This window comes from Argentina silus, assembly GCF_951799395.1.
Source record: "Argentina silus genome assembly, chromosome: 5".
Taxonomy (NCBI): domain Eukaryota; kingdom Metazoa; phylum Chordata; class Actinopteri; order Argentiniformes; family Argentinidae; genus Argentina; species Argentina silus.
The window spans coordinates 2342405-2457404 of record NC_139659.1 but is presented as its reverse complement, the minus strand read 5'-3'; the positions used below and the strand labels follow the sequence as shown (position 1 = coordinate 2457404).

The window sequence follows — 115000 nt, the reverse complement described above, 5'->3', positions numbered from 1 at the left end:
CACTGTTCAACGGATGACAGGCAATGTACACATCCCTTGTAGTGTGAGGTGATACGGGCCTCCAAGACAAACAAGGATGATGGCAGTGGGAGCGGGATAGATGTAACATGTGTGGCTGTTGCTCAAAAGCGAATGGGAAAGTCGTTTCGGTACATCCAGAGGAGAACATCCTACTGACTGTGCCATAAAGAGAACGGATGTAAAAGTTGATAAATGGAGATCAATTGTGAAAGTCAGGATGACAGATGTATGACGACGTAGGACTGAGGTCATCTAATCAAAGGTTGATTGAGGGATTACGGCTTCATGTGTGCCCCATGCGCATGTTATGCATCTACGTGTTTTCTGCTTGCTGACAAGATTGCATCATCATTAAGTCTTCCAATTATTCACTGTGACTTTTCTGTGGTAAAACACATTTCTTTTTTAAAGGAGGAGAGGGGCCTAGAAAATATGGTTTTAATAAAAGGCACTGCAACGAGTTGACATTTATCATCACCACCACGTCTCCAATCAGCAGATTCCTGGCTGTACATGTCAGTTAGTAACAGTGTTGAGAAGACCCCCCTGGAGCAATGAGAGGGCTCTTACTAATACAATATGTTGCTTTTCTCTTAGAGGCCAAAGGTTAAAAAGCTGTATAGGGGTACAAGCTCAAAATCACTTAAGGGACAAGTACAGGGTTTGGGGTTTTTTTCCGGAAAAATTGTTTTCCTGCCAATGCTACAGCATGATCTCATGAATGTGACTTGCGGCAACGTCTGTGTTTAACAACAATGTACAGTACTTTACACACTGGACCTGCAGGTGTCCGCACAACCCATGACGTGTCAACACATCTAAAGGGGAGAAAAACATGTTAGTTTGGAAAACTCTAACACTATCGGACAACCGGTCTAGTGCCTTCAGAAAGTATTCAGACCCCTTCAATTTTTCCACATTTTGTTGTGTTATAGACTCAATTTAAAATGGATTAAATTAAAAGTGTTTGCCATCAATCCACACACAATGCCCCAGAATGACAAAGCGAAAACAGGTTTTTAGAAATTTCAGTAAATGTATTAAAATTGAAATACAGAAATACCTCATGTACATAAGTATTCAGACCCTTTGCTATGACACTCTTAAACTTAGATAAAATGCAAAAATCTCATCAACAAATCACTCAATAAGTTGAATTGAGTCCATCTTAATGCAAGGATAACAGTTCATGTAATTTTGGAATTAATATCTTTGTTTTTATAGGGTCTCTGATTTGCATAGGAATCAATTACACACTGTGTGGATCAGGTTGTCATTTCAAACTGAGCAAATGGAGAGGAACAAAACTGCTCAGGAATGTGACCCTGAGGCCTGGGGAGACAAAGTTGAATGGTGGAGAGGAAAAAGCAATGGGACAACATCATCAACTACGTAAACTCTAACACTATCAGACAAGCACTCTACATTATACCCAGTATCTCTGTACATATCTGTACCAGGGGAGGCTGGTGGAGGTAGAAATCAGACAGGCTCATTGTAATGCATGGAAACAGAATGAGGAATGGTACAGCATCAAACACACGTGCTTGATACCATTCCTTATTCCATTCCATGCATTACAATGAGCTCGTCCTCCGATTTCTACCTCCACCAGCCTCCACTGATCTGGAATATCTGTACATATGTCTTTTATCTTATCACTACCAATATATAAAACTAGTCTGACAAAAGTCCATATGGTGTACATCTACATCTACATCTGCAGAGTGAATAGAGTACGTTAATGCACCGCTATGGCCCTCGGTACGATCCCGACGGTTAATCAGCGCTGTGACAGCGCCGCGGCGCGAGAACACGCTGATGAGAAAAATATGTGTCACGTCACAGGAACCAATCGGAGCTCAGCGCGCGGAGAGAGCAGGCGCCTGAGAGGAGCTCGTGACTCCACTGGAGACGCGGGAAACAACAACATTTTACGAGGAAAGGAAAAACAAACAGAAGTTATGAGATGCTTTTCATTACATCCTGGTAAAAAAAAAAAATCACAAAAATATTCCTCTCTTCTCCAGCCAGGGAATAAAAAACGTACGGGGACGTAGCTGATTTTGTGATAATGTATATAAAATAAAACAGTTAAGTCGCATTTATGACCCTGGACATCCCGGTGTACTCCGTAAACAACAATAAAATGTCCTATTTCGACATCAGACGGAGAGGATATGAGGCAGGACATGACATATTTGACAAACAGAAAACAGTGTTGGTTTAACTGTGCCCCCCGCTGCCTCTGCAGTGTCTTAATATGCCGATGGTTTCCCTACGTATGACAGTGAGGTATTGACGTGGGCCCGAGGTCCAGGACAAACATGGTTGATGGAGCTGCTGACTCTGCACCAGGCATCCATCCCCTCTGTTTCACAGAGACACACCATAAATACAAAACGAGACGTAGGAGACCTCAGAGGTCATTCCTGATTAGTCGACCGGAACGTAGAGTTAGGCTTGATCTAAATTCCACATCATCTGATTGGGCAGCAAACATTTTTCTGGAATCCATTTGGAATACTTCTGCTCTCAGGGACATTTTATTCCATTCGACGGTGATCACTGGTGCGGCTTAAGCCAAGGAAATCCTCACCACACCCTGGCTCCACAGTCCAACTGCATGCTTGCCTTAAACGCAATGCTATGTGTGCTATTTAACAGGGTTTCAATCTGGGCTCTATCATCACACTGCACAGCACAAAATACTCTGAATATCTTATTTCAAACCAAGTGACATTGGCCGAGCTGGAGTGAAATAATCCCTCCGTCACGCCGCTATTTGGTGATGAACAAAAACGTGCAGAATGGGTCATCCACGTAACTCCTGTTATCGATCCATTTGGTTCTACCTCATCCTAGCCCCAATGTTGCTCCTCTACGGCAATGCAATGTTACACATTAACAGGCGACCCTTACCCTGGAGTTACCTTACTCGGAAATCGTGTTCTGATTATTCTTTGGTCAAAATTACTTTGAGCCTCAAAAGCAGAACAATAATATATCATGCAGTGCAGAAGGTTTTATTGCTAAGATAGCTCATGTTTCTGACTAATTCCCCCCTCCCCCCCTTGCTGTTGTTGTGTCCCTTGATTTACCTCCCTCCCTCCCTCCCTCCCTCCCTCTCTCCCTCCCTCCCTCTTCTCTCTGTTTGTTTTCTCTTACTGCATTTGTGTCCTTTGGTGTCTTTCTCTTTCTCTCTCTCTCTCTCCTCTCACCCTCTCTCTCTCCCCATTATCTGTCTCTCTCCTCTCTCCCTCCCTCTCTCTCCCCCTCCCTCCTCCCTCCCTCCCTCTCTCTCTCTTTACCCCCCCTCTCTCTCTACCCCCCCTTCATCCATCCCTCCTCCCCTTTCTCCCTCCCTCCACCCCCCCCCTCTCCCTCTCTCTCTTCTCTGTCCAGCACCTCCTCCTGCGGTGTGTCTCCAGCATCCATCTGTTCAGAGAGGAGGAGGAGAACAGCCCTCCTCCTGAGGGAGCATCTGTCCCTCCCTGAGCAGCGCTCCTCCCCTCTTGGACACAGACCAGCGCTGACCTAACAACCCAGCTAAGCCCCAGCCCTGGACACACTTTAGACGACGCACAATATGATTAAAACAACCGTGTAGCAAGAGGACAAAGTCAGGTTAAGGCATGTGGGCCGAGAGTGAAGAGGAATGAGGCCCAGAAGAAAATCACTGACATTTGCAGTGAATTGCTAATGACAATTCACCTCCAGGTTTGACATGATCTCACGAAACAGCCTTTCTTTTCCCCTCAAACAACGGCTTTCTGATCCTCTCCTGTTTTATCATCATTAGTTCTAGAACACATTGTGCCTTCGGCGTTCCATATGCAAAGGCTGTTCGGTTCAACTTCTATGTTGTTTACATTATGCTTTTAACTATGTGCATTTAATAGGAAACACTGACTCATGCTAGCTAGCTCCAGAGGTTATGGTCTTTTGTCTTTCCCCTTGTTCTCTGTAACACTGACTGATTTCCATGCAAATTATGCGCACCATATTGTCTCTTACATAAAAATAGACTATTTGATTGAGTTACATCCTCTGCCAATGCCTCTCCGAGGGGACAGTGTCTCTGTGACCTGTTAGTGATGTCTGATGTGTTTGTGATGTGGGCCAGATGTTTAGATTGTGCACGCTGGGTTCCCCAAATCCACTGTGACCTTCCAACGACACATCAGAGCAGTATAAAGGCCTCAGATAAACAGCTGGGGGTTGTTGAGTTTGTTACAGATACAACAGTCTGCTGCTGCGCTCGGTTTGAGAACACACACTCTGAGAACTAACACTGTGTTACAAACTGTAGGCTCTATTCCAAGTCACTATTAACGAAATACATTGTAAGAATTATGAAGACACAAGCAGTTAAAAGTGGTACACAAAACCTGTTTCCCAGGAGAAGACAAGTTGTGAATCCAAGTTCATCCATTATCTAATACATACTGGTTTGACACAGGGTATTATTTGCTGTTTTATAGGCTACGAATTCCCTCAGAAAGACGCATATTTATTTTTCAACTGTGAAGTTGTATATTCTTTCCATTTTCCATTTCCATTTTATAAATAATAAATAAAATGTATGCTATCCTCACCCTCACAGTGATTGTAAACTCACTCACGCTCTCTGGGTGAGCATATGAGTCATGGCGATATTATACGCTGACTTTATGAGAAGTGTTAAAAGTATCAGCTCCATCTCATGGTTTTACGCTCTTTGGGGTTTGCTTATTTCAGTCATATTGTAAATGCAGTTAATAGTGACAAATCACGGTTCAAATCACGACACGGAAAATCTCACAACCCTGTCAGGTCGTTATGTATTGATTATAATTGCATTCTATTAGACCTTATTAATTTTTAGGGAACAATCTAAAACTGTAGGAGGTCGTTACAGGATACATCTGCTGTAGGTTTAATTACAACACTGTTAAGAGATGACATTAGAGATGACATTTTAGACAAAGTTCTCCATTCAATTACATATTATCATCTACATCGTTAGAAATAGTCAAACTGTATGGCCATAAATTACCAGTGAACCAAGTAAAGAATAATTTTCCAAGAGCAATTCCAAAGAATGGACGATATTACTTTTTAAAATCTTCAAATAGGGCTTTTAAAATGCCATTGACTTCATCAGCCCGTGTTGGCAGTGGGAATTTGAACAGCTGTTTAAAGAGGTCCAAGTAACAAATTTGGCCCTTAAAATGCAGGCGACATATGATCTATGCCTCGGTGGGAGTTATAAATTGTGTTATAAAATAGTGACAGCACCAATGTTTCCAATAGCTATGGAGGGAGAGGAATAAATTGTAGTCCAGGCATTAACATCAGAGCATAGTCCTCTGTTACCTAACACATAAATTAATATGGGTTGCCCTCTACATATCATATATCTGCAGCGTTTAAGTATATCATCAAATCCAGGACCATTAACTTCTACCGTGGGTGGTACTGTATTTCCATACATTTTATTGATCGTTGACACATTTCATGAACCCTAGTATCCATTTTCAGCCAGTAAAGTAATTGACCAAGACCCATAGTTTTTCATGCCATGAGAGTACAGGGGCATTGGGACATGGTGTGGCTATGGGTTGTTACAGTATTAAGACTGGGACACAAGTTGACCTGAATATGCCCCTGTCTATTGTCGTAGCTGCGCTGCCTTGCATAAGGACAACTAATGGTTATGATGCATCTAGAAGACATCTGCCCAACCCCTCTCTTTTATTCCTTTGAACGTCATTGCATGGCAACACTCAGCGCTCCTTTACTCTCAGATCTCCAAGAACCTGGAAAGATTTTCCTTTTGATTCGACCGACCCAGCACACCTATACAGTTTACCACGCGGGCACACAGTGATGCAGTGATGTTGATACCGAGAGGGACTTCATATTATAATGCTTGGGACTTCAGAACACCGTAGATGCAGTCTGGTCTACACTGCGACGGTGGCTTCTGCCGTCCCCGGCCTATCAGGTCTTGCATCACCTGGGAGTGGTGGCAGCGGTCCAGATTATTCACAGCTTGCACAAGAGTGACGCATTCCACCCTCCGACGTCACTCTCACCTAGGCCGCAGGGCCACTTCCGCCCGTCCCCTCCTGTTCCTGCTGCACTTTCTCCTCTGGCCCACTCATAGGCGCTAGCTTGTCTTTGCTGACTCACCGTACACGAGGCGTGGGGAGTCTTCCCCCTTGGCACAAGGTACCTCCGCTGATCTGGAATGGTACAGAGCTGGGCACGGTGCCACATGGGACGGTACCTGGCTTCTATACCTAATCATAGGGGAGGCACAACATAATAGGTTCACACACGTATTGGGCTTTCCTTGTTGAACATCTGTGACGGACATTTCTATCGTTTGCATGCCTTTGTAATTGTAGGATGGTATTTGTTGCGTAAAAACGTTTTTCTTCTTTTGTTTCCCCAACTGTGAATACAAAAGCCTGTCACAAAGCTTCCAATCTTTTATTGCATACAGTCAGCAAGACTCATCTAAACGGCCAAAATCAAAACTAATTGACGTAAGACGAATATGTGTTGTAACAGTGAGAGTTTTTGATCGAAATTTTCCGTGACACCACTAGTTATTCCAATTACGCACCACTGCAAGCTTGCAAAGTATCATGGGTAAACAGATGCTCATGACAGTGACTTTCCTTTCGCTCGCCGTCTCCTCTGTCTTCTGTCCCCCCTTAAACTTCTCTATGATGTCACTGCCTTGCTGCACCTCCTGGGATATTTACGAGGGTTTCGCATGAGGGTCGCTTGGACGCATTTTGATGCCTTTGCTTCAGCAGGATCAGAGGACAGATAAACAAAACAATACATCACGGGCGGCTGAGGGGTTCAACAGGCCACCGTAGGGAGAAAAAAAAAAAAAAGCAAAGACAGAACCGTGCTGTTGGTTTGGCAGCACTGCGAATACCAGATCTGAGAGGATAGGAAATTAAAACAAGTGCATCTTATTGAGCCGCTCCCAGGAGAGCCTACGAGGACTGAAACCCGGCCAGCTCCTATCTAAGCATTCGGCAGATATGAATCACCATGCTAATATTGCATTGTTGTTATCAAGTCCCACAAGACTTAGGAGAAGTCTAAATCACGGAACACACCTCCTGAATGCTCTGTTCAGAATGTGAGAAATTAGAACCCATTTATCCAATGACCTTTTGGATGATCTCTAGTCAAGACTGACAGATTCCCTCTAATTAGAGAGAGAGGGTGACGAGGCAGACCAATGAGCGAACACACATCATAGAATTCTCTCATCGTTGTCCTCCAGTCCCCACCTAGCATTCTCAAACCACAACCGTCTAAAAATACCAGTGCAACTTGCCATAATAAGTCAAATAATGACCATAAAAAGACCTCCGGCATGATTTTCCTTGTGTAATCTGTCATTATTCTCCGTTTCACCAAATTACCCCCTGCAATCTTCTACGGTAGCTCCCAAGAGACAAACAGAGCGGTATGTGGGATATGCCACTGTAAACTGTGGCCTTGGGGATATCTGAAGCATGTTAGGATAGACAATGGTTTGGGAAGGACAATGTCTGTAATAGTGTTGACCTCTACAACAACCGTATAAGCTATGTTTCTCAGGCTACCTCAGACCCTCGACTTGGATCATTTGTATTGTAAGTATGTAAGTTGTGAGGCCAGTTCATTGTGTTTCTCACCAGTTTGCCTAAAAGCACACACACATATACACGCTCACACACACACACCCGCATGCACACACACATATACACGCTCACACACACACACCCGCATGCACACACACACACATACACGCTCACACACACACACACACACACACACACACACACACACACACACACACACACACACACACACACACACACAGGTGGATTCTCTTTCAGCTGAGACCTCTGCAAACTATGGCGATGAAGACGGTTGGAAATCCAAGCTATTGGTGATTACCTTGGGAAATGTCAGTGTCCGAACAGAAAGCCTGAGCCATTTCTTCCCACACCTGGGGTATTGTGTCACCTGATACCTGCACATCCTCTCCCGTCACCTTACCCTGCCTTTCCCAAAGACAAACAGTTTGTGATGACAAGCGCGGTACCTGCCAAGAACTCTCTTTTTAAATATACTTCTTTTGACGTGTATAAGGGATGTAAACATGACATGGTGAGGTGAGTGATTTTACACACAAATTCAAATGGAGAAACAAATAAAGACCCATGTTATTGATATGTAATAAAAAACAAAAACACCCTGCTTACAGATGAGAAGTGTGTACTGATCCCACCCAGACCAGGGCCCTGGCCCAGTTCCACTTCCCTGTGCTCGGTGGTCCCGGCCAAGGACCCACAGGTAATCAGAGCCCCGTTGGAACCTCTGACATCAGACACCACCGAGGCGGTGTTGACTCTTTCTCTCGGCCGCGGGAAACACCGCATGCGATCTAGGCCCCTCGCGGTCGGCACGCTATCGAGGGACGTCAGTCGGAAGGTTGGGTTACCGCTGTTCTTGTCCCTTTGTGGATCCCTCTATTCACAGGACTGGGAGATAACCCTAGCTGTTTCTGGCCCTGAGGTGGGATTAACCGGTCTGCTCTACGGCACACAGAGTGCTCTCCTGTGGCCTCCGCAAGTGTCGTTCTAGGAGGGATGTTTCTAAAAAGCTCGGGAGCTTGTTGTGAGCGATGGGAAGCACTGGGAGGAAACCACTACTGCGGAGGGGTAGAATGACAGGCACGTCGAGGGGTAGAGGAACTAGATGCCTATACATTCACAGAGAAATAGTAATACATTGAGGTGGAGTAGAAAGCCAGGAATTCAGGCCTGGGAAACATCCTCCCTGAATGGCCCAGCTGAGGAATATACATTACTGGTATAATTAAACACTTCACAGAGCATCCCCGATCGTCGGGCGAACGACTGAGAGCAGAAGTGTGTTTCATCTGTCCAAGGAATTGCAATGTTTGGGCAAATAAATATGGGGTATCTGGTTTCCAGTAGCCCACTAATTAAGCTAGGGTCTTTTTTAGTAGAGTGTGGTTTTAACCATAGCAGCACATCTTGATTTAAGCTAAATGTGTACACCATAAACAAAATACAGAAGTTAAGCAAAGGGGGGGTTGGGGTTCTCCGCTCCAAAAAGGCTTCGGGGGTATTTAGTGTGCATGCTGCTTGTTGTCTATTTTTAAGCCTTTTAATTTAAATCAGATTAGCATAGTGCTTCCAGAGAAAATATTCCCCAATCAATCGTTCCACTGTGGAGGAAAAAAAATAAACAAATCATCGCTCTCAGCCTCATTAAGCAGTCGTGCCTCTGCCTCTGCCTCTGCCTCTGCCTCTGCCTCCTTTGCCCAACGAGCTGTGAGACTTAGATCATAATGGCTACCGGGCATTTCTCTGGTGTCAGATAAACCACGCTGTTATTGGGCTCGCTCGGCAGAAAAAGTAGCAAAACAGAACAAAACAATCAGGTTCAATCAATAGTATGGGGCTTGGCAGTGGCGCACCGTGCACCTCGATGTTAATGACCGCTGAAGGAGAGCCAGCTCCACAGAGAACGTGTACTCCTCTAAACTGTTCCGTGCATAAATGCTATTACACGGAGGGGGAAGTGATGGCATGGGGGCAGGAGCACCTGTTTCACATCAGCGATCGGCCTCATATGGAATATGAATCAAACCATCTGGGCACGGCTTTTGCCCGTCAGATTACAGTCTGGCAGCTGTGTGAGAGGGGAGGTGAGGGGCGTTCCTCACAGCAGAGTGCCCAGGCCAGGGGAGAAGGAGTACACACAACCCCGACACAATATAACAGATCAGTGGGCGTCAGTAATCCATGTCTGGTCTTGCCTGCCTGGGGTAGAGGAAGCACGCCGTCTCGTTTGGTTTGTTTACGTCCAACACTGTCAAACAGCATGGGTCCCACACTGAGGTCACAGGCACTTGCAGTCCTGATCAGAGGAACTGAATCAGCGTTCCACAGGATCCCCTTGTTATTCCCCTCAGGATCACAGAGTATCAAGTATTGGTAGTTGGAGTTTAGCTTGTTAAAATGTGGAGCGCTTGAATGTGGGGCATGTGGAGTGGATCCAGTTTTGGGAAATATGAGAGTGAGAGTGTGGTTTATCCAGGCCTGTGCTGTACAGTAGCATTGACACTGACAGACACCGAACACACACACACACACACACACACACACACACACACACACACACACACACACACACACACACACACGCATGCACACACACACACACCGATCACGCACACACCGATCACACACACACAAAGAACGAACACACACACACACACACACACACACACACACACACACACACCTTGTTCGTCCTCCAGTGAGGCTTGTCCTTATTCCACCAAAAGAGCTCAACTCCATCACTATGTAATTACAAAGTAATTATTAAATGACTACAGTAATAACACGTGTATACAATGTTTCTACAACACATAACTTAAAATGTGACTTAAAATGTGACCAGTACATCTATGTGAGTAAAATGGGAAGTGACCCAAAATGTGCCTTCTTCTAAACGGTGTCTAAAGCTGACTTTTTCTGAATGAAAGAGGTTTATCCACACATTATACACTCACCGAGCACTTTATTTGGAACACCTGTACACCTTCTCATGGTGGAGGTGGTGGAACACCTGTACACCTTCTCATGGTGTAGGTGGTGGAACTCCTGTACACCTTCTCATGGTGGAGGTGGTGGAACACCTATACTCCTTCTCATGGTGGAGGTGGTGGAATGGTGTGGGGAATGTTTTCTTGGCACACTTTGGGTATTTTTAATACCAATCAATCATCGCTTGAATGCCACAGCCTATTTGAGTATTGTTTCTGACCATGTGCATCCCTTCATGGCCACAATTTACCCATCTTCTAATGACTACTTCCAGCATGATAATGCACTGTCACAAAACAAAAGTCGTCTCAAACTGGTTTCATGAACATCACAATGAGTTCAGTATTGTTCAGTGGCCTTCCCAGTCACCGGATCTGAATCCAATAGAGCACCTTTGAGATGTGGTAGAACGGGAGATTCACAGCTTGAAAGTGCACCTGAAAAATCTGCAGGAATTGCGTGATGCAATCATGTCATCATGGACCAGAATCTCAAAGGAATGTTTCCAGCATCTTGTGGAATCAATGCCACGAAGAAATGAGGCTGTTTTGAGAGCAAAGGGAGGCCCTACCCAGTATTAGTATAGTATTCCTAATAAAGAGTAAAGGGAGGCCCTACCCAGTATTAGTATAGTGTTCCTAATAAAGAGCAAAGGGAGGCCCTACCCAGTAGTAGTATAGTGTTCCTAATAAAGAGCAAAGGGAGGCCCTACCCAGTATTAGTACGGTGTTCCTAATAAAGAGCAAAGGGAGGCCCTACCCAGTATTAGTACGGTGTTCCTAATAAAGAGTAAAGGGAGGCCCTACCCAGTATTAGTACAGTGTTCCTAATAAAGAGCAAAGGGAGGCCCTACCCAGTATTAGTACAGTGTTCCTAATAAAGTGCTCAGTAAGTGTATATGAACTCCCTTAGCCTTACAGATGTGGAGTTTACTGCAGCCTTGTGGTTCTCCAGAGGAAAAGGAACTGTAGACCTTGAACAACCACCATCCACAGGAGGGAGGGGGGGAGAGAGAGAGAGAGAGAGAGAGAGAGAGAGAAAGAGAGAGAGAGACAGAGAGAGAGAGACAGAGAGAGACAGAGAGAAAGAGAGAGAGAGACAGAGAGAGACAGAGAAATACATGCAGAGAAAGACAGACAGACAGACAGGGAAAAAGTGATACAGATTGAGAGCAGCAAAGAGCACTGTGTCAATGATGTTGATGGTGAAGGCTAAATTCCTGATCCTCCTCTTCATTTGTCTGTCACAATTATATGAGTGAAGTGCAATTCCAAGACACACAGTATGTTCAAAGGCCAGCTCCAACAAGTCTACAGTACCTCACGATGCAGGGTTGGCCCCTGCTGTTTCTCCACCCCACTGTATAGCATTACCTCAAGGTCCTTTCAACCATTTACCTCACGGACCCCACCCCACCCCACCCCTACACCTGCTCCCTGCCTGTCGCCTCCTGGTTGTCTGTTAAAGGCAAAATAAACAACCCTGAAAACAAACCCTTTTGTTAAGAAAGCTTAACGAAGCACATGGTAGGCACCTCTCTCTGTTTTCCCCCCCCTCTCACTTCGGACAACACCCCCCGACAGCTGTGGAGTGGGGAGCTGGTGACGTCCTCGGGGTAATTACACCGTAAATGTGAGGTCCAGGGGTAAATACAGTGTTGAAAAAGAGAAAGAAAGTTACCAGGCAACAGAGAACGTAACTCAACACCAACCCCCCCTATAATAGACTGCATCACCAGCACCACATCTGGTCTATATTTAGCTTGTGGCTGCTTTCAGTTTCAGTTCCCTTCTCTTCTCTGTCTCCATCTCATTCCCATGGGGATGTTGTTATTGTTTGACATTAGCAAGTGACCCAATTGTGATTAGCTAGAGCCTTAAAGAAGAACTTGGAGGGGGCAGGGGGGGGGGGGGGGGAGGGGGGGTCGCTGATATTGCCACTCAAGGTTTGCAACGTGGGTGCGGCATCAGAGTGCTGTGCTGTGAAATAGCTGACAACGAGGGACGAGGGTTGTATAAAAATCCATCACTGATTCACCATATTCACATGAGAAATACCTCAGTTCACATGACGACGTCAATCCTAACCTAGATCTAGAGTACAGCCCAGTGCCGAGGCAGGTTTCAGTGACTTGTGGCAAGTTCGATCTGGTTCAACTTACAGACTCTTTAATGAGGTCCAGCCTCTGGGAGAAAGCTTAAGTGAGGTTCTTTGAGGTAGAATCATAATTAGAAACCCCACTCTGAGTGCAGGAGCCTCATCGTGCCAACCCACAGATCTGAGTTACAGTTACACGTTTTGGAAATGTTATTGGACTAAACTCAACCATGGCCAAATGAAAAGTTACTGAATGTCACACACTAGTCGTCATCTCTGTTCCCATGGGAAAGGACCAGAAAATAGTTGGAAACGAGTTTGTTACTCTTCTGTTAGAAGAAAGCCATGTCACAAGAAAGTATGAAATCTACTTAACTTCCTCTTATCCTCCAAAATACTGAACCTGACCTCAAAATAAGGAGTACTAGGCACACATGTACAGTATAGGATGTTTAGTTACTACTGAAAATAATTAATAACTTTATAAGTAGTACACATAATAATGAGGATATCAAGCCAAATCATACACATTTCTTAGCAGCAAAACAACCAAAAACTATTATTGTAATTCATAATTTCTACAATATCACAAAGATAACTCATATATTGTAGATCCTTAAATGCCTATATACTCTGATATAGCGGTAGAGGTAGCAGGAAATGTCTCCCTTCTCTCTGTCAACCTGACTTGTTCATGGCTAAGGCGAAACTAAAAATATCAAGGGGCATGCTGTTAAAGTGAAAAACACACTTTGAAAACCCAGAAATGAAGGGAATTTGAACCACTGGACATTTATGACTGTGGAGATGAACTGGAAGCAGCCGGAGGAAGAGGCTACGTGAGACCACACTGCAAACAGGCCACTTTGACATCTTAATTAACTTGAAAAAACCCTCTTGGTTCCCTGGAGAACAGACAGATTGGCTTCGGCACAGCAGATATCTTCACTGAGCAAACACAACCTGAGAAGCCACGGGGTGGGTGAGAAGACAGGGATTTGATTTCAACACGGATCCGGCACGTAAAGTATAGGTGGTCAGGTTTAAATCAACAAACTGAAATACACATCTTGGAGTCTTTCTTCCAAAACAGCTTGTCTTGTGCATTGGAGGCTGAGTCACACTGTAGCTTTCCAGAGTCAAAGTGTGTGTGTGTGTGTGTGTGTGGAGGGGGGGGGGCACAACCTGTGGTGAGACAAGACCCCCCCTACTCCACCTTCCCCACACTTTACAGACACTCTACAGAGGCACCAACGCAAATCTGCACAGACACCGTAACACAGAACCAGACATTAGGTTTATCCACTAGGCCAAACTGACACCAGAACTGGCCACCAGACGTCAGTTCTCCCCGCGGTTCCCCCCTCAGCACGTCTGTGTGGGTGGCAGGCTGGCATTCCCCGGAGACTGAAGGAATGACAAAAACTTGGAAAAACAAAGGACGAAAACCCCCCAATCGAGTTAGACAATAAAAGGCCAATTAGCCACTAGTATTAATGATAATATAAATATAGTCTAGACGTGCTGTATTAAATAAAACCGGTATTTTATGTGAGTATAATTTTCAGTAAAAGCAAAACATTGTCTGCCAGCGATGGCTTAAAGTATCGTGTTTTATAAAAAAGGCGTAATAACCTCTGCAGTTAGTTTGTTTGCTGATGCGAGGGGAAAGTGTGGAGCTGTTTGTGTGAAGTCTGGGTCAAACTACCATGCTGGAAACAGCTCATGTGTTTCATTATTGCGCTCGCAGCTTTTTTATTGTCATTGAAGTGGCGGTTAACTTAAGTGAGCCATAATGCAACGCCACGACAATGGCGTTGAACATCGCAGCCCGTTCTCTGAGCGCGTCGTGTTTATGTCTTCAACACCACGTTCCTCTCCGACACACGACATCGTCAGTGTCTCTTAAAGTGCATCGGCCCTGGAAATGTCACAGTAAATATGATACAAATTAATTATGTGGGTGAGTGAGTGAGTGAGTGAGTGAGTGAGTGAGTGAGCCTGAATCCACAGTAAGTTCATTTGTGGAACATTTACAGTTAGTCAGAGGTGCTGCTACTGTGTAGGCTCGTTCTAGACTTAGACTGCTGAGTCAGCACAAAGTAGGCTCGAGAGTTCATACATGGAAACTCCCATAAGGGCAGGAAGCACCCTGACAACCATTGCTTCTGTCACAGTGGAAAGGAGATTTATCATGTCTTGTTATACATCACACTTTAAGAACGAATGATAAATCAAATTAAAAAGGAGCTAAGCGTTTAGATGTGGCATTGTTTGTTGGAGTGGGGGGGGTGGGGGACGACGACGACGACTTAGAGAAATGCTTTTAAATCTCTAACATGTCTTTATGAGCCAGTATTTTTAGATTTAAAACAAGGGTCTTTGCCGCAGGGTCTTTGAAGTTTTCACTTTCAAATTACCTCACGCTTATTCTGGATACTTCTGGACCTTCAGAACATAGTGAGGCCTGTGTGATTGTTTACCTTTCTCTCTGCAAACCAGCTTTCTTCTAACATCTAATGAATGGTGTGTTTCATGGAGGATATTAGTACAAATATAGCACTGCTTTTCGATTTGTGTGGTCTTTAGTTATTTAACTCAATGCCTGATTTACATAGAGTGCTGGTATGCAGTCATATTTAGACGGGCAAGACAGATTTATATATGGCATCAAATATGTGTTATATTTGTTTTTAGATTATGGATATTTTTTTTAAAGATTATTTTGAGTTTATCCTCAATGGCCGATGGTTTTCAGAAATAATGTTCAATTCAGGTATATTGTTGAGTATTTATATCTTTTGAGAGGGTTAGGGCTGGTAAAGTACATCTCAGGTACACTGTCCTGATCCCCGGTGTGGAGCCGACACCAGAGACCCAGACACAAACTCCAAAATAACTGCTTATAATTTCAACCGAACAAGGAAATCATTATGGCGCATGCAGGGGACGGAGAAGACGCTGACTGCTGATATTTCTGTTTGTTGAAACTTTAACTCACAGTGAAAAGACATTAATTTGGGTTTGTGGGATGTGGGCGGTTTGGGGATTGTAGAGCAGTGTTAACAGCAGATGTGCTCTCAGTAGAAAAACACTGGGTTGTGAAACGCTGCACTGAATGACTCCTTTTCTTTTCTTTTCTTGTTTGTTTAACTGTGGGATGCTGTGTTCTTTTCTTTGTTTTTTTTGTCACAAAATACACAAATGGATAAACGTGCCTTGTATATATTTTGCTATGGGTGACTTAGATTCAGCTTTCAGCTGCCACATTTTCACTTTGAATTCCAAAAGACGGATGCGTTGCGTTTAATCATTGAAACTAGGATTGGGTTTGGGGTTTGACAGACACTTTCGTATGTGTGAATGTGTGTGTCCTCGAAACATGAAAATGATCCAAAGTCAGACAAAGGTCATGTTTGTCACGATCAATCAATGTGAAAGAGAATGAAAGTCCCATTCCCAGCTCTGCTCATGGGATTTTGTTCCCACTGACGTCTTAAAATAGTCACTAAGGACTTTTCAATTATGTGCACTACGCCGTATGAAGGGACCAATCATAAAACCAAAGTGTTTACTTGCCCTAAATCTTATGTTCCTTTGATTGAGAAGACAGAAGTCTGCCAGGGATCAGAGTTTGAAAAGGACATGACCGGGGGGGGAATACAGTACAAGACTGTACGAAATACAATGAGATCTGTAATTGTCTGCCATTTTTGACATGAAGGCAACAAAGCATTCACCACTACTGCAGTTCTGCAGACCAGAATTATAGAGCAATTCCAGTTCAGTTTTATAGGAGCGGCAGATGTGTGTGTGCGTGTGTTTACACCTATAACTGTAACATAACAGGGTGGGGAGTCAGAGATGGGAGGGTGTACTGTCCATACAGTACTGTACTCGTTTTCCCATAATTCATTGTGAGGGGGTGTGCTAGAACCGGTCCAACCAGCTGGTCCAGTTGGTTAACAGCTACCTCACATGACATACAGTATGGTACTATTGGTGTGTCTCTAACAAGACACACATTAGAGTGATTCAGGACTGAAATCAATACCACCGACAGTATCCAACAGTTACTCTAAGTAACAGTTTAAAAATATAGCAGACTATCCACAAATGTTGTTGGTTAACAAGCTGTAGCCAAGTAGAATGAAAATCTACTTTCTAAAGGCTTAGATATGAATCATTGATGCACTTTAAGGGTAACTTTGATTTGTTGATCTTTTATTCAGCAGGTGAAACGCAGGATAAACAACCCATCTGGTCTTTGTCGGATGGCTGGAAGCTCAGAGGATTATGTATTTTAACGATCTCACGGGAGTAGTCAAGATAGGTGGTAAATTATTCCAATCAATATTTCAAGGCTAAGCATATATTAACATTATCCAATATGACTAATGACTCTATACCGACCAATGTTGTTTGTCAAACGTAAGGGCATGGGTACGGGTATGTGGCAATGCAAAAGGGCGCAGGCTGTTGATGAAGGGTCATTAGTCAGACATGGTGTATTGATAGTTTATCTAACTGCAAACTAAAAGCACAACCAACGCACAAAAAGTATTTTGCAACTATAGAAATAGTACACGTAAGAACGATAAGGTTGGATCTGGTAAATACAGGATGGCAGCTTGTCATCCACATCGTAGAGCATCTAAACAACCTCAGCGCAAATGAGAGAAATGAGTTTGTCATGTGGATCAAATCTGAAAGGTTTCTTTCCATGAATCAGGCAATGAAGTCAAGTCCTATCTCAAAGCCAGGGAGATAAATAGTTTGCACGCACGCAGATCATCAATGAACAGCCTCATCTGCAGCTGTGTTAGCTTTCTTCTGTTTCTATGCTGGAGTTTTGTGTGTTGCGTGATTTTGGTGTTTGATGTATCACAGTGATGGGCCAAGGCGCTTTGGGAAAAGCTCCAAAATAAATTGTATTAAAAGGTCTTCACTTTGAGCTTCAAATATTCCTTCCCTCTGCCACTGTTGAAATGTAAACATGGCAGTGCCCTTCTAGAAAACATGATACGGGCTCGTGGTTTCTAAGTCTGATCAACCAGCCCATGATCTGCAGCCCATGAGAAAGACTTGGGCCCGATGACTATGCAAAGGGGGTCCAAATACTAGCAAGAGCTGACTAGGCTTAGAAGAAGTCCTGTACTTGCAACCAGTAGCTCTTTGACTCCTGTATACTGTTCACTTCATAAGGAAAAGGAGGACGACAAACCTAACCATACAGACGTCTATGGTAAGTGAAGGATGGGACATGCTTCTCAAAACTCATTCACGTACTGCACTGAGATTGATATAGTATAGTGGGCCTATGTGAACACCTGTGGCAACATGTTAAACCAATCAAAACATGGAATACAAAGATCACTCTCACTTCAGAGCAGGGGAGGCTGGTGGAGGTAGACATCGGAGGATGGGCTCATTGTAATGCGTGGAACGGAATTGTAATGTTTGGAACGGAATAAGGAATGGTATCATACTCCTCATTCCGTTCCATGCATTAGAATTCCTTTCCATGCATTAGAATTCCGTTCCATGCATTACAATGAGCCCATCCTCTGATGTCTACATCCACCAGCCTCCCCTGCTTCAGAGGTATCAGAGTTTGACTTTTGTGTTAAAGCACATCAGTGAAAACACAGATTAAATCCACAGAGGGCTTGGTGAGACAGAAGTGATGATGAGTGATGGCGTATAAATATGACACAGGGATCAGTCTCATACCAGCCTGTCTGCCAGAGAGAAAGAGAGAGAGGGAGAGAGTGAGGGGGTGGAGAGAGGGGGGAGAGGGAGAGAGGGGGGGGGGGGAGTGAGAGAGAGAGAGAGATAGAGAAAGAGAGAGGGGGAGAGAGTGAGGGGGTGGAGAGAGGGGGGGGAGAGCGAGAGAGAGAGAGAGAGATAGAGAAAGAGAGAGGGGGGGAGAGAGTGGGAGGACTGGCACCCTGTCAGGTAGTGAATGAAGAGAAAGTAGGACCACAACTTTATTCACAACAGATACTCATGACAGTTTTACCACTCCAAACATCACATGTGAGGCCAGGGATCCAGAAGACACCATTTCATATTCTTCCAGCCAGTAACCAAAGCAAAGAGAGAAACAATGTGTTGAAGGGTTTAAAGACTGTCATCTACTAAAGAAAATGGGACTAAAATTTGGCAACGGTTTTGATTTCATTCAATGGAAAGACCAATAAAGGCAATAAAAGAAGTGTGACATGCCAAAACACACTGCAACCTGTCCTCGAGTGGGACACGGCGTAGCCTCAGTCATTCACTCACTGGAAACACCATCACACAGTTGAGCTGGTGATAAACAGCAACCAGAGCACCAGGGTTGCTACTGACGACCTTTTTTTTTCTTTTTTTTGTACATATTTTTAGGGCATTTCTGCTTTATTGGAATAGTTGAGATTGACAGGAAGGACGGGTGAGAGAGAGAGGAGGGATGACATGGAGGATATGTCGATGGCCGGAATCGAACCAGGGATGATATGGTATGCGCCTTAGTGTGCTATGCCACTGAGCGCCCCCGCTACTGAGGACCTTTGAGTTCATTTTGACATTTACCGAGATCATGTGACATTGCACACGCGTGCCTAAATTACACTGCAGAAGGGGAGCGTGCTGCTGAGTCGACAATAACACCAATCGATTATCAGCATGATGACGCAACATGCTACATGGATGTGATATAATAACCCAAGGTAAATATTTTTTGTTTTAGGGCATTTCTGCTTTATTGGGATAGAGACAGTAGAGATTGACAGGAAGGATGGGTGAGAGAGAGAGGAGGGATGACATGCAAGATATGTCGAGGGTCGGAATTGAACCAGGAACCCTGCGATTACGTGGTATGCGCATTAGTGTGCTACGCCACCAAGCGGCCCGTATTTTTGGTTTTAATTGTATAAATCTAACTTTGCGGCCTACCTTAGACGCCTTCCAATCGATGCTTCCTCTTGGAGGTAGAGTAGTTGGTGGCCGAGGTAGGCGTTGCGCGGCCTCCAAATTTGGCGTGCTAACCGAGGTCAAAGCTGCAGGCAATTAACGTGAACTGCATCTCGATTTTGTTTTTTAGGTTTTTTTCCAAGCCGCCAGTAATTTAATTGTGAAGGTGGATCTTTTGCGGTGATAATGGCAAGGCTCTTGTTCCTCATTTCTGGCACAAACGATTTGATTGGTTGTCAAAGGGTCTGTGCTGTTGGCAAATAGCAGTTGAGAAACTTGAAATAACCATGAACAACTTTGCATAGATGGAAAGTCACGTATCCCTATTCTGATTCCACCCCCGCTGCTGCCTTGCCTTGACTATGTTATGGAAATGATTTAGATTGCATCAGGCAGACTATGTTATTGTAGCTCCAGTGTCTTGTTTTCAGGAATGGTCACATTTGGACGTCTTACATTTCCACCCTAAGGTTCATTGTTACCATCTGTGCCTACTGTGTATTAGATGTTTTCTTCCGTTGATTACTGTATAATCTAATTGAGAATACACAATCAGTCTCGGCCCCTATTGGACAGTCCTGGCCCCTATTGGACGGTCTCGGCCCCTAATGGTCGGTCTCGGCCCCTATTGGTCGGTCTTGGCCCCTATTGGTTGGTCTTGGCCCTTGTTGCTTCTGTAGAATTGATATTTCACTAACAGCAGGGTCCAACATCCTGTCCTAATATGACAGGATTTACTCTGATGATCAAAGACACTACATCTGTTCTGATGTCTCCTAGCTGTCTCTGACACGAGAAGAGCAGTAATTCACCTGAGCACCCCCCCCGCCCCCCCCAGGCCTAGTTCTGTGTGTCAGGGAGAAGGGGAGGGTGGCCTGTCTTGGCTGTAACAGACAGCTCTGCCACAGGTGACACTGTAGTGACTGTGGCTCTGTCTTCATGTCTCATCTCCTTCCCTTTCCGCAGGCAGAGAGGACTGCAGCACAGTAGGCAGGCTTCTGGCTGGGGCCTGGTGCCAACTGTTGCACATGGCAGCAGTAATGAGCTGAGTGACACGGTTTTGACTAGGAGAAAGGCAATGTGGGAGACTTGTAAAAACTTGTAAAAAAATAAATAATAATAAAATATATATATAAATATATAATAATAATTTAAAAAAGAAAATTATATATATATAAAGAAAATGTAATCTGCAACTGCTGAAAATGCATTTAACTCCAGTTTAGTATTTACTTTATATTGCGTTTATTGTTTGTCATTTTGGCAATATCGATTTTACCAAGGATAACTGGATAACCTTGCTTTAACATCTAATTATGTTTCTTTGATTTAGTAAAGAATCAGCTCAGCACCTTTCCCACCGTTGCAGTGTCTGTACAATTCAGCATGAATGACTCTCAATGCAGAGGCGCCTGCGGAGAGAAAACTATCTTGTGTTTCGCAATTGCATTCCACTTTGATTGAGTTTTTTTTTCAAGTTCAACCCTCCGCCTCCTGCCAGAAGATAAACATTGGTAGTTCATTCAAGGAAATGGGTCTTTAGTGCGCCTACGTGAAAGTGCAAGTCTCCCCAGGTTTGACACAAGGCCAAGTGACGCCCATTTTGTTCTATCCATTCATGCCCTGTATGGTCTTCTTCCGCCCAAAACATTGGAGTATCTCCATGGCAACGCCCGTGCCACAGCCCAGGCTCCAACACAAGGTGCGGCTCTGCAGTGCTTTTACCTCTGTGGCCTTTGCACCGCAAACGATTCAGGCGTCAGCAGACAGGGGCTTCCCTCAGACGGCCTCCCGCCGTCGCCAGGCAACCGTCATTCCAGTCGACAAACAGCTTGCATTCCAGAGGAACTCCCAGGAAGGGTTTCCTTTGTTGTTGTTGATGTTGCTATAGTAGTGCAGTCAACTACATTCAAGCAAACCAGTTTACCTACGTCGGTTAGAGGTCTGAGGACAGGGCTCATTGTACTGTACGGAGAGGAATGAGAAATGGTGTCCAACACGTGTTCTCCTGATGATTTCTAACTCCACCACTGGTCCCACTGGTCTCCACCTATGTTAGTGTTGTTGTTGTTGTTTTTGACTGTGGCGTACGTTGCACGCTAACCACAGTGGGAATGCTATTCTGTTTAGACGAGGAGAACTCCTTCAGGGAGTATTGCAAACTTTTGCAAGTGAGGCGTCGTGCGTTGAGGCCACACAGTGCCACTTAATAAAAGCACTACCCAGAAGTCTCGGCGGGGTTTGCTGACCCGACCCCTTGGCGCAGTCTGGTGCTGTGTTTCGTCATGGTCACTAGGGAGGCGTGAGGCTCACAGCCGATCTGCACAAACACAAACCAGGACCATCTGCAGCTCTGGCTCCCCTCCAAGAGCAATACAGTGCTCCACTCTCCTCTCAATCGCACGGCTGTGATGTCATGAATCAATTGGGTGTAAATGGACGCCTTTCCGTGTTTAAACGTCAGTTTAACAACTGAAGGGCTGGGACCAGAGCTTGATTATGTACTTATTGACACTCTGCAAGAGCTCTTTACCAATGACTTAGCTGTAAGTGGCAATCTATAAGAAATACAACACTGAAAACAATGGCAAAGTGGATACACACTCACACCACACTTCATCCCCAGCCACAGTTAAAGGTCCAGTATGTAGATTTTTGCTTTAAAATAGTGCTGAATGGCCATGATAAATCTGTAGCCGTCAAGGAATGAGATGAAGAACGTTCTGTGAAGAATGCGGTATATTAGTCCAAAAGAAGCGTTTTCTAAAATGGAGTGTCGGGTAGGACACTGACCTTTCCGTGCCTATTTCACGTTTGGTTTGTTTACAAGAATAGGCACATGTTTGGCGCTATTACAAAACGTAGCATCTGCACATTTTAAAATATTCAGTGTGTCCAGCAGGGGCAGCAACACGCAAAACTACATGCTGGACCTTTAAAAGCATCTTTACCCTATTATCATACAGGTATATGAAATCAATCCTGTTTATCATGTTTAGGTATCGTTGAGAAAACACATGAGGGTATTTTCCATTGAACGAGGCTTGATAGCATGTAGCAGCATGCCAAAGTGAAAATACCGCTCTCTCAGCCAGATTTCTCATCCGGTTTGCATGCTGCAATATTTTCACAGAACATTTGAAACCAATACAAACCACAGACCCATGGCACAATTTCTCTCACATACCTCTGGCACTGAACAGTCCATCTGTACAGTGTATAGAGCACAAAACCATTTGGGTGTGTGTCGTGTGTGTCGTGTGTGTCGTGTGTGTGTGTGTGTGTGTGTGTGTGTGTGTGGGTGTGTGTCTGTGCGTATGCGTGCCTGCCTGCCTACCTGCGGTCTCCAAAAGGGTCATTTGGTTTCAATTGTATCTGGCGTGTCATGTGGACCTCATAGCCGTTAATGAACAGCAAAGACAAATGACCTACAACAGGTTACCATGACATTTAATGGACTTCTGATGTTCCCAGTGAGTCATGTCAGATTTGGGAGCGGGGCTAGCCCCTGCGCTCGGCAGTTTAATGGGAATGCTGGGATCCAGAGTAGTCCATTCAGCTCGATTTTAAGCAAAAAATATCTCCGTTTTTTTTCTCTCCCAATAGAACGTTCGCATAAAGTCAATAGAATTTTCATAAACGATCCGCTTTAGGGACCGCATGGGCCAAGAAATATTTCTGAGATGAGTTCTCTATTCCCCTTACTCAACTAAAAAACCCTTCACGGTCCTTCGTGCCTCATTTCCTTCCCCCTCGCCATCGCCATGGAGCGGGGTCCTCCCTGGCCTGGACCCTGCCTTCACTCTCTCCTCCAGCTGCTTTGAACACATCAACTTTATGGTCGCTCCTTGACACCGAAACCCCTTTTTGCGTTGGGATGGAGGAAGGAAAACATCTTTAACGATCATGGCATGTTCCAATGTATCTATTCAGGACCTGGCAGACTACGACAAGCTCACTGGCATCCAGAAGTTAAGATCCATGGATTATTGGCCATGGTCAATGAGTCCAGCCAGCTTCCTGTGGTCAACAGCACTACTGTGGTTGGAGAGACTTGTGCTAAAGGTCTGATGAGGTGGGCTTGAAAGTGCAGAACTGTATTATAACATTATCATGTGTAGAACATATTTGTATTCAGGTCTGATATTAAACGTTTTTTTGTGCTTCAGGGGACAGAGATGAGTCATCACAACACCCAGCTGGATTCACTTGTGTGTTTTCAGTTCCCAGGAACCTGCTGCTACCTGTTGGGTTTTATCAGATCTGAAGAAGCCTTTCCTGGTAGTCTCCCTGCGTACGATGTCTATGCTATCTTAATGCCATCTCACTCTCTCTTTTCATTGAGTGAGACTATGTCCTTACATGCTGTTTGTCTTTCTGAAATGCATTTTGACCGACTTGTGTCTGACTTGTAGCCTACAAGTCTACAACATTATGGCCGATAGTAAAAAAAAGTCCAGTTATTTGTAAGCAAACTACAGTACCATGTGGTGATAATGATAATATAATCCTTTTATGTTCTAATTATATTGCAAGATTTTGGAAACAATAGATCGTAAATCGGTGAGAATGATTGAACTATTTATTACATCTGACTTGAGCTTTGTTTTCAGTTAGTCAGGGGAGAGAAACCTAACCCTAACCCCTAACCCCTAACCCTAACCCTAACCCCTACCCCTACCCCTAACCCTAACCCCTAACCCCTAACCCTAACCCTAACCCCTAACCCTAACCCTAACCCTACCCCTACCCCTAACCCTAACCCCTAACCCCTACCCCTACCCCTACCCCTACCCCTACCCCTAACCCCTAACCCTAACCCTAACCCTAACCCCGGTCTAAGAGACCAGACTTACACCTTATTTGTCTGTCCTCATTTGATATCATCCAGAAGCCTTGGCTAACTCAACTAGCTAACCGCCTACTGTTTGTTGTAAATGCGTTACCACTGCAACCAGAATGCATGAAACCAAGTTCGGGTGGGAGTGAGAAGAATCGAGATGAGGAAAATATAGCTGAAGGCATCGGCTAATTGCAGAGAAGTTTCACCGCACCAACATTTCTGTGGGTGTGTTCCCTTTAGAACTGATTAACGGATTGCTAAATATACTGCCAAACGGGCCCTGTTGATTGTGTATTTTGAATAAATAAGTAGCCAGGTTACTACTATAGGAGCGGCTGGTGACTCACTGTGGCCTTCTACTTCCACTGCTAGGAATGGTATCGAACCATTTTTATTCCAGTCCATACATTACAATGAGCCTGTCCTCCGATTTCTACCTCTACCAGCCTCCCCTGCATTTCACCTATTCTCCAACCCGTGCAGCATGTGGAGCTCAAGCACACTGACTAGTCCTGACTAACTTCCTTTCAGCTTATTCCTGGATTCAAAACCAAGTGCTGTCTAGTCCAGGAGTAGGCTTCCTCTTGGTCAGAGAAACAAGCCCTTTAAGACTCTGATTTCCTACTCCAGGGAATGCCCAAAACCCCCACCCAACCGCACCCAACCCAACCAACCCCAACCCCACCCAACCCAATCAAACCCAACCCAACCCAACCCCACCCCACCCATCCCAACCCAACCCAACCCAACCTGTGTACTGTGTTAGAGTTGAATTTCAAATACTCTACCTGAAAACCTTCCTCTGCTGTAGTCAGCAGCAGGGTAGGTGGTGAGGGCTGGAATATGCTGGGGATTACTGGGTCTTTGGGCGCCCTCTCGTGGAGAACTGCTTGAGCTGGATAGCAAAGCTGTGCGTCTCCCATTGAAGTATACAGGAGCTACACATGACATTTTCTACAGCATATGGCCTTGAAAAGTCTTCAGGGATTGTGGAGCAATTGTGTTTTAAAAGCTCCCCACCAATGTTTCAACTGGCTATGGTATTTGCGTATTAATTTCACCTGGCCGGTATGACCCCTCTGTTCATAGCTCTTTACAGAAAGTAGGCAAATCAGAGATCCGTAGCAAATATTTATTATGACCTGTTCACTTGACATGTCGTGATCTTATCTCAATGATCTGGATAGACAATTTCGCAATGGAAGCTAGCTAATAATACCAATGGCTACTACTAAGACTTAAGACTGAAAACACCCAGCTCATTGTAATTGCAATTTCTACTTGTGACCACAGGGGACCCCGATTTCATGTGTAGCTCCTTTAAAATCACTACAGACAGGGTATTGTTTTTTTTCTGATGTGCTCACATTTATTACATGGAGCCCTCCTGCCCACTGCTTCCAGCCCAGTAACACCTCCATACTTCCGACTGCACCCTTGGTAGGATTAGAGTGTCTACCAACGCCCTGGGAATGCCGTTCCCACATCCCTCACAGCGAGCCAAATGTCCTATGATTCATTTTGAAGTTGTCCAGCCGGATGCGTTGCAGCCAGTCAGCAGAGGAGCCGGTGGGGGCAGCAGGGGTGTGCCACAATGGTCTTGATCAAAGGGGAAGGACAGGAATTGAAAGGCAAAGACGAAACCTTAGTGTAACATTTCCGTGTGGAAATGGCATTACTACTGAATTTGTTGAATAATAATCACAAATGTTTTGGTCAGATAGTTGTGTCTAGTGGTAGTGGTGTCCACAGGCATGCCAAACATTGGTTCCACATGCAAAAAATGCCTGTGGTGATTTTGAATTGAATTGAATTGCATGTACATTAACTCAGTAGTTGAGCCCATACCTGCTCTTTTTCGACAACATCACTGAGAGTGGCAGGCTGGTTAGGTTCATATGGCTCATTATTATACTGTCCGCCATTATTATGTCTTGTTCAAAGAGTGAATCCTGTGTAGAGTCACAGACTACTGTAGGTAGACACAAGTCAGAGAGAGAGAGAGAGAGAGAGAGAGAGAGAGAGAGAGAGAGAGAGAGAGAGAGAGAGGGCATTAGCATTACAGTAGGTGGCACTGCTTCACCAGATACGAATTTCATCAGATATTCTCACAACAATGACAGTTTGTCCTCAGATACAAATGTATGCATGCTAAATAAACACACACAAGTCAAAGTCTCAAGGCGTTTTACAGTAGATAGTAAGTATGTGGGACGGTAATGTGTATTGTGAATAATGTGTAATGGAAATGGAAAGGATTGCATCTATGAAGAATCCATTAGCTGATATACATACAGCGCCCTCCATAAGTCTTGGAAAGAGGAAGCATTTGATCTTCTTTTAGCTCTGTACTCCAACAGTTTGGATTTGAAATCAATCAATCACTATGAGGTTAAAGTAGAGATTCTCAGCTATGATTTAATGTTTTCTTTTTTAAAATAGGGGAGTGTGTTTAAAAAATGTTGTCCTTTCTAAATGGTGAACCCAATCTGGGAAAAAAACCCATTGAATTAAAGCTGAGAATCTCTACTTTGACCCCATAGTAATCTGACTACCTGTTGGAGTGTAGAGCTAAAGGAAGACCCAGTGCTTCCTCTTGTTCATACTTATGCAGGGCGCTGTAGTTGAACAGGATGTTTCATACATCATTCCCACAACGGAATACTGTAAGAGGCCTGTCCTCTCCTTTAAAAGGCTCCAGGGAAAATGGAAGCTTTGGAATCTATTTCAACCTATTTAAGTGTTCGGTTCAGAACTGACTGCCAATTGTTCTCTGATACATATCACTGATCCTGTCAGTCAGTGCATTTATAATGAGAACTAGACCAGACAAAAGCCCGTGAGTTTCACAGACAAGTTTTCGTCTCTTCACTTACCTGATTCCTCCTGGCTTCACATAGCAATTACTGTGGCCACCGGGGAGAGGGGGGCCACAGCCACACTGTTACCACGTGCTTTTGATGTCTCTCCATCCTTAATGACTTCTTTATGCTTTGCTGGTCGCAAGTTGGTTTCTGAACATTTGTCCAATTTCTTCACTCTCTCTCCACCCGATGTCATAATATTGCTAATTATGTATTTCCTGGGAATACATTTGCGAGTCTGTATTATTGCAAGCCAAGGCCCTCTGTGTAATATGTTGGTATATGAGGTATTGTATTGTCTGGAGTTTCTCATTTTGATCTGGTTATACTTATGAATAAATGTTTAACTGCACACTATACTATACTATACTATACTATACTATACTATACTATACTATACTATACTATACTATACTATACTATACTATACTATACTACACTACACTACACTACACTACACTACACTACACTACACTACACTACACTATACTATACTATACTATACTATACTATACTATACTATACTATACTATACTATACTACACTATACTATACTGTTATGTTATTAAGAAGGTTACAATAAAAAGTCCCCTTTTCATTTGTCAAGCTTGGCTCTAGTAGACATTTGACTGGATACCAAAGGAGGCTGGCGGAGGTAGAAATCGGAGGATGGGATCATTGTTATGCACGGAATGGAATGAGGAATGGTATCAAATAGGGATTGGTATCAAGCACACGTGTTTGATACCATTCCTCTTACCATTCCATGCATTACAATGAGCCCATCCTCCGATTTCTACCTCCACCAGCCTCCCCTGGTACCGGGTTTGAGAGGAGACAGGTTTGAGAGGAGACAGGTCTGACAGGAGACAGGTCTGAGAGGAGACAGGTCTGAGAGGAGACAGGTCTGACAGGAGACAGGTTTGAGAGGAGACAGGTCTGACAGGAGACAGGTTTGAGAGGAGACAGGTCTGACAGGAGACAGATCTGACAGGAGACAGGTCTGACAGGAGACAGGTTTGAGAGGAGACAGGTTTGAGAGGAGACAGGTTTGAGAGGAGACAGGTCTGACAGGAGACAGGTTTGACAGGAGACAGGTCTGAGAGGAGACAGGTCTGAGAGGAGACAGGTCTGACAGGAGACAGGTCTGAGAGGAGACAGGTCTGAGAGGAGACAGGTCTGACAGGAGACAGGTTTGAGAGGAGACAGGTCTGACAGGAGACAGGTTTGAGAGGAGACAGGTCTGAGAGGAGACAGGTCTGAGAGGAGACAGGTCTGAGAGGAGACAGGTCTGACAGGAGACAGGTTTGAGAGGAGACAGGTCTGACAGGAGACAGGTTTGAGAGGAGACAGGTCTGACAGGAGACAGATCTGACAGGAGACAGGTCTGACAGGAGACAGGTTTGAGAGGAGACAGGTTTGAGAGGAGACAGGTTTGAGAGGAGACAGGTCTGACAGGAGACAGGTTTGACAGGAGACAAGTCTGAGAGGAGACAGGTCTGACAGGAGACAGGTCTGAGAGGAGACAGGTCTGAGAGGAGACAGGTCTGACAGGAGACAGGTTTGAGAGGAGACAGGTCTGACAGGAGACAGGTTTGAGAGGAGACAGGTCTGAGAGGAGACAGGTCTGACAGGAGACAGGTTTGACAGGAGACAGGTCTGAGAGGAGACAGGTTTGAGAGGAGACAGGTCTGAGAGGAGACAGGTCTGAGAGGAGACAGGTTTGAGAGGAGACAGGTCTGAGAGGAGACAGGTTTGAGAGGAGACAGGTCTGAGAGGAGACAGGTTTGAGAAGAGACAGGTCTGACAGGAGACAGGTCTGACAGGAGACAGGTTTGACAGGAGACAGGTCTGACAGGAGACAGGTTTGAGAGGTTTTTAACCAAGTTCTTGCTAATAGTTTTCCCTCCCTCTAAACAGGGCCATGCCTTGTATTGTAAGACTGATAGAAGTTTATAATGTATAACACAGGGCAGACAGCTTGTCCAATCCCAATGCACTGTACAATAAACCGGCCATTTGCATCAGTGGAGGAGGCTGGTGGAGGTAGAAATCAGAGGATGGGCTCATTGTAATGAATGGAATGGAATGAGGTATGGTATCAAACACGTGCCCTGCGACTTCTACCTCCACCAGCCCCCCCTGATTTTCATAGCACCCCCCTGAGACATAAACATGATTGACAGCACAATAAACAGACCAACAGTTCCTCCTTGCAGACAGATCGTCGTTTATAGCAGACTGGTGTCAGTACCCCTAATGACTCTCTTAAGTCCAGGGAAGCTTAAAGATCATTAGTATGTCTTGACACTGTGCCCGCCCCTTTTCAACACATTCCTCAGTGACAAGCGGGTCACAGCCCTCGAGAAATGTCACAAGTTAGCTGGTAAAGTTAGTTAAAAACAGCAGATGGACGTGGACCACTTCAATTAAAACGGACTATTAAATGTGATGTGAGGATCGTTAGCCAAGAGGAGCGAACGAAGCATTTGATTTCAAGATGCTAAATATGCATGAGGCAGGACCAAAGACAGGGTAGCCTCGTTAAATAATGCAGGACAGATAGAATGGAAAACAATGATTTCATGTCTGTCCCAGAGGCTTGGGGAGGGTGTGTGTGGGAGGGAGTTTGTCCACAGAGGGACCTTGTATGTCTCTCTATCTCTGTCTGTCTGTCTGTCTGTCTGTCTGGCTGTCTGGCTGTCTGGCTGTCTGGCTGTCTGTCTGGCTGTCTGGCTGTCTGGCTGTCTGGCTGTCTGTCTGGCTGTCTGGCTGTCTGTCTGGCTGTCTGGCTGTCTGTCTGGCTTTCTGTTTGTTTGTCTGTCTGTTTGTCTGTCAGTGGGTGTGTGTGTGTGTGTGTGTGTGTGTGTGTGTGTGTATGTGTGTGTGTGTGTGGGTGGGTGTGGGTGTGTGTGTGTGTGTGTGTGTGTGTGTGTGTGTGTGCACACACACACACACACACACACTCACTCTCTCTCTCTCTCTCTCTCTCTCTCTCTCTCTCTCCTCTTTTTGGTTCGTTCCCAGTAACAGCTGCAGGCCACTAGCACTGCTTATAATCATTGCAACAAACATGTGATAGCATCTGAAGGATTTCTGCTGTTGAGCCTAATTATTCCAATATCTTACATAACCATTCCCAGGTTGAGTTCTGTTTGTAAAACAAACTAGCAACAATATGAACAACGACAACAACAACAACAACAACAACAACAATTACAACAACAGCAACACAAGGCTACTACTAATTATGCTCAAGTGACCAGCCACACTTCCCTTTCTGTTTCTGATATGACCGGTTCTCTGGTCCAGGTAGACATGGATCACAGAATTTCAATATTGTCACTTGTACAGCACCGGTATGAGTCACACGACTGTGGTTTTAATTGGCCTGGTTGTGTTCTTCTGGTGGGTGGCTGGTGGAACACTGGGGACTCATGCAGACATTAATGAGCCCGGTTCCGACCGTTGGAGATAAATGATACTGGGGCTCTAATGGTCTAGAACCCTGCTTGGCTGACAGGATGATAGAGAGTGACACTGCTCCGGGCCATCGGACATCCAGTATCGACCCGTCCAGGGAGACACTCTGATACTCCTACAGAAGGCCCGTCCGCTGTGATGGCCTCCCGTGGGATGGATGAAGCCTTAGCATGGAAATATGTTATTGATTATAGAAGGGGACTGCTATGACTACTATGATCTGGATGGATGGTCTCATACATGGACAGGTTCATACATCAGATGCTGGTCTGTTCTTATTTACTGGGCCTCAGAGAAATCAATTCTGTGATTCCCTTCCTCCTTTTTCTCCCTGTCAAGCTATCTCTGAACATGTGAAGAGGTGTCGGTGAAACGTATATACATTTTACATTTACAGAATCTCATGAATACTGCGGTCAATACCCAGTAAATGGATATAAGATCAGTTGGCTATGTACATTGGCATAACTCATACCGCCTACAGTATGTCATGTATTTAAAGCCTACTGTAAGAAACAGTCCTCCTGTAAGAAGCAGTCCTACTGTAAGAAACAGTCCTCCTGTAATAAACAGTCCTACTGTAAGAAACAGTCCTACTGTAAGAAACAGTCCTCCTGTAATAAACAGTCCTACTGTAAGAAACAGTCCTCCTGTAAGAAGCAGTCCTACTGTAAGAAACAGTCGAAACAGTCCTACTGTAATAAACAGTCCTACTGTAATAAACAGTCCTACTGTAAGAAACAGTCGAAACAGTCCTACTGTAAGAAACAGTCCTCCTGTAAGAAACAGTCCTACTGTAATAAGCTGGTCCTCTGTGGCTCAGTTGGTAGAGCATGGCATTAACAACACTAAGGTTGTGGGTTTGATTCCCGTTGGGACCATCTATACTGAGACATGTATGCACTCACTGCAATGTAAGTCGCTTTGGATAAAAGTGTCAGCTAAATGGCGTAATATTATATAGAAGCATGTGCTGAACAGATGAGATGTGATGTTCACACCGGCAGACCTCATACCTTTTCAACACAGTCCATGTGGATCCGCATTTAAAGAGGTCCACGAATGATGTCAACGAAAAAACAAGTCCTCCAAAATTCATGTCCTCTCACAAAGGCATGATCTCACAAAGGCATGATTCCGGGGGACAGAGAGAGGCTGGTGCAGCCAAGCTCAGTAAACAATTGCTAAACATACCAATTTTCTCTTTGGAAACCGTCCAGTGTTATAAATGGCTATCGTTGTCGGAGTGGAGGCGATGTTCTCCTTTCTCTATTCCACAGATATCATGGTAGCATCAAAGGGGGCGTAATGAGCACTTAGCAGTCAGATATTTCCACAAGCTTTATCTCAGGTGTCTGTAGCATTGTCTAGTGAGCCTGTTCCTCCTGTATAAACATATTATACAGCGTGCTTGAGGCCAGGATATTTATATCATAATGGAAAAAGATGACTGAAAACATCCGCCATCTTAATGGTCCCTCCTAAAGACATCTTCACCCCCACTACCCCCTGTACCTGTTTCTCTCCTGTTAATTAAAAAAAATAAAAATAAAATCCTTCTTCTAGCATTACGACTGCCTATGGCCCCTGGTCTGAGCATTGATTACTTTATCTTACGATGACTGATGGATAGATGGTTCACTTACTTAAACAAATGTATTTGTTGTAAGTCGTTTTGGATAAAGGCGTCTGCTAAATGCCATAAGTGTAAATGTAATGTAAATGTAACAGGGAAAACAGAGAGGACGTCAGGTAAACCATCTCATGTATATTGTTACATTTGTTACGTAATGCCAATGAAAAAAGATTTTACCTTCTCTCAATTCCAACAGGGACGCATGTTGGTTTCAGGGGAGGCTGATGGAGGTAGAAACCGGATGACGGGCTCATTGTAATGCATGGGACGGAATGAGGAATGGTATCAAACACACATGTAACTACGCCTTAGGGTACTGTACCTGCAGTGGAGGCTGGTGGAGGTAGAAATCGGAGGATGGGCTCATTGTAATGCATGGAATGGAATGAGGAATGGTATCAAACACTTGTTTGTTTGATACCATTCCTCATTCCATTCCATGCATTACAATGAGCCCTGTCCTCTGATTTCTACCTCCTCCAGCCTCCCCTGGACTTGGTTAGTAGTTGGTTGTTTTGTACACGTTTTGTCTGACCCATATTGTGTCAACCTTCATGCTAACCTCGGCTATTTTACATGTAATCATGTTCAGAGATTTCCCTCAGCCACTGAGCATTGACAGAGGAGCCTATTGTTTAAATGAATCAGACTTTGACCATCTATTTGACATCAAACGCATTTTCAAACCAAACCAAACTAATATCAAAATGCTCTTCTTCATTCTTCAAGTCAGCTCCCATCGCCTACGATCCCCTCGGTAGAAACACCACAGATCCTCCTGTATGAAAACACAGTGCATAATACAAGAGGATGGGGGAGAACATCCAGAAGAGGATAGACGCGCTGTACTAAGATGACTTAGAAGATGTGAAAGAAAACCCTCCTGAGACTTTGTGAGCAATTCTAAAACTTTGATGAATGCATTTTATATCATAATGCTTCCTGAGGGAAACAAAAATAAATAGTGTTACTATGTTCTCTGTAAGCTTTGCGCTCAGCTATATGACCATGATAAACTGAATTCCCACCCATCCTCCTATTGCAGGAGCTTAGTAATAAGATTGATCTGAGGGTCCAGCAGAAGCTGCTAGTCCTCTGAGTCCTCTGGGTCTGTTTGATGCTGCTTCCTCATGATTACTTGGCTGACTGACTTCTTTAACAAGGCCTTTTCACAATCCTTGTCATATAAAATGTCACACTATAATCTTTCACCATAATCATGAGACCAGCAACATATCACTTCTGGTGTATCATGTCCACAGGGGAGGCTGCTGGAGGCATGGGATGGATACCATGCCTAATTTGATAGCATTCCTCATACTGTTTCATGCATAGAAATGAGGCGTCCTCACATTTCTACCTCCACCAGCCTCTAGTGCAAGTACAGTGGCCTAAGGTGTAGTTACCGCACAAGACGAAATCAGGTCATAATTTACATGTTGCTCTATATTAATGTAGAGGCACTGTAATCACTCTAGTCTAATCACTCATGTTGCTAATTACTTTGTACGTCGCAACAGAATGGAGAATACACTGTAAAATGGGGTATACACTGTAATGTTGATACTGTACAAAGTTGTCACAAGGGTAAACTTATTACAGTGTTACTGGTACAAAGGTAAGCGTAAAATATAATGTTAATAGTTTTGGGTAATGTATGTTGACGAAAAAAATCACAATTGAGTTCCACATACACGTAATGGAATATGATGAATGGTATAAACATTCAACAACGATTTGGGGGCCAAAACCCAAACATTAATTATTCAGATTTAAAAATGTTAGTGTCTGGTGAAAGAGAGCAAGAGCTTCTGGCTGGGCCCCGAGGGTGATCCACAGGAAGTAGCAGAGCAGAAGGGAAGGGAGAGTGGAGGAGAGGGGGGAGGAGAGGGGGAGAGAGGGGAGGAGAGGGGGGAGACAGGGAAGGAGAGGGGGGAGACAGGGAAGGAGAGGGGGGAGACAGGGTGGAGAGGGGGGAGACAGGGGAGGAGAGGGGGAGAGAGGGGAGGAGAGGGGGGAGACAGGGAAGGAGAGGGGGGAGACAGGGGAGGAGAGGGGGGAGACAGGGAAGGAGAGGGGGGAGACAGGGTGGAGAGGGGGGAGACAGGGGAGGAGAGGGGGAGAGAGGGGAGGAGAGGGGGGAGACAGGGAAGGAGAGGGGGGAGACAGGGTGGAGAGGGGGGAGACAGGGGAGGAGAGGATGAAGACAAGGGAGGAGGGGGGGGCGACAGGGGAGAGAGGGGAGGAGAGGGGGGAGACAGGGGGGGAGAGGGGGGAGACAGGGAAGGAGAGGGGGAAGACAAGGGAGGAGGGGGGGCGGCAGGGGAGGGGGAGAGAGGGGAGGACAGGGGGAGATGAGGGAGGAGAGGGGACAGACAGAAGAGGATATCATTCTTCATTACAGAGTGTGACATCATGACTTTTCTTTTCATTCATTCATCCTTTCTTTTCATTCATTCATTCACCTCTCTCCAAGTCCACAATGACCACAGGCCTGTTAAACTGAATGTATCAAACTTTATTTGTCTGGGACACAGTGGTTACTGACCTCTGTAGACCTCTGACCTTGGCACCAGATTAATTCTCAGGTCTCTGACAAAGTTACTAAATTACAATTAATTATCTTAATTTTTAATAAAAAATTCTTGAATTTAAATTCTAAATTTTCATTTTCAAATTTCCGCAGGAGAGACAGAGACCACAGTGTTAAATGAGGTCGACTCCATTGTCCAATAAGCCAGGTGTAAAGACAGCAAATCAAGCCATCCCACAGGATGACATCAATTGTGATTTATGGAATTTTCATGTATGATGTGAACACGTCATTATGTGACATAAGTATAAGATCGATTGTATTTTGGTTACATTGATGACTAACAACACGTCGTGGACAACCACGCAGAAATTTGCCCCGATGAGATGTGGGGCGTGTGTGTGTGTGTGTGTGTGTGTGTGTGTGTGTGTGTGTGTGTGTGTGTGTGTGTGTGTGTGTGTGTGTGTGTGTGTGTGTGTGTGTGTGTGTGTGTGTGTGGGATGCAGACGGCAAAGCAGCCATTCTGTCTCCAGCTCTCCCAGCGTCAGCACCACGGGGTTGCGCGCGCCCACCGACAGCGAAGGACCGTATCGGTTTCAGACCTGTAGAGCTGAACCACAGACGCTCCTCTTCCGGATCCACAAACAGGTTTATCTCGTCTTCTCGGAGCTGGTGCCATTGCCTGAACAAAGAACAGTCATATCCTCGTCAAATAAAGGAACTTGGTGACCAACTAACAGGTGCGTGAACAATCTACAGGTTTGTTGCATAATGCCGTTATAGAACAGCTTCAGAATCTGTTGTTCATTTTCCCAGTAAGTGTTATCGATAGGCCGAGGACATGATCACAGTGATTATATCGACATGTGTAGAATTGCTCGTGTCAAAAGTAAGTGAGACATGATGTAGCCGTCATGTCATTTTCTGTATGATGGGAGCAGTCCTGGAGAGGTCTGGTGGAGCCTGTATCTTGCCAACAGGTGTTGTAGCCTCGGCACACACACACACACACACACACACACACACACACACACACACACACACACACACACACACTGAAGTCTTAAAACGGGAAATACCAGCTTCTTTCCTTATCCAATGTCTTGCAAATGAACATGAAACTGTATTACATGATAAACTAGAGAGACTCGACCTGTCAAAAGAATGAGAGGTGGGCGGTGGCAAGCCGCTTATAACCTCCCACTCGCAGCGTCGGGAACTTCAAGACGCTGATAACACACGTTCTGACATCTCCACAGCTGCTCTGTTGTGTCATTTGGACGGCCATGGACGCTTTAATTAAAGGATTCTCGAAAGCCAAGGACGGGGTTGTGGCAGCGGCTGAGATGACAAAGCAGGGAGTGACTGGAGCGGCGGAGATGACCAAAGACGGGGTTATCTTTGTCGGTAGGTGTTGGGATGGGTTGCCTATGTTGACTAGATACAAGAGGATTGGAGTGTCAATGGTATTCAGATTTAGCCTACTATTCTAATATGCGAATCAATACTGAATAATGCATTCATTTCACCTTTAAAATTCTCTCTTTCCGTGTGGGTTTTCATAAACCAATATTTAAAGTGACTGTTAGAATTGCTCAGTGTGAGATGGAAACTGTAGCATATTCATTCATTCATTCATTCTATTCTTTCCACAGGAACCAAAACCAAGGATGGCGTCACAACAGGTATGTTCAAAGACTTAAGGTGGATTCATGCAATACTGTACCTGCATGAGACATAGAAACAGAAACAACTAGTCAGTTTGCTACTACATCACTACTACATCACTACTACATCACTACTATTATAACCACTTTATTGTTGACAAGTCAGGCTATGTAAAAGACCATGATAGGCCTTTAGGGAATTGAATAGTATATTTCTCAATATATGTCTCATTGAAACTAACAATCTCTTTTACAAGAGAGACCTGGCCAAAATAGCAGCACACAAAGTTTAAAAAAAACCATTTAGAATTGATCACACATACATTAATTACACGGTTACTTGTAAATGAATGAAGGAACAAATGTAAGATCCTAAATACTCGAGCCACCTTTTGATTGCACAGTGGATATACAACATGGTAATAATAGTCCAGTTTGACACCTCAGGGCTGTGGAGAAGGGGAAGTAAATCTGTTGCTTGTATCTGTGAAATGCGGCTGGCTGTCATGGCCGCCAGCAGGGACAGGCTCCTATCAGGTTTTTCTGGTTCGGCCCAGTCTTTAGTAAGTCAAGCACACTTTGCAGCTGTGTTACTCTGGCTTTGTACCCAGGGGTGTCGACTGTATGTTATATAGGTGAATACACATGGGCATTTACTCTGTGTACCCATGCAGACCAGGGAGGGCTGGTGGAGGCAGAAATCGGAGGAGGTGCTCATTGTAATGCATGGAATGGAATGGAATGGTATCAAAAACATTACAGTGAGCCCGTCCTCCGATTCCTACCTCCTCCAGCCTCCGCCTGGTCTATACTATGAAGTTTGCCTCCTCATATGTCTCCTCTCCCTTTCACAGTCGCAGGCAAAACAGTGTCTGGGGTGTCTCAGGTGGGCGGGGCTGTCGTAACCGGGGTGACAGCAGTGGCCCAGAAGACCGTGGAGGGGGCGGGGAACATCGCAGCTGCCACCGGATTGGTCAAGAAGGACACAGCTAAACAGGTGACAGAGACACCTGACACTGCCCTCCCCATACGCAGTATGTGATACTCTCTCCCAACACAGACCGTTTCCCGCCTCCCTGTCTCTTTCTTTGTCACTCACACAGCAGCCATTGGACTGAGATGAATGACAAACAGGCGTGGTTAACTTGGCTTTTGTCTTCTGTTTGCCAGCCAATGTCTTTTTTTGTTTCTCAGGCACTGTCTCACCATCAGGTCATTGAAGTAAGCTAGGGATGAGGCACGATTGTGTGGCTGGGTATTCTTATGACCAAACAGATTTGTTTGTCTGAACTAAAAGGTTTGGGAATAGGCACCATAACACGTTAAGACAGAAAAACAGCATCCACTGGAGCTATTCAGCTACAGCCGATTCAGAAACCTGAATTCAGTCCTCAGCATAGCATTTTGCGACCATTTTCTTTGTGACAGCATATCACTGTTCCTCCTTGGGACAAAATGGCCCCTGACCTTGAATCCTCCCTGCGCTGTAGAGCTTCCTCTGTCTCCACATTGCCGCCATGTTCAGTCCTCAGTCATGAAGAGCAGGACTCGACCATTGTCTGAAAGTCTGTTTTTATAAAGGCGGAGAAGTGAGGACCCTGACAGACAATTTGCTGCTGTGACAGTCTCTGAAGATGAAAAATGATCGTCTCTCTCGTTTCCAAACAAACCAAACCAGAGTCTCGGAGAGATTGAAGTGTGGCTTTGGCCTTGTTGTCGCCGTGATTAATCTTCCCACAGAAGTGTCAGAGCAACAGTGTTTCTCGGTGTGGTCGACCCGTGTTCATCTGTCCAGGTGGATTAGCTGCACGATGCCGCCGCGGGCGTTCACTCAACAATCACCGCGTCGTTCACCTTCTCCTCCACGCGCTCCTTCATTATCTCTGCAGTGCCCTTATTCGCTCACATCAGCCACAGCAATCAAGAGAAAAACCTCATTAATTAGAGAAATTTACCTCATTTCCTTTGCTTTCACTCTGTTTATGAGTACATTAATACAGTGTTAAATGGGACATAATGCTTGAGGGATTTACGAAATGTTCCTTTAATTACCAAGTCCCTGTTATGCAACTGAGTGGAGGAAATGATAAACAAATAGAATGGAATTTCCCTGGGCGAAGAACACGGTTTATTTCTTGTTCAGAGATTTATTGCTGAGAAGAGCCTTTCACCGTAACCTGGTATGGGAGTGTTTGTGATTCCAGAATGCTAATTAGCGAGAGCAACACGCACACGCACACACACACACACACACACCCAGACACACACACACACACACACACACACACACACCCAGTGAAAACGTTCTCTTGCCAAACGACAACATAGTCAGGTCTGCGATGGCGCCTTGAAACCGCAAGCAATCAAACATTTGATTTGGAAAGTGTTCCCGGCGTTTCATCGGAGCAAATTTGCGATCTTTGTTTTCCCTGTCAACGCCCTTCGTGTTTGCACGATCTCCCGTGCGTCGGATTTCTTTTTAAAGAGCTTTTGTTTGTGCCATTTCCTTTGGCCATTGATTCTGCCTCTTTGTCTTCAAACTAGCTGTAATCACCTCCTGTAGGCCTGAGGTGGGAACACAGACTGTGATTAGTCTCATTTCGCAGACAGAGCCCTGTGCTTGTGCTCTGAGACCCAGTCATTATGGCTGTTATTGATATTGATCACATTCAAATGGCAGCCATGTTGAAGCCACATCAAAGAGGGCTCTGCCTCGGGGGGCTCCACAGCTCCCTTTATTTACCCGTCTCTCCTCCTCCTCCTCCTCCTCCTCCTCCTCCTTTCAGTGAACAGCAGGTGAAGCTGCTGAGGCATCAATCCAGTCTTTCATCTGGTTGTCTACACCAGCCCATCAATTAGACAGTGTGAGAGATGGGGTGTCTGAGGAGGGGAGGGGGAGAAAGGATGCTGGTTGAGAAGCAGACGGTTAGTTAATAGGTCTGGGTTCGGAGGATCCCTCGTCAGCCGCTCTGGGTTGACTCCTCCCACAGACACGACCCTCTCGGCGCCACCGTTGAGCCTCATATCCATATCTCGTAGACGTTGATCATTTAGACGTTTTAATCAGAACGGAATCCCTCCGTTTCTGTAAGTACTACAATCTGGATTTTCTTTGACAAAAAATACGACAAGAAGTTATGTACATTTGAGTTCCACCGTGTCGGCGACAGATTGTGTCGATGAGGCGACTGGAGCGGTTTGTGGGAGATGAGACGGCGGTTGAAGAGAGACGGTACCGCCGTCCAGACAGTGCTTATTGGAGGAGGTGGATGCTGGGCGCCGCGCGTCTCTGGCTCGGCTCCGTGGACAGATGGAGGCGCGGTGGGCGGTGTTAAATGGGATGGCAGGAGGAGAGTGAGGAGAGAGGAGAGGGGAGGAGGAGAGGGGAGGAGGAGAGGGCACGTGAGCAGCACAGTAACCGCTCTCAGGTTGTGTCAGCTGGAGCTGGTGGCAATGTCACACACGCACGCACGCACGCACGCACGCACGCACACGCACACGCACACGCACACGCACACACACACACACACACACACAAACACACACACACACCCACACTGGGAGAGGGTTGCTGTCACCTGTGTCTTATTAAAGAAGGTCACAGCAATGCCAAGCAGTAATCAAGGTCTCCTGTCTGCTGTGTGGAACCTATCGTCATCAACTCTTAATGCCTGCTGGCTTACAGTTGCTCTCCATCTCTCCTGTTATCCACCGAGGATAATGAAATGTAGATTGTTTATCACTGAGAACTATATGTCACTAGGAACAATGCTCTTTTCATAATTTTTAATTTGTATGAATTGTGTGCAACACCGTACCCGTAGAGCTGTTACCTAGAAACTCATTCTCTCGATCACATCACCTGCTTTTCACACACTGATGTCAAATCAGTTAATGATAAATACTAGAAGGTTACGTCAGCCAAACAGTTACAAATTCTAGATATCTTGATGATGTCTTTGATGTCGAACATTATTTTGGAGCACCGACACAACACTAAAAACACCCTAACAGTGGAATATAGAAACGACTATCAACTGTGCAGTGGAGAATTGGCTATTTGATCTTTTCACACATTCCCCTGATGTTGACAAAACCACTGACTTCCTGATGGACTGTGACTTTTGCAGGATGATGATTCGTCCAAAGAAGTGGAGATGGCAGGGGAGTCACCAGTGGACCCTGACCACGGTGATGCTGTTGCGGAGGTAGGAACTGTTCACATCTGAAATCTGAAATCTACTATTTATATGACAGAATACTGCAATAACTGGCTTGCAATGCACACCAACTCAGTGTCAGTGGTTTAAACTGAGTGAAGTGAAGCCCTAGCACTTATCAGACACGGTGTCAAGATCGGTTAGTCCTCGAGGTCCCACGTGTCTAGAATATAATATAATATCTGCCATTTAGCTGACGCTTTTATCCAAAGCAACTTACATTGCAGTGAGTGCATACATTTCAGTATATATGGTCCCAGCAGGAATCGAACCCACAACCTAAGCGTTGTTAGCACCATGCTCTACCCACTGAGCCACAGAGGACCACCCACACTGTCGAACTGCCATTAGTTATTAGTGCTCCTCGGGCATGGAATAAGCTGCAGGGCCATTTTAGGAACCTGATTAAGGATTCTTCAGTGGAGGAGAGCTCTTGTTATAATTGATTGTTGTCTGTAAAAAGAAATTTAATTGCCCGTGTAAATTGTGTCCTTTTCAAATCTTGATGTAAATAATAGTGATGTGTGTATATTTTGTAATCAGGGCACGCTTGAAAAAGACACCTTGGTCTCAAAGGGACTTCCCTGAATAAATAAGGGATGCAAAACATTTTTAAAAAGTGGAGGTGATTGTTAACCCCCCCCCCCCCCCCCCCCATGCTCATTTTCAGGAAGATTCCGATGGCTATTAAGAACTACGCACGCAATCAAGAATCAATGACCGAAACATTCCATGTCGCTCTGCCAAGTCCCTTTGTGCCTCGTTGTGGTCCTCTATGGAGTCTGTTCTGTGTGTGTGTGAGTGTGTACGTTAGAGTGTGTATGTCTGTGTGTGTGTGTGTGTCTGTGTGTCCTGGGGTCTCCGTCAGTCCTGAGTGTGGTCTGTCCGCCCTCCTGATCCAGCTGCTCTCTCCAGTGACTCCCTCCCACTGGAACAGCCACCTGGTTATAGGGGGGGCCTGCCTGTCCTGTCGACTTTGTGGCTTTGAAGTAAACAAATACATAAAAACATACTCCAATTTATGACAACAGCACCTAAGTGTCTATTATACAGTAACAATCAACTATATAAATTTGAAAGGAAGTATACTCTATTTTTGTGTGTGAATCGTCCCTGTTTCGTGGCGGACCACAGTGCTGAGGTATTTGTGAATTTATATACTGTAAATCTTTATGTTCTCACTGTGCAGATTAACATATTTGGTGGAGTTTGAAACACGAGCATGGAACCAAACAGTTTAACTAAATGTGATGTAGATTTCTTTACATTTGTTAAGTGTTGAATAAAGTATGAACAGAAAATGACGTCTATGTGTGTATACAGTACAGCAGTTTGTCTTATGTGTCCTGTTTCTCTGTGCATGGGGCAGTGTTACATTCACATTTACATTTATGGCATTTAGCAGAGCGCCTTCATCCGAAGCCACTTACAACAAATACATTACTGCTGTTGAGGTGTGGTACAGCCACCTACAAAAGAGTGGAGGCTGGTGGGGGTAGAAATCGAATGCTTTCCCTCTGATTTCTACCTCGACCAGCCTCCCCTGGTGTGATGTGATATCTGATGAATAGCGTGGTACGGAGGGATCAATAAGATGCTCTACTTCAAGGGTTATTGTGACTGTCCGTTAGAATCACAATCCATCACTTCAGTCGTGTTATTGGCAGGGACAGGGGACGTGAAGCTCACGACGGTAGGAACAGAACTGATATGGAGGCGGTCTCATCAGGTATCAACATGCCTTCTTCATGATGTCCTGAGAGAGACACGTGGCACAGAGGCTGGTGGAGAAGGAGACAGAAGGCAGGATGACACTCCCCAAAGGGAGGGCTGTGTAGTCATGTCAGCTCTCTGTTTGCAGATGAGATGCCAAAGGAATAAATCACCAGAGCCACAAACAAGGTAAATAACATGTATTCACACAGGATGGTTTTTTTTGTAGGTTCTTAATAATTAGGCTGTCAGACACAGACACACATGACTTGTTCATCCAACAATAATTCACCCACTTCCAAACTTACTTTCCCCAAATGTGTGGTCTCGAATTAACATGGATTACAACGTTCTGTGCATATGTTCATATTGAGAGATACATGTATTTTCCATCCTGTCACTGAAGAATTCTGGGAGCCAAAAGCGCAACTAAGCTCATCAAAACATGACACAAGTAAAATACTAAGAGACGGTTAGAGTCACTAGATTAGGAGGAACCATTTTGAAATGGAGGTCTACCTGAACCTGTCCAGTAAGATCATTCTCCTCCCCTGTCTCCTGAACGTTTTCCCCTGCTGGATCTTTCCCTTCTCGTCTGAGTATCAGAGCTGATAGAGGTACTGTAGATGGAAGCTGTTCCAGGCCTCCCATAGGCTCAGCTGTTCCAGGCCTCCCATAGGCTCAGCTATTCCAGGCCTCCCATAGGATCAGGGGGAAGTGTGTGGGTGGGGTGTACAGGTCGCCATGGCGCCTGTCACAGCAGAGGCCCGCACCAATTAGCATGCGCCCTAGAGGTTGAACCTGCCCAGCGCTGATGCCCTCACAGGGGACTGGGGCTGGAGGCTTACAGTATGTGGTAGCTGTACTGCACACACACCCACACACACACCCACCCACCCACCCACCCCCACACACACACAATTTAACGACTGCATTACATCACCTTTCGGTCAAGACAAGTACAATAATCTCATGTACATAAATCCTGAGAAACAAACCTATTTTGTTGTCTCTAAGTCAGTGGTTCCCAAACCTTTATGTGTCGGTTATTTTGTAGCCTAATTGATATTCTATGAACATTATCCTTACATATTAGACATTGTGATAATATTATTCTGTTGGATAGGGTGCATGCATTTATTGTTGGTACTGAGACTGCAGTCGGCTATTCAACAGGACTGTTTGGGAAGGTAAATCACAGATTTATTTACCCCGGGGGTACACGTACCCCACTTTGACAATAGTGGCTCTAAGTGATTCAAGTGAAGGTCAACATAATTGGTGACCATATCTGTGTCATAAAGCAAGATTGGTTCCCTGGACACACTCCGTAGTGAGGAACTACCGTCATCCAGACATTGTTGTCTTGTGCTACACAGACACTGCACACTGTCGTCAATGAAAAAGATTTGTTTAATTACTAAACATTGTCAATCACATGAGAACTTAAACTCAAAACACCTAACATTATTCATCGTGTGCTGTTATAGATGCTGTATCTATCCATTTTACTGACAAATATTTGTCATTGTTTTATATTAAACTTGTGTAAAGTGTAAAGAGAGGCCACCTGCATTACTAGTATTGTTAATCCATTGGGCATAATGAGTCTGCCTGTAAAACAAGATTCAAATGAGCCGGTATTCTGCGACCCTTAACAACATTCCCTGAGGGAGTCTCTTGGTATTTCTAGGCGTGGGTAATTGCCTGAAGAATGTTTCCCTAGGTGTCTGACATCTTGATTCATGTGTGAGGGAGTCTGCAACATGGATGTATCGGAAAGTTGTACAGGAAAACCTGTTGCCAAAGCACACTGTCAGTGTTTCCTAATGCACTAGCCATGCCCTCCCTCCCCTCCCAGCTGCCCCCTCTCTGAGTCCTCTGAGAGATGAGAGTGAAAAATAGCGGGCATACACGCTCATATCACTATTTCCCATGGGGCTGTGAGGGCCGGGCAGGCTCCACCCGCCTCTCCGCTAACAATGCAATGCTAGCTAATGAAGAGAACGTGGCGCGTCTTCGGACGAGAGTAACGATGCCCCATTTAAAACATGTCAAAACCCTGCGAGAGTTTCAAGGGTGTCTGCCACATTCTTTGTGGCCCCATAAAAACCCCATGCCGAACCGAGAGAGACCGTCAGTGGCAAGTCAGGGCCAGCGAGGGAAACAGCGAACAGGCCTTCCTCCGGTGGTGGAACTATTACCCAAGAAACAAAGCAGATCCTAAAAACACGCCACACACACTGCAAACATGAGAGGAGCGTCCCTTTCCCAGAAGACCGTGCAGGTGAGCGGCTCCAGCAGCAGCAGGATGAGGGTTCAGAGCTCGTCCCCCTCGCGCTGCCGCGGATCCTCGTACAACCGCGGACGTTCCGGATACCAGGGCGGCACGGCCGTGGAGCTGGGCACGGAGATTCACCAGCACCATGCCAACGAGAAGGAGGAGATGGACGAGCTGAACGTGCGGTTCGCCGGCTACATCCAGAAGGTCCAGGCCCTGGAACAGAGGAACGCTGCCCTGCAGGCTGAGCTGGCTGCCCTTCAGGCCCGCTTCAAGGGAGGCCCCACCGGCATCGGCGAGGAGTACGACCTCAAGTTCAAGGAGATGAGGGAGCTGATCGAGAGCCTGACCAATGAGAAGGGGGCGGCCGACATTGAGAGGGGCTACATCGAGGAGGAAGTGGAGGTGTGGAGGCTCAAGCTGGAAGAGGAGCTGTCACTCAAAGGTAGGCTCTGCCTCGGGTTACTCGATAGATCTGATCTGCTGGTACCATTATATTCTAGATTTCTTGACACGTTTAACTGTTGTAGTGATGATGAACCCTTGAGGCAATCGAGATGATCAGTTACTAGTGTGTGTATTGTGTGTAGGATTCTACATTCTATCAATTCTTTACTTTCCTTGTGAAACCATCAACGATGTCACACTAGATTAAAAAGTCTAAGATTGAAAGGTCTAAGTTGGCCGATAATTAAGTCCTGCTGGTTACAAGCACTCTAGATACTATCACTGTAATGGCTACTACTGTATTACCGGCCAACATTCTCCATCTTAGACTTTGTAATTAAGTGTGACATCCTTAATGGTTCCTCTAGGAAAGTCAAGAATTGATGGAATGTATTACTGTGTTTGACCTAACCCACAATCCCTTTGGGGAATTCCAGAGGAGGCTGAGATGATCTTGCGAGAGTTCCGCCAGGATGTTGACAACGCCACCTTGCAGAAGGCCGATCTGGAGAGGCGCGTTGAGCAGCTGGTGGCTGAGATCGAGTTCCTGAAGAAGCTCCACGATGAGGAGGTGGCTGACCTCATGAAGCAGATCGAAGACTCCAAGGTAACGGCCGAGATGGACGGCGACCGGCCCGACCTGGCCGCCTACCTGCGCAACATGCGCGCCGAGATCGAGGCGGTGGCCGCCCGCAACGTCCAGGAGGCGGAGAAGTGGTACAAGGGCAAGTTCGACACGCTCAAGGAGCACGCCGGCAAGCACGAGGACCAGATGAATACCATGAAGGAGGAGATCAGCACCTTCCACAACCAGGTGACTGACCTGCAGAACCAGATCGACGGGCTGCGCGCCCGCAACGCCGCCCTGGAGCAACAGCTGGATGACATGGAGATGGCTCACCTGGACAAGGTGGGCGGCCTGGAGGGCATCATTGCCCAGCTGGAGAGCCAGCTCTGCGAGACCAAGCTGGAGATGAGCAAGTACCTGCAGGACTACCAGGAGCTGCTGCACATCAAGCTGAAGCTCGACGCAGAGATCGCCACCTACAGGAAGCTGCTGGAAGGGGAAGAGAAGAGGCTGGGCATCGCTTGAGAGCTAGCAGGTCTGTCCGCTGGGCAATAGCACCCCTAGTGGTGCTTTCGTGTTGCATGTATCTAACCATTATAGGGGCTTATGAGGGTGCACGGAAAGGAATTTGTGTGGCAAAATCATATTCATTTGTAATGCAAAAACACTGTTGATCCAATCCGATCGCTCACACCAACTGATTATCACACTTAATATTTGTTATTTCAGGTGTCTAAAAACCATTCCAGACAGAGGAGAGCTTCATATCCAAAGGTACACGGCCATATCAGTTCAGAAGATGTCAGTTCAGAAGATATCAGTTCAGAAGATGTCAGTTCAGAAGATGTCAGTTCAGAAGATGTCAGTTCAGAAGATATCAGTTCAGAAGATGTCAGTTCAGAAGATGTCAGTTCAGAAGATATCAGTTCAGAAGATATCAGTTCAGAAGTACATTTGACTGCCCGTGTTTGTTGTGGTTGTAGTCTCCATAAGTGAAGTGTTCTCTCTGATCTTCTGTAGGAGCTGTGACAGAGGAGAGGACCTTCGCAGTGGAGACCCTACTGTCTGCCTGAACCCCCCCCTCCAAACCCCCTTCCCACCCCTACCAGCTCAAATAAACCATCCCCCTCCTTAAACAAAACCTTTACCCCCCATCTTATGTAACAGAACTGAAGACGTTTACATAAATGTATACCAAGTACTACTTAATAAAGCTTGACTTGAGTGCATTCAGCTGCTGGCTGGTTTCTTCAAAGTATTGTTCTTCTGCCACTGTACATCCTGTTCTGTACCTAGGATGCTGCCTGGGTTTAGGAGTGTTAGGTGGAGATGTGGGCTTTCTCTCCTCCCACCTTGCTGCAGTCTATCACTTAAATAAACCTTCACCACCTCAAATGAAACATGACTCATTCAGACGTTCTGCCTAAAACAATGAATGCAAAAGAGCCAAATAATTCTTAATGGCAGACAGAAAGAGATGTAAAAAGATAAGGTTTATTATCTTAAATGTAAGCATTCATTTAAAAAAAATGTACATAGAACAAATGTGGATTGTATTCTCTTTGTCGTACGGCAGGTCAAGGCATTGAACATGACTGAACGATCATACTGCAACCCAGTTGGTACTGTAGGCATTTTTAGTATGTAAGATAAGAACGCTTTTCAGTATACGACAGAAAATTAATAATTATTAATAATTATTATTACTTAAAAAGTCAGGATGTCATACTAGATTCACCTTTCCATGTAGTTTGATTTAAACTGTACACTAATCAGGAATACAATTCCATTATTGACCCCATTAGTAATGATGGTGGATAAGAGTTCAACAGTTAGCTCAGCAGTCTGTGTTTTAAAAATATGACTCATCCCTTCACACCGAGTCCAGAGTCTGTAATAATCCAAGCTATTAGCGTTTCTATGGACTTTTAACAAACCCACTTTTAATACACACCGAATGAACTGAACAATGATTACAATTACAGTTCAATCGACAATAAATATCAGCAACTGAAGAAATCACATATGTTGTTCTCTACAATTTTATTCAACTTGTAGATCGTTTGACAAAGTTGAAGATAAAATGTCGTTGAAAAGGTTACAAAGTTAGGAACTGGTGATAAAAAAGAAATTCTAAATTTCACAAGGGTGCAGGTCAGAGTGTGAAACCTCCTGTCAACCCCTTGATAGGTCACTGTCCAAACCTTGTTTGCTGTTGCTGGTGTGTGTGTGTGTGTGTATGAGATGTCCACCTCTTGAGCTAAGAACAGCTGATGGCGGTGGGAGAAAGCTCACTTCTTCTTCCTCCTCTTCAGGGCCTTCCACTCACCCTCCTGTGTGGCCAGACTGCCGAACAGCTCCTTCACCTTCCTCTTCCTCTCCGAATCCCTGACACACAGACACACAGAGACACACACACACACAGAAACAAAACGTCAGGTCATCTTTATTGACCGGAGCGTATTTGACCTTCTTCAGTAATGCGTGAGTGATGTCATACAGACCTGCTCATGACCTCTGAGAGCTTCTCTCTGGCCAGGAAGCGGGAGTCTTTGCGGATCTCCCTCAGAGCTCCCTTGAACTCCTTCTTGTACTTGTGCTTCAGCTTCTCCTTCTCCCTCTCCTCCTTGGTGTTCCCTCGCTTCTTCCCATAATCCAGCCTGGAAGATTAAAGAGAGGGATTACAGATGGATGGAACTAGACGGCCACCAAAGAGGAATGTAGCCCCTTTCTCTGTCCTCATCTTCAGACGCTACAAGTTAGTCAACTCAACAGTGTTCAGTTCAAAATCTCAACTCACACTTCCACAATCTTTGGGGTGAACAGTTTGAGGGGAACGGGTTTCTTTTTCTCGAACACCAGGGGAGGACGCGACGACGGTGTGCAGGACACGGCCTCCAGGATCTCCCTCTGAAGCTCCTGGGACAGAAACGAAACAAAGCAGTCAGGGTTAATAAAATAATAATAATAATAATAATTATAATAATGATAATAAAATCAGTCAAAGCAGCGTTTAACATCAATTCTGAACCAACGAGGTGTCTTTTTTGTATTACATCCGATAACAGTGAAAAAAAAAAAAACTTTCCATGAGAATAGCTTGAAACATCACGTACTGTTTTGTAAATAGAGGTGAAATGGTCTTAATTTGTACGATGCTGAGCAGCTGCATGGTTTGAGAATGTCTCTTGGAACAAACATGTTGTTAGCCGGTGTAAACTCAAATTCATTACCACAATTACCACATTGCCCTTCCCTGGCTTCACCACCTGAGGTCAGCGCTTCTGGTCCCGCCCTCCTCTCCATGACTGTTAAAGGGGATGGATAGTTTGGGGTCGCATTTCCATTCCCCTTTAACTCATTTAGTGCCGAGGGTGAATAAAGTCGCCCAAATTGTCAACATTCTAGAGTGCCAAGGGTGACTGTATTCACCAGAAATGCATAATTTATGATGCTTCATTTTGTAGCCAATCAAAGTCTTGTTGCCAAATACCACATAAAACACTTGGCACTCTAGGTGGTGAGTGTTCCGGAATTCTTTGGCAGTTGGTGGGTTTTAAGTGAGCCTGGAAAGTGTGTGTGTGTGTGTGTGTGTGTGTCAGATGAATCAGCTCATTCGGACCAGGATCTATGCTACTGGTGCACACGCCCCTCAGAATAATATGAGGAGAGATCTGATTGGCTGTAGTGCTCTGGTGGTCATAAAGTAAGCAGTGCCTCACACCAGATAGTCCTGGTCTTTCTATGGACAGATAGTCCTGGTCTTTCTATGGATAGATAGTCTTGGTCTTTCTATGGATAGATAGTCCTGGTCTTTCTATGGATAGATAGTCCTGGTCTTTCTATGGACAGATAGTCCTGGTCTTTCTATGGATAGATAGTCCTGGTCTTTCTATGGATAGATAGTCCTGGTCTTTCTATGGATAGATAGTCCTGGTCTTTCTATGGATAGATAGTCTTGGTCTTTCTATGGATAGATAGTCCTGGTCTTTCTATGGATAGATAGTCCTGGTCTTTCTATGGATAGTCTCTGACCCCCAACCAAGACAGATTATGGTTTGAGGAGGTTAAGGAAAAACTTCACCTTTTAAATATTTTAACAACATTTGCCCCGAGGCTGACACTGCAGCTGACACTGCTCTGCTCTCACCTGTAACAGCGGAGGGTATGATTTGACAGGGAGATGCTTGGAGAGCAGGGTAGTAATGGGCTGGAATACGTGTGTGAAGGAGGTGTCGTCTCTGTAGAGCAGGCAGCAGCGCTTCACCAGGTCCAGACAGGTGGCTAGACAGGACAGCCTGGGGGGGCAGGAAGAGGGCAAACATCATTACAACAGTACCACAACATCATTACAACATCATTACAACATCATTACAACATCATTACAACATCATTACAACAGTACCACAAGATCATTACAACAGTACCACAACATAATTACAACATCACCACAACATCATTACAACAATACCACAACATCATTAAATTAACCACGCCCTGATCGGAAAAGCCATTCAGGTGGACATTTGGGACCGATTTGGGAGAGCAAGAACAAATTGTTGTTAGCATTCCATAGCTAAACAACCTGAGGCAGCGTTTCGTAAGAGAATGCATCAGAAAATGCCCAGGCTTCTAAAAAAAGAACATGATTTCAGTGTTTGGCCTCGGTGGACCACGGAAACGTCCAAATGAGGTACGATTTTGACTTTTTACGCAACCATCACCAGCTTAATGATGCTCTCTGTCACTCACTCTGTCTGCCTCACTCACTCACTCACTAACACACACACACACTCACACACACACAGAGACACACACACACACACACACACAGAGACACAGAGACACAGAGACACACACACACACACACACACACACACACACACAGCCTGGGGCGGAGTGTGTAAGTGGTGTGTGCTGCCCTACAGGGCGGTGGTGTCCCTCCACCCATGGGGCTCACAGAGCAGAGATAATTACCACAGCTCTGAGACTCCTCACAGACACACGCAGAGCAGCATCCGTCTTTGTAAACCCCACAATCATCCACACAATCAGACACTCCTGTGCGAAGACCAGAAGTCATTTATCCATTGGCCAGTTCATATGGTTCATGGTGGCTGTTGGGTTCATTTTTTATTATTTTTTTCATGGGGGGGGGGCAGGTGCAAAATAACACTCATCTATTTTATCTTAGTTACATAGGTACTGTACACAGGGTTCTCCCCAGGATTTTTTCACAGCTTGGCGCTGGATTGTATTTTGCAAAACCCGACTCGCATCTATTCATGTAAATATGCGCAGAAACAAACAAACAAAACGCTAAAATCACCGGTGTCTTTTAACACCGATGTCGTTGGCGATCGAAGACAGTTACTCTGTCGTTACTAAATATATCGTTTGATTTGCCTTGAACACGGTGGCACCGCCAAGTTCACGGCGTGGCACGGCGCCACTCTTCCATTCTTTGTGGAGAATCCTGACGTCACCACGCGTCAACCGCCCACTAGAGGGTTAGTTGAGCGTCTGAACACCGGGAGGCCTAGTAGAAGAAAACACAGCAGCGCTTCATCTTTATGACTGCACGACGTCACACATGATTCCATGTTGACCCTCTGACTACAACTCCCACGCAACACCTCTTCCATGGAAGGGGTCCAATCAAGAGGCTGACATCTCTCATCACTGAAGCTATCCTTCAGCATAATGGTCCGATAATGTGTGTGTGTGGGGGAGGGTATACATCAGACTCACACACACACACTTTGATTTAATAATGGGTATTAAATCCAACGAGGCATGTTTGCAGAGCTCTGTGGCTCTCGGCTGAAGCTAATAGCAGGGTGCGTGAGGCAGCCTACACACCAGAGGAAGTGTGAACGCAACGGCTGACTAATCCTGACGACCACTTCTCCTTCCATCACATTCACTGAGTCATCCTGAGGCCGGGCAGCCAAACTGTTTCACCGGAAATTAGCTGGCCTGAGCTTGTGCTGCCTGATCTATCTAACGTGACCTTTAGGGGGGTCTCCCCCTCTCCTTAGCCGCTAACAATCTCTCTCTCTCTCACACACACACACACACACACACACACACACACACACACACACACTTATGGTGGTCACTCCCTCACCTTTAGGGGTCCCTCTCCTCTCTTTCGCCGGTAACGATCTCTTTCTTTCTGTCACGCACACACACACACACACCTCTCTGTGTTGTCTCACGCTGTCTCACGCTGTCTCTCACACACACACACACACACACACACACACACACACCTCTCTGTGTTGTCTCACGCTGTCTCACGCTGTCTCACACACACACACACACACACACACACACACCTCTCTGTGTTGTCTCACGCTGTCTCTCACACACACACACACACACACACACACACACACACCTGTCTGTGCTGCCTCTCACCTGTAGTGGTCTCTCTCCAGGTCCGTGCTGAATGTGAGTTGCTGGGTGGCAGACAGGGGCAGGGTCTTCTTCTGCCACGTGTGAGTGGACTCTGGGTCTGCGAGGAGCAGCAGGTCGCTGCACTTCCCCCCCTGCCTGAAGGGCGGCACCACTGAGTAACCTGGAAAACAGCAGCAGCAACACTGTCAAGTTTCACACAACCCACACACACACACACACCCACAATACACAGTCAGTCTTGTATCACACCGGTAACTAAAGTGGAGGCAGCTCCCCATCTAAGATCAGGACGGAAGGGGCCAACGTTACTGACAACACTCACATCCATTACGTCACTGACAACACTCACATCCTTTACATCACTGACAACACTCACATCCATTACATCACTGACAACACTCACATCCATTACGTCACTGACAACACTCACATCCATTACATCACTGACAACACTCACATCCATTACATCACTGACAACACTCACATCCATTTTGAAATTGTGAACAACTGCTGAATGAATGAAGCGAGCTTCTTTTGCTCTGAGGAGAACTGGAGGGAGCTAGCGTAGCAGAGCTGGAGGGAGCTAGAGGAGCTAGCGTAGCAGAGCTGGAGGGAGCTAGCAGAGCTAGCGTAGCAGAGCTGGAGGGAGCTAGCAGAGCTAGCGTAGCAGAGCTGGAGGGAGCTAGCAGAGCTAGCGTAGCAGAGCTGGAGGGAGCTAGCAGAGCTAGCGTAGCAGAGCTGGAGGGAGCTAGCAGAGCTAGCGTAGCAGAGCTGGAGGGAGCTAGCGTAGCAGAGCTGGAGGGAGCTAGCGTAGCAGAGCTGGAGGGAGCTAGCGTAGCAGAGCTGGAGGGAGCTAGCGTAGCAGAGCTGGAGGGAGCTAGCAGAGCTAGCGTAGCAGAGCTGGAGGGAGCTAGCAGAGCTGGAGGGAGCTAGCGTAGCAGAGCTGGAGGGAGCTAGCAGAGCAGAGCTGGAGGGAGCTAGCAGAGCTAGCGTAGCAGAGCTGGAGGGAGCTAGCAGAGCTGGAGGGAGCTAGCGTAGCAGAGCTGGAGGGAGCTAGCGTAGCAGAGCTGGAGGGAGCTAGCGTAGCAGAGCTGGAGGGAGCTAGCGTAGCAGAGCACAGTCTGAGTCAACCTGCCGGAGTTGAGATACGGCCCATGTCTTGACACCTAGCGTAAGGCTTTAATTGCGGCCATGACGGGTTGGCAGAGTGGTGAAAGTATTTCACCGGGCCCTGCTAGTGCCAGGAGCCCCCCCCCCCCCCCCTCCTCCTCCTCGCTGGCACTTGGCAGACACACAGGGCCAGTAACAGCTAGCTGCAGGGTACGCTGGCAGTTATTATTGATAGGAGTTCATTAAGCAGCTCTCCGCTCCTCCTGACGTCACAGCGGCCGGCCTGCTCATCCAATAACAATGGAAGACACGTTCAATAAAGAAACAGAGTCACGTGAAGTCGGGTTCGGCGGAGAACAACAACTGAATACCGTCGACCTTACGGCAGCCAGTGGAGATAGAGGGGGGGAGGGGAGGGAGGGAGGGGGGAGGGGAGGGGGGGGGGGGGGGGGGGAGGGGAGGGGGGGGGGGGAGGGGGGGGGGGAGGGGAGGGTGGGGGGGAGGCAACTACAAGTAGGGTGGGGGCGACCCGGTCGACGAAACAACAAAACAAAGAACCAAACAAACGTCAACTTCTGCACTAGGCGTTTCCCCTGTGAGGAGTTGTTGTGGTTGTGAAGGGAAGACCTTGAGGAGGAGGAGGAGGAGGAGGAGGAGGAGAATAGGCTGTTTGCGGGTGAAGGTGTGTTTACGGTGATTTCCCCCCGGTAGACCGACCTGTTCTGCCTTTGTCTGGCACGGCCAGGTGAAGCAGACCCAGCAGGAAGTTGATGAGCTCGGGGACGAAGCGCTTGGAGAAGGAGACGTACTCCAGAGCGAGGCAGCACAGCACCGCCCCCGACGCCACGTCCTCCAGAGAGGTCACCGGACACTGGAGAGAGAGAGAGAGAGAGAGGGGGGGGGGGAGAGAGAGAGAGAGGGAGAGAGAGAGGGAGAGGGAGAGAGAGGGAGAGAGAGAGAGAGAGAGAGAGAGGGGGGGGGAGAGAGAGAGAGACACACACACACAGGTAAGACATGACAGTGAAAGCTTAAGTTCAATACTGTACAACCAGAGAGGAGAGGAACAGGCTGGTAACACTTCATTTGAACTCATAACATTGTCACTGTGTTGTCATAAACACGACCTAAACATGACCTACAAAACATGTCTAACATTCACATCGACACACACCACCAGCCAGGTCAACCCAAACACTAAGACGTTCCGAAAAAAAAAACCCAAAAACATCCATCTTTCATACATCTCATCAAACACATCCTCGTCTGGAGCGGCTCCTGCCTTTCCCTCAGACGCCTATATCTTTAGTCTGGTCTGAGCCGGCGAGCACGTCTACCTTCCAGACAACCACTTCTCTGCAGCGAGTCTGCCTTCTCAGTAAGGGCCTCCACGGGGGAAACTGTCTGGGCTGGAACAGCTTTCATATCTCTACAAAGTCGTTAGCTCGTTGGTGAGAGTGTGGATGTTACATAAGACCAAAACCCCATCATCTTTTCTCCCCCACCGCGGCCTGGGGTTGCTTTGACGACGCGCCGACGCACAAAGGGAACGTCGAACATGACTACAGCGCGTCAAACGGCCGACCCAGAGCGCAGGCGTGTAGCGACCACAGAGCCTGGCGGGTGGAGGACCTATCTGGAGCAAAGCCCATCTCTTCAGAAACAACACGATCCAAAGGCTGTGTTTTATCAGGGAAGGTACACGCCCCCCCCTCTTCCTCTCAGCGCAGACAGAACTCCGACGCGCGTAAACAGAGGCTGCCGGGGGGATTTGTGCTGCTCGGGAAAAAGGGATTGATTCAAAGGAGATGGTGGATGATGAAATCCTCGGAAAGGAAGGAACCTCTTCAAAGGTCGACGGGGGGGATTAGAGGAGAGCCGACGTGAAGGAGAATCTATAAATAGCTGTGAAAAAGGTTACGATCCATTTCCGTGGTATTGAGGGAAGACCATTTGCAGGCAATGTGACACACACACACACACGTACACATGTACACACGTACACACACGTACGTACCTTGGTGAGAGCCTGGCTGATGTACAGTACGGCTGGGGTGGTGACAGGGTGGCGGAAATCTGAGGTAGGGAACAGCAGCGCCGTAACCTTCAGGTAAATAAGCTGCACACACACACACGCACACACACGCACACACACACGCACACGCGCACACACAACAGAGTAAATATAACCCTGACACTGACAGAACAAGACCAATTTACACCTGAGACTTTTGTCATCCCAGTGTGTCTACCAGTGACTGTGAATGAACAGCAGAGACACAGCCAACATCCCTGACTCATGACAGGAAGCTGAGGTCACATGATGAGAGGACTGTACCATGTCCAGGCGTGGCAGGGCCGTGCGACCTTTGACCTCCAGGGCCTCCTCCATGCTGTGGGCGTTGTCGCCGAGGGCCGTCTGCATGGCCTTGCAGGCAGTGTCCGGGAACAGCTGGCACAGGCCATACAGCTGCCTGAGGGAGGGGGGGAGGTCAGGGGTCAGAGGTCATATGGTAGCCCAGACGAGGGCCGTGTTCAGCAGGCACCAAACGTTTTGAAACAGTGCAACAGGGAGGGAGGGCGCAGGCTGGATCTGTCCAATGAGAAATCAGTTTTCTCAAGATCAGTTTTCTCAAAGATCAGTTTTCTCAAGATCAATTCTTTGAGAAAACTGATCTTGTTTGCAATAGGTACTCACGCCGGAAGCATTTAAAAATCCCAGATATCTGGTCCTCTGTGGCTCAGTTGGTAGAGCATGGCACTAACAATGCTTAAGTTGTGGGTTTGATTCCCGCTGGGACCATCTATACTGAAATGTATGCACTCACTGCAATCTAAGTCGCTTATATTGCATTGGATAAACGCATCAGCTAAATGGCATATTATTATTATTATAATTATATCTGAAGCCACGCCCCTCTACTGGGGTAGGAAGTCAAGTTTCCTCGTTGACCCTCACTACAGACAGCTCACCCTCACTACAGACAGCTCACCCTCACTACAGACAGCTCACACTCACTACAGACAGCTCACCCTCACTACAGACAGCTCACCCTCACTACAGACAGCTCACCGTTGGCCACTTTCAACATTCACTGTTGTTATGTTTATGTTTCAATAAACTTGTTCATGAGTTTGAGGCATCATTATCAACATAGTTAGCAGTCATCACCATCATAGTTAAAAGACGATTGGGAACCCCATTGGAAACCCCACCTCCGTACCCCAGTGGAGCTGTGAGACGTCACACCGTGAGTATGTATGATGTGCCTACTGAACACCGCCCCGGTGGAGCTGTGAGACGTCACACCGTGAGTATGTATGATGTATGATGTGCCTACTGAACACCGTGAGTATGTATGATGCCTACTGAACACCGCCCCGGTGGAGCTGTGAGACGTCACACCGTGAGTATGTATGATGCCTACTGAACACCGCCCCGGTGGAGCACAGCTCATATCGACAGCATCCCACAAGGTCACTCTTACTTTGTACTACTGTCTATATTTAAACCATGCATCACTGGTGAGGCACCGGGTATGGTGATACACAGCAACATGAGAGAGAGAGAGAGGAGAGAGAGAGAGAGAGAGAGAGAGAGAGAGAGAGAGAGAGAGGAGAGGAGAGGAGAGGAGAGGAGAGTGAGAGGAGAGAAGAGGAGAGGAGAGGAGAGGAGAGTGAGAGAAGAGGAGAGGAGAGGAGAGGAGAGAGGAGAGAGAGAGAGAGAGAGGAGAGGAGAGGAGAGGAGAGGAGAGGAGAGGAGAGTGAGAGAAGAGGAGAGGAGAGGAGAGGAGAGAGGAGAGAGAGAGAGAGAGAGAGGAGAGGAGAGGAGAGAGAGAGGAGAGGAGAGGAGTGGAGAGAAGAGAAGAGAAGAAGAGTGAGAGAAGAGGAGAGGAGAGGAGAGAAGAAGCGTGAGAGATTGTCACTTACGGTATCAGCTTGTCTATCGTGGTGAGTTCTGGTGGGCTCCTGGTGGCTAACTCCCCGACATACTCCAGCAGAAAACCAAACAGTTTCTGAGAGACAAATCCAGTTGTTAATTCATTCAAACGCATCATTTTCTATCCCAAGCTACAGAAATGGTTTTAAATGTAAAAAAAAAGCCCAATTCATTTCACACTTCAGTACTATCAAACAAACGACGGTGGCTGAACAAAAGTGCACTTTACCTGCAGTTTGACTTTGTTTCCCACCGCCAGGCTGGGATGGTTGCACTTCTGCGTTCTGGCCACTATGAGGCACTGGTTGTCTGGGGAGTGGCCGCGGAGGAGAGCCTGCAGGTCAGTGTACTGCTCTGGGGCTGGGCGGGGGCAGGAGGACACAGGAAACCATCATTATAGAGGTGATGGTGGTTGTTGTTTGTTTGTTTTTACCAGTGGTTGAAATTGTACCTTCCCTTAATAACCACCAGAGGGAGCCATGCATTGTTTTGTTTGGTGAGTCGAAGAGAAAAGCTTTCATTCAGTTTCACTTAGAACCACAAATATGCTAGATTCAGATGTGTCAGTGACATTTCAAATTCCTATTATGGACAATCTATAGTCCCACAGTATCGTTTCTTCTCTTACCTGCAAAGGTGTATGGGAGCTCTGCTTTGGCTGCCTCCTGCTGGGCCTTCCTCTCCTCTTCGGTCAGCAAGCTCTGAGGTTCGGCAGCAGACTCCTTCTCCTCCTCCTCTTCCCCCTCTCCCTCGCTCTCCTCCTCAGAGTCCAGGTCTGAGTGGCTGTCCTCAGCATCGCTGCCCTCCACCTCAGATGCCCCCTCCTCCTCATTCTCCTCTCCTTCTTCCTCCTCCTCCTCCTCAGATCCCTCCTCTTGACTACTCTCTCCCTCTTCTTCATCATCCTCTTCCTCCTCTTTGTCTGACCCCTCTTGAATGTTACACTTTCCATCCTACAAAGTGACACAGAAATTGATCATTAAGAATTATTAATTCCTCTCTCATTAATGGATCTACTATAAAGATCCATGTTGTGAACACCTGTGTCTTTGTCTGTGTGTCAGAGAACATACATCTGTGTGCCCACTCAGGGACAAGTGTGTGTGTGTGTGTGTGTGTGTGTTTAGCACTAATTCCATGCAGAGCAGGAAATCGCTGAAACAGAACTCAAAACAAACACGCAGACGGTGTCATGAGAAGTGATGAGACAGAGGCCTCCTACCTGATAGGCCAGGGTGTGAGACAGAGACCTCCTACCTGATAGGACAGGGTGTGAGACAGAGGCCTCCTACCTGATAGGACAGGGTGTGAGACAGAGGCCTCCTACCTGATAGGACAGGGTGTGAGACAGAGGCCTCCTACCTGATAGGCCAGGGTGTGAGACAGAGACCTCCTACCTGATAGGACAGGGTGTGAGACAGAGGCCTCCTACCTGATAGGCCAGGGTGTGAGACAGAGGCCTCCTACCTGATAGGACAGGGTGTGAGACAGAGGCCTCCTACCTGATAGGCCAGGGTGTGAGACAGAGGCCTCCTACCTGATAGGACAGGGTGTGAGACAGAGGCCTCCTACCTGATAGGCCAGGGTGTGAGACAGAGGCCTCCTACCTGATAGGCCAGGGTGTGAGACAGAGGCCTCCTACCTGATAGGCCAGGGTGTGAGACAGAGGCCTCCTACCTGATAGGCCAGGGTGTGAGACAGAGGCCTCCTACCTGATAGGCCAGGGTGTGAGACAGAGGCCTCCTACCTGATAGGCCAGGGTGTGAGACAGAGACCTCCTACCTGATAGGTCAGGGTGTGAGACAGAGGCCTCCTACCTGATAGGCCAGGGTGTGATACAGAGGCCTCCTACCTGATAGGCCAGGGTGTGCTTGTCGTCCGTGTCCAGGATGAAGCCGTCGTTCAGATCGTCGGCAGACAGGTGAGTCGGTGTCTTGGAGGTGTCCTCAACTACATCTCCCATCATCCTCCGCAGCCTGTCGGCCTGGATCAAACCAAACCACCCGGGGAGGGGAGGAGGGGGGAACAGTGTCAGTGGACAGGCCAGACGAGTCACAGAGACAAACAGATACATCATCATCAGAACTCAGCTACCTCTAGTTTCTGCAGCCGCTCCCTCTCCTCCCGGGCCACCTCCTCCGGCGTCTTTAACTTCTCCGAGGGCTGAGCCTTCATCTCGAACCCCAGCTCCCGCACCATCATGTCATACTCGTCCAACTGAAATGAAAGACACAGAGGACAAGGCGAGAGAATGAACCAGAGATATGATCGTATTACACCAAATCAATGACTTGGTTAGGCCGTCTTGTATCTGCTTCCTGATGAGCGTATTCATTGCGGTGGTTAGAAAGAAGCCCTGGTCTACTCAGGGTTCTCCCCATCGCGTGGCGCTGGATCGCATTATCAAAACCCGACTTGTGTTTATTCATGTCAAAATGCGCTGCCTGCCTGCCTGTCTGTCTGCCTGCCTGCCTATCCCTCACCTCATAGACTAGGCTAGTGTCAGACACACACACACAGAAGAATATGTGTATTATATGAGAGAGAGAGAGAGAGAGAGAGAGAGAGAGACTCTCATTGGGGTGATAATGTGGCTTTCAATTAAAAGGAGGTAATGGATCCTCCTCTGTCACATCCAATTACACTCCCACCCTCCCACTCAATCTCTCCATCTCTCTCTCTCTCTCTCTCTACTCAACCCCTCTGTCATTTCTCCTGTTTGATCACCAGCTGCTCCCTCCCCCCCTCCCTCCCTCCCTCCCTCCCTCCCTGTATACATGGCAACCTTGCTCTCATCTGTCTCATCTCCTCCTCCTCTCCCTCCTCCCCCCAGGGTGAAGGGGCTGTTTGAAGGTCCTGGCTGACTTCCAACTGAACCAGAGAACAGATTCACAGTCAGACCCAGCTCCCCCCCCCCCCCCCCTCTCTCTGTCTGTCTAAAACGCTGTAATGTTTACATTGTGGCGCCGCCAAATTCACAGTGTGACGCAGCGCCACTGTTCCATGCTTTGGGGAGAACCCTGGTCGTGTATCTCACCTTGGGCTTGTTCTCCTCCTCCGCCTCATGCTGAGCCTTGGAGCCTTTGTGGGCCAGCAGCCCCTGGATGCTCTTCCAGTCCTGGTCCAGCTTCTCTGTCAGCACCTGGGACTCCTCCTTCAGGTTCTGCCTCTCCCTCTGAAGGAAACCAACAACAACCCAACCTGTCAGTCACCTCACCTCACCTCACCTCACCTCACCACACACACACACACACACACACACACACACACACACACACACACACACACACACACACACACACACACACACACACACACACACACACACACACACACACACACACACACACACACACACAGAACATCACCTTACTTAGGACCAGATCATGACATTGTGTATTTTCCACCCTTGTTTAACGCAGTGATAAACATTTAGAGGTAGAAGTGAACAGGAGACGTTTGACATCCAAGTAGGTCATCTTCGGGTGACAGAGGAAGGCTCACCTTCTCCTGCTTCGACTTGATGATCAGCTCCTCAATGAGCTCCTGGCGTGACTTGGCCCTCCGACCCCCGTCATCATCCTTCTCCCCCGGGGTCTTCTTCCTCAGGAGACCCCCTCCTCCGAAGTGGGATCTAGTGATCTCGGCTGGTAGGGAGATGGATGACAAATATTATGATGACTTCCACATATGACAATAATTCACCAATGTTATTTTTTACAGGTGTACTTGGCTGTGTGCCTGAATAACCTTTGACATTTCTGTTTATAATAGTGTGTATTGCAAGAGCCAGGGATGTTGTCTTTGGATGACACCCTTCTCCAGTCCAGATACGGTAAGCCTGTTGTCAGTAAGTAAGTGAGGTACACTGTGAAATCCTGAAATCCTGAGATTAGGATCAGTATGACTCACCGGACAGTAGGCCTTTCTCCTCAGAATCACTGTCGCTGTCCACCATGTCATTAAGCTTCTCCATCTCGGCCAACGACTGGCCGTAGTGAGTCAGCTCCTCCTCCTCATTCAGGTTGTAGATGTCCTTCTTGTCGTGGTTGCGCTGAGGGGGTCATGTGAGGTAGCAGGGGGGGGTCATGTGAGGTAGCAGGGGGGGGTCATGTAAGTCTACATAAACTAGCATTGAAAGTGTTTAAAGCAGCGACAGTGGAGGGACAAAGAGAAACGTTCTCTCACCTGTCTCTCCATTGCAAACCTCTGAAGGATTTTGTCCTCTGGATCCATGTTGGTGTCATATTCACCAAAGCGTCTGTCTATGAACTTATTGGCCTTGTCTTTTGATTTGTATTCTTTCAGCAGGGTCTCTTTTCGCTGAGGGGAGGAATGGAACATTTTTATAAGAAGACATACAATTATTTAAAAAAAAAAAAAAAACACCAAATGACTTTGATCATTGCAAACGCTTTACCTTATTGTTGGCTTTAGATCTAGATACGCCCGGCAGACCGACGTCGTGCTTGCCCTTCCGCCCGAGGATTTCAAACTTCTTCCTATTGATCTTCACCTCGAACGGGTTGTTCTTGATCTCCGTGGAGGTTTTGGTCTTCCGAACCTTATCTGAAAGGTTCTTCTTTTTCTGGGGCTTCCCCATCTACACAAACACCAAGAAATTCATTGCAATCACAACCCAAACCCTTTGCACAGCACTCATGTGGAATTATGCACATCCTCTCTAGGAGGGAGTCCCGACTGGAGACACTGGTCTATAACACAAACACTGATCCAGGTCGTAGTCTAGAGACACTGGTCTATAACACAAACACTGATCCAGGTCGTAGTCTAGAGACACTGGTCTATAACACAAACACTGATCCAGGTCGTAGTCTAGAGACACTGGTCTATAACACAAATACTGATCCAGGTCGTAGTCTAGAGACACTGGTCTATAACACAAACACTGATCCAGGTCGTAGTCTAGAGACACTGGTCTATAACACAAACACTGATCCAGGTCGTAGTCTAGAGACACTGGTCTATAACACAAACACTGATCCAGGTCGTAGTCTAGAGACACTGGTCTATAACACAAATACTGATCCAGGTCGTAGTCTAGAGACACTGGTCTATAACATCAACACTGATCCAGGTCGTAGTCTAGAGACACTGGTCTATAACACAAACACTGATCCAGGTCGTAGTCTAGAGACACTGGTCTATAACATCAACACTGATCCAGGTCGTAGTCTAGAGACACTGGTCTATAACACAAACACTGATCCAGGTCGTAGTCTAGAGACACTGGTCTATAACACAAATACTGATCCAGGTCGTAGTCTAGAGACACTGGTCTATAACATCAACACTGATCCAGGTCGTAGTCTAGAGATACTAATTACAGAAGGGCCAAACTGACTGACTGTAGTAGTTTAATAGGTAACAGTGAGTTTATTTGATGTTTGTGAACTCATAACAGACAGAAAGCAACTTCAACTTGCTGACCTCAGCAAATGACTGTAAACATCCTGACAAATGTGTCAAAAGGTGTTTTACAACCCGCTGCAGCAGCTGGTTAATGTTGGTTATCTGACCGCTTCTGTACCTGACAACATAACACAGCCAGTGTGTAGCAGGCTAGCTACCTAGCTACCTAGCCTCAGCTGCGGTTGTTAACATCAGACACGTCCGTCAGCGGGCGCACAGATCACACCCGCTAGATAAACCCGTAATACCACTTACCTTAGTTATGTTGTTGAATCGGAGTGGTCCGAAGTGTTAAAATATAACGATAAACATTGATTTACATTCATCCACGTTGTTTCACAGTAGAAAATCCAGCATGCCAGAAAGTGTGAGGTCAAAGTTCAACACCGGGGAAGAGACAAGAAGCGACTGTGTGAAAAAAAACTGCAATACAATTCTTTCTCCAGCGCCCCCCTCAGGTAGCCATCCAGCAGTACACAGCAGTACAACGTGAAAAAGACACGTTGTAAAAAAACAAACAAACTGTGTCTGGCGTCTGATACTCCAAATGTAAATAAATGGCATGCAGTATCATGGGGTCCAATAAGCTGTTCCTCAGATGATGGACTTGAAAAAACTCTCAGCTATTTTTTTTAGTGTAGAAGAAAAAGACACCTATAAACCACGTGACATGAACATTAAATTCATTGAATCAAACAAGCACAACTCAGACCATGGTTTTGAAGGAAGAAAGGTTTATTCATGGATGAAAAAAAAATAAACAGTACCATGAAAAAAAAAGATGGCAGTCTATAGATGTCATGACACACAATTGTATGGGAAATAGTTCAAAGAATACAAACAGGCATAGCTGCAGGTTAAAACAATTCTCAATGACTCAAATTAAAATAATGACTACGGACTTAGTATTGTTATTAGTACAATATCGCAAAGAAAAGGGGGGGGGGGGTTACAGTCAAAATGTAGAAAGACAACAAACGATACAAGCTCAATGCCTTTAATGCCATGCAGTCCTTCAGGGAAACAGGCTAATGTTCTTAGCTTGCATGTAATATAGCAGGTTTATAGTGGTCTAAACCAAGCTTCACAAGTGGGGTCGACATTGGTCCAGTATCAAAGCCTGCCGACCTTTTAAAATCCCAAAGGTGTCAGATTACACCCAGGGACGACATCAATTACTACCACTCCATCGTGTCTCGAGTGCAACTGGTAAAAGCGAGATAGTCTTTTGTTGAGAGTCGTTTTAAGGGGTTCCACAGGAGAATCCATGAGGTGTGGTCATACATGCAGCATTAAAATGGTGAGATGTGCCTTTTAATAACTGTTTTCCTATATTCCCTAAAAGTTAAAAGCAAATGGTAATAACTGAGGAGTGACAGGCAGTGGTGTGTCAAGGTGCTTCACAGTGCTCACACAGCAAGTGAAAATGGCTCAATTATGTAAAAAAAAAAAAAAAAAAAAAAAAAAAAAAAAAAAGTAAGAAAAAGATTTGACTAAATGTCATTAACCATACAAGATCAGTGTATGTATTGTCTTGCAACTTTGTGACGTTTGTATTTCCTGCAATGGGATAGGTTAGGGGGGGAGGAGCCAAAGCAAGCAAGGTCTATAAAACACTTTATATTATGGACTATAAAACAGGAGTAAAACGGGTAGCCATACACATTCCTCCAAGCCATACGCCCGATACTGCTGACTTGTCTCACACACAGGAGTAAAACAACATTGGTCATTCCAGGCTCCACCAACACCTGGGCGACACCATTTTGATTTCTGATTCGCGGGGAGTGCTGTTATCTCTGTTCTGATTGGATGTTGTTAGGGTGCTACGCAATCCATGATCAAGCCCTCTCTCTCTCTCCCGAGGGCGAGTGAGAATAGAATCTCAAACCTCTCTCTCATGAGTGTCTGTGTGTCCAGCTCACAGCCATGTTTCAGGCTTCCATCTCAACAGTCGCTGAACTTTGAACAGGGGCCAAATCACACCTCTGGAAGTCTCCCTCCTCAGTTCTGTCCTTCTAACAGACAGACAGACAGACAGACAGACATGGGGTTTAGTCTAAGGCCCATGGCGATGAGGATGACAAACAAACACCTTGAGGCCAAACAGTTGGTCTATAGAAGCTCTGATACATGTGAATAAATATGATGTAAAATGGTAGTGTTTTCTGTTGGCCTTCATGAGGTCATTTTAGATATAGCCTACACAACACTGCAGAGAGGGAAAGCCTCTTTTGGACCCAAAACTCTCTTATTCTTTGAGTAAACAGGTTTAAACGCTAATAGACATCAACAAATTAGCACCGTGCAGTTTGTAGTTCTTAAATCTTGACCACCAGCTAAATGAGAGAGTAGGGTAACAAGCTTTGTTTTTTTTGTTGTTTTTTTTAGTTTTGTTTTTTTGCATTCCTCGTTTTTAAAAGACACTTTGATACAATTCGATACAATCCCAATACATTCTAGTGGTTAATCGGGTTTAGTAATAATCTTTAAAAAAAAAAAAAAAAAAAAAAAAAGGGAAATAAAAACCTAATCGCTCACGTCGAATGTGGGCCTAAATAGACATGCGTAACAAGCCACACAGCTGCACTGGACCACACTGGATGCACTCATTAACCAATGAAAGCCACTGTTAAAACCTTAAGCAATTTTGACCCTTTTTTTTTTTTTTTTATATATATAAAATTGGCACACACTAGAGGTGAACACAGGTTAAGCCAGACAGACATGTAAAAAGCATCAAAATCAAGGGCCGTGGCTCGCGGGAGGGGCGGATCAAAAGAATGAGGGCTAATTATAATAATAATAATAATCTAGGGGTCGGTCTTCTTCTTGTTTTTCTTCAGGAAGGATGGCGTGCGGAACTTCTTCTTCTTCTTGGAGGGGGATTTGCTGGGGGATTCGTCGCTGCCCTGGTCGCCGGTGGCGGCGGGGTCGTCGGGAGCGTCGGCAGGCTCCTCCCCCTCGGCCTGCTCGGTGGCGACGGGGGCGGGGTCTTCGGCGGGGAGGGCGGGGGCGTCTGAGGGGTCGTCTGGGGTCAGGTCGGGGAGGGTCTGTCTCAGTGTGGCCGCATCACTCTCGTCCTTATAGGTGTGTTCTGGCGGGGACTCTGTGGGGGGGGGGGGGAGAACAGGGGGGAGGGGGGGGTCTAGTCAGATGGGAGGAATTACTGTTCACCTGCAGGGCCGGCAACGCCGCTGTGACTATCGAATCATGTATAGAAAGCTAACTACACTCAAGTGTGGGGCTAGTCTTCCTGCTGGGACCATATATACTGAAAAATGTATGCACTCACTGCAATGTAAGTCGCTCTGGATAAAAGCGTCAGCTAAATGGCATATAATTGTAGTGAAATTTGACATTTCCAAATGAGGTAATAACCAAATCAAAGAAGTCACGTGACCAAAAAACAGTGACATCTGCGATTCTTCTCTGACATAATTCAAATCTTATTCCTTACTGTATAGTCCAGATAGTGGAACATACATCATCCCCATCCATGAGAACTAACAGGATCAGACAACATGCTACTGAACCTCAGCCATGCCTACATAGAACACAGGGGAGGCTGGCGGAGGTAGAAATCCACGCATTACAATGAGCCCGTCCTCCGATTTCTACCTCCGCCAGCCTCCCCTGATAGAACACTAGCCCTCTCCCTCAGCTGGCCATCCCCACTGCTGCAGCTGGACACCGAAGACTCAGACAAGTAGGCCATTCCACACAACAAAGCTCAACACCATGGCTTCATGATCCAGAGAATAACAGCTCTAAAACATTCAGACGTTTGACATTACTGAAGACATTCAGGGCCGGATGAGGCCCACGCACAGTCATATCAATACACAAACCTAAAGTTCAAACCGACACAAAAATAACACCGTTTTACTTCATGCTCATCTATAACCACTGGGCGGTCATTGCACTGAGAGCCATTGTCAGCTTTTCTTCTCATTTTCTGATCGTGCATAAAAGCCAGACAGACAATATACTATAATATAATATAAAGCATTTTCAAATCTGTGTCATATTACTTGTAGGTCATCCATATCAACCCTTAACACAAATTCTGAACATCTACTTATGATATAAATTATATATCCCTTCAAATACAAACAATATCAAACATAACACGACACAGCAGGATAAACAAACAGGTGACCAACTGACACATTTGGCAGTCACTATTTCACTGCTACAGTAAGCCAACAGCAAGCCTCAGACTCGGCAAAGCAAAAACAAAGCACTTCTTCTAAAGCCACACTCCACTAAGTAAAGGAATATATACCTGAGAGAGGGCTCGCCTGGAACAGAAATATAACATTCAACACATTTGTATACATTACCTGTTTTACATACAGTATTCATGAAAATTCTATGACGACAGCAACCTATTGATTTCATATACTTTGTTGTAAGCTTTATGTGTAAAGATCCATAGGTTAATTTCACAAAAGGTCAACTCCAGGAGGTAATAGAGGTCACCTAGGAATGCGTTTGTTGCCAGGTCTTTCTCAGAGATCCCCACTCGTCGTCCGTGGCCGTGGGCTCCTCTCCTCCCCGTGTGGTGCTCAGCTCAGAGGAGAACAGCCCATGACGCGGCTCAATGAGAGAAACCTTGCCTCATTCAAGTGGTTCCATATCGGTTTTTGAGAAGATAGTATATTGTATATAACATTATATATAAATATATTTTTTTGGATATAGCCTTATTGTAACTCTTTTGACTATTGAGGGTTGAATCTTGCGCGGAACAGAACAGTGGTAGCCAACAGATCTGGCAACCTGGATAATAGTTTCAGTCAGGGAGGACCTCTGAAAGAGAACCTGGCAACAAAGAGAAGTAAAGAGGGAGAGTCAGAAAGGTTCAGGTGAGAAGTCGCCCCTGGCAGGTGAGTTAGGCCGCAGAGAGGCGAGGAGGAGGAGGAGGAGGAGGGTGAAGCCATGCAAGGGGGGGTTAATGAGAGAACACAGGCATGGGGGTGGTGTTGGAACAGTACGTACTTACTATGGCAACAGGTACTCTTTTGCAATTCCATCTCCTGATTGTAAGGCAGCCACGAAGAAGAAAAAGCACAAGTAGAAACAAATGTCTATGCAGGTCAAATCACAGCCACCGTGTTAAATCAAAAAGAAATTAATAAAAAAAAAAAAAAAAAAAAAAAAAGTGAAGTAGAAGAAAACACCAGGAGAAAAAAAAGAAAGAAAATAAAAAGAAAAAAAGAAATAAAAAAAAGAATGGAAACAAACCATTCTTATGAGGCTCCAAAGGAATGGAGGATGGAATGTGGAGGGATTCTGTACGTACACTAAGACACGTCACATCTGTTTAAAGACAATTTGGAATTAGATTACACCAGGTGATTGGCCCAGCCAATCCTGTTTTATCCCTTTCTGCTGTCCTGTCTGTGGTACAGACTTCAGAGAACCACTCGCCATGCTCCAAACAGGGATGTCAGCGCAGGGCTGATTACTGAATGTCACTTTTGGTGAATTATGTCCCTCACAGGGCACCATAGATCTTAAGGCATTCATTTTTCATTTCTGTATCAGGCATGGCAAGAGCCTCTTGGTACACTTCCTCTTAAAACTATCCTTACTGTCTTAAATATGACTATGAGCAGTATTTTATAGTTTAAATGAGTGAATATCGTACAACTTCGCCAACTTAAAAAGGTGTAATCCAATAATAATAAAGACCAAGAGGGAGAAAAAGAAAAGAAAAAATGGTGTTGTGATCATTTAATCACATCTCTGAACTTCAATCAATTTTCCTCTGATGGAGGAAAAAATCCAACCGTGGTGTCAGATCTGGCGAGGCTTTGGCTGTATAACAATAACCCCATCTGACACTTTACAGCCCCTGAGTAATCATCATATCAATGTAATTGGATAGTCCTCAGACGGAAATCCATTATCCTCAATTTAAATGATCATTAATATTGAACTTTTTCATTATTACCTGATCTAATCGGATTCAGTTTCCTTTCTAATAAGCAAACTAATTAAATCAGCCTCGCTGATTAATGTCATGTCAACTGTTTTTTTTTTTTTTTTTTTAATATTTTTTTTTAAACTAGCATTATTTAATCAAATCTAGGAGAGAGAGCGTCACACCTCAACTTTCAATCTTATAACCGAATTAAAGCATCGTCACACCTCTTGGCCTGTTATTACACAAACAACATTATACGACAGCACCTAAAAGTAGTTGTTGTTAAAGAACACATCAAGTAGAAACGCAAGACAGGAGCCCCCGGCATTCCTTAGTGTTGACCCCTGGAGGTATGGAGGGGACACTGCACCAGTACCCGGAAGCCATGCTCGGAGGAGAATAGGCCAAACCAGGCCAGGCCAGGCCAAACCAGGCCAAAGACAGGCGGAGATGCCAACCTACCTTCCTCTGCTCTGACGGGGGTGCTGGGAGGCGTGCGGGTGGGGCTCTGACCCTTGACCTCCTCGGGTTCCGCTACCTGATCTTGGTCGGGGTCTAAAGGGTTTCAAAAACACACGGGGGGGGGATTGTCAGTTTGTCCCGGGAGATTAAAACAAACAATCAAACTCTGGATTCATTCAGGTGATTAATCCACCACAGATCTGATACTGGTCAGGTACGTCCCTTTAACACCATAGACACAGAGAAGAGCAGACAGAAGGGAACACACGCCTTGATTAGAGGATGTTGGACACATGGCAGAAGTAAACAAAAGCCCACAAAATGGCGACGAGCCCCAAGTCCACCTTCACCCCGGTAAAGGAACCACCTGAATCACCCAGTCAGTCAATCAGTCACTCACTCAGCCAGCTCAGAGGCTTCCACTGGCCACGCCAGATGATTAGTAAAGTTTTCACAAACCAACCCCAAGAGGACAACATGTCCGAGTTAGCAGGAGGAGGAGTAGGAGGAGGAGGAGGAGGAGGAGAGTCACTTGTCCACATCTGACGAGGAACGATAGGGTGTTTTTTTTTTTCATTTGGGAGACGGACAAGGCTTCCTCTGAGAACACAATCAGCATTGGGATTCCCATGGTTAATCAGACAGGAGTCAGATCACAGAGGAGAGGGAGGGAGGGAGGGAGGGAGGGGGGTTGCACCAGGGGAGGAGGAGGACGGAGGAGAGGGGGGCAGGGGGCAGGGGCTCTTGGGTAGGACAGGAGCAGCAGACCAACCCCAGAGAGAAGGAGGGACTCCAAGAGTGCAGCAGGACGGAACAGGGGCGGGACATGATGGGATGGCCGGAGCTCTGTCTGCAGTACCTGCGGCCTCCTCGGGGGGCGCCGGCTCCTTGTTGAGTGCTCGCACCACGGCACAATGAAACTCCTTATGGGGGGACTCTGGGGGCTCCTCCGTCTTCTCCTCCCTCGTCTCGGTGCTCCCTTGACCAGACTCAGCCCCTAGGAGGGGGTCTTGACTGGGGAGGGAGGAGGAGGAGGCAGGGGCATCTGAGGCAGGAGTCTCTAAGACAGGGGGCTGGTCTCTCTGTTGTGGGCCACTGAGATCCTGCGGGGTGGAGGACACGACCTCTGGGGTGGAGGACACGACCTCTGGGGTGGAGGACACGACCTCTGGGGTGGAGGAGAGGCCCTCTGGGGTGGAGGACACGACCTCTGGGGTGGAGGACACGCCCTCTGGGGTGGAGGACACGCCCTCTGGGGTGGAGGACACGCCCTCTGGGGTGGAGGACACGCCCTCTGGGGTGGAGGACACGCCCTCCGGGGTGGAGGACACGCCCTCCGGGGTGGAGGACACGCCCTCTGGGGGGCCTGGGGCCGGGCTGCAGCCGCCGGCTGACTCTTCCCCCTTTCCTGCAGGATGCAACACAACAGTTTCTCTCTCCATCTCCGTGCCTGGCTGGGTCCTGGGCACTGGGAGCATGGTGGACTGTGTGGTTCCAAAGGCCGAGGAAAGAAACGCCTATTTCCTTTCTCTCTGTCAGTACACACGGTGTAGCAAAAAGACTTAAAATCATTCCATTCTGTTGAGACAGCCAACAATACCGGACCCTAGACTGCTTCGCTTAAGACTCTCAGTGCAAGAAAATATCCGAGTCAGACAGGTACAAGTAAGCAAAGATAGAGAAAAACAAACAAATGATTGACTCAGAGACTCAACTACTACAATAACTAACTCATTACAACGTCCTGTTCCCAAGTGGTGTCGTCTCCCTCGTCTCAAAGGAGACTTTATTTAACTAGAACCCATCGGATACATGGAAAAAAGAAGGTGAGGGTGTCTACTAGCCTTGTTGGGCCCCCCCCCGTGTTGGCTACATGTGACTGTGTAATGATGTGGAGACAGAATGTTATGTTGTTATTTGTTCAATAGTGTTGTATAAGCATTATATACAAGTTCACGTGTTAGAGAAACTTATATACCATACCTCAGGTGCATCGCAACATGATGTCTTTGTCCAGTTTGAGGGAAATATACATCAGGAGAGTGGTTTGACCTCTCTCTCTCTCTCTCTGTGGGATCACAATGTCTGGATGACGGGTGGAGAGGGGACCCTGCAAGGTCTTTCTAGCTCCAGGGCGGACCCATGTACTACATACATACCTCATGGTTACTGTCATTCTTTGAGTTTTCTACCCTGGATATGCTTGAATAAAGCTTTACTGTGACTACAGACTGAATTGTCTTCAAGTGGTCATTTATCCACGACAATGGAAGGAGCAGGGCCTTGGGTCTTACCATCGGGGCCTTTCTGTTTCTGCTCCACCTCTTTGCGGTAGGCCTCCAGCTCCTGGTCAGTCTGCTTGTTGAAGGGGTTGGGGCCCTGCTTGTTGATGATCACCCTCGGCTGGTACTCCTTCTCTATGATGGCTTTTGACGCGGTCACCAGCTCCCCCTGCAGGTGAAAGAGAGGAACACACACAGGACACGCGTTGCTAAAAGTGAGCCTGTCCCATCTCAAAATAACAGCATGTGCATATACTGTATATATGACCAATGTTTGTAGACTAAATGGTTGGTTGGTTGGTTTAAGTAAGATATGTTCTGTTCTTGTGGGAGTGTGCAATGACAAACACATGTATTGACTCACTAGGAACAAGAAGGGTGTGTGGTCTCATCATTGAATCACAACATTCATTTCCACCTCACAAATCAGAACACAGATATCATAACCATGACTGTTTTCTGGCATGTGAATTTAGGAGCTACCAAAAAGAAAGACACAAAATGCTAATATTTGTGGATTTTGGCAGTGGCTACATAAAATGACCCAAAGTGTGGACTGCACTCTGTCCTTGGCCATAGACTGCTAACCAGGTAAGGAAACAAATGTGTTATTTTGTTGTTTGGGTGAAGCTTGCCTTTAATTGGATCACTCGCACCCAGACTGGAAGTCCGGAATCACAGCAGAATGCGTGACGGGTTCCAGCCACAATGTGTTTAACTCACCAACTGCCAAAGAATTCGGGAACACTCACCACCTCGAGTGCCAAGTGTATTTACCTAGCAACAACATTTTGATTGATGCATTTTTGGTGATTAAGTCCCTCTGCACTAAATGAGTTAAAGCCAATATGGGCAGACGGGGAGAGGGGGGGGGGGGTTTGATGACAACATTCCACATTTCAATACTGTCTAATAATGCTTTCAGAGCAGACCAATATAACCAGGTCAGTAGAGCCACAATCAGAACCCACAATGTCTCCCTGGGTAGCTGTGTGCACAGCTGACCCATTTCTCACACCAGTCAGGTTCAGCGTAGTGTGACTGGGTCTTCTCTGACTCGGCTGAACGTGACGGTGCATTTCCTGATCAATACCCTGACTAGCCTCCAGAGTGTCTCAGTGTGCTGGTGGTGATCCTCCACAACACAGCAGTAGTACAGGTGGCACCCAGACACACACACAGACATGCAGGCAGTAAGTAGTTCAGCCAATTACAAACATGTGTGTGTGTGTGTAGTAGTGCCACAGGCCATTTTAAGCAGCGGTCTCCAATAACCCCTAATTCACACCACCGAGCTGAGCCAAGCTGAGCCGTACTGGGCTGAGGCGGTTACGTGATCCACCACAGTTGCTAAAACACAGCTGAAAAATGGATGTGAGAGGAAAGTATCCAAGCCAGCAGAGTTTGGGTCAGCCCTGCCGTGCGTCAAGCCCTGCTGCGGCCGGCCTGAGTGACCGAGCCTGCCGGTGTTTCAGCCTCTCTACGGGCCCTACGGGCAGACGGCAGGGTTCTCCGCGAAGAGAGTGGCGCTGCGCCACGCTGTAAACTTGGCGGCGCCGCGACGTAAACATCACAAGACAAATCAAACTATATATTTCGTAACGATAAAGCAACTCTCTTTGATCGTCAACGACATCGTTGTTAAAAACGAAAGCTAACGCGTCGTTGTTCCTCGGTGAATTTTAGGAGGCAGTTTTTGCGCATTTTGACAATAAACGCGAGTCGGGTCGGGTTTTGATAAGTCGCGTTTTGATAATGCGATCCAGCGCCAGGCTGCCCAACAATCCCGAGGAGAACCCTGGATGTGTGATTGGCAGATATGACACAGAGGAGCAGAGTGAGGTCATGGTGGGCAGGAGCAGGAAGTACCTTTCTAATAGACTTAGCAGGGTTATTGGCCTGCTCGGACACATGGAGGCCATCAATAGTGTCAGTGCAGTCGGACAGAGGGGCATCCTGCAATAGTAAACTGAGTGAGGGGGTGCAGAACCCAGCCCATTCAACACACACACATGCACAGGCACACGCACACACAGGCACACACACACACACACACAGGCACGCACACACACAGGCACGCACACAGGCACGCACACACAGGCACGCACACAGGCACGCACACACACAGGCACGCACACAGGCACGCACACACACAGGCACGCACACAGGCACGCACACAGGCACGCACACAGGCACGCACACACACAGGCACGCACACAGGCACGCACACAGGCACGCGCACACAGGCACGCACACAGGCACGCACACAGGCACGCACACAGGCACGCACACACAGCACACACAGGCACGCACACAGGCACACACACACACAGTAGACAAGCACACTCACACACACACACACACACACACACACACACAGTACACCTGCATGCAGAGAGCTGGTTTGAGGGAAGCGAATGGGGCAGCCTCAAGCATGACGGTGATGATAACCAACCCAGGATCATGCACTGCAACACCACACTTCACACCAACGTGTGCTGGTCAAACCACTCCCAGGCGGACACACTCAACCTCTGAAAACCAAACCCGATGGCAGGCATGGCAGATGAGCTCTAAACCAACTCTTATCAAATCATACAAGACCAGTTTATAATGACACATATTCAGAAAGCTCAAACAAGTTAACAGTAACCAATTTGAACTCTGAGGCAACCGGTAGTCAGGTTCTCATAGACCCTTCTACTGCAAATAAACAAATCCAAGCACGGTTTAAAAATAAAATAAAATAAAATAAATGTAGGTTAGCACACACCCACACGGTTTCCAAAGAGTGAGATCTGACGATGGTCAAAGAACGGAGAGAAAACTCAGGAGGGCAAACGAACCACATGCAACAACAACTCAACTCAAACCAACCAACTCAAGACACTGCAAATCAACCAAAGACTGATGGACACAGCCTAGCCTTAGAGGCTGTGTGGGGTAGCAATGAGGTTCCCCTGCGGTCACATACGGACAGTACTTACCCGCCAGACAGACACTCTCTGTGGTCAAAGAACAACGGTCACAGTTACAGGTCAGCCGTGTGCACAGGAGGGGGAGGCAATCCGGTAGGTGCTAACTGGGATCCTTAAGACGACCTTAACCCTTAACCGTCTTAAATCTCCACTTTTACGAGGTGATGTCAGAGTCGTGTCCTTCCAAGGATCCCACTTAGCATTTACCTTGGCAATATGGGACACATATTGCTGCAGCATGTCTTAGGGGTTGGGGTGGGAAGGGATGGGTGGTAGGGACAGAGGGAGGGAGGGATGAGGGGACTCACCTGGACAAAGGAGCGATCTACCACAGAAGATCCACACAGCACCTGGGACTGAGGCCCTGCCGTCTTGATGTCCTGCAGGTTCTGGTCTCGGATCTGGAGAAGGGGAGGACAGACACAGACACAGACACAGACACAGACACAGACACAGACACAGACACAGACACAGACACAGACACAGACACAGACACACAGGGGTTGGAGTCAGAGGCTCGGACATAACACAAAGCCTAAATCATATTCTAAATAAATCCCACCAATGAGAACCTCCAACAGCTGGCTACATCATTGTCATGTTGAGTCATTCATACTGTACTTCTCTAACATACAGTACCAGTCTTTATTTTTTATTGTTTTCTACGTTGTAGATTAATATTGAAGACATCAAAACTATGAAGGAACACATGGAATTATGTAGTAAACAAAAAAAGTGTTAAACAAACCAGAATATGTTTTATATTTTAGATTCTTCAAAGTAGCCACCTTTTGCTTTGATGACAGTTTTGCACACTCTTGGCAAGTTTGTGTCCAAACTTTTGACTGGTACTGTACCATAACTGTTACTGTACTTACTACAGATAAGATAACTGGAAAACTAAGCATACCAACACACACACAAATTTGATTATATGAATATTGGACAGAGTTTCAGTGACAGACAGAAACCGCCAGCCAGTGAGAGTTGTTGAACCTGACCTTGTTCCTCATCTCCTGGACCTCTTTGGGGTTGGTGTTGAGAGGGACAAACTGATTGGCCACGGCAGACTGTCGGAGCCCCTCCTCCTTTGTCCACTGTAATCACCAGAGCAAAGGTTCAAATCAACCGTATGACACATCGGCTTCCAAATCAAATGAATAACCAAGCACAAAAATATAGAAATAGACTATGCAGGCTTTACAGAACAATATGCATGCTTGTCAAACTGAAATGGAGGAGAAAGTACAATGGTTCTCTAAAAAGAATTATTTAAAAAAAATAATAATCTGGAAGCAGTGAACCAATGATGATGGTCCGGCATCGTTTTAAACCACGCATAATAAAACTATGTTTAAGTGTGAAGTTATTCAAATTAAAATTATCTTATGCTGTCACTATCAAAAGCCCAAATGTCTCAATGCTTCCCCTGACTCCCTGAGAAGAATGAGCTGATTCTACTCCGTCAAAGATGACTCAGGTCAAAGCTTGGATACATATCCTTCCACACGCAAAGTAGGTCTCTGCACCATATCAATGCCCTCCAATCATTACAATTATCACCCATTACAACCCATTAGGACCACACACACACACACACACGCACACTTTAACCGTACTTTAAAAGCTATGGCATTCAAACCTGCATTACCATTATCATCATCATTGATACTCTTCCTGTTGACTTCAAAAAACCATTAAAAAAACAACTCAAAAAGACAGAGAGCAACTGAAAGCACCACAGGATGAGAGAGAGAGAGAGAGAGAGTATGTGGAGAGGGAGAGGAGGGAGGGTGGTGAGGGAGAGGAGGGAGGGTGGTGAGGTGATGAAGCTGGCTTACGAAGCTAGTGGCAGTGAGGCGTGAGGCGTGAGTGGGCATCGCCAAAGTCATTTCCCCGGCTAACGTACAAAGTACAGAACAGGACAACAGGAATAAAGAGAGAAACACACACGAAGACACTCGTCTGCCATTGGACGGAAACTCCTAAAATGTCGGGTTTCTACCCCGAGAATTACACTTTGTATAGAAAAGGTGTTTCTTCTGAATTTGGGGCAGCCACGACTCCCCTCTCTGCGATGGTACAGTATCTTGAACTACTGAGCGTATTTTTATACTGCTCGTCAAGCAACCACGTAATTTCCCAACTGTAAGAAATTACAAAAACTATCCATGGATAGAAGATTCTACTTGACTTTTCTGGAAATTACTTATAGGATTGTCCTTGTACTGGTAATGCTCAGCCTGAGATTAAAAAATAAAAGATTATGTGCCAGTTGTCCTCACAGAAATGGGCTCGAATGAGTAGCGTGGTTGGGTATGTGTCATTTTGGCCTTGAAGCAAGTCATTTTTTTTTTAAATGCACTTTCTAAAAAGCATGAACAAAGTTAGAATTATTTGCCTTTGAGAAGCATGAGCTAAATGGTTCATTCCTTTTTTTGAAGAGATGTTTCAGCTGGGCCGTTGGTTAGGTGCAAAACCAAAGTCTGGATGAGGCAGGGGGGGGAGGGGGGGGTCTGAATGGGTTGTTGCTGGAGCACATGGGATGGGTAACCGGGATGTGAACATGATATACTCACTGGTTATGTTTAGAGTTCTCACAACACAACATCCTACTTTCCCACAGGAGATAATCGTTTAACAAGTTAAAAAGGGTCAGATGTTCTTGTCTTTTTTTTCCCCCTTAACAAACCCGGTCATGCATAGGTACATTTGAGGGAGAATCTGGAGGAAACTTTCTTGAATTTAAATGAAACTTGAGAACAAAAAAAAAAGGAAAAAAAAAGGGGGGGGGGGGGGGGGGGTACAGTGGGGGACAGTTCGGGGAACGGTAGGGGCGGAGTCATAAAAAAGCAGGCTATGACTCTTTGGGGTTACGGTCCATACCAATAGAAAAGCGGGCGGGTCCTGAGCCTTATCCACCCACATCCACTCTGTTGTTACACTGCCAAGCTCAAGATCTGATTGGCTGAGGGACCAAGGGGTCACTTCCTGGGTCAGAGGTCAAACAACTCTCCAAATAAAAGAACACATGCTGTTTTTGAAGCGTTTTCTGTAACACCATAGAATGTCAAATTCTGATTGATTAGAAATGCTAAAATTAGTGATAGTTATTCTACTCACGCACATTGATCAGAGAGATAATGTAGTCCTTAACGGAGAACAACTCTCCTACAGGCAACACACCTCATCTTGAACAAGTGCTTACTGTAGGTGAGGTTTGTCTTTGTAAATATGTCCTACTAAGTCTGTCCTCCTAGTGACTTCCGCTTGCACACAACAAAGAGTTAAAAGAAAAAAACTACAAACGCACAAAAGACAAAAAGAAAGAAGGGACTCTGTAAAGCAGTAGTGGTTAGCAACATCATCGAGCCACACCCGCTCCGGGCTCATGCCACGCCCTGCCGCTCCTCCAGGACTACAACACCCACAATGCATTTCACTACTCATGCAACACCGCATGCGCCGGGGGAGCTGGGGTGGCACCCTGAAGCCTCAGAGGGGGAGGTGGGGAGCGAGAGACCAACAGGGGAGTGAGGGCAGGGCCAACTGCTTAAGAGAGTGGGGTTAGTAGGGAAATTACGTTACGTTTTCTTCAGACAGAAAGCGATTTAGAGACATGAAACGCTACACAGAATTCCATGTATGAAGGAATAAAATAAATAAATAAAAGATTGGGAGTCTTAACACTATATACAATCAATCAGTCTTAAGCAGTCAAAGCTTAAATCGTCTTTTGGACTTGGCTAGTGAGATAGGGGCCTAGACAACAAAAACTACCACAAGGAGTGTTAATTAGTTCATTACTTTAACAGAAAGACTGGGAATCACGTTGGAGAAGAGATAAGAGACTAAAAACAGTCGTCTAAACATCGATTTATCCCCCTAGCCTTGGGGTGCCAACCAACCTGCCCCATATATAGATATATAGATATATAACAACAACAACAACAGTAGCTGTACGTCTGAACTATGAACAATAAGGTAGGCACAGACCAAGCAGTTGGTAATACAGCTTGGCACGCAGACACCGGACGAGAGAGACTGCAGCAAGGGTTTGACGTGATCGTGTGTAATGTTCGTCCACACCTTAGTCTTCGACTTGGGGCTGCCGGCGCCGTCGGGCCCTTCCTCATAGGCCTCGTCCGGCCGGCCAGAGTTGAGCCAGCGGTTCTTGTCGCGCTGCTGCCTCTGAAAGCTGTGCTTGAGAGGGGAGCGAGTGCCCGAGTCAGAGTCCTCGGCGTAGGAGTAGCCCGTGGCAGACGGGGCCACCTCCACGTCACTGAACTTTTTGCCCTTGTCTCTCAGGCTGGGGCAACGGTAGGGGTAGCCTGTCCTGTAACCCTGGGGGATGGGACGGGGGGGGGGGACAGGAGAGAGAGAGAGAGAGAGAGAGAGAGAGAGAGAGAGAGAGAGAGAGAGAGAGAGAGAGAGAGACAGAGAGAGAGACAGAGAGAGGGGGGGGGGGGGTTGGTATGGTTAAATTGTTGATCACATCGGAGTGGCTGTTTCCCTCCACACAAAGGGGTTAAAGGCACTACAGCACACAGGTACAGGTGTGTCCCAACGTTTGACTGGTACAGTACAAGCGTGACGGGCGGTTCCTACCAGGTTATCCAGCATCCTCATGAGAGCCTCAAACTCCTGCTCCCCGACCTGCCACTTGGGTTGCGTGCTGGATGCGTCTGTGCTGGGCTCAGGGCACCGCGGCCGGGCTTTGTACTTGGCTGGGTCCAGCATCACCAGGTTGTCTGGCCCTCCGGCGCTGGCCAGAGTACGGACCTGTTGAGTGAGAGAGAAAACACACACCACACACACACCACACACACCATGACGCACCAAGCCAAGATAAGGATGAGATGTGTTTTGCGGAGGGTTTGTGCGGTGGACCGACCTGGATCTCACATGCAGTGACCAGGTTATGGATGTAGTAAAAGGCCTCCTCCAGGGTCTCCCCCACAGACACCAGACCATGGTTCCTCAGGATCAGGACCTGGAGGACACAACCACACAGCTTACAGCACACACACCCACACACACGTATGTACACACACAGACAGACACACATGGAAACACACACGCACACGTAGGTACGCACACGTACGTACGCACACACACACGACCATGGTTCCTCAGGACCAGGACCTGGAGGACACAACCACACAGCTTACAGCACACACACACACAAAAAGGTACAACCACACACACGCACCTTGGCTGTTGGCCCCAGGTCCTTCTGTATGAGCACGTTCTCCTCCTGGTCAATGACGATGCCGTGGTAGTCGTGGTACGCCACCTCGCCCAGCGACAGAGCCTCTGGAGAGATAGGCAGCAGGCCGCACTTCATGGCCGACACCTGAGACACACACACACACACACACACACAGCTGTAGTTATGAACCAACACAGACGACTGTCTTAATGTTTTTTCTTCAGGTCATTCGTCATTGGTGACCCTCATCTCTCGATGCAGAAGGAGAAGCTATGGTTGAAGAATGCAAACTGTGGCAACGTTTTCTCACAACATTTCATACATAATATTATGAAAAGTGTGAAAAATCTACAGATCCTGATGACAGCAGAAATCAAACAAGGTGTGTGTGAGTGTGAGAGTGTGTGTGTGTGTGTGTGTGTGTGTGTCTCCCTACCGCAGCTCCGGCCGCTGTGTGGACGTGTACGATGCACTTGATGTCGGGGCGGGCGGCGTAGATGGCAGAGTGGAGGGTGAAGCCGGCAGCGTTGACCCCCAGGTTGGTGCTGCCCCGGTCCACTATCTCCCCCTGGTGGTTGATCTTCACCTAGGATCACCACACACACACGCACACAGACACACATGCACACAGACACACACAGTCAGACACACACAGACAGACACGCATGCGCACACACACACACTGAGTCAAAGCCCTCTGAGTGAGAGCCTGTAGCAACACCGTCAGTGACAGTGATGTTAACCATCTAAATGAGATGAGAGGGAGACGGCAGCCCTGGCCTGGGAGGAACTCTGACTCAGCCTTTCAGTGTTATATTATCTAAATTAGGCAGAGTGAACTTGAACAACCTTGCTGTCTCAAGGTATGGCATGATGCTAAACTTGGGCATGCAGGGGCCCAAACAGAGACTTGAAACCGGCCCCTAGAGTTGTCATATTGCCATTCAAACTCAATATATTTGGTAGGAACGTTTGTGATGAGTTTAGCGTGATATATGATGGTTAGCACCATTTGGTTCGTCCCTCACCAACTGCCAAAGAATTCCGGAACACTCACCATCTAGAGTGCCAAGTGTTTTATGTGGTATTTACCTAGCAACAATACTTTAATGAAGCATCAAAGTAATGAAGCATCATTTGGACGACTTGCATTTACATTTATGACTTACAACAAATACATTTGTTTAAGTAAGTGAATCATCTATCCAACAGTCATCATAAGACAAAGTAATCAATGCTCACACCAGGGGCCATTGGGAGTCGTAATGCCAGAAGGCATATATATATACACATTTTTTTAAATAAATTATTTATTAACAGGAGAGAACTTATACAGGGGGGAAGTGGGGTGAAGAGGTCTCAAGGGTTGGGGTTAGGGTTAGTACAGGGAGGGTAGTGGGGGTGAAGAGGTCTCAAGGGTTGGGGTTAGGGTTAGTACAGGGAGGGTAGTGGGGGTGAAGAGGTCTTAGACTTCATTCACCCTCTGCACTGAACGAGTTCAGAAAGAGCCACTGAAAGGGGAATCTTACCAAACTGGAGGCCGACACTTCACTGTACAGCAGCCCAAAGGGGACAATCAGGAAACGCTCCGTCTCAGAGTTCACCCTGACCTGTAAGAGGTGCCAGAATAAAAGGCTTAAGTGCAGACAACAACAACAACAACCACCACAGCACTTAGACCACAGTCCCAAACAGTCCCAACAAGCAGCAGCAGAGGTGATGGTTGGCTCATACAAACTAAGATGGAAGCGTTCTAGAACACTGTCATGCATTTCATCTCATCTTCTGATGACTCATCATCCTCCCACACAAAGACGAAGCAGCTCCCTCTACCACCTCCCCTGACTGCAGCCCATGTAGAAGACAGTGCATAGTGCTTATTCTAGCAACCTGGCCAGCCCTCCATTTCCATGCCGATCAGGAGCCCTGATAATGCCAAAGCTCTGCATTTTTACTGAGGTGAAAGTCACGAACAAAAAGCTCCCCACCGCCCCACCGTCACGACAACGGTGACTGTTTCTCACCAACGAGTTTGCTACTATGACACTTAATACAGATTAAAAACACACTAGAACACATTCTAAGGCATTATAACCAGAGTGTCTCACAGTTAAGCAAGGTAATACAGGTAACCAGACTAGAACCCATTCTAAGTAGGGTTAGGGTTAGGACACATTATAACCAGAATGTCAGACTAGAACCCATTCTAAGTGGGGTTGTCTTACGGTTAAGCAAGGTAATACAGGTAACCAGACTAGAAGCCATTCTAAGTGGGGTTGTCTTACGGTTAAGCAAGGTAATACAGGTAACCAGACTAGAACCCATTCTAAGTGGGGTTGTCTTACGGTGAGGTGGTTGTAGATCAGCTGGGACCACCCGAACAGGTCGGTCAGGCGGTAGAAGGCCGCCAGCTTACAGCGCAGCAGCTTCTCCCCCTTCTCGTAGGAGATGGAGTCCGAACCTCGCAGGTCGTTGACGGGGGTCACCATCCCCAGACCTATCACACACACACACACGATACATTATCTACTGTGGTAGTTTTGTAGTAGGGTCACATTCTGACAGGCGGAGGAGTTTAAGCACAGCCATCTTGACTCTGCTGCTGGTGCACGTGGGCTCGGCTAATCTGGTCATGTGACTAGGGGAATCAGTAAACAGCAAAGAGAGAGAGAGAGAGAGAGAGAGAGGTAGAGAGAGAGAGAGAGAGGTAGAGAGAGAGAGAGGTAGAGAGAGAGAGAGGTAGAGAGAGAGGTAGAGAGAGAGAGAGAGAGAGAGAGAGGTAGAGAGGTAGAGAGAGAAAGAGGTAGAGAGAGAGGTAGAGAGAGAGAGAGAGAGGGGGAGAGAGAGAGAGAGAGAGAGAGAGGGAGAGAGAGAGAGAGGTAGAGAGAGAGGGGGAGGTAGAGAGAGAGAGAGAGAGAGAGGTAGAGAGAGGCATGTATATCCAACTTGTAGCATATTGCCATGTAGCTTGGTCTTTACTGTTGGTGGGTGAAATAAACTCATAACAAAACCTATACTACAGTAACACATCAAAGACAACACAAGTGCTGAGCTTAGCACTAATCAGTTAGTTCCATTTCCTTCTCCGTCGTGACTGACACATTGGAGAGGGTTACGGTCAGTGATACTCACTCATTCTGAATGACATGCTAGAGAACAGGGGAGGCTGGTGGCGGTAGAAAGCGGAGGACAGGCTCATTGCCATGGATGGAACAGAATGCAACACGTGTGGAATGGAACACGTGAGTTTGATACCATTCCTCATTCCATTTCATGCATGACAATGAGCCCGTCCTCCGATTTCTGCCTCCACCAGCCTCCCCTGGTGGAGAGGGTTACGGACATTGGACAGAATACTCACTCATACGGACACACACTCGAAAGGGTTATGTTCTGGGCAGTAGTATCAGGGTAAAGTGATGTAAAGGGTTATGTTCTGGGCAGTAGTATCAGGGTAAAGTGATGTAAAGGGTTATGTTCTGGCCGGTAAGCGGACTCACTCATGTTGAGGGCGGCCATGCCCCCCTGGGGGGCTGCAGGGTACATGGTGGGGATGCTGGTGGTCATAAAGTCAGCGATCTGTTGCAGGGCCAGCAGGCTGGTGGGGGTCTTGCCCTTCTTCAGCTGGTCCTGGATCATGGTCTCCAACTCGTCACAGAACGCCTGCACACACAGACAGACGGACAGAAACAGTCAGTCAGAAACACAGACAGACAGAGAAACAGACTGACAAAGACGGACAAACAGATGGACAGACAGACAGAGCAGGGTCAGGACAGACAGACAAACAGAACAGGGTCAGGGGTCAGGACAGGACGGTACTCGTCAACACGTCGCGGCCATTACTGCTGCATTCTGACACGGTCACCGCCTATTCTTAGAGTCTCTACTGCAGGACCACACTCTTCAACTCTTCAACCAAAGACAAACAACAAAACAGGCTTCTCTCTCTCGCGCTTCTCGACGATGTCACAAGTCTGAGGCGCCCGTTGCCTGCCGCATTACAGAGCCTGAGGCTGTGAAAAAAAAAAAAGAGGCTCCGGTCGGGTTTTTAGGAGGACAAAAAAACAGAAAGAAAATAAACTTGCGTTTCCAAGTTGAGTTTGGTCATCAAACCTACATGTCTTACTGAAGACGGCTCATCTGATCTGCAGGCTGAACAAGCTTCCCTGACGGAGAAAGAGCTAGACGGGAAAATACGAAATCTACCCTTTTGTTGCCCTCCCAGCCCCCCCCTCCCTCTCTCTCTCTCCCTCCCTCTCTCTCTTCCACTCTGACCCATAGACTACCAGCCTACTGGGCATATGACTCTGCCCGGGCCTGCCTACCCCCTGCTCCAGCCACCAGCTCATAAAGACTGCCTTTCTTCCATTGGTGACAGGGGTGTGGTGTAAACACTGAGCTTGTGTACATACACAGACCGGGTTTCAACACAGCTCTGTTCAGCAGGAGACAGGCATACTGTTGATGGGCGTTAAGAGTGGCTGTATCATGTGATAGGAGAGAGGGAGATCGTCTCCACTGAAAGAGGCCATTCACAATATGGGAGACTCAGTTCCAAACTGATAATTGTGTGGTTAATGTTGCCAAAAGATTCATCATTTCACTTCGCTGTAGAGCGCCATTGGCAACCACTAGGAGGACATGGGAGTGTGTGTCTGTGTGTGTGTGTGTGTGTATCTGTATGGGAGCGAATGTGTGTGTGCGCCCGCGTGTGCATATGTCTGTGTCTATGAGAGAGTGTGTGCATGTATATGTCTGTGTCTATGGGAGTGTCTGTGTGTATATCTGTATTTGGGAGCAAGTGTGTGTGTGTGTGTGTGTGTATGTATCTATGTATGTATATGGGAGTGGGAGTGTGTGTGTGTGTGTGTGTGTGTGTGTGTGTGTGTGTACCCCTATGTGCAGTCTAAGGGACACTGACCGGACTCTGCAGGATCATGGACACCCTCTTCCTCTGCTCCATCATGTTGAAGTCCTGCCGCAGGTCGGGGGCCATGTTCCTCTCCCGCTGGTACTCAGGGCTGCTCTCGTCCACGCGGTCAAAGTAGCGCTCCTTGTGGGGGGCGGTGGTGGGAGGGGGGGCAGTCACCACCCCGGCTCCTGAGTCACCGTTCATCCTGGTGTCGGCTCCTGGAGGGAAGGGGGGGGGTAAAGGTCAAAGGTGAGAGGTTAGGCTTGGGGCGGAGAACAGCAAGGTTATATCACCTGCTCTCCTCAGAAAACCACGCGCTCATTCGTTCAGGGGATGAATAAAGTCGCCCAAACTGTCAACATTCTACAGAGCCGAGGGCGGCTTTATTCACCAAAAATGCATAAGTTATGATGCTTCATTTTGTAGCCAATCAGAGTATCGTTGCTAGGTAAACACCACATAAAACACTTGGCACTCTTGGTGGTCAGTGTTCCGGAATGCTTTGGCAGTTGGTGAGTTAAAAGCACCCATTTAACACCCATCAAGTGGTTTTAAATCCATCAGTGGCTGCCATTTCGGAGAATGGGGTTAGCCAACCGGAGCAGAACTCAGGTCGGGTCTCTGTGTGGCCCGTCTGCTTCAAACCCGATATAAACTAGGCGTAGCTGAGCACGGTGCCAAAACATTCCGTCCGACGACATCCCATCACCTACACTTCCTGTCTGGTCACGTGACCCTGCCCACCCTGCCCAGGGCGTTTCATTGATTTCCTGTCCATTTCCTCTGGCTCAGCCTAGATTCAAAACAGAACTCTGCTGTCATGCTAGGCTAAGTGGGGGAGGGGGGGAGACAAAATGAAACTGTAATGTTGGTCCTCTGTGGCTCAGTCGGTAAAGCATGGCGCAAACAATGCTTAGGTTGTGGGTTTGATTCCCGCTGGGACCATATATACCGAAATGTATACACTCACTGCAATGTAAGCCGCTTTGGATAAAAGCGTCAGCTAAATGGCAGATATAATGTAACCCTGATATAATGTAACCCTGTTCCTCTCACCATAACAACACACCCACCACAGCCAATAAGGGAGTGTCTCTCCAGCATCGGTGCCCAAGAGAGATGCCCAACGTTCTACCCTGCTCTTAACATAGCAGCATGTAGCCTACTCCAGCCTATTGAGCTTGTTCAAATCAAATCAAACATTTATTTATTGTACAACATGTGTAATAGCCTTCCATGAACACCACAGCTCTTAGTCCACCACCTTCCGTTGAGAAAGGGAGAGGAGAGGAGAGGACAACAGGGGGAGAGACGGAGAGGCAGAAATGATTTCTAATTGATCCGAATCCGTCTCTGTCAAGGCTGTCTGAGTGTCAGAGTGAATCAGAGGATAATGTGTTCTCAGACTGTCCATTAGACTAGATACCATCCTCCAGAAGACAGCAGAGGAGCTCTTAGGGATAGGCTGGGGGGAGTCTGTGCCAGAGGGGCCCCACTGACTGAAGTACACACACACACAGGCCAGATCAACTCAGAATAGGAGTCACCACACACACCACACACACCACACACACACCACACACACCACACACACCACACACACCACACACACACCACACACACCACACACACACCACACACACACCACACACCACACACACACACCACACACCACACACACACCACACACCACACACACACACACACACCATTAGTCCTCAGCAGTCGCCTGAGCCAAAACTGAAGACAGGGCTGCTATGACAACTCCAGAGCTGGCTCTAATCATGCAGGCCTCCCAGCAGAGATAAACCAGTCTGGTTCCAGAGACTCACTGAGGTGGGGGGATGGGGGGGACGGGGGGGGACGAGGACTACGACGACAAACGATGACTCACCACACAGATCGTGTTTGAAGCATTTCTCCTGTACCTTTCTAGAGCCCGTACTAAAGCCAGTGTGGGGGCCTCTCTCTGGTCTTCTTGTGATTGGAGTAATTGGAGTTCACAGTGGTTAGTGAATTGCAACAACATGATTAGTTCTAGTGCCAACATCATTAGGGCCAAAGAGAGACCTCAAACCTCTCGACTGTTATTAATTCATTTTGGTCACAAATTGCCCAATTTCTCCCCCGGCACTGGATAATGCTGCACTGTCTCGATGCTCTTTTGCCTGCAGCAACCTTTTAGTGCTGCAGCTCCCTGGTAAGTGTGTGTGTGTGTGTGTACAAGAGTGTGTGTGTGTGTGTGTGTGTGTGTACGTACTGGCCAGGAATGGTAACTTCACGACAGTGACTAAACAGAACCGTCTCTCTTAGCTCCAGGTCTAAGCCACTGACTCAGCACTATCGATCGTTTGTATCTTTGGTCAATGTTGTGGTGCCAGTGTGGGAAACACTGCAGATGCCTGAGAACAACGGCCTGATAGGAGCCAGCAGCAGGGCCCTGAGAGACTCCGAGGCCCAAGTTTGGTCAGGAGGGTTTTTACAAGCCCCGAACCCACACGCAAAATGGGGGTAAACAGTCTTAAAAACGGCATCAAGTGCTTTCAATGCAAACAGATGGCTGACCCACCCACCATCCTCTTCCCTGTTACAGGAGCCCAGACCAGGACACCAGGACATAACTGAGGCGTTGGGTAACAGTCCCCCTGCCTGGAGATAGCTACACCGCAGCGCTGCGTTGGGTAACAGTCCCCCCGCCTGGAGACAGCTACACCGCAGCGCTGCGTTGGGTAACAGTCTCCCTGCCTGGAGATAGCTACACCGCAGCGCTGCGTTGGGTAACAGTCCCCCTGCCTGGAGACAGCTACACCGCAGCGCTGCTTTCCAGAGCTCTCCACACACCCATGGGAACACTGCCAGAGTCCGTCAAAACGCTTCAACGAGGTGATCTGAGAAGGTCTTAGTCGAAGGACGCATCAGGATTCTGTGGGCCTAGTGGCGGTCGTTATTGAAAATGGCGGCCACGCGTCAGATTTATGTTTGTTCATGAACTTTATGATTATTCTTCGGATAGCTTTGGGTCACTCTGCAGTCCTCTATAACATGTCCTCTGAGCAGGCGAAATGAATGAGGAAGGTGGGTTTGATACCGTTCCTGATTCCGTTCCGTGCATTACAATGAGCCCGTCCTCCGATTTCTACCTCCTCCAGCCTCCCCTGATGTACAGTACACAGCCTTGGTCCTGGTCACCTAGGATGCCATGAATACCTCCACAGAATCCCCAGGGGAGAGCATATCCTCATACAACCAGCAACGCCATGGTTAACAGGGGAGACACAACCTGCCAAGGGTCATGGAGGTCAGCTGGAGGTCATTCTGTGAACACAGCCGTCCAGTGAAGTCGGCCACACACAGAACAAGACATATCCTCACAGAGGAAGAACCCACCAGAGAAGAAGAACAAGTCTTGACACAAATGTTCCACCAGCAAATAGGACAGGAAGTGACAAGACACATCCTGCTGCAAGGTTCCTTCAGAGGTCATTTTGACATCTTCCTGTACAATTAGCAGTCCCTGTTGTGACTACTCCGCTGGCTGGGTCTGGCTGTACTGGGTGTGACGCTGCACAAAGGGAAATACTGTACCAAGAGAGAGAGAGCTGTAAAATGTAGTCCTTTTGATTAACTATCACTGAGCAGACAAATAAATGGAACTGGACATTTCACTTTCCCCAAAACGAGGGTGGTGGTGGGCCAGACCAGCACACAGTGGCTGTTCATTCCCTTCACACTGAAGAGCTTCTCCAGAATCTGACATTAGCAGAGAATAATCCAGTATGGCTCCCAACATCAGTATTATCAGATCTAATTGACCAGTTCATAAGGCCTAATGGCCTACTCACTATAAGCACATTACCCACTAAAATGTACATTAAAAGGCAGGCTCTGATTAAAAGGCAGGCTCTCAGATGACTGGTCTGAATGCTACTGCTCATGTTACTCTCAGTCCAACCCCCAGACATAGCTTGCATTTACGACATTCACTGTTCAGCAGCGACGCTCACATACGCCCCGAGTTCTGACAGCAGGCCAGCGACCGGCCGATCACATGTACTCAGAACGCCACGTGAGCTCAAACTAGTTTGAATCAGAACAACATGCAGATACTTCATCATAAATAAGACTAGCACCAGCCACCCTCCCAAACAACTCAACTGAAGGGGCTGTCAAAAAGAATGCGTCAGCCGTGTCATTTTGTTTAATCATCAAGTTGCATAAACACAGTAACACTCTCTGTGCGCACACGCACACACACACACGCACACACACACACAACTGTCCACTCATAAACACACATATATACTCTGCCTGTCTTGTTTTCTATTGGGCACTGACAGGCTACAGGCCTTGCTGCACCCATCACAACAACAGACGCCCTGTGCTCATTCTGCCACCCGGCTGCGCCCCGCCCTCCACTGAGCCCTGCACTCACAGCGGGCACATCAAAACATCCTGCCCTCCCTGCGTCCGGCCCTCCCTGCGTCCTGCCCTCCCTGCGCCCCGCCCTCCCTGCGTCCCGCCCTCCCTGCGTCCCGCCCTCCCTGCGTCCCGCCCTCCCTGCGTCCCGCCCTCCCTGCGTCCCGCCCTCCCTGCGTCCCGCCCTCCCTGCGTCCTGCCCTCCCTGCGTCCTGCCCTCCACACCTCCCACTGCAGCAGAACAGTGGAGCAGTGGAGGCTGACATCGGAGGATGGGCTCATTGGAATTCATGGAATGAAATGACATTGATATCATTCCTTCTTCCATCCCATGCATCACAATGAGCCCCTCCTCCGTTTTTTACCTCCACCGGTCTCCCCAGCTCCACTATTCCGCTGCAGTGGATGGTGTAGAGAGGACAGGATGGATGAACCTTCCTCTACCTGGTGGCTAATGGGAGATTTAGGGTCGGGTAATCTGATCCCAACCAACTTCTACCTCTACCCATGTATGCCAGTAGGTCTACTGACTGAAGCCCTCAGGGGCTCACTGTTTTACATGTCTTAAAACATTATAAAACATAAAATAAAAAAATACAGGATGTAACACTGTCCAGCCGCTGATAGAACAAGTGTAGTGTCCGTAAACATGTTGTCCCCCACAAATGATGTAGCGCCCCTCTATAAAAGGAGAGTGATGGAATGAAGCATAAATAAATTACATTTATTCATAAACCTTTTATAAACACTTTTATGCAATCGCTTTCTGTGACCAAAGAGAAAAATAATTTGGGTGCCATTAGGCTACTATCCTACTAACTACTGATACAAGACACCTTTACTTCAAACTCAAATTTCACCAATAGGCCATAAGACAATATTTGCACAGCCAAATTATTGGCTACACAAGCCTGATTTCCGGCTTGATATAGGCAGGGTAATCTGTTCTCAGATCTGTGGCTACAGCCAACTGCCTCTAGCCGTTGTATCGGCTCACAGTTTCTCTTAAAACAATTATTTGTCTTGTTTAACACTGTCTTAAATCAAATATTAATAAGAAAATACAGGATGTAACACTGTGCAGCTGCTGAAAAAAGTGTATCGTTAGTAATCCGATCACAACACGAGGCGTTTTCACCTCACATTCGGTCGGTTACCTCATTTAACGCCTCTGGTGAAGAAAGTCGCCCAAATTCTCAATGCATGAATGATGACGCTTCACTTTGTAGCCAATTAAAGTATTGTTTTGCGAGGTAAACACCACATAAAACTCTTGGCCCTCTAGGTGGTGTTCCGTAATTCTCTGGCAGTTAGCGAGTTAAGCTTTCTCTACGTACCAGGCCTGTTAAACAGACGTCGACCAGACGACTGTCGTCCATCAGACTACTGCTGGAGCACATCTGAAGTGTGCAGGGGTGTAGTTTTACAGTGTGGTCACTATGGAAACAAAACGTTACCATGGAAACTGGGGATAGCCTTTGAGATTGCTGTTATGTAATGGTGTAATCTCACACTGCTGGAGGAGGCCAACTCCACTCGAAAAAAAACCCAAATGTGCTACTAACTCATTCCAGACTTTTCAGGGAATTGAGATCCAATTCATTTCTGCACTCGGGACACTCTGTGTTAAACGGATCAACTTTGAACCTGGGCTGGCCTACTAGCCGTAGCCATTTGGTGCACAGTAAAATGCACTTCAACCTTTCCACAGAGAGAGCGATGGTAAAAAAAATCTTTTAGAAAATTCCATCGGAAACTCAAGAGATGAATCAATCTGGCCTCCGATGCCGTGGGGAGAAGACCAGGCCTCGAATATTGATTTCAGGAAGACTGAGAAATCCTGAAACGGGCCAAATGTTCCACTTATCCCATCCTTCCCTTCTCAAAGCCCCGGTCACACGCGTTCTGACGAGGCAAGGATGACAGCATAGAAACCTGGGTTTCAGCTCTGCAGACGGGCCGCAGTCAGAGGAGAGGAGGGAGCCTCTACAATGAAATGTGCATATGTGTTCTCCTGAGATATCTGAGATATCCTATAACAATAGAGAACGCCAACAGAATGGAAAAGCATTTAGGTCGAAACTTCACGGTTGAATGACGTGTCCCCGCTGTGTCCCCACCATGCACAAACCCCCCCCCCCCCCTCCCCCCCAACCCATCAAAACTTAATTGGCACACAACAAATTATTCCTTTTTTGTCATCGTGATTTCAGAGCAGGAAGTTGTGCTCAAAGGCCTTTTCACATCAATCCCCATTCATCCCAGAAATAGAGAATGAGAAAGAGCTGAGATGAAAGACTTCTGGAGTTAGCTCAAAAATATGCCAGTCAAATACTGTTCAGTGAAAGGACTTTGCTTTGAGAAAGTGGAGGAAAAAAAAAAACAACCCAAAAAAACATGGTGTCTAACTCACCCTCCTTCCGATTGACGTGCTCCTTCCTCTCTCTCTCTCTTTGTGTGTGTGTGTGTGTGTGTGTGTGTGTGTGTGTGTGTCAGTCAGCTGTACAAGCTGGTTCCAGACATCTCAGAGAACCAGCCATCAAGGCCTTTTATAACTCCAGGGTGAATGCCCGTCATAGCCTGAAATCCATATTAATCCCAGCGTTGTTGGAATCCTCAGACAACTGCCGTCTGTGTCTCAGATAGCCTGCCTACTGTGTACTGGCCACTGGAGCAGGAATGTATCAAATAGCCTCTTCACTCTGACTGTGACGCTGTGGGCTGTGTCCTTGTGTCTGGGTCTCTGTTGACATGGTAAAGTCCTTGTAACCCTCACAGGCATAGTATCCAATTCGTGTTGGACCGCAGAAAGATATGTCCACACAAACTGCCCTCTTCAAAATACTCATCATGGGGAAAAAACCTTGTTTTCGTTAACAGGGCTCCATGGCGACATCCCATCATCTGAACTCATGGAAAAGGGACAAAGATATTTCTAATCTTCAGGGCGCTGATAATTCCCTGTCTCCGGTGGAGTGTACCATTGCACCATTTGTAAGACACCTTAAATCAATTCTGAGAAAGGAGACTAAAAGCTATTCTGACTCAATTAGGGGCCAGTACACACCAGCATTGATTTGTTTCGGAGACAGATAATCCCGAAACGGAGAGGTCACTCATTCATACATGTCACCGCTCATGTCGTCATAACCAGAGGGATTGTCCTTGACCTGAGGGATTATGGGAACGGCTCGCTGGAGGAGGAAGTGCTGCAGGAGATCTCGTTATTCGCTGGAGTGCTTCTCTGTGGGGGCGGGGGGGGGGGGGGGGACCAACCTGACAATCCTCCAACCAGTGGCTACAAATAGGACCTTCTGCACAGCACAGGTGGGAGCAGGGCTTGTGGTAAAGCCGATGACTCTGTGTTAACATGCAAGACTGAACGGGAGGGGGAGTGTATGAGGCACTGGACCGGACAAAGCTGAAATGGGACATAACTGTGCTCTACTTTACTCTACTCTTTACAAAACAATGTTACAAGTAGACACAGACACACAACTTTTCTCCATATTCTGAGGACACTTAGAGGTGGTGGTGGTAGACACGTGTTGATTTACTCAGTCGACAGAGCCCACTTCAGACAGGCAACCCTAACCCTAACCCAAGGTCAGAGCCCACTTCAGACAGGCAATGACAAAGGTTTGAAAAAACGGCTAGGATCCATCCATGTAAGCTCCTGAACGCTCCCATGGAAGACCCAAAATAAAGCTTTGAACAGTAACACTGAGGTCCGAGCCCTAAGGTCCGAGGCCTAAGGCCTAAGGTCCAAGGCTAACCCTGTTGAGCATGGGAATGTTGCTGTTATCTCTAACATGCTGCAGAGGTGTTGTGCTGAGGACAGAGGCTGAGGACAGAGGCTGAGGCCAGAGGCTGAGGCCAGAGGCTGAGGACAGAGGCTGAGGACTGGGGAGGGACCGCAAGGCTTTATCTGGCTGTTGCACGTCACATGTGGGAGAGTGACGGGAGATCTCCAGAAGAGTTAGTGGTTCAACCTGTTCTACTTGTCACAGTGTCAATATTTACCTGGTAAAAACAATGACCTGTTTCAAGTGAATATTAAAATGTTCATGTTTGGAACTTCAAGTTAAACAAACTTTTCTTTGTTCCAATTGCAATTCACATGTTATATAGCAATACCAAAAGTGCCCAGATTTGAGTTTGTCAGGGTTGAGGACTCTGCATGATGCTGCAGAATAGCAACAGTACAGAAGGCAGGCTGCCCACATGCTGTGGACAGGAGCACAAGGAGGCTAAATGTAGACCTCCACTACAGATTCAGAACATGTGCAGCAGAGACAACTCACACACAGCACCACCACACCCTTCAGTGGAGTTACAATCTGTCATGTCATCTGTTGATAAAAAAAAACAAAAAAACACCTAACATTGAGAGGAAACCAACAGGAATTGTGTAGCTTTCTTCTGGCCTTCTGTGATCTCCATGTACATACGAGAGTCCATAAAACATTGTTGCTTCAGGTCCAACACAAAATACACCATACACCCACTAACAATTCTTGCGTTTTACACACTGATACCGTGCCAAATGTTTGCAATTGGAGAAAGGAAGGAAAGAGAGAGAGAGAACTTGAAATGAGGAACACATTTTCATCCTCGCTAGGGTCAAGGGTGTGGGTGTAGTAAAACAAACAGACCCCAGGAACTGGTGGGGAATGATGGGACTGGGTTTACAGAGTCTGCTCCACTGGGCGTTCCTCTCATTCCAACAGAATAACGAAATCCAGGGAGTTACTCTCTCACTCTCACTCACACTCACACACACTTATCTCCCTGGGCTTTTAGTCTCTCTAATCCTCGTACAGTCAGGGTAGGGGGAGGGGAATTTCAGCACACAGGAAAAATATATCAAGGGCTGGAGAAGCAACAGCTTAGTGGGTCTGCTCTCCAGCATCGGCCTAAAATCAACACATCTGCCAGCGAAAGGCACACATTTGCCAAGTTGGCAAAGTCATCCATGTCATCCTCTGGCCCGAATGCTCTTAGCAAGTCTTCTACTGCTGCATGGAAGTCACCTGTGAGATAAACCTGACACTCTGAAGCTAGGAATATGGCCCAAGCCTTTTTTCATTTTAATTCAAAAAGCTTCTTTCCTTGGACTTTGATTTATTAACGTAGGCAAGGCCAGACCGCCGTAATGAAACAGAGTGTTCGAATGGCTCCAAGACTACGCCAGCAATCCAAACGACATTTGAAGAGAAGTATATCTCGGAGGTGATAGGAGATTCAGGAGATCTCAGATAGAAAGGTGTGTGAGAAAGGGGGTTTACAAAGAGTCCCGAAAGGTTAAACTGTCCCTGTTCCATGTATTAAGTCTGAATAGCAGCCTAGCTAGTATTTGGAGGCAAGGGTCCGGGACCAGATTAGGAGATCAAAATATGACTGTAGTGTTAAAGCACAACAACCTACAACTTGCATGACTGTCTTTAGTTGTAGCAAACTCCTACATTTCTACAATGCACATGGAAACTGAAAGTGGCAGGAATTTCCTTCAAGACTTCTCTGCCATGATTTCCACATACCTTTATTCAGCATACTGCAGAATGCCACTTTCTAAAACCTGGGAAGGTAAACCAAATTGCTTAAAAAAACACCTTTCAGGCTGCAAACGCAAATGTACTTCCTATCCCACAGGCCTTCCTCTGTAGGTTACTTTTGGCAAGCATTTATCCATAAGTGCATGGTACATAATGCTGTAATATGACCCACTGGGTTTATAATAAAGGGTGAGCATGCAAATATACTTACTCTACAACAGATAAACTCCTATTCATAATATTCTTAGGACCCTATCATGTCTGGCCTTTTCTCCTAGGAAGCCGTCCCAGCTGGATTGGCGTGGTGGGCTCCAGGCTACGTGATTGTGTTGTTGTACCCAACCCGTCGTACACAACTACTGAGTGTATGATTCCCAAATGCTTAAGCAAAGTCAAAAATGGAAACATTCGCCGCACACGCACGCACGCCCCTCTGCAGTTCATTGACGACGCGCAATAATGGCAACATTACAACGCCGCTGCTAGATCGCAACATATCATACAGAAAGAAAAGCGGGACAGAAACATTTCAATCATTTGCATCGCGTCGCCGCGACTGGTTGCAATCTCGAGAAATACATCCCTGATTCCTTACCCTCTTTTAGTTGCAATACGGTTGGAAAGACAGCACCTCCACGTTGAAAGCAAGCTGGCTATTTTCACTATTTTTATCCGCTGCCCTGCTGTTTTCAAAGGGGTCTTCTGCCTGGAGTTCCTGCGTCGCTCCGCCCACTCCCACCCTCTCACTTGGGTGCGGCAGAGCGGTGAAGGCCGCGCCGCGTCATTGGTTGCGTTCAAAACCCATCGCCTGACATGGCAGCAACGACGGCTCTGGTTGGAGCTTGGTAGCGTAGCTCCAGGCCTTCTCTATGCCCTTAGTTTTTTTTACACTCTATTGGCCATATGCGGAGCTGCAGAATTCTCCCCCAGACCACCCGTTAGAAAAATGAATGATTTGACTTTAACGGTCGAGTTCAAAGTGTGCATGAAAAGCATTAGGCCTACCTATAATAATCATAATATATGCCATTTAGCTGACGCTTTTATCCAAAGCGACTTACATTACAGTGAGTGCATCCATTTCAGTATATATGGTCCCAGCAGGAATCAAACCCACAACCTAAGCGTTGTTAGCGCCATGCTCTACCAACTGAGGCACAGAGGACCACTACCTCCTTCATAGCAGTAACAATTTACAGTTTACATTTACACCATCACCATGTCACCTCATATTTCACTCTTTCATAAGTGCTTAAGAATAAATGCCTTCGCAGTAAAACTACTGTGTTTTAAAGGCACATTTAGACCACTGACCTCGAGATAAACTCCCTACCATTGATAGAATAATACCATAAAACTGGTAAATAACCTGAGTCGTCAGTCGACACTCCCATGCCATCTAGTGGCACTGTAAGGAAATACAGGCAAGCATTATTTTTCTTCTCAGCAGCAGGTAAAAGGAACATTATTTATTAACCTATGTGTATTATTGGGTTAATCAGAATTCAGTTGCTATATTTTACCACATTGCATTGTTGCAAGGATTCATATAGACACAGATAAAGATAACCACAGCCTGTATATGTCTTGGAATGATCAATCATTTAATAATAAGGGTGCATGATGTAAATGTAACGATTTGTTGCAAACTTCAGTAAACCTGTGAAGTGGTTCAGTCCCAATGTTGCAGCATCAGAGCGTCCAGCTGGCCCCTCCTCCTCGGAGGCGGATACACGTCAGAGCGTCCAGCTGGCCCCTCCTCCTCGGAGGCGGATACACGTCAGAGCCTCCGGCTGGCCCCTCCTCCTCGGAGGCGGATACACGTCAGAGCCTCCGGCTGGCCCCTCCTCCTCGGAGGCGGATACACGTCAGAGCCTCCGGCTGGCCCCTCCTCCTCGGAGGCGGATACACGTCAGAGCCTCCGGCTGGCCCCTCCTCCTCGGAGGCGGATACACGTCAGAGCAGGTTTCACTGCGCAGCACCACGGATCACAACACCTCCGACAGACGTTATCACTCATCTACACCACTAACACCTCATCATCTAGGTGAGCATCTAACAGTCATTGAGTTAGGCTAGTGTATGTCATTTGTGGTATATATGTCATATATATGTCATAGTATACGCCATTTGGGATTGTTATAGTTGATGATGTAACGTCTGTAGCGGGAGCTGGCCAGTGGACTCGCTAAATGAGCTAGCTAGCTAACTAGCTCCGGTATCGCCCGTCTCTCTACGGAGACCTGCTTTGCGGAGACCTGCCGTTTTCTGGCTGACTTGACTTCAAATTGGTCTGTTAGATTTCCTATTTCCTACAAAATAGATCGTTGTTGAAACCTCTCTGATGATCCGACCTATTTGTTCTTGTAGGATACCTTCTGTGAAACTTTAGAGTTATATATTAACCCCAAATCCAAGGTTGTGTTCCTCATTTGTTTATATTTTTGTGGGTTTTATGCTTTTTGTAACCGTACAACCTATAGCTTCCTCGTCAGACAGCCCCTTCACCCATAGATAGTCTTTCACCCATAGCTCCAACGTCAGCCCCATCCCTGATCTTGTCAAACAAGAAGTGTGACTGTTGAAATTACAGATTGGGCCTAATCTACACTAATAAATGTTTCTGTCTCTGTCCCCTCCTCTCTGTTTCAGGCTGGTCCCTTGGGGTGTCCAGTTGAGCTGCCAACATGGTTTGCATTCCCTGCATTGTCATTCCTGTGCTCCTGTGGGTTTATAAGAGGTTCCTTGAGCCAATCCTGTACCCCTTCATAGCTCCAGTGATTAACCGATTCTGGACCAAGAAAGCGGTTCAGGAGAGTGGCGCTGGTACCGGGGATGTGAAAGCTAGTGAAAAGAGCAATGGGACATGCAAGGTAACAGCCTACATCACACACCAAAACCACGAATGAACCCCAAGACACAAAAACACAGCAACATTTTCAAAAATTATTATTTTCCTTTTGGGGGAAAATTGCATGTTTAAGCAGTAACACATGAGAGGCCATGTGCTCTGACATTGTTATCATGGCTGTGATGTGATCACAGCCATGAGGAGAAGCTGAGAAAGCTGATTGCAGAAAGTGGGATATGTCAGTATGTGGAACACAGTTGGATTCTCTTAATGCTTTATTTTGCTTTGACACTAAATGAAGACATCTCTCTTTTTAGACTGAAAGCAACGGGGAGGTTGCCAACGGGGAGGTTGCCAACGGATCGACCGCCAACGGATCGACCACAGTCCCTGATAAGAAGACGGACTGACATTTTGACATTATATATTAAGATGCATTCACAACTGTGTAAATATTTTCATTAATATACAAATGGAGGAAATAAAATCTATCATTTTTGTCGTTTTAAATCGGCTAAAGTAGAAACTGACCAATTTCTTAACGCTGACTCCATTAGAGTCTAGTAAAGTCTAGTAGTCTTTATTAAATTGCAATTGTTTTGAGAGATTGTTAATATATTTATGTTATTTCTGCCTTTGGATTACTGCCCCTATCATGCTTGAATTATTGATGTGTGCATTTTTACTCACATATGTTTTTCTGTATACGATAGTGTACTAAAATTATCTTTTATAAGACAGAAATAGAGTTTAATCGATTATTAAAAAGGAAATCAAACACTGTGTTTTTGTTTACATTAGTTTTATGTTGACGTTGCTCACTGCACCAGAAACATTCCAGCGGACCATTACAGCACAGAGCACTTTCTCCAACTGTCATTCGGAGTCGGTCATGTGAAAGGTAATGTAAAAGTGCAGTGCGATTCTCATGCATAGATCGGGGATCAGCTATTAACTCAAGATCTGGGAACCTTTTCTAGTTCCATTTAGGGAAGGAGAAACGTCCCTTGCATCTGCTTGATCAGTGAGGAGAATATTCCTACTTATATTGAGATGAATAGCCACAGTAATCCATGTTGACAGTGACCTGAGTATGATGGTGATTCTGCCATGGACACTCTTGACAGCTTTGACTTCAGCAGAGAGATTGAGTATCGCCAGGACAGTCGCTGTGAGGCGGAACGTTCGAGAGTTCATAACATTGTATAGAAATACAGTGCGTAGAAAAGACGACCCGGTCTAACGCGACGTTTTACGCGGCCGTTCGGCGCCGCGTCGCTTCTAGAACGACGCATTTCTAACGGCAACGTTTAACGTCCCGCCCCGCTTCCAGACGTCAGGATCACGCAGGGCTCTGTGGCGACGTGGAAATATGGTGGAAGAGGACTAGACTGAACTCTTGTGCTAACAATTCCTTCATTTGTTTGCTGTTTACCGTCATAAATTACAGCTGCACCGTCCCGTCTCAGCAGAAGAGTATCAGTAACCTGGGAGAGGACCGCCGAGCCTGGTGCCGAGGACCGAGGACCGAGCCAGGGGACCAGGAACCTTTTGACAGGTAGCTAGCTCGCTAGCTGTCAGCTGATAGGCTAGCTATGTAGCTAGCTAACTAGCCTAGCTGGCCGGTGCCAATACCCCTGTTAGCTAACCAGTCAGCTAGCCCAGCTCAATTCACAGCCGTTTTATATTTTCCTCATATCAACTGCACACGTGTTTGGCCCGACTCTGGTTTCTCTTTCATAATTCTAGCTAGCTGTATCTTCCGAATAGCAGACCTTGTTAAGTAGCGTAGCCGTTGGTTGCAGTGTGACAGCCATCGCAGCTGCAGCTGCAGGTACAGGAGGGTGTGTGATATCCTGGTTGCAGTATGACAGCCATCGCAGCTGCAGGTACAGGAGGGTGTGTGATATCCTGGTTGCAGTATGACAGCCATCGCAGCTGCAGGTACAGCTGCAGGTACAGCTGCAGGTACAGGAGGGTGTGTGATATCCTGGTTGCAGTGTGACAGCCATCGCAGCTGCAGGTACAGGTACAGGAGGGTGTGTGATATCCTGGTTGCAGTGTGACAGCCATCGCAGCTGCAGGTACAGGTACAGGAGGGTGTGTGATATCCTGGTTGCAGTATGACAGCCATCGCAGCTGCAGGTACAGGAGGGTGTGTGATGTCCTGGTTGCAGTATGACAGCCATCGCAGCTGCAGCTGCAGGTACAGGAGGGTGTGTGATATCCTGGTTGCCTCCTGTTTGCGCTGTTAGCCAACTCCTTACCCTCGTTGACGTGCCACATATACTGTCATTTCTCAGGTAATCATGGCTGAAGTGATGCAGCTGTGCGTCCAGTGTTGTTGAAATGGAGTATTCATGTACACTGTATGAATTTGGGTCACACAGGCAATGTTGTCACCTGTCAGAGCACCATTTGGATATTAGCTGGATCTAGGTGATACTGTAAGTGCCTCGTTTATCATGGATACAATTAGCATATTCCATTCATGTCCATAAGGTTTGAGAAGTTAATTAGGAACGTTTGAGGTTTAGCTCCAGACAGCTTTGATACTTCACACAGGGTAGGGGCAGCAACAGGGCTGATGATGGTCTCAGGTGGGTTCAAGGGAACATGTGTACTGGGGGAGGCTGAAATCGGAGGACAGGCTGCTTGTAATGCATGGAATGGAATGAGAAATAGCATCAAACGTGTGTTTGATACCGTTTATCATTCCATTCCATGCATTACAATGAGTCCGTCCTCCGATTCCATCCTCCCCTGGTACACATGTTCACGTAAGCTGTTCATAAAGATGTGGACTAAAGGTGTGTCAGCAAACTCGTACCATATTATCCCAGAGTTTGATGAACCTGTCACAGGTAATCCACTACTGAACACCAGACAGGCCTCTTCTCTCAATTACGCTTGCTTGCCTGTAGTCACAAAAGAAGAGCTTGCTCTGGATAGTCAAGGTATATTTTTGGAGGTAATTCAACAGCAGCTAAGATCAGAATCAGAATTCTTTTATTCTTTTATTAAGTATATTTTCACATACAGGAAATTGACTTGGTGCAAATACACTGGTTCTGCAACTTTTCATAGGCTGACCTCGTTGACTTGGGGCAATCCTTTGCATAAAGTAGCTTCAAAGTGGGGCTTCAAAATACCTTGCTTGGGCAGAGCAAAAAACAAAACAACCCGGAAAACATCTTTTTTTTTTCCTTTGGGTTTTCGTCCATTTTCTTCAATGTTGCAAGCTAGCATAGGCACCAACTCTGTCCAAAACAGTCCTATCCGGCCGGAAAAGATGACGCACAACAAGCAACCACTCTACAGGCGTAGGGTTCTTAGAATGTAACATCCAATGAAATTGCGAGCACATTCTCCCATCGCTCCATCCAGTTCAATCAGAGCCAGATCGGCTCATCTAAAATTCTACAGACCTCCATAGGAGGCGTGAGAACAGCGTGATGGTAGTCATCGGTCTGTGTGTGCTGTACGATGTGTTATACGCCAGATTCGGTCCAGTGTGTAATTAGGTCAAGCACTTAATTAAATAAGCCACATTGAGAACATTTTTTTCGGGTGACACAAACGTTGTTGTTCATTTGCAGTGTGATCTGAGAAGCTTTTCCATGGACCTGAGTGGGGTGGAGTTATCCATACTCCCTTCAGTCTGGTTCATTTTCAGTACTCCAAACTACGTTTCTGTGCTATTTGCTCGGTGCAAATGCATAGAGTAGTTTTTTGCTGTTAGAAAATACATTCTGTTGAAGTAGAAGATTGACTATCGCTCTGTGAGAAGCCAATTAAGCCATGTTTACCCCTCCACCCATGCCTGACCCACTCTACCCCTCTGCACAGCCCCCGCTGTGCAGCAAGTAGAACACTGCTAATTAACTCCACAGCCACTGTGAAATATGATCATCCTGGTGAGATACTTATAGATCAGAAGTAGGTCTTAGGTAGAGGGGAGGATCCCTCTATAACTGAACTAGGCTCATGTTCGTCCGTAATTGGGAGCAAGGATTAATATGAGCCTAACCATAGTTTCATACATCATCTTAGGCCACTCTGTTATTTTTTGTGCATCTGGCTATCTTCTGAAAGTGTGCAGTAGTATGCCAGAATAGCAGGATAGCACTAACTGGAGTAGTAGCCTTTGCTGTCCTTGTGATTGAGTCTAACTAGCCCTGATGTCTCTGCTACCCTAGAGCCTGCTGTGGTGGGAGATGAGGCAGTGAGGAAGCCTCCGTGTGGAAGCGGGAGATGGGAGCCAACACCAGCCAGGTCAGTGACCTGTCGGAGAACCAGAGCCTCAGAACCCTGATCGGAACCGAGTCCATTTCGGAGAATGACCCCTTCTGGAACCAGCTCATCTCTTTCACCTTCATCAGCCCCACCAGCAGGTAAGGGGCTGAGCCACAGAATAAATAAAGTGCTTGTGGGTTTGCTGGATCCCTGTTAGCCTCAGCAATTTGTTTAATTTAATTGAAACAGAGTTGTTTTCATTGTATGATTTACATGTATTTGCCCTAAAACAGGAAAAGAGTTTTGGATCAAACAAGTTTTTTCTGAGGCTTAGCTTAGGCTAATACACATCCTCCCCTAATTACGTGGTTTGCTGTCAATAACCAGCACTCTGTTTTGAACTGGTCCTTTCCTCGCTGGCCGCTAACTTGACTATGAAGTCATGTCCTGTTATTAGACACATTCTTACCTCCTCAGTCCCTTTAATGTGAGGGGAGACTGGAAGTTGGCTTGTCAACATTTGCGAAGGTGCAGCAACCACAGACCTGAACTCCAAATCAAACAGCAGTGTTTACAAGACCTCAGATGACTTGCAGTAATGATCTAACAGACTTTATGATCCACTGTGACAGAGTGAGTGTAGTTGACCTTAAAGTACAGTGCAAACATACTTACAGTAGGGGGGCAATGGGTGTTTTCTGGTCGAACTGGTGATAAGTTGGCCAATGAGAGTAGACCTATGTTGTGAATATGCAAATCTGTCAGCAGAGGGCACAATAGACCTTATGATGGTGAGAAGTTGAACGCTTCAGTTTTTTGTGTGAAGTGAGTTGTTGCTGAGTTGTTGCTGAGTTGTTGCTTTTTAGGCTTACAGGCATTGGAAGCCAAAGACACAGCTCAGAGTTAGACGAGGTCAGCAGCTACTTTGAGTGTGGAGTTTGCAGGACAATCTGAAAGTCACACACACACACACACACTGCTACCTGTCAAATGGCAAAAAGTAACACTCTCTCTCTCTCACTGACCTACTCACACACGCACATCACACATCACACACACACACACATCACACATACACACACACACTCCACATTTCTGTTTATTAGCATGTAAGCATAATGACTCTAAGGAAAGCTAGTTGTGTATCAGGTAGGATGAGGTGGCGGAGGTAAGGAGTCCAAGGTGACGGACACCATCCAGGGTTAGGAGCACCATCTGTGGGAGAGTATGCCGACATACACGGGGCTCTCCCATGTGAACTTGTGGATCCAAGCCCTACTTAAAACTCAGAAACACCAGATCAAGAGCTGTTGTGGCCACTGTGGTGACTAAATTGACCACAGTCTTTCCTTTTTCCTCTCTTTCTCCTGCAGTGGCGACTCTAAGCTGCTGGAAGAGGCCGTCATTCCCCTTGCCAAGATCCTGAGTACGTCTCATGTTTGTTTGTTGATTTAGCCTCTGTTTTTTACTGCCTATTAGCCTGTTCCAGTCACTTGGGTTTGTTCAGCGGGCCAGCTTCCTTGAGTTCGGCCCAGGAAAAGAAGTTACCAACTTGAAGTTATATAAAGCCAGATTTTACAAATGCTAATTGCAAACTACAAACCTCCTTGAAGTGCTTGAAATCCCCTAACTCTATGAAATAAAATATAAGGTCAAGCCATCCTATCAGGGTTGGATATTGAATAAGATTATTTTGATGTAGTCAAAGTTATGAGAAGTGTTTAACTGCTGTCTCTCTTGTCTCTAATCTCTTGTGCTTCCGCAGTTCAGAACAATCCTAGAACGGGGAATTTTGGGGCCCTGGTGAGAATCTTCCTGGGAAGAACCAAAGAGTTGAAAATATCCACAGAATGCCAAGAGTGAGTATGTCACATCTATCACTGGTTCAACAACAAGCGATGGGAGGATAGTTTCATAATACACCCTGTGTTGAAGCCCCTGTGTTAAAGTGGTCGGTGCTTAATCCATGTACATTTCCCATGGGAAACCAGAGGTATAGTTTGGGTTGTGTCTGTGTGAAGAGGTCCCGCTGCCAAACCCCACAGTGGAGGGCTTGGAGATCCAAGCTTGAGATCCTAATGATCTGAGAAGCTTTTCCGCCATGGACCTGAGTGGGGTGGAGTTATCCATACTCCCTTCAATCTGGTTTTCCCATTTTCCCCACATAATTGGTGTGTATTTGCATTGTGCATGGTTAATTTGGCCATGCTGCACTGAGGGATGGTGAGGAATGATGCGGTCGGCTCTGGTCATGAACTTCATGGGACATGGGAACTTCTGGTCACAGGACTCGAACTGGAGTTATTGGATGTCATCATGGGGATCAAAGTGGGCGTCTAACGGCAGTCGTGAGAGAGAGAGGGACCTTGTGTCTTATAGGAGAGGAGCTTGGCAGGCAAGAGAGCCACCAAGCAAGCAGAGCGCCTCTCTTAGTAATTAGGGGAGTAAGGGTGGCTCAAAGTTGGCTCTAGATGTGGAGGAGCAGATATGTGTGTGTGTGGCGGAAAGGTGTCTGCATGGGAAAACTGGGTATCATCACAACAAGGCAGGCCATTACTCGTGCGTGTGCGTGTGCGTGTGTGTGTGTGTGTGTGTGAACTCCTGGCCCATGCGTGTGACCAGAGATCACAGTGGCTCATCCTTCCTTCCTGCCCGTCTGATTGTGAAAGCAGCAGCACTTGTCCCTCGGTGTCAGTCAAGGCTGTGTGTCAGTACAGCGGATGTGTCACCACTGCTGTCACCGGCGTGGCTAACCCTGTCGCTGTCAGGACAAGCCGAGGGGCCACAGGATACCTCTGTAGCCTTCGCAAGGTCACCGAGCCTGGCGCAATACAGTTACGACAGTGTTGTGGCTATACTCGTATGTCACCATCACAAGTCCACCATTCTCCGTCACCCCCCCCCCCCCCCCCTCCCCTTCCTTTCTTTCGATATTGGTACACTCTACAAAATAGGGCGTTGAACCAAATCAGTTTCCGAGAGTTTCAAGAGTGATCCTATTTGACAGTGAAATCATGGGAATGCCATTTTTTTGGTATGTAAAACTTTGTGGGAATGATTTTTCTTACATTTCTCATCTTTTTCTCCCTACAGTCAGCTGTTCATCTGGCAGGCCCACAACGCCCTGTTCATGGTCCGCTGCCTGCTCAAAGTTTTCATCAGGGAGATGAGCGAAGAGGAGCTGCACTTACAGTTCTCGTACCAGGAGAGGGCGCCAGGCTCCTGCGGTGAGCTCCAACCCTCCCCCTCTGTCCTGCACCACAGAGCCAGGACAGTGTGTCATTGCAGAAAGAACAGGGAGGCTAAAGCCACAAATAATAGGGAAAAAAGCTCATCTCCTCAGACTCTTTGGTAAAGCAGTTAGTGGTGGGAGAGACCAAGGCATTGTATCGTACGAATGCTTCTCTGAACATGAAGACCAGCTTGGGTAAACACCCTGATAGTTGAGTAAATCAAGAGTAAATTATATATAACGGGAAACACAATTGCATAGGACACATGCCACCGGAGTTAATTTAGGGACTGATGTTTTAAACACACATTTTGGAAAGTGACACGGACATTAAAATATGAACCGGGCTTATGGGATGCTTTTTCTTCATTCATATTCATACCTTTGCCAGTTTAGTCACTCCATTTCCTCATCTGGTATTGTCTTCAATGGGCCAGTCACCCTCCCAGTGACACAGAGAAATGTGGAAAAACAGCATCACATCGTCTGCGTATCTGCTCTAGAGTGGGTTCCTATTCAGTTCCCCAGCTCCCAGGCTTAGCTGTTAGTGGGAAGAGAGAGGCTGGAAACACACTTAATTGGAACTTGTCGGAGACGGAGGAGGGGTTGGTGCCAACAGGCTGTCTTCACCCTCCACTGTGTCTCTCCATACTCGCTCTTTCCCTGAAGGAAGGAAGGAGGGGGGGAGGGTGGGAGTTCACTGAGGATGTGCCAGGGGTTATGCAAAGTCAATATGGAAAGCCAGTTGTCTCTGTTTTTAGTCTTAAGTTGTTATTTTGTCTCCCAGTGTTCATGTTCTCTGGCCTAGAAAGAAAACAATGGTTGATAGATGGTTTGTTACTGGAAATTTGACATGCATTTAAAGAGTAATATTGTTCATGTATATGCATTACGCCATCGTGTTTGAAACTTTGTGTCCATTGAAATGTTCATGTTCAAGATTTCCATTGGTATACACAAGGAGCCGTGTGGTCCAATCTCATTGGGTAAACGATAAATGCATATTGTTATTTCCATTAACTATACCAAGGAGTATGTTTCCTCTCAAGTCGGCTTTGCCATTGAACATGCATAGTGCATATATATTTAATTGCCAGCGAGTTCAATGTCTCCGACTGAGCCTTTCTACCGTGCCTTGTTCTGTTCTCATGCGCATCTGTCATGCCTGTGAGGTTGGGTCTCCAGTCTCCACTGGGCCTCCACTGAACCAGAACAGACACAAAGTGCTCCTTTGTAACTGGCCGGGTCATTGTAGTGTGGGGCTGCTGCTGGCGCGGCTCTCTAATTGAAAGGTGGGTGAAAGCAGAGACAGGTTGGGTAATTGGGCTGCCCTCTCTCTCCTCTGTTGTTTTCAGATGTGGGGAGCGAGGACCTGCTGGAGGAGCTGATGTGCAACCTGGTGCACCTCATTGTGGAGGTGCCCCTGCTGTGAGTATCTCCAACGGGGGGGTGTGTGTGTGTGTGTGGGGGGGGGACCCCATATGGGGTTTAGAAACCTCCAGAGGTTTTAAAGAGCACACACTGGTGATAAATGAAAGTTAAGCTTTCAGCATAAAGGTGTTGTGGGATATGGACGGTGGGGGGATGGAGGCAGGAAGAAGGTTATTGCCGTGTAGGAACCCCCCCAACAAAACGCAATTTTGAGGGGGTCAGTCCCTGTTCTAGATTCCAGGTTATGAGCGTGTTTCTGGGTTCGCGCCAGTCGCTACATCAACGATCGCCGTGCCTATTGTCAGTCATTAGACGCCATCGCCTAGAATTTTATACCTCGCCCTTTCACATAAAAACCTCGTATAATGAATCCCTTAGTCTTAAAGGTGCCATCTGTCGGAATATCCACAGTAGCTTTGGAGCCCAGACAGGTGTAGACAGGGGTAAGATGATCCAGTCTTCTGCAAAAACAACCCCCCCCCCCCCTCTCCGAAAGGTTGTTAAAGAGGGAGAGAGCATAGATCATAGGGCTCCATTATGAATGGGTCCACAAGCTCCTCTGGTGTCAAACCAAGGACGACCTCTTTTGTTTTTGTCTTTCAATTCATTCATCCATCCTGCATCCCTGTTTCTCTGTGTACCAGCCAGCCAGTCTTTCTTTCTTTCTTTCTTTCTTTCTTTCTTTTTTTCTTTCTTTCTTTCTTTCTCTTTCTCTCCCTCTCTTTCTCTCGTATCGCTGCCTATCAGATGGATGTCTCTGGCAGAGGTTCAGAGGCAGGGGTCACTGGATCTCTGGGTTCCGATTGCAGCAGGGGGCTCATGGGCCATCTGGTGGGGGCCGGGTCGGGTGTGGGTGGGCGGGGGCGGCGTGTGGAGAGACAGGGTGGTGGGGCTCAGTGTGGTAAGGGGAGAGGAGCTTCGCTGGATTACAGTGTTACGGGGGGGAATGGACAGAGCCAAAGCCCAGGGGAGTGGTCCTGATGGTCAGTGTGTGTGTCTCTGCGGTGCTGATTGGGCATGTCTCGCTCTGGCTTGGGAGGCTTTGTTGGGTTCTGTGGCGCCGGGCTTGGTTTGTCGGCCCAGATCTGGCCCGGCGCTGGTGTACATTTCAAAGGCATTCTCTCAGCTCCGCTACCACTGTCCTGTCTCGCCTTTGTGCTCCTACAGCACATAGTGTCGTGTGTGTGTGTGTGAGAGAGAGCTGCACGGGTGTTATTGTTATTGTTTTTGCCATTTGACAGGTACTAGTATACAGAACACGATTTCATATCGAAATGATATTTGTATTATTTATTATATATTATTACTTTGTTGAAATAATCTCAGCATTGTGGGCCCTGTTACAACTCCTTGGAGGTGAGAGGAGCAGCCTCGTTTTTGACCTCTCAGATGTCTCTGACATTCATCTGGTGAGAAGGTCAGACAGCTAACATGGACCGAGTCAAAGACAGATTCCATAGCCAGCTCACTTTTTACTTTTCTTTTTTGTCGTCCACCCCCCAACCCCGAGTCATTTTCACTCTACAATGGTCATGTGAAAAGTAATTTGGTCAACATCATTGTCCCATGCTGGCGATCGACCAGCTACACGGTTGCAGTGGGTTTCAGGTCTCTGTGATGGGTTTTCAATAGATCTATAAGCTCATCTCTCCTCTCCTATTCCTCTGGTGGTGGGTTGGAATTAAGTCCCATCTGCTGGGTGATTGTCTGCGGAAGACAGAATAGAGGAGAAACTAGTACCGGACCTGTGTATCAATATGCTCTCAAGGGCTTCCACAGTCATTTGCAAGGTGCAGATTCTCATCAGAGAGCAAATTGAGAAAATTGTGCTTTTGCATTATCCTGCCACACATTTCTGTAATTGTATAAAACCATTATTTCGGCATGCCGTATTGTCATCAAGGTTAGTGAACGTGTGTGTGTGCTAGTGCAGATGTATGTGGGTGTGTGCATGCGTGTGCGTGTGTGTGTGTGTTTCAGAGCTGTCTCTCTTGTGAGTATAGACACGCTCTAGGGTCAGATTGCCTCTCTCCCCCTCATGAATATAAATGGGTCCCATGGAATGTTCATGTTCTTCATGGAATGTTCATGTTCTTCATGGAATGTGCTTCTGTGCTCCGGGTGTCCTTGTGTTCCAGCCCCTTCCGTCATGCCTGGATCACACTTAGCCAGGGACCTTGATGATGAGGAGGAGGAAGAAGAAGAGGGTGTTGATGGAGAAACGTCTCATTGTACTCCATTAGAACAGTTCGTACTCTATGCTACCCAAAGATGAGTGATTAGAAGGAGATACACAGTCTCCATCCTCTTCTCTCTGTTCTGTTCTCTTCTGCGCTGTAACATCAAGTCCAGTTGTATAACGTCGTTCGGCATTCCAACATTCTTCATTGTTTGGAGCTTCACAACGTCCTCTTTTTCTATTTTTTTTTGTATTGTTTTTTTTTCTCCAGCGCTTTGTTGTCGTCAGCCCATTTCCTATCTACGTGCTCTAGGTTTCAAGTGGGGAGCGAGGACCCAGTCTGACGTTTGGCAGAACACAAATCTTAGGAGTTCAGTGAGTTCACGTAGTGGTGGAAAACATCAGCCTGCTGCCGGTTCTCCCTCTAGTTAAGGATGTGAACTCAAACTAAAAAGAAAATAATTGTGTCCTTAGTGGTTAAAAGAAAACAAACCCTGCTGGCTTTAGATTTTCCTACGGCTGTATACGGTATTATTCTGTTTTTCGATAGATAGCAGACCGCACATGCAGTAAGTGACTCAAATAGGTGAACAAGAGAACCCTCTAATGATACCTAATTGGATTTCGTAGCAATTAGGTCAAGCTGGCTTAATCTCATTATTTCATGGTAAACCAGGCCCAACAAGAACCCATCACTCGCTCCCTCCATGAATCCAATTAGCAATGTAGGTCTTAGTCATCAGTCGTGTTGAGACGGTTGCCATAGTACAGTATGTGTTCGACTGAGGCTGGAGAAGCAAAGAACACCGTCTAGGGACATGGATGTGTTTCATATGTATACAGGCTAATCTGCCTTTCAAACTGTGTCCAATGCCAAGAGGAAGGCTGGTGTGTGTGTGTGTGTGTGTGTGTGTGTGTGTGTGTGTGTGTGCGCGCACGTGTGTGCACGTGTGCGCGGCACGATGGTGTGGGCTCTGACAGTTCAATCACACCTCCTCACCAAGTGAGAAGTGTGGGTAAAAATAGCCCCCGGGTCCGTATGAAAGTGAAAGGCATCCATGCCATATGAAATCACAGGTGGCGGAAGGGAGGCGGAACTGGTTGAGGGGACAGGAAGAGGGGGAACAATGGGGGGCACGGAGGGGAGACACTGGTGACGCTGAAAGGACTGTCACTTGTACCGCAGAAATACGGTAAATTGGCATGGATAGGCTCAGTGTGGTCACCTCACGCTGTGGGCCATACGGTATCAGAAAGAGACGAGAGCAGCCCATGGTTACCTAGCGATGTCCTCTGCACAGTTTCACTGCTCTGTTTATTCCATTCGGTTGTGAGTTCATGCGTGTGGTCCTGGGGAGGTTGAGAGCAGAGCAGATCATACGGTTCTGTGGTGTGCAGTGTAGATGCTTCACAACGTACCTGGTCTAAGGACTTTTTTTTAATAACACCCACCCTTTATAGGCTATAGTGTGAATTAGCATGGAAATTACTTGTGAAGCGTCTATGCAGGCCTTATAAAGGCTCCATGAAGGTCTAATGATCTACTGCTCTCCTCTGACGCCAGGTCCCTCAGCATCTTCCCTGACCTCCATGTCGCTCTCGACACCATAAACCACTCCATCCTAGACCTGCCTCAGCCTAACCACCACTGCCCTGAAGCTGGGTCCCATCCTACCTCACTACGTCTGCGTCAACACCTGCAAGCCCAACACCCTGTCACCTAAGGAGTGCCTCAGGGTTCGGTGCTTGGTCCTATCCTCTTCATCCTGTACATGCTCCCTCTCGGACCATTATCTGTCGCTACGGCCTCCGGTTCCATTGCTATGCTGACGACACTCAGCTTTACCTCACCACTGAAACAACAGCCACACACTGTTTTACCTCACCACTGAAACAACAGCCACACACTGTTTTACCTCACCACTGAAACAACAGCCACACACTGTTTTACCTCACCACTGAAACAACAGCCACACACTGTTTTACCTCACCACTGAAACAACAGCCACACAGTTTTACCTCACCACTGTTTTACCTCACCACTGAAACAACAGCCACACACTGTTTTACCTCACCACTGAAACAACAGCCACACACTGTTTTACCTCACCACTGAAACAACAGCCACACACTGTTTTACCTCACCACTGAAACAACAGCCACACACTCCACCCTTACAATCTCACTGACCTCAGATCCTGGATGCAACTCAAGTTCCTTAAACTAAACAGCAATACACATCTGAAATCATATTAAATCGTCCCCAAATCCCTCTCCCGCTCTGCCCACGGCTTCGCCCTCGACCTTGATGGCTTCACTGATGTCTCCACATCCATCCAGGCCCGTAACCTCGGCGTCATCCGGGACTCCACCCTCTCATCTGAACCTCACAACACGCAACAGCTAAAACTGCTTTCTTCCACCTCAGGAATGTTGCCCCCACCCTGTCCAATGATGCAGAGACTCTCTTCCATGCATTTAGAACATCCAGACTCGACTACTATGTTCTCTTTGGCACCACCAACAAAGTCAACAAACTCTATGTCTAAATGTATTATATATACTGTATATAATACAGCCACCACCACCCCCCTCATCAGAGGACCTAAGTACTTTGTTTATTTTATTTATGTTAACAGTAGATCAAATGTATTTGTAATAACTATGTACTTTTTTTTACATATATTAGTAAGCAAAGGATGGTGGCTAGGCAAAAAACAAACCAATATGTGCAGAACTCAGACACCTGTTTGCTTACCAGAACCCACACCACATTATTATTAATATTACAACTGTATTTAGGCTGGGGGTCCAACTGACTTTCAGAGGAGGCCTGCTTACAAACATGGATCAAGCAATGATTAATTAATTCATCAATTACAACGACAATTTACACAGTATAATCCATTTAAAAACGTACCTTCCTCAGATGACAAATCCTTTCATGTCTAGTACTTTTCCCCTACCTTGGTCTAGCAGTACCTGACTTCTTTGCTGTCTGTGCTTTTGGTTCTTATTGCTTTTCTTCATTATTATTGATTGCCATCTCAATGGATGTGAAGTGTCTTTGAGTACCGAGAAAAGCGCTGTACAAAATGTCTGCCATCGTTGTCATTATTCATAAACCTTTTACAAGTCGTGACTCATTTCAAGTGGGACTCAGGTGTACGAAACAGAATGAACAGAACACTTCCTACCAAGCAGCAGCTCCAACACAGAACAACGATGGCACATACCAACTATAACATGCTGGTGTTTTATTTGTGTGTGTTTTTGGCCACAGGGACATCACCTACAGCATCCTGTTTGAAGCGGTGACGACCCTTCTGGTGCTGCTCTCCTACCAGCTCTTCCACAAGGACATCCTCAGACAGGGCCTCATCTACCAGTACATGATGAAGGGCAGATGGTGAGTGGAGTCATCCTCCTCCTCTGACGTCAATGCTCACCAGGGTGGGGCTGGCTGCTCTCCGCTCCCGCTCCGTCTCGCTGTGATTTGGCTCTGTGATGACACCATCCCATGCTTTGACCATATTGCTCAGACCTGGGCTTATCTGGTCGTTCCAGATCGATAGTGTCAAGGGGGGGGGAGTAGAGGCCGTAGAGTTAGAATGAGTAGAACAGACATGCCAGTTCATATCAACGTTCCGTGCAGTAGAGGCTGGTTGGAGGTAGAAATCGGAGGATGGGCCTCGTTGTAATACATGGAATGGACAAACACGTTTAGATGTGTGTTTGGTTTCATTGCGTTCCGTCTGTTACGATGAGCCCGTCTTCCGGTTTCTGTCGTTCCATTGTCTAAGGCAGGGGTGCCCAACCTTTTTCACCCGCAGCCCCCCCATTTCACGCCTTATGAAATTTGCGCCCCCCGTTTGAAGAAAAAAACATGTTGTATTGTCTTTATTAAGTATATCAGAAAAAGTTGGTTACTGTCTCGAGGTTCTTGGTGTCCTGGTATCATTTGGTTCCGTTTCAGGCCATCTTTGGCCCGCTGGTCTAAGGAACCGTGTCTGTTCTACTCATTCTAATTCTAGGGCGAGGAGGGGTGGTTTCTGGACGGGGTAGGGTCCGTCCCTGCAGTGAGAGATAGATAGATAGGGGAAAGAGGTTGATTTAGAATGGCTGGCCTTGTCATCTCCTCTCTCTCCTCCCCACTATTATTTTGACCACAATGACACAATCCCACACCCCTGACCAAGCTGCCTCCTTGCCAAGGGCTCGTCTCCCTGTCTCCCCGTCTTCTTGGAATCACCACTATGTAACGTTCTGATATGATGAGACTCCAAAGTGTTCCAGACAGGATTCTGAGTACCGCCATGTTCTCACGTTCCTCGAATAAGCCGCCCAGACAAGATGTCTGGCACCGAGGAGCCAACCTTATCCCTGGTGGGTCTGGGCTCTAACCTGTCTCATTAACCATATCCTTGCGCCACACACACACTGACTCACTGTGGCGTAAGGATACGGCCCAGGGACCGGGAGGGAGGGAGTGCTCCGGTTATGTAAGGGTTCCTCCTCTCTGGCCGGTGGAGGAGTGTTTGTTGCGAGAGCAGAAGGAGTGGGTGGGTCTGGGGTCCAGTGGGATGCTGGCCAGGGCACACAGGAAAGGCTCTGCTCTGCTCTGCCTCAGCCAGAAAACAAGCCCCGCAATAACACACACACACACACACACACACACACGCACAAACGTACACACTTACACACACGAACAGACGTATACATGTACGCACGCACTTACACACACACACACACACACATGCTGATTCTCCAAGCCCCCAGTTCGCTCCAGCCTCTCACAATAGGGAGTTGATTCAAACAAAAACAAGCAGAAGCCCACCACTTTTCTTGGGCAATGTTCCTGTATCTGTGCGAGCTATTTTCACATGGGTTTTTTAACGACTTTCCCAGAAAAACATCCAAAATCAGTTATTAACCACAGTCAACTCCAGTCTCTCTCTCTCACTCCTGCTCCCTCTTTCTCAAGACATATTTCACCATGAAGAGAGCGCTCCCCTTGGTCTACCCTCAGTAAATGCATTGATTTACTGTCACTAATTAAAGATGAATTAACTAATTAAAATGAGTCATTAAAGGTAGGGTTTGCTCCCTGTCATGTTAATCATGTACTATGCAAATAGTGATGAAGCAAAGCCACAATGAAGGTCATACCGATGTCTATGGCTTGCAGGCCTTACTACCTCTGTGCGTGTGTGTGTGCGTGCGTGTGCGTGTGTGTGCGTGTGTGTGCGTGCGCGTGTGCGCGTGCGTCCTGTGTTTCTGACTGTCTCTCTCTCCGCCTGTCAGTCTGGATCTGACCAGCCGTCTGGTGAAGACGTTGCTGTACAACTTCATCAGACAGGAGAAGTGTCCGCCCCCCGCCACGCACATCTTCCAGGCCCAGGCGGACGGAGGGGGGCTGCTCTACGGCCTCGCCTCGGGCGTAGCAAGTAAGTGCTAGACTGAACACACACACACACACACACACACCGAACATACACACACACACACACACACACACACACTGACGTACCGAACACACACACACACACACACACACACACACTGACATGTACCGAACACACACACACACCGAACACACACACACACACACACTGACATGTACCGAACACACACACACACACACACACACACTGACACGCACAGAACACCCCCCCACACACACACACACCGAACATACACACACACAACGCTCTAGTAGTTTTGAGTAGAGGACACCTGGGGCTGCAGTTGTAAGTGAGGGTGGATCTGAGAGCGAGAGGAAATGACATCACCGTGTAATGGCTGGTGAGTCATCATATTCTGTCTCGTCTGAACCTTTAATGAATTTATAGGATTAGTTAAACGACTCAAACTTAGCATCAAATAGTCGCTGTACTGACGTCAGGCTGGCTGTCTGTGTTATTCACAGGGGACCATTATAGACATCACTGGTAGTACTGGACACACACTCTGTTTCTGTCTCTGTTTCTCTCTCTCACACACACACACACACACACTCACACACACACACACACACACACACACACACACACACAATGCCTGACGCTACTGGATATGTGTTATTGCGAGAGGATAAGGATGCATTTCATTTTAATGAGCATCTGTGCGGCTCCAAAGCCTATTACTCCATCCACAGACTAAACAGCCATGTCAGACTGACACTTAGAACGTCTCCCAGCCCGTCTGTTCTGTCTGCCACCATCGGCACTTTGTTGAAATCACTGATGGCCCAGAACGACAGGGGCTTGTAGCAATGTCCAGTTTTAGCCAGTAGCAATTCCCAGATCCTAATCGGACGGGTTGATTCGTTCGGGTTCAAACCCGTTTTCTTCCTTTCGCAATGTTCTTAGTTGGGCAGGGCTTTTCCGTAACTGGGCTCATCTGTTGAACCAGAGTGTAACCACAAGACACACACA

At 46.8% G+C, this 115000-nt stretch overlaps 5 protein-coding genes across 8 annotated transcripts in view; 3 read left to right on the top strand and 2 right to left on the bottom strand.

Moving 5' to 3' along the window:
* Nucleotides 1–35664: 35664 nt before the first annotated feature.
* LOC310805310 (uncharacterized protein) lies at nt 35665–42271 on the top strand. Of its 3 annotated transcripts, none has more exons than XM_083670914.1 (6): nt 35665–35839; nt 36340–36487; nt 36736–36765; nt 37602–37744; nt 40878–40955; nt 41638–42271. In XM_083670914.1, exons 2-6 carry the CDS (start codon nt 36367–36369, stop codon nt 41656–41658), a joined length of 393 nt encoding a protein of 130 aa, XP_083527040.1. In that variant the 5' UTR covers nt 35665–35839; nt 36340–36366; the 3' UTR covers nt 41659–42271. The 3 variants fall into 3 exon arrangements, with proteins under 3 accessions (XP_083527040.1, XP_083527038.1, XP_083527039.1); XM_083670912.1 differs by having other exon boundaries at nt 35670–35820; XM_083670913.1 differs by lacking the exon at nt 35665–35839 and having other exon boundaries at nt 36205–36487.
* Nucleotides 42272–44931: 2660 nt separating this feature from the next.
* On the top strand, nt 44932–46501 carry LOC310805150 (vimentin; the record flags this gene model as incomplete). Its single annotated transcript, XM_083670719.1, has 2 exons — nt 44932–45406; nt 45846–46501. The coding sequence occupies 2 exons, from the start codon at nt 44932–44934 to the stop codon at nt 46499–46501; spliced, it is 1131 nt and encodes a 376-aa protein (XP_083526845.1).
* Nucleotides 46502–47451: 950 nt separating this feature from the next.
* nop14 (NOP14 nucleolar protein homolog (yeast)) lies at nt 47452–63243 on the bottom strand. Its single transcript, XM_083670810.1, has 19 exons — nt 63135–63243; nt 61867–62049; nt 61635–61769; nt 61359–61500; nt 60951–61093; nt 60484–60621; nt 59541–59663; nt 59299–59430; nt 58075–58399; nt 57676–57806; nt 57437–57522; nt 55845–55980; nt 55524–55625; nt 54227–54380; nt 52400–52559; nt 50127–50274; nt 48777–48895; nt 48481–48636; nt 47452–48364 (listed from the first exon to the last, which is right to left on the bottom strand). Exons 2-19 carry the CDS (start codon nt 62047–62049, stop codon nt 48268–48270), a joined length of 2610 nt encoding a protein of 869 aa, XP_083526936.1. The 5' UTR covers nt 63135–63243; the 3' UTR covers nt 47452–48267.
* Nucleotides 63244–64114: 871 nt separating this feature from the next.
* On the bottom strand, nt 64115–95366 carry add1 (adducin 1 (alpha)). Of its 2 annotated transcripts, XM_083669716.1 has the most exons (16): nt 95230–95366; nt 84673–84881; nt 83249–83411; nt 82094–82245; nt 81278–81358; nt 80185–80334; nt 79749–79892; nt 79431–79529; nt 79145–79318; nt 78626–78880; nt 75538–75633; nt 74845–74937; nt 71571–71727; nt 70136–70684; nt 69277–69369; nt 64115–65988 (listed from the first exon to the last, which is right to left on the bottom strand). In XM_083669716.1, exons 2-16 carry the CDS (start codon nt 84865–84867, stop codon nt 65693–65695), a joined length of 2697 nt encoding a protein of 898 aa, XP_083525842.1. In that variant the 5' UTR covers nt 84868–84881; nt 95230–95366; the 3' UTR covers nt 64115–65692. The 2 variants fall into 2 exon arrangements, with proteins under 2 accessions (XP_083525842.1, XP_083525843.1); XM_083669717.1 differs by lacking the exon at nt 70136–70684.
* A 3489-nt stretch (nt 95367–98855) lies between these two features.
* LOC310804643 (dymeclin-like) overlaps nt 98856–115000 on the top strand; it is a gene marked incomplete at its 3' end in the record, with an annotated part of 39343 nt that continues 23198 nt past the window's right edge. Inside the window, exons 1-8 of the mRNA XM_083669960.1 lie at nt 98856–99043; nt 101685–101879; nt 103095–103147; nt 103487–103580; nt 104815–104948; nt 106309–106381; nt 111847–111972; nt 113868–114010. Of these exons, the coding sequence (XP_083526086.1) occupies nt 101740–101879; nt 103095–103147; nt 103487–103580; nt 104815–104948; nt 106309–106381; nt 111847–111972; nt 113868–114010 (763 nt within the window). The 5' untranslated portion in view covers nt 98856–99043; nt 101685–101739. The remainder of the gene's footprint in view (nt 99044–101684; nt 101880–103094; nt 103148–103486; nt 103581–104814; nt 104949–106308; nt 106382–111846; nt 111973–113867; nt 114011–115000) is intronic.

Bases quoted from the DNA above. Each gene is read 5' to 3' on its own strand.
- add1 (XM_083669716.1), bottom strand. From the start codon at position 84,867: ATGAACGGTGACTCAGGAGCCGGGGTGGTGACTGCCCCCCCTCCCACC. The intron at 81,359-82,093 runs GTAAGACAACCC...CACCTCTTACAG, and splicing joins TGATCTACAACCACCTCACC to GTCAGGGTGAACTCTGAGAC. The intron at 79,530-79,748 runs GTGCGTGTGTGT...TGTGTCCTCCAG, and splicing joins ACCTGGGGCCAACAGCCAAG to GTCCTGATCCTGAGGAACCA.
- LOC310805310 (XM_083670914.1), top strand. From the start codon at position 36,367: ATGGACGCTTTAATTAAAGGATTCTCGAAAGCCAAGGACGGGGTTGTG. The intron at 36,488-36,735 runs GTAGGTGTTGGG...TTCTTTCCACAG, and splicing joins AGACGGGGTTATCTTTGTCG to GAACCAAAACCAAGGATGGC. The intron at 37,745-40,877 runs GTGACAGAGACA...TGACTTTTGCAG, and splicing joins AGAAGGACACAGCTAAACAG to GATGATGATTCGTCCAAAGA.
- nop14 (XM_083670810.1), bottom strand. From the start codon at position 62,049: ATGGGGAAGCCCCAGAAAAAGAAGAACCTTTCAGATAAGGTTCGGAAG. The intron at 61,094-61,358 runs GTGAGTCATACT...TCTCCCTACCAG, and splicing joins GGAGAAAGGCCTACTGTCCG to CCGAGATCACTAGATCCCAC. The intron at 59,664-60,483 runs GTGAGATACACG...CTTTCATTTCAG, and splicing joins AGGAGGAGAACAAGCCCAAG to TTGGACGAGTATGACATGAT.